A 144,179-nucleotide genomic window follows, 5' to 3' on the forward strand; every position below is an offset into this window, starting at 1 on the left:
TGTGTACATGTAGCCCATTCAAAGTAAAGTATTTCTGTTATAAAGGAGAATTAACCATGGGATGGATAGTCCTTGTCTTATCTGAGCTGCTCACTTTTGGTTCCAGAATCAAGGCAGCTATAGTAGTCAGGTGGAGTCCATCCAGCATATATTTCTCTCCTGTAATAATAGCTCAGATTTATCTAACTCCATATTTTGTGAACAAGGTAAAAAGATTAGTTTGAAGTGCATAGAGCCTTGACAGGGAATGAAAAGTGTGTATATATTTATCTGAAAGGCCATCTGTGCATTAAAACCAAAGATTTGGTGGAATTGACATTAACATTCAATTATAGTTTACCAACACTCATGGGAAGCATTTACTTTTCCTGTTTTGTTTGTCTGTTTTTTCCATTCAAATTTCTCATTTTGCTTTCTTTCAGTTTTGTTAATCTTGTGTTTCTATACAATGATATCTGAGATGTCCCTTTCCGATAGGAGTATTCTTATAATTTTTTATTAAAATTATAGGTTTCCACATCTACAATTTGTGAAAATTAGCTTTGAGTTTTCTATCCTCAAGAATCCATCTCTTAGGAGGATAAACTTCCCTCCAGTATGTGCTATAAATCTCTGCCTCTAGTTATGTATTAGTAGAAAAAGATTCTATCTTTACATAGTACCAAACTTCCTGTATATCTCTGAATTCTCTCTGCTGCTGGTTCCGTGTTCTACATGTGCTGGGAGTGGTCTTAAAAACTATTCTCCCCGGGGCGCCTTCAGCTCAGGTCATGATCTCACACTCTGTGATTTCAAGCCTGCGCCAATAGCTCAGAACCTGGAGCCTACTTCAGAGTCTGTCTGCCCCTCCCTCTCACTCCCTCTCTCTCTCTCTCTCAAAACTAAATAAACATTTAAAAAATTAAAAAAAAATAAAACTCTTCTCCCTTTGTAAAGAATAGTAACTGTGTTGAAAATGAATCCCACCCTTTTGCTGAAATATGTTCACACTGATCCTTCAGTAAGCTCTCGAACATATTGGCTGAATGCTGCAGCTTAAAATTAAACACTTATGTGTGTTATCAGGGCTGCTATGTACAGTAGTGCCAGATGTGCACTGTGTAACACCAGGGGAAGTTGTTCACATATAGACCTCACTGATTTGAATATTGAGATGATTTCTGTCAGAAGATAGGAAAGTATTTTGGTGCAGGAAAACTCCTACATTTTGACCATGTTCAGATTTATGGAAGGAGAGGCATATTTTTTAAATGTGGAGAAAGATCATATGAGCCAGCATTGACCTTCACTGTTGTAATAAGAAATCTGGAGATTGCATTCATTCAAATACCTTTAGGCAAACAACACAACAAAGTGTTTTCTGTGAAGTCAGGCAAACCTAGCTCAAAGACTTCTTCACCTACTAACTGTGTGACCTTGGGAGAAATATTTAACCTTTCAGGACTTTGGTTTCCTCATGTGAAATAATAGGAATGGGAAAATTTTCATAAGTTAAAATGTTAAATTTTGGTTGAAACAGGAGCATACATAGGCAAAAACAGATACCCCTGGGTCAGCAAACTAGGGGACTAAGGGACTGTTTTGAATTTTCATTATTCGTATTAATATCCTATGTAATTAATTTTAAAAGGATACCATAGGTAGACTACTTAGCAAAGTGGTTAGCAGGTGATATACATGTAATGGTAACTCAAAGTCCTAGAAATTTGAAACATTAGCCCAAATGACCAGAACTGTGGATGATCAGAGGGAAAAGAATTAATAATGGCAAGCATAGATAGGAGTCTTGGTATGCATCATATAGAATGAGCTGTTATGAATATGCATAGAGTCCTCTGCTTCCTTTGGGTCAAAAATGCAGATATTCAATTGGAGGTGAAACTAGATTTTCCCAGAGTAGTCCCTAGCAAGGAGTCCCTATGACATCCAGGTGAGAAGCACTCACTTAAGAAAAATCTAAGGAACTGCCATATGAGAAGAAATTTTGGTGACATAAAAAGTCCTTTGGGATTTGTTCTCCATCCAAGACGGAAAAAGAGTTATAAAATTCACCTCTGGTGAATTCGCCTAAAGTGAACCTTTTAACACTTCCTGAGCGTGAAAATAGGAGACTGTAGAAGAGGTGCCAGCAAGGAGTTCTGGAAAGGTACAGGGATTTGTTTCAGGTATCAAATAAGCAGTGATGTTCAGAGAGGAGCTCTGATCTTCGGGTGCCCAGAAGAAAACGTAGAAATCTATCTAGGAAACATTTTAATCCCAAAATACCCACCAAAGTTCTTGAGGCAGAATAGCTGATCGGGAGCAGATGTGGACATTTAGAAAGATAGACTGGATGAGGCATAACTTGAATATGACTGTTGTGTACAAAACCACAACTTTTTAGAAGTTTGCTTGTTTAATGTTTTAGTTTTGGGAATACTTTGCATTTATTTCCTCAAAACCATCTCTTTCATGGACTAGCAAAGAAGGGAGATAGAGACCAGGGAGAAATATTCAGTCACAGCCCAATGTGGGTCTAGGGAAACCCTTAGATGTACAGAAATATTTGTGTTATAGCTTGGATTTTCTACAGATGCTGAAACGGATAGGGAGTATAAAATATTTATTAAGGAATGGCACCTGTGAAGGAAAGGAGGCAGAAGCAGGATGAGCAAAAGAAGTCCAATGGTGTTATAACTGTGACAAAGTCTCAGTCAGCTGCTGGAGAGCCCTGCAACAAGTACTACCCAACAGAGTTGTCCCAGGTTGGCCTGAAATGGTTGGGCCGTTATACCGCACCTTGCTCGGTCAGCGATAAAGCTGTTTTCCTCTGCCATCGCCCCTGCTTTCCAGGGTGAGGCATTACTCTGCAGGCAGGCTAGACCTGAAGGAGCCTGTCTGTTGCCTGCCCTCTGACAGCCAGCCCCGCCCCGCTACAGCTAGCTCCGCCCTCCTACAGCCAGCCCTGCCCTCCTACAGCTCCCATCAAGCCTTCTCTTGATGGGTGGTCTGAGTGGCAAGTCTCCAGGTCCAGCACTTCTGTAGTGTAAGCATTCTAAAATGGCTTTGATAGACAAAAGCCCAGCCAAATTTTGTACTTCTACAAATTTGTATTCTTTATATTTTAATTCTCCACTTCCATGGAAACCTTATTTATTTCCTTTGTAAGCCCAACAAAGATAGTATAATATCCATCTGAACTATGCCGTCTTCTAAATATCTACTATATATATATATGTATATGTACATATATATATACATATATATGTACATATATATATGTATATATACATATATATATATCCGTGTTTTCCAGTATGTAGACAGATACTTGAATATTTTCCTTTATTTCTCTTAATATCATAGCATTGGTTTTAGTTTCTCATTTGTTTCCTTTTTTATAGAGATATACAAACGTTGAACTCCTGCTTTTCCAAATGAAACCAGCAAAGGTAATGCTCTTCATGGTGGTATTGTTTTCTCCAAATATATTTGAAAGAATAGCAGAAGTAACAATATAGAAAAAAATCAATAATTGTAGAATTATGATAGATAATCCTAGTCCAGAAATTTTTTTTAAATGTTCTAGATTTGAAATCTAAGCCTAAAGTCAACTAAAATGATTCTGTGTTGTTTCCTATTTTAAGAAGCTATTTCTTGAAATAATACATGAGAGCTTAGTACTCAAAATGAGAGCCTATCTTCCTCGGAAAAATAAGTTCTTTCTTTCATCTCTCAATAAACCGAAGTTTATACCTAATATCCCTAATTGAATATCCTTAATTTAGCATATATGGTTGATTTTTTAAAAAGAAAGAAAAATATCCTTGACTACTGTGACATTGACAGCTTTTTCCTTAGCTTTCTTGAAGCACAATTTTGACATTCCTTTGACCATTCCAAACCTAGATGAGACCCTTCAGTCAGGAGTTTTACAGGAGTAGGCAAGCATGAAATTAATTTTCCAAAGTGAAGTAGCTTACAGATGCCAGAAGCTCATAACTCGGTAATACTGGTAAGTCCCTAAAATAGTTCTTTAGCTTCTAGGTTGTTTCCCTGTTATTTCTCTTATGGTTTAACTGGGTGAATTCCTTCAGTTTTTGTTTTCTTACAGAGAAAGAGTGGATTACACATTTTCAGAACAAGGAAGCTATTTTCCATTATTTGTGTGTGTGTGTGTGTGTGTGTGTGTGTGTGTCAGTTTTTTGACTATAATCTTCCTCAGGAAGACCTGGTTATCCAGGCATGCACCAATTTTTTTAATGTTATTAGAAGAAATTTTCCTTTCATGTTGCATTTATAGTTGCTCCAGTCTTTCCATTCTGATTTGGTAAGAGACACTAGTACCTACAATTGATAGTCCATAGCTGTCACTTCTCCTCTAAGGAATATATATTCTGACCTCTGTGTAACATCATGGCTAACTTCCATGTGAGGGATTATAATGCTTTATATAACTTTCTCATTTACAGATGAACAAGTTGGGCTGACTATTGTTTAAAAATTTGTAGGGGTGCCTGGATGTCTCAGTCGGTTAAGTCTCCAACTCTTGATTTTGGCTCAGGTCATGGTCTCACAGTCAAGAAATAGAGCCCTGCCTGGAAGCCACTTAAGATTCTCTCTCCCTGTCCCTCTGCCCCTCCCCCCACTCACTCTCAAAAATAAATGTTTTTTAAAAATGGCTAATTTGGAGGTTATTAATCAAGCTTCTTCCTGTGAATGCCCTCTCTCATCTTGATTTACATTCCACCAGCTCTGAAAAGCTAACAGATATTTTCTGTAGTGGAGTATATGCTCATGGCCACAAATGAGACCCTTAAAGCAAGTTGAGAATATCAGAATCTCTGCATTAAGAATTTACAAGAAGGAGTGCCTGGGTGGCTCAGCTGGTTGAGCGTCAGACTTCAGATCAGGTCATGATCTCATGTTCTTGGGTTTGAGCCATGCATCGGGCTCTGTGCTGACAGCTCAGACCCTGGAGCCTGCTTCAGATTCTGTGTCTCCCTCTTCCTCTCTGCCCCTCCCCTGTTCACACACTCTCTCTCTCTCTCTCTCTCAAAAATAAATAAACACTGGGGCGCCTGGGTGGCTCAGTTGGTTGAGCGTCCGACTTTGGCTCAGGTCATGATCTCGCGGTCCGAGAGTTCGAGCCCCGCGTCAGGCTCTGTGCTGACAGCTCAGAGCCTGGAGCCTGTTTCAGATTCTGTGTCTCCTTCTCTCTCTGACCCTCCCCCATTCATGCTCTGTCTCTCTCTGTCCCAAAAATAAATAAACTTAAATAAATAAATAAACACTAAAAAAATTTAAAAATAATTTACAAGGAATTCCCCTTCCACTCTTCTTAAAGCACTATCAGTTCCCTTCATTACTATGGAGCCTAGTAGATAAATGGCAACCAGATCCAAGTCCATCTCTTAGAGACCAGGAGTTCGTCAATCCATCCTATGTTCATTTCTCTGTTACCTTACTATGTAATTGGGATGGACATACCTCAAGTTGCAAGAATTTTCACTTTTTCCAAGACCTGTGGACAAAGAACAAAATGGAAGAGCCAAATGGAAGCCCTAATACTACATCCCTCCACTGTGGTGGAGGTAAACAATGAGAAGCAATAATTCATCCAGGGAGGTGGCAGAGATTAGGGTCATTCTCATAGATTTATAAAACACATTATTAATGGTTTCTATCATATCCCATTTTCCAAGAAAAAGAGCAAATTATTGCACTTTGCATCTGCTTTAAAGAACAAGGCACAGTGCTTATGGACTTCTTTGTATTCTGAGGGCTGCACATACCACATTTGGGAAGATGGCTTCAAACTATTAGTAATAACTTGAAAAGTCTCTTCTGAGTGAGGTGCAGAGGAAGAGCAGGTTTAGAGCAGATTCAAGCTATGATGTTTATAGTTCTACCAATTAGACCATATGGCCCAGCAGATCTCAAGTTGCTAGAGGTGTCCATGATAGATAGTAATTAGTGGTGCTTTCTTATGTGTTTTGCAAGCCTAGACTACTCTAAAGAACTGAACTGTAGTTAGACTGGTCCGTACTTCTAAGTCTGTGCCATCCTCAGCAGAAAACTCTTCCCCATGTGAAAAGCAGAGCCTGCCCTGCCCTGCTAGTGGACCCTAATAGAGACTGAATGCATAAACATGGGACAATAAGCAACTCTGCAGCTGAACTCCCATCATGAGCTGGGTGTGGCAAACCTGTTAAATCACGATGCTTGGTTGTGAAAACATCAACTCACTATGCAAATGAGACAGTGTATACATACTTGGTCTTGAGAAGGTCCAGTGGACACAAGTTAGTTGAACAAAAAGGTGGGCTGTATATCCATGTCACTCATCTCTGTTGCACTCACCCTTTAGATCATACCATAGCCCTATAGTGTTTTATGTATACCAGATGATTGAAAAAGCAGGCAGAAAACCATAGTTTATGGATGGCTTTATTTAATCCTACCGTGCACTGATGCTCAAAGCATCACTTAGAGGTGGCCCTGCAAGACCATGTTGAGGAGAAAACTTCCCAGTAGACAGAGCTCTGAGCAGTACACCTGAACACCAACTTGGTATGGAGGGAGAGTAGCCTGAGAGAACTCCTAAGGTGTGATTATTGTGGCTCATTGTTCAGAAGCAGAGGCCAGGAAGACTATTGGAAGATTAGAGATTATATAGCCTGGCTAGGAAGCATGTGGATGGTCTTATGGGAGTGAGCATAGGGTTGTGTTATCTCCTATCCAGGAGGATATGCCACAGAAGAGATGCTAAAAACCATCCAAGAGAGCTCGGCCAGGCACTCATTCTCTTCACACGAGAACTTAACTCTAAATGTTTCCAATAATTTTCCTTTTATTCTGGTCTAAAGAGAATGTATTTGCTAACCTCTGCAGTAGAAAATGATAGTTCAGCAAGTATATTTCAAACTTAAGCCTTCTTAGCTTTAATCATGTAAAAAGACTAATTAAATTATTTAATTTCTCACTGTAGTTCTGCTATGGTTCCTTCATCTAACGAGGAAAACGAGAGGTAAACAGAGTAAAACACACATGCATACTCATACAGTAGTTTGTACTTACATGTGCAATTAAAGTCATCTTAGAAAGACAATAAAATACAATGGTCAAAATGGCATGTGGTATGAGTGAGAAATCATGAGAGACCTAATGTTAGATTACTTTTAGGTGAGCAAGGGTAGAGTGCTTTTAAATACTATAGAACAAAGAAAATGATTCAATAAACCTTTATCTGACATGAAGGGGATCTGTATCTATATGTGTGTGGTGGGGATGAATGTCATTGAACTACAGAGTGATGCATAAAAAACTTCCATGTAGTCATAGAAGTTTCATCAGATACTACTGGTTACCTGTGTTTCCAGATGACTTTATGCTAAAAGTTTTTTTTTAAACTGTACTTTAGGTATAATGACCTTTGGGAAAAAGTATCCTTAATAATTTATTTCCATTGCCTTTTCAAATGTTCCATCATTTCCTTCAGGATGTTTTACCTCTTAGTATTTCTACATATGAACATAGTATATCATTATATATTATATGTAATACATATAAATATTATATAATACATAAATATAAAATATAAATAGGTATCTATCACATATAACAAATATAAAGGTATATTTAACATGACTTATATACAACATTTAATCAGTATATTAATATTTTATAGACTCACAACTTAAGGGAGAACAAACTAAGTTAATTCTTTAAAATGTTTTTATATATTTTAGTTCTTTGAGAATTTTTGAGATTTATTTAAGAATATATTTTGTATATATAGAAATAAATGAATATATTTGTGTAATAGAAACCCCAGTTTCTATGGTATGGTATATTTCCCAATATAATTATTTAATAAAGGAGAACAGCAATTTCTTTGTTGCCTGTATTTTCTTTGAGCAACATCCCAATTGGCTTATCGCACATGACAGCTAATAAACCTTAGTTCTAACTAACTGCAGTCTAATCTTCAAATACACTAGTGTCTTCATTCCTGTCCAATCTCCTGAATTTATTGCAGTAGCTGCCCAAAAGGATAGGTTAATGATTGTTGCTGAAATAAATCAGATTCTGTCACCACTAGATGCTTCAGCTAGTTTAGGTGGAGAGGAATATAAGAGGTCACATTATGATGCAGGAGAAAAAGGTTGAGAACCTACTGTACTGCATAAATGTTACTTTCCAACATACATGAGAAGAAGACAGACACTAAAACAGACCAGGGATATCAAGAGTGATTTCTGTATAAATATGTGTCCAAGTTGTGAGTAGAAAATGTGTCAGTGCTTTATTTTAGACATTAATTTGGTAATATCAGTAGTTTAACCATAAAACAATTTTCCTACTAATGCTTTCTTCCATAATTCTAGATTCGAAAAGAATTTAGCAATTTTCTTGGTAAAGCAAAATATAATTTTTTAAAAAATGCCTATCTTTTTAAAAAGGTAATTGCTATGAAAAAGAAAGTAGGCAATGGGCAAAAGAAGTCTGCGTAATGTACAGTTATAAACTAATAAAAGTCATAAATGAAAATGCTCTAGACTCTTACAAGAAATATGTAAGAGAATATAGGAGATAATACTAGATAACATCTATTGAGAGCTTTTCATGTGCCAGGCCTCTTGCCCAGCACAATAATTAGGTAATTTGTAGTTTTCTTAAAAGTGAATAAGGGGTACCTGCCTGGCTAAGTTGGTGAAGCATGCAACTCTTGACCTCAGGGTCATGAATTTGAGCCCCACGTTGGATGCAGAGCTTACCCAACAACAATAAAACAGAGGAGTTTTTCTGTACAAAAGTTTTTCTGGTATTTCTAATCCAGAACGGGACTGTAAATCGTGGTTTATTATATCACTGAGAAGAGGTGCATGAAAACACAGATCCTCTTATGTGTTCTGCTTCTTTACGCAATGAAAAGTAGAATCTACCTCCATGTGATAGAACAAAATGTATAGTCGGTAGTCCTGTAGCTTCAGATACCACCAGGCTATAGATCCCTGCCAGAAGCCAGCCGTAATCCATTCACAGAGCTTGTCTGCCAGACTGTGCTTCTTGATACATTGGCAGATCAGTCTGAGCCCCAGAAAGATCTACTTTTCCTGGATGCAATCTTAAATTGAAGACAGAGTATTTGCTTGCTCCGCAGAGGGTGTGGAAAGCTCTGTAGTGACTCACTGTACAACCCGCCCACCCCCCATGAAGGTACCTCTCTTTAAAGCCCAGTGTTATTAAACTCAATGTGCAAACTTACAGTTAGGAAACAAGTAAGTCACAGGGATATGATATACAGCATAGGGAATATAGTCACTAATATTATAATAACTTTGTATAGTGATAGATGGTAACTAGACTGGTCACGGTGATCATTTTGTAAGGCATTTAAATGTCAGATCACCATGTTGTACACCTAAAACTAATATAATATTGTATGTCAATACTTTCATTTAAAAAAGTAAATTCAATGTGCATAATGTTCCTGAAGCTCTGAAGCTAATTAATATTGACTGATGTAGGCTGATGTAGGCTGCCCTAAGGAATTACCCTCCCTTTATACGATATAACAAATTTTGACCTTTTTTGATCATTCATTATTTAACAAATATGAATCAAAAGCTTCTACATATATCTTTTTAAGCATTGTTTCAGGAACTGGGGATGGAGCAATCAACAAAATACCCTCCTTTCCCTGAAGGGGTTTACATTTAAGAGGAAAACAAAGAAGACTGGTAGAGAATGAGACTGAGGAAGTAGCAAAGGACCATCCATGGTAAAATTTGGATTTCATTTGAACTGTGATGGAAAGCCGCTGAAAGTTTTCGGGCAAGAAGTTATGTGTCTTAAAGGGATGTTGCTGGCCATGTGAATACACACATGCCCCGGTTCATGTGGCAATTCTCTTGGCCCTAGATAAACAGCCCCTCGGTTGCTCCCAAGAACCCTTCTGTACTGCCATGGATTACTGCATGTTATGTGAACAAAATTTCAACATTACCCTTCCATTGCAGTCCTTAAGAACCCTGATCTACATCAGTGTTAAAGACCCTGACGTGTGGGGATTTTGCTTTCCAAAGACAGGTCTAGTTTAGTACAGAGCCTATTTGCAATTTTGACAAGACAGGTTATCTATTTTGTGATACTGTGGAAGATTTCAAGCAGAAATTTTGTAGAGTAGTGTCACTGAAGCAGGCATGATAAATCTGAACCCAATAATGAATTTGTTTTTAATTTTTTTGTGTGTGTGGCATAGCTTAAAGGACTTCTCTATTTCCTGTTTTATATGCCAACATGTTTTCTGTTCCTAGAACAATGACTGGTACACTGTAGATGTTCAATAAATATTTTAAGTTGATGATTTATCACTCCTCAATTTTATACTGAATTCTCTCAATATGTAAGGCAATATGCTAAGTTTTAAAAGTGATGTATATTGAGAGAAGTGTTCTGTCTTCAAAGAAGTTTCCAATCTAATTTAAGAGATTAAATACATGACTATAACATGACTTAATTAGGAATTGGCATTTACTGGATATCTGCTCTGTGCCAGCCACTGTGCTGTAAGTTGTTTATATGTTTTCTTCGTTAATCCTTTTTACAGGCACAAGAGGATAGAAATGTTATTATCTCCATTGTACAAAAAAAAAAAAGAAAAAGAAACCGAGTCTTAATTTATATAATGTGACTAAGATTTCAAGACTGAGAAATGAACTAAGACAGTCTGACTTGCCTTATTAATCATTAGGTAATAGTTGTCTCCCAGGAGTTAGTGGTGTCCAGTCCTGTGATTTGCCATTAGAAAAGGGAGAACTTTGGGGTGCCTGGGTGGCTCAGTCGGTTAAGCCTCCGAATTGCGCTCAAGTCATGACCTTGCCTTTCGAGTTTGAGTCCCATGGCCCTGTGCTGACAGCTCAGAGCCTGGAGCCTGCTTCAGATTCTGTGTCTCCCTCTCTCTCTGACCCTCCCCCACTCATACTCTGTCTCTGTCTCTCTCAAAAATAAATAAACTTTAAAATATTAAAAAAAAAAAAGTAGCGGGGGGCACCTGGGTGGCTCAGTCAGTTGAGCATCAGACTTCAGCTCAGGTCCTGATCTCACAGTTTGTGAGTTCAGGCCCCGCTTCGGGCTCTGTGTTCACAGCTCAGAGCCTGAAGCCTGCTTCAGATTCTGTGTCTCTCTCTCTGCCCTTCCCCCACTTGCACTCTGTCTCTCTCTCTCTCTCTCTCTCTCTCTCTCAAAAATAATAAATAAACATTAAAAAATTTTAATAAAGGGAGACCTTTTACTGTTGGGTTCTGGGGGAAGGGTTGGTTGGGAGAAGGGGAGGAGTCCCTGATGGAGGTGGGCTGATGAGGCAATATAGAAAAGAGTGAGAAAGCCATTCCAGAGGCACACTAGTAGTGCCAAAGTGGAACCAGTTAAAAAAGGTAAAGCACATGGAAGAGAATATAAAATGGCAACTTCAACTTTAAAATTCCAGTTTTTTGGTATATGTGATACATGTCTCTTTCATGTATATGTTTAGGCTTTCGTTCTTTAATTCTGACTTTTAACAATTTTGATTTAATCTCTACGTCTAAAATGGGGCTTGAACTTCCAACCCTGAGATCAAGAGTTTCCCGCCCTTCTAAGGCACCTGGGTGGCACAGTGAGCTGAGCATCTGACTTTGGCTCAGGTAATGATCACATGGTTCCTGAGTTCCAGTCCCACGTTGGGCTCTGTGCTGACAGCTCAGAGCCTGGAGCCTGCTTGGGATTCTGTGTCTCCCTCTCTCTGCCCCTCCCCTGCTCACGCTCTGTCTCTCCCTGTCTCTCAAAAATAAATAAACATTAAAAAAAAAAAGGAGCTTCCTGCCCTTCTGACTGAGGCACCCAGGTGCCCCTAACGTTGAGTTTTAAGATCAGGAGTAGTTTATCTGAGTTTTAAAATGTACCTGTATAAGTTGTTTTAGCTGATATAGTTTTATAGATTCATCTTTTTTTCAAGATTTCAACTTTTGCAAAAAGGACACTGGATACCAGGAAACAGAACTTTCAGATTGGTGCTAACCCTCCAGGAGGTGTGTGTATGTGGGGAGTGGGGAGGAGTCATGGCAGAAGGGGAGGAAGAAGAAAGGTGATGAAACAGCAGGAAATGGAGAATTAAATTCTCACATTTCAATGTTGTAAAACACCATTCTTAATGCAAAGGGTGAACATTAATTATGTGCTTAAAGTGAAGCTGTTTCTGTCTCTATTTTTATGTCATAGTATATTGGCACATATATTGACACATTTAAAAAATTATTTATATACATATATACATTTATTTCTATACCTGGGTCCCAAAACACCATGTATGCCATCAGAGAGGGTTAGTGCCCCACTACCTCTCTCTCCAGTCCCTTCACTGGCTTCCATCTCCTATAGAGCAAGAAGAATAAGCCCAATATATTGCAAGTTGTGAACATTTTAAATGACAAGATAAATGCCAAGGGAGTATACCAGTATCAGCAGGGTGTTCCCAAATCTTAGGGTTTAAATACTTTAACCTTTAGATGCAAGTGATTCCTTATCTCTGATTGACATGTGTTCTTTAGTCTTGTTGGTTTCTTACAGTTTTTTAGCAAGTAATTTATATTTATTCCTAAAAATATAAATGATATTATCTTAGGGCATGTAACCTTCTTTAAAGCAAATTCCTTTTTCAAGCTGGAGCTAGACCTACAGAGAGGAAAGCTCTGAGAAGAGAAGGCATATACTGATAACTATTCATAACTGAATTTGGTCCTTATGCCTTTGAGTTTTGCAATCTTTGTCTAATGACATTAACCTTAATTTGTTACTTCCAAAAAATTACTGTACCAGTTACATTTTACTATTATAATAGACACCACACTACAACGATGAAACACAACATGATTTATTCTTTCACATAAAAGAACCCCAAAGGTAAGCAGTTGACCGTTAGCCTAGTAGCTCTGTGCAATCAATGAAGACCGAAGCTGCTTCTGTCTTTCTGCTCTGTCATCCATAGTGAGTGATTTCCTGCAGGTTTACAAGATGGCTGTGCAGCTCCATCTCAAAGTAGTTTCCAGAAAGGAGAGGAGAGGAAGGAGAGAAAAGCAAAGAAAACCCATTACAGAATGCCTGTCCCACATTTGATTGAGGGACTTCAACAGAACCATTTAATGGTTTTACATCTATCTCAGTTGCCAGAATGAAATATGTACTCATACCAACCTATAAGAGAAACTTGAAAATGTAATTTTTTAATGGGTATATTGCCACCTGGAATAAAATTAGAAATCTTTCATTAAGAAGAAAAAGGAGTATGTAAATAGTGTTGGCAGCTGCTAGTCCCTGACATAATTATGTAATCTTTTATCTTTAATCTAGAGTCATGATTGCCTAAGCTGAAAATGACTTTAGAGAAAACTTGAACTAAAATAATGTTAGAAACGAGGCCATTTGCTTGTTAACTAAGATTTAAGTAGTGACTTATATGACAAGCAATGTGCTAAAAACTTTTTGTGTAATATCTTATTTCATGTCCTTACTATGTCTGTGAAGATGGCATAAATGCTTACTACCTGTGATCTTGGTTAAGACATTTAACATCAAGCCTCAATCTGCACACAGGATCCTGGGGATAGTAAATATGGGATAGTCATCAATCTCTATGTGAGTAAGGATTGTGTATTCCTAAAAAACTCCATGTTAAGGATGATGTTTGATGCATGGGAGGTACCCCCCACCTTTTTTTGGTGGGGGATTAATGAATCAAAAGTCACACTGCTCTCATGATTTGAAGCAGTTATATCTGACTTCAGAGGCTGGGCTTTGAATCATATTGCATTCCCTTATTTTTTCTTTTTGTCAAAATGTTTTGCTTTGCTTTTTATTCATTGTGTTGGGTTTTTCAATAGTGCTTCTCCCACCCAAGTCGTTTGTTTGAAAACTTCATAGAATTAGAATATTTTTCATTGCAAGCAACAGAAACCTAATTAAAATAAACTTAAAAGAGGAATTTCAGGGATATTGGGGTTTAGCAATCCAAGGATAGGAGCTCTGCTTCCAGGAAAAACTGGAAGCAGAGCCAGCACTTTCTGATCCATTCATCTCTACCTCTCTTTGCATTTCTATATTCTCTCTCTCTCTCGTCTGCATTTTGTCATTTTAAGCTTTGCTGTTCCCAAAGCAGTGTACATTTTCACCACCCAAACTCTGTATGTTGTAGCTTCAGCAATTATAAAGAAACGGCGTGTCGTGGTTACATTTCCAAGAAGAACTGAGTGGTTAGGTGAGGTGCCTACCTCTGGGAAATACATCAAGAGGAAGGGGACAGTGTCAACTTGGCTAGACTCTAATTCCCAGTTTTCAATCACACGTTAATTTAGCTGTTGCTATACGTTGTATGTGTGATTAAAGTTTGCAATTAGTTGACTTTAAGTAAGGGATATTATTGGGTGGACCTGAGGTAGTTCACTTGCAGGCCATCAATGATCTCCTCAAGATCTACTCCCATGACCACAATGTGCTTTTAGACCTAAAGCCAAACTCCATTTCCAGCAGACCCCAAATGATGCAGTATAAACTATAACCCATGAAACTCATTGTTATACAATAAATTTTCCAATTTATAGTGACAGAAATCTGGAAAATACATGGGTAAACAGATTCTAAGGATATGAGATCATGGTGGAGAGAGCAAACCGTTGGATGAGGTTGAATTTTTTGATATGGATTCACTGAGCAGAGATTCTGGATTCCATATTTTAGCTTGAGGAATTAGAAAATGGCTCCTGGTCCAAAGGACATACCTATCACTGAAACTGAGAAAAATACTTGTGAGTAGGGTCTTAAAATCCCTGAAAAGCCCTGTGGTTATTCTTGTCTATAAATCATAAATTACAGTGGGAACTGCTCCCATTTAACTGGGTTCCTAAAAACAATGAGATAACGTAATCTCAGAATTGTACAAGCCAGATGGTGACATTTAATCAAAAAAGATAAGGTGGATATGCTTAACTTAATAGACAGTGGAGTCAAAGCAGTGAGAATATCTGACTCATAGAGAGGTATTGCAGGGGTTAGTTGAATATGGTGACCTTAAAAGGAAATAAAAGGAAAGGCTGCCAAATGCTTACTTAAACTACATAAGCAGAAGAGTTTTAGATCAGGTGCGCAGAAGTCCATCTTGAATCAGTGAAACACTGAGTCATGGCACCTCAGTCAACTCCCAGACTTGAGCCAGTTTACAGACCTAAAACTCTACTTGAGGAAAGACCCTGCGATATTGCCAAAGCGTTTGTTGTTAATCTTTCTCCAAAAGGACTTACCAGAATGACAGTACTGGAGAAAGGGAAATGATGCTTTTGGCAATTGCTGGACACTGTCTTTGAACTAAAATTAATTCCTGGCAACACACACTGTGTCCATCATTCAGAATAGGGGCTTACGGAGGTCAGATGATCAATGGAATTTTTAGCTCAGATCCATCTTGGGGTCAGTCCAGTTGTCTACTAAACATATACTGTGGTTATTTCCTCAGTTCCAAACTGTATAATTGCAATAGACATACTCAGTAACTGGCAGAATTTCCATCTTGGTTTCCCAAACTATGGAGTGATATCTGTTATGGTGGGAAAGACCAAGTGGAAGCTACTAGAAATGCTTTACCTAGGGAAAAAAAGTAGAGCTCCATTCCATGGGATTGTGGGGACTGCCCTCATCAAGGAGTTGAAGGAAGTGATGTGGAAATTCCTACCATCCCCAATTTACTTATTTGACCAGTGCAGAAAACAGATCTTGGAGAGTGACAGTAGGTTATCATAGGCTTAACAAGGTCATAGACCCCAGCTGCAACTGCTGTTCCACATGTGGAAGATCAAGCATATCCCTGCAACTTGTATACAGCTATCAATCTAGCAAGTGCTATTTTCTGAATATCTATTAGTGAGGACCACCAAATGTACTGCTTTCAGCTGGTGTAGCAAGCAGTGCCATTACCTTCACTGTCCTTCACAGGTGTCTCAACTCTCCAGCCCTAAGTCATAATTTACCTCATGGGTTACCCTGATTGCCTTTCTCTTGCACGAGATATTATGCTGGCCCATTCTACTGATATTCTGCTGATTGGTTTATCTATTTTGAGAGACACAGTGCAAGTTGGGGGGAACAGAGAGAGAGGGAGAAAGAGTGGGAACCCCAAGCAGGCTCTGCACTGCCATCGCAGAGCCCAACGTGGGACTCCAACTCATGACACTGTGAGATCGTGACCGGAGCCGAAACCAAGAGTATAATACTTAAATGACGGAACCACCCAGGTGTCCCAGTTTATATTTACATATTAAATAATATATCAAGTATAGTGTGTGTCAGACAGTGAGAAATAAATCTAACAAAAATTCGGGGCCCTCTCATCTTAGGTATATTTTTAAGGGTCCATTGGTGTGGGAATATTGAAATATCCCCGCCAAGGTGAATAAGTAGCTGCTTCTGGCCTTTCCTACCACAAAAAAAAAAAAAAAAAAAAAAAAAAGTGCAAAACCTAACAGGCCTCCATGGAATATGGAAGCATATTCAGTGTTTTTGTTTCTTTTCTTTTCTCTTTTCTTTTCTTTTCTTTTCTTTTCTTTTCTTTTCTTTTTTAAGAGAGAGCCAGCAAGCAAGGAAGAGGCAGTGAGGGAGAGAGAGAGAATACCAAACAAGCTCCACACTGTCGGTGCAGAGCCCAATGTGAGGCTTGAACCCACAAACTGTGAGATCATGACCTGACCCGGAACCAAGAGTCAGATGCTTAACCAACTGAGCCACCCAGGTGCCCCTGGAAACATATTCTTAATTTGTCTTATGCTACTTTGAACCATTTACCAAGTGACCAAAACTGTTCAATATGAGTTAGGCCAAGAATAAGAGAAGGTTGTGCAACAGGTCTGGACTGCCATGCAAACTGCTCTAACACTTGGACCATATAATCCTGTAAATCCAATGATGCTGGAAGTTTAATGCCAGGCATCACTAGGTTAGTTGTAGCATCACCCTGAGATTTTTGGAACGAAGCCTAATAATCCCCTAGAGATAACTACTTTCAATTTGAGAAAGCCCTTTTTACTATGGGCCTTAGTAGAAAGTTCGATGTTTATCCATAATTCTCCAAGTTAGCAGGCAACCTGAGATGCCCCCCATGAAATGATGATTTCAGCAGATTTTCCTAATCAAATGTATGGGATTACTCCTTCCGAGATACCAGTCAGCCCTTTCCCATAGCTGCTCTTCTCAGTGCCCAATGAGCATATGAACAAAGTGATCATTGTGGCAGGTATGGAGATTTTGCATAGATGTTGAAACCATGAATCGGGTATTGTCTGAGCCTTCAAGCCATAAATTTGGGCATGCCAAGTAGTACTGCATCGTCCAATGGAAGCAGTATATACAAGATGAGGCTTCTCCAGGCCCCGAAAACATAAGTATGTTGTGTAAAGAAGTGGCTCAAATTCCCTTTGGTCTTCATTCATCTTCCATTACCTTCACTTTTGAAGTCTACACCAATATTTATTCTCATGGAAAGTTTCCCGTGAATAGGAGACTGAAGAAGAAAAATGGTTCTCTTATGGATGGTTCTGCATGACATCCAAGCATCACCTAACATGGATACTTGTAAGACTACATTCTAAACATCCCCAAAAGGACAATAGTGAAAGGAAATCCTTCATGATAGCAGAATTTCTAAGTAATACACCTGGTGGTTCGTTTTGCCTGTAAAGAGAAATGACCAGAGGCACAAGTCTATAGCAGCTCATTGGCTGTGGTTAATAATTTAGCTAAATCGTCAGGATTTAGAAGGAACATGACTGAGAAAACTGGTGACAAGGAGATTTGGGGAAGAGGCACATGCATAGATTATTATAAATGGTAAAAGGATGTAAAGATACTTGTCTCCTATATGACTGCTCCTGAAATGGTGGCCTCAGTAGATTTTTAAAATCAAGTAGGTGGGGTACCTGGGTGGCTCAGTCTGTTGAGCATCTGACTTTGGCTCAGGTCATGATCTCATGGTTCATGAGTTCGAGCCCTGTGTCAGGCTCTGTGCTGACAGCTTAGAGCCTGGACCCTGCCTCGAATTCTGTCTCCATCTCTCTCTGCCCCTCCCCACTTGCACTCTGTCTCTCTCTCTCTCTCTCCCTCTCTCAAAAATAAATAATAATAAAACATTTAAAAAATTAAAAAATAAATAAAATCAAGTGGATAAAAGTACCCATTCTTTGAATATAAGTCAACCTCTTTCCCTAGCCCCCTGTCATTGCCCACTGGGCTCATGAGCCGATTGACCATGGTGGCAGGGATGGAGGTTTCACATAGTCTTAATAAGAATTATTAACAGAATTATACTCAAGTCGGGTCTGACTACAACTACTGCTGATTGTCTACTATGCCAGAAGTAGAGAATAAAACTAGGCACTCTAGAATACATCTGGATCCCCAAGTTGATCAGCCAGCTACCTGATGGTAGACTGATTACTCTGGACAGCTTCCATCACAGAAATAGTACTTTATTCGTACTGGAATAGACAATTACCCTGGATATGATTTACCTGCCCTGAACTCAATACTTCTGTCAAAACTACCACCCATGGACTTTTACCATGCCTTATCCACCTCCGTGGTATTCCACACAGCATTGCTTCTATTCAAGAAATTCACTGACAGAAAATAAAGTGTGGCATGGGCCCATGCTCCTGAAAATCACTGGTCTTATCATGTTTGCATCATCCTGAAGTGAATGGTAAAATAGTCTTCTGAAGACTCTGTTATAGTGCCAGATAGGTGGCAATACCTTATAGGACCTATGCAGTGTCCTGCAGGAGTCTGTATATGATCTGAATTAGCATCTATTATATGTTGCAATTTCTTCCACAGCTAGCATTCATTGATGCAGGAATTGAAGAATGGAAATTGGAGTGATTCAATTCTGTATTACACAAACATTTGATGCCCTATTCCCATGACCTTAGGTTTTGTTGGTCTAGAGTCCTTAGTTCCAAAGGAAAAGAAAGAATGTATCCACAAGGAGATGAAACAATAATATCACTGAACTGGAAGATGAGGTTGCCTCCTGGCCACATTGGGCTCTGTGTGCCTCTGAATTAGCAGGATAAGGTGAGAATTACAATGTTACTGTCTGGGCTGACTGATCCAGATTATCAAGGGGGTAATTGGGTTGTTACTGAATAACAGAAGTGAGGAAGAGTATGTCTGATATACAGAACATTCCCTAGGGTATCTCCTAGTGCTGTCATGTCCTACGATTAAAATCAGGGTTAAAGCACAATTCAGATAGGACTGCTAATGGCCTAGACCCTTGAAGAATGCAACTGGAATTAGAGGAGAAAGTAGTTATAAATTCCTGCTACAACTATGTGATCAGTTGCAGAAATGAGGATTGTAATGGTTATGTGTATTTTTCTTAATATAAATATGTTTATATATATGCACATTTATATACATACACCTGCTAGATATATTTTCTTCTTCCTCTTATCCCCCTGTCATGTAAGAGGTATTTATAATAAACTTTATATCACAGTATATAATTTAAAGCATATCAAAGAAGAAAGTGAGCATTACATCAATACTTTGCATTCTCTCCTAGGGAAAGGATTGGCCTGTTTTCAGATTTATGCAAGATACCTGAATCATGTTTTGTAGAAGTATGACTTTGTTAATGTCTTATTTTGAGAGAGAGAGAGAGAGAGAGAGAGAGCATGTGTGCACAAGCAGAGAAGGGGCAGAGGGGGAATCTTCTCCAGAGAGAGAATCTTAAGCAGGCTCCACACTCAGTAAGGAGCCTGATGCAGGGCTCAATCCCATGACTCTGGGATCATGACCTGAGCTGAAATCAAGCATTGGACACTCAACTGATTGAGCCACCCAGGCACCCCATGTTGTCTCTATTTGAGGATTAAGTTTGGTTTCAGGTGTGTATGTGTGCTAAGTTTACAAGGCATGGACTGTGGCTGTCCATTTTAGGTTTTAACTTGCTAGGCTATTGCCTTCAGTTACTCATTCAAACATTAATCTAGGTGTTGTGATGGCATTTTGTAAGTATAATTAAATTCCATAGTCAGTTGACTTTAAGTAAGTGAGATTATTCTAATTCATCTGGTGAGCCTCGTTCAGTCTTGTTGAAAGACCTTAAGAGTAGAACTGAGGTTTTCTTGAAGAGAAATTCCATGGTGGACAGTAGGTTTAGCTTAAGCCTGAGAGTTCCATCGTGCCCTTTCCTATAGCCTGCCCTATGGATTTGGGAATTTGTGCCAGCCCTCACAAGCATACGTGTTACATTTTTGAGCATAATCTCTGAAATTGTATGTCCTACTAGTCTATTTCTCTGATCATACTCTGGCCAAAAGGAGACAAAGTTACATTTCATATAATAGATGCTGCAGTGGGAACCAAGACCTAGAAGGGATCAGGGAGCAATTTGAGAAGTTCTGTGAAGGGGGTTGGATGGGGGGTTAGAATGAAGGGGGGTTGAAAAGATGAACCTGGTGAATGGTCTGTATGTTTTTATGACCTTTGTGCTGAACCTGCAATCAACATTTATGATGCTTTATATTGTGTAGAAAATGTTACATAGAAGGCCTGAGTTTTTCACTATTTGTGTATATCTATCCGTTTTTTCCCCTACAAGATTCCCAAATAGTCCACATTATTATTTAATTTAGCAGAGTAAGGATACTAGTTGGAGCTTAAAAATCATCCTTTGATTTACCCTTTCACTCATTCTCATAATCACAGAATTTTTAGTTTTTCAACTGATCAGTTAAAATGCAATTGAAATCTCTGTAAATACCTAAGGACATACTCTAGAGAGTTATGTTATTTAAAGAAAAGATATTTAAGTTGTGCCTATATGTCCTTTTAAATCTATACCGCCATCTGTATTTTTTTACACTGGGCATTCCAATAGACAATGTAACCATTCATCCATTACTTTCTAAGGTTTTTATTCTTCATGTATGCCTTTTTTCTTTTTTCTTTACGCTTGCAGGAGTAAAATTGTTGCTGAATTATCCATTAATTTTTCTTAGCAATTGTACTTCCTTAAAAAACAACAACAACAATCCTTTGCTAGCTCAAGGCAAAACACAGAGATTGCCATTTTTTCAAAGCTCCATTACATAATGAATACAGAAAGAAAATTAGGCTTAAAGAAAATTAAAGCAGTATCAAAACAAAGTCTTTGGCAAAAATATTTCTGCAGAAAGTTAATGTGTTCTTCTGAAATGCAAAATGAGTTTGCTATAGTGATGAAGCTCTTCCTCTCAATTAAACATCAACAAAACAATTAGAATGCATTACTTGTGTTTTAAATATATATCTCTAGGAAGATGACTGGAAAAGACAATGAGGTAAGAAAGGAGGCTGACAGGAAGGGGTGAAATCGAAAAGAAAGAGGAAACCTTTAATTCCTTCCACTTTCTGGCTCCTATTTTATAAGGTATGGGAGGAAAAAAAGTTCTTGAAATAGTAATATTCAATCTGTGGCAACTCAATGCATAATTCAGTCCATCTCACAATAGACTATCTGATTCACAGGAATCATTTTGAATGTTATCTTCTCAAATAGCAATTTTGCCTTTTGGAAAGCTAATTTCACATAGACTAGGATGCTTTTGCAGGCTGTCAACAATCACAGCAGACAACAAAAGACAAAAAAGAGAGAGTGAGAGGTGGGGGAAGGGAGAGACAAGATAAGAAAGGAAGATAGTTAATTCACCGAGCAGAGGCATTTAGGCCAGTTACTCTGACTTTAATCCATATTTTTTCTCCTTACATACGTTCCATTAACTTGATATACAGTTATACCTCTCTCATTTGTGGCTTTTAAAAGATTCATGTAAAGCATTTTGAAGTTTATATTTAGATACATAGCAATATTCATACTTTCACATCAATATCTTTCTGGTAAGAGGAACCTAAAAAATATTAGACTTTGAAAAATAAATGACCATGAAACCAGCTATTACTATAGACTTATTTTTATAGAAAAAAAATAGTAGAAAAATGGTTAGAAATCAGGGAACAGTCAGTGAATTGTAGTAATTCAGTGGCATGGTATGCTCTTACTAAAGTGATTACTGTAAACACTGCAGGAAAATGTCCATGGTAAGGTGAGTGAATTAGTCAGTAGACAAAATAAACCTCCGCTGTAATTATTAAAAAAGTCATATGCAGGTGGGAATGACTCTAAGTAGCCATGAAGAACTTAAAACAACTCTTGTGTTTGAAAGTGGAATGGTGGGCGACATTTCAAAAAGTGTATTTTATTAACACATGGAAACAAAAAGGAAGTTTTAACCCATGTGGGTTTTTCAAATTTTTAATTTCTGAAAAGATAATTGGCACTGGCTTGGGATATTAAGTTTCCAGATCTCTCTCTTCTAGGCTGTACTTCTCTTTTACTTTATTCATATCCTTTCTTTTGGCTTACTTGTCTGTTGTTACTATTTTGATGTTTGATTATATTTATTCTCACACCCTGATCCATTACTTCTCCCAACTCTCATTTTAAAGCATATGTGTCTTTAGGGGTGCCCGGGTGGCTCAGTCAGTTGAGCATCTGACTTTTGATTTTGGCTCAGGTCATGACCCCAGTTAGGATTGAGCTCTGTGTCAGGCCCTGTGCTGAGCGTGGAGCCTGCTTAGGATTCTCTCTCTCTTTCCCTCTCTCTCTCTCTGTCTGTGCCCCCAACTCACACACACACTCTCTCTCTCTTTCTCAGAATAAAAATTAAAATAAAGAAAAATGTATGTCTTTAGATCCAGAAAACTGTCAGGGAGGGAAGAAAAAGGACTGAAAGAAGGCTGCTTTGTGCTCTTGAAAGCACAAAATTACATTGAGATGGACCCAGTCCCTTTCCAAAATAAGGTTTTGGTCAAGTAGGGTAAGATAGACCTAAATAACAATCATACACATACTTAGAGACGTACGAAGAAAAACTAGGATACAGGGAGTACATACTACATGCACACACACACACAGACACCAGAGGAACATAGTCTGAGTTTGGATTCAGAAGAATGCCTCCACAAATAGCTGATACTTAAGATTACTTATAAAAGATATATAGAAATCATCCCGGATAAAAACAAGGAAGTGACTGTTAAAGGCTAAAAGAAAGTTCTTTTGTGGCAGAGATATAAAAAGAGAAGAAATGAGGTCCCTAGTAGCTTGGAAAGTAGGAGAAACTCCAGTACTGTGATTGTGGTTCAGGACTTAGGAGTAAAGGAAAGTGTAGCATTCTTAGATGAGACGTTTAGGCATGATTTTATATACCATGGTAAGAATTTAGGAGATTTCATTTAAAAGCAAGGAAGGCCACTGAAATATTTTATGCAAGAAAACAAGAGATAAAACTTATATTTTGAAAGGATTGTCTGGATGCTTTGTGAAGAATCATCTGGAAGCAAGAAGCAAGAGTGAATGTTCATAACTAGAAAGCTATTGCAGGAAACAAAGCAAGAAATCTTAGTGGCTTAGACCAGCTGCTGCCATGAAGCTAGACAAGTTTTGTACTGAAGAAATATTTTTGAGATAGAATTCACTTGGGTTTGGTGACTGATAAGTTTGGGTCAAGACAGAAATTTGAACATTTAAAGTTTTGGTTAATACGAATCATGGGAGGAAACGGGAATAAGTGGCAGAAATCTAGAAATAATTTTCTTAAAGGCATTCATGAAGAAGGGGGTTATCATTGTGTGTATCCTAGGTACTTCTGCCTACTTCCTTCTGAAAAGATGTCCCCAAACTAACTTAAAGAGTACTATCAAGTGTGGTTTTACTTTCTGTCCTGCATTTGTAGAGACCAACTGTCCCAAAACAGTGGGTGTCTTCACTGCCTCCTCTTGCCATGGGGACGCCTCATAAAAGTCTCCTCATGGGGATGGATGGTCTTTATTTCTGTGGAGACAGAAAGGGAGTAGGGTGCATCAAGCCTCCATTCCCTCTGTTATTCTGTTCCAGTTAGACTTCGTGAGAATAGTATTCTAGAATGAAAAGTTCTGTTTGGAAGGCTCTGGGAAATCTCAAAATGGAGTTAAAACCAAGAAAGTACTAAGATTCAAGTTCCAGTTAACTTGGACTTTGACTTGCACAGCACAGGAGAAACCTCCCAAACTTCAGCTTTAGGATGGTATATGACACCAGGGAGGCTTTCTTCACAGAACAGACTCTCCTGGTTTCATATCCATTCTTACCTGCACTTTCTCCTCCTCATCTTCCAGTTCTGTGACCTCTGTCCCTCCCTCAATCATAGGACCTCTTTTGTGCTTCCATCTATCCCTTCCTTCAGGCTTCAGATTGGGCTCAGGTTTCAGTCCATGTTAAAATCCAGCAAAACTCCCTTTCTAGCTTTTCTCCTTACATGACAAGAAGTCATGACCTGTTATTTCTCTTACTACAACTCCTACTTGGAAGCATAACCTTAAAAATTAGCAATTCTCCTTAGAGAAAATGCATGCTACACCATTCTAAATAAAGAATTGTTTTCCCAATTAACATTACCTAGGCTTCTTCCTTTTAAAATTTATTTACTGTCATTTAGTGTTGAGGAGGATTGTGTTGTTTTCTGTCACTTTGGAGTATAAAGACACAAATAATTGAAAACATTTAATGACTGCTTTTTGTTCTTGGGGTCCCATCACTTTATGTGTTTATATTTATATTTTATTTAAAGATTTCCTTAGAAATAAAGAAGACTAGCAAATAGTTAATCCGCTGAGTTCTTGAAAGTCTTGGATACTATATCAAATATTGTGAATAATAAAATGTTTTCATTGAATGGAAAATCCTGCTAGACTGACCTGGAGTTATCTGGTGCTGTGGTGGGCTAGATGGCAGACTGGAGGGCACTGAGAGTTAATGAGAGATGAGGAGATGGAAACAGGAATCGTAGTCAGCACATATCATATGTGACTATGAAGAAGAGGAAAGAACAGTTATTGAATCATAAAATCTCAACTTTTAATTTTAAGATAGAAGTCACTAGATAATATAAGAAACATATGAATAAAATTCAAAGGGGTAAATAAGGACCCACAAACAGAAGATATAAGACCAGAAAAACTAGAAATAAAAGGGTTCAGAGAGAGGCTGACATTTATAGCAAAAATGAAGACTGCCTTTATTAGAGGAGGAACACAGTCTTGACCAAAGCATGTATGAAATTACAGATGGTAGGTCTGCAGAAGTAGGTTTGGATCATTGTGCCAGGAATTGGAATTTTTTTGTTTTATGAACTTTTTTAGTGAAATATGATACAATGTAAATGCTCAGAATGCATAAAATGTTACTTTATTAAATTTTTTTAATGTTTATTTATTTTTGAGGGGGGGGCAGAGAGAGAGAGAGATACAGAATCCAAAGCAGGCTTCAGGCTCTGAGTGTTAGCAGAGTCTGATGCAGGGCTCGAGCTCACCAGTAGCAAGATCATGACCTAAGCCAAAGTTGGACAATTAACCCAATGAGCCACCCAGATACCCCTAAAATTTTTAAATGTTGTTACAGATATGTTCAAGAAAACTGATTAGAAAATATATTAGAACATTACAATGAACTGAGTGTTTATGCCCATCACCCCAAATTCATAAATTGAAACTTGATGCCCAGTGTGGTGGGTTTAGGAGGTGGGGCTTATAGAAAGCAATTAGGTCATGAAAGCAAGGCCCTCATGAATGGAATTAGTGCCTTTCTAGAAGAGACTCTAGAAGACTTTTTTGCCCCTTCTGCCATGTGAGCTTATGGTGAAAATATAGCTATCTGTGAAGAAACTGGCTCTCAGCAGACATTGAACCTGCAGGTGCCATGATATTGGACTTCCCAGCCTCCAGAACTGTAAGAAATATACATTTGCTATTTATAAGCTATCTAGCTTATAACATTTTTTGTTATAGCAGACTAAACAGACTGATAGATACGAAGGGATTACGGAAAACCAAGTTGAAAGTGATGACCCCAAATTTTCAGGTTTATTAGGGCATCTGCCTATTTGTGTGAGAGTCTACAGCAGCCCACAACTACTAGAAGAGAGCAAAGTATATTAACTGTTAATGCTACCTCAGGAGTGAGTTTGAGTTGTGCCAACAACTAAAGACACATTTTTCTTTAATACATTTTCCCATATTCTAACACATTTATATTATACAATATACTAATATTACATATTATGACCTTATAAAACAAGGCAAAATCTGCTGGTCAAACATCTGAGACTTAACACTGATAGCATCCTTTTTGCAATCTTTTCATGACTAAGTGTCTACCTTTATGATTTCTCAGCATATGCTTTGTATACTTTTATTATAGGACTTACCATAACATTGTGATCTTTTTTTGTTTGCTTCACTTCCTATTAAACAGTACATTTCTTAATGTCAAGAACCTCTTCTTCCTAGCTCTTAATCTTAGTAAGTTTTCAAGAAATGCTTGGTCAACAGAAATGAATGAATCTGTGCTCTACAACTGAAATACCTAAATAAAAAATTCTTAAACGATGATATCCTTGTTTCTATATTTAAAACTTACTTATTGCCAAATTTTGACTAAAAATAGCTTAATGTAGTGTTTTTATTATGAAATCACAATGCAGATGGACATACATTAAGGCGATGAAAAATTTATTCTCTTCTATTTTTTTTATTCCTAAAATTAAGTATAAGCTATTATAAATAATGTAGCAGTTGCTACCATATGATCAGCATCATCTACAATGTAATACCATTATAATAAATATAAAGTAGTGTTTACACATATATATGAATTTACTTTAACCTGGTTATGAAAGTGCAAAATACTTTGTCCTAACTCTGACAAGAAGTATATATTTCTATTTTGGGTGTAAATTGTATTATTTCTAGCAAAGCTCTGTCTACTGACTATAACTATGTGTAAATAATGTTGACTGATTCACATGCTCTAAAGTTAGTATAGAAGCTCTCTGTATTTTTTCAGACATTAAGGTTCTTTCTGTTTTAAGCCTATGGATGGTACTGATGACTGGGGAATACTGATAAACAGATTCATTTGTTGGAAGGCAGAGGAGATAATGAAGTGAAACAGTCCTCACATTCAGGTGAATTTTAATACAATATGCATTTACCTCTGGCACTGAGCCCCAATGTGCTTTTACCCTTCCTGCTTCTGTTTTTAAAGCTTTCTATCCAAAAATATTCCTTTAAAGGCAGAGCATTTATTCTATATTTTGAGGAGAATAACCCTTCCTATATATTCTGCCTGTTTTAGGGGGTCTTCTAAAATAGAACAATTTTGCCTGCTAGTGATCTATAAGGATCATTTCTCAGAAAAATAATTTTAGGCAGTCAGAAAATGGAAGTTGTGCAATCCTTCCCTTAAGCAGACTTCAGAGCTTTACCATTAACAGAAGAAACGAAAATGCAGCTGCAACCCTCCAGCTAACTGTCACTGTGTTTTAATGTCATGATCTGGAAGTTCAGTAGGGTCATCTGAGAATGGTTCTTGGGCTAATCCTAAGAAATGGCTTAGGGGTGCTGCTGTGGCTGATAGGATATATTCTCTCTGCCAGAGGTTTTGGGGGCTGCTTAAAGATGTTAGATAAGAGTATTTTCAGAATGCTTATTACAAGTAATGTCAATAATTAGAGAATGGAGAGGTGTTTGTGGTAGTCTGTGGGATCTTTAATCATCTTCTCTGAGTATAAACACATGTATATCCAAAAAATAGGATTATACATTGAGGGATTTAAAAATATATATACATATATATAATGATCTGCAATATTTTCATTTCTTGCCCATTTTCCTAAAGAGATGCATCTTTTGCTTTATTTTTGTCCTCAATCCACACAACCTTACTATTACCTATAATATTACAAAATAAAGTGTGTGAGGAAAAATCTATTTCAACTTATTTTCAGCTAAGTCAAGCTTTGAAAATAAATTTCAGAATATCTGAGAGTATATCAAATTCTTGAGTATATTAATCAGTTGTCAGATTTAGCAAGCTTTATAAATTCACTTTTTTTTTTTTTTACTTGAAACTACAAAAGATGTTACAGGTGATTTTAGTTCTAAAATGGTAAAGTAAGGAGACCGGGCTGGGTTGCCACTGCCACTGCTGCTATGGTGCCAGTGCCTTGAGTCTCATCAAGTTCCATGACAGCCCAGTCAACTTGGGAGGGGACTGGATCCAGCTTCATTCAACATTACTACCAGTGATTTGGTAATGATAGAACACAACTAGGTGCGATTTATATTGACGCATCATGCCTTACACGGGAAGGACAGCAGTTCCGAGGGAAAGTTGCCCTTGTCGGAAAGGTGTTTAGCGTTCTGTCCCAGAAAATCCAGCACAGCATCACGGTGCAGGACCATCAGCCACACCAGATAGCTGCAGAATTAACTTGGCTGTGAGCCAGCTCAAGGCTGTTGAAGACCCCATCATGGGGTTCCACCAGACGTTTTTATTAAAGACCATCAAGAGTTCTTGGGTTTGCACCAATGACACGTTCAGGCTTGCCCTGCACAACTTGGGCTCACCCACTCCCAGCCAGGCACTCATGCTGTTTCCTCCTCCCTCCTCTTCCCAATGCTATTCACACTCCTCCAGATGCTCCAAATATCAGACACAAATGAGCAGGGCCGCCTTGGGAGCAGTGCAGTCCAAGGTATTGTGCATGATGTTTCAAGTTGTTGCATCTGTCAGAGATTTATATTGTACCAGCACATGCCTTGGAAAAATTTAAGTAATGCAAAAGGTTGTTTGTTTTGTTTTGTTTTGATCTATTTACAAGTTGCTTGGGCAACCCAAAGAAATGAAGGAGAAAACAGTTGCCTCAGGGCCCAGATATTGATTTACTCAGATGTGTCAATGCCTCATTATCCAATCAAACAACAAAATTTTCTTAACATTAAAAAAAAATAAAATGGTAAAGAATAGTGATCTGTAACAAAATTTTAAATATAAGATGATGTGTACATTTAGTCAAAAGACTTCCTACTACCTAATTGGTAATGGGGGATTAGCATATGAGTTTATTGTTACTGTTTTCTTTTGTGATTTTGCTCAGATTTTAACATACTTTACTAAAGAAAGAAAAAAACCCATAAATATTTTGTAAAAGATTTTTTCTCAGAGATTTAGATACTCGGGCCCCTGGGTGGCTCAGTCAGTTAAGCATGCGACTTCTGCTCAGGTCATGTGTTCTCATGGCTCCCGGGTTGGAGCTGGCATGGGGCTCTGTGTTGACAGTGTGGAGCCTTCTTGGGACTCTCTGCCCCTCCCTCGCACTTTCTCTCTCAAAATAAGTAAGTAAAAGCTATAATAATAATAATAATGATAATAAATAAATAAAGATTTAGATCCTAAAACATTTACCATGAACCATATTTGAACAAACCAAAATAATCTTATGAAAGAATGGAAGAATGTTTTTTCCAACATCTTTATTTGAAGCCAGGTGCTTGTTCAAATAGTAGCTGCTCCTACTGCAAATAGTTTATTATGAAACAAAAACATACTTTAAAATTATTATGAATGTAACTCTTCTAAAAGAAGAGCATCTAGGTCGCTCAATCGGTTAAGTGTCTGACTTCCGCTCAGGTCATGATCTCATGGTTTGTGAGTTCGAGCCCCTCATCGGGCTCTGTGCTGACAGCTCAGAGCCTGGAGCCTGCTTCAGATTCTGTGTGTCCCATTCTCTCTGCCCCTCCTCCGCTCATTCTCTCTCTCTCTCTCTCTCTCTCTCTCTCTCTCTCTCAAAAATAAACACTAAAAAAATTAAAAATAAAAGAATAAGAGTAAGGAAAATAAGTTATTTAAAAAACTCACAATATATTAGAACTCATGAATTTGACAAAAATTATATGTAATTCTTACAAGAATCCTTCAAATATTATATTTTTAGAAGATTAGGCAGAAAAAAATATAGTTAAATTATTTGCCCATTATCACACAGATGAAGGATGTGGAGGGCCTGAGATGTCAACCTCCAAATGTTGAAATTCTGAGTCAATTCCACCATAAACACATTTTTTCTTGGCCCAAATGGAAACTTTTCTGATTAATTCAGAAATAACACTTTCCAATCAATTAATTTGTGATATAATTTTGTAGAAAACATATAAAATTACAGTAGGATAATGTCCCCTGTAATCCTAAAACCGCTGTTCTAATGTATTTCCTTATAATCTGTATTCTATGTGGTGTGTTTTGTGTGCATGCGTGAATGTGTCTCCATACATATATGAATAGGTAACAACCTCTATATAGTTGAAAATGTATGTTCTTTTTGTGAAAATATATGTTCTTTTTTGTGATATCCTTGAATTATGTTCAAAGTTTAAAAGAAACTTTCAGTGATAGATAATCTGAATTCTCTATAAAGAAAGCTGTTCTTAAGCCTGAACTTTCGTCATTTGAGTTTGGTTGAAAGTGAAGGACAATAGTACATCTATCATCAAAGTAGGAAATCAATTCTCTACTTGCAATCATTTTCCTACTTGTTCTTCAGTAAACTGGTTATTATTTATTCCTTTATCCATTTCACCTATTATATAATCATCAGCTTTTTACAAAAAGAACATTTTCCAAACTTTACTAATAATTGCTTTTTAATAACTACACAGGCCCCTCTTCTGAGCACAGTTGGTCATTGGCTTTATCAGAATGATATCTTATATAATAGCTGGTGAACTTGTCTAAAATGAGTTAATATCTCATTTTCCTTCACATGACAAAACTAAGTATAGCTATATTGCAAAAAAACCTCTCTGCTCAGACAGAGTATTAATATGAAGAATCAGTATTCTGCATTAAGTACTTACGCTTCAAGGTAAAATTTGAACATTGCTTGCGAACTTTTCCTATGTGCTCTGTGCATTTAAAAGTTATTCTGCATGCAAATATCAAGCATAAATAGACAAGACCAAGTAAATTGTACATTACAACTAAATGCTCTGTAATCTCCATATAGTAAAACTGGAAAGGTCAGAATATCATTTAATGTTTTACAGTTTATATAAAAATAAACTGAATCTTAGCTTCCCACTTGGCCTTGTCAGGTAATATGGTGAAAATAAAAGCTTCCAGACTCCTTCTCTTTAAGTCACACTGTAATCTGACATCACCTTCAGTTTCTAATTTACCTTTCAGTTTGCTAACCACTTTCAGAACTACTGGTACATAAAGCTCTTAGTCATATTCTGCCTCTATTATTATCAAACCTGATCTGCATCTCTATTCACTCACCAAAGAAAATCTGTCTTACATATAATAGCAAGGCAGTTAATGAAATAATTGGTTTAAAATGTTGTACTCTAATAGTGTACATTGTAAAGATTTTTGCAGGCACGATAGCTTTTGGAATATCATTTTGGATGTCATTTTTGAAGTGCACTGTTATTTAGAATGAATTGCATGACAAATTTAATGCATTTGGTATTTTTCCATGACATTAGTACTATACATACCTTTTCCTCCCTATTTTTTGGTATAGAAAATTCTTCTTCCTCTCTTCTTAAGTAGAGCAGCAGTCTGACACTGTGAAAAGATTCTGAGTGTTGAATCAGGACAGAGCTGGCTGATGAGAGGCAGCCCATGTCTTACAGCCTCAGTCTCTCACTTCTGAGCAGTTTCTAACACCCATTAAAAGTGCTCACTAGAACATCAAATACATTTATGTAAACTTTTTCCATGCAGCATGTTTTGTTTAATTTAATCTTACTATATGTAGTATTCTATTTCTCTCCATATCCTATACCCGGGGGGCGGGGGGGGGTAGGTAATTTGCACTATACTTGTGTATCAAGTTGGCAGCTTGAGAGATTTTGCAATTAGGAAAACTTTGGCGTACAATTTTAAGAACTACAGTGGAGAAAGAAAGCACACTGGAGTCAAGTCTTAATGCTACCAGTTAGTGGTTGTATGTCCTCTGGTAGGTCACTTAACCTTCTAAATTTCAGTTTATTCAGTGTATAAAATAGACATTTTTATAATGCATAATTTATTTAGGTGGATTAAAGTTTGCATAGTTGAAGTGTGTAGTGTTTCTGGGGTGTTAACCAGGCACAGTACACATACAAAAATTATTACTTACCCTTCCTCTCAATTTTGAGGAAACCTAAAATAAGCCAATGTCACAATTGTCTGCTTAGTATATGCAGGTGTATGTGTCTTTATGCAGCTAAAGAGATGCTAGAAACATAGTGGATGCTTAAAAAATGTTACGCTTATTGGTTACACGACTGATAAGTAATTGGTACATACCTGGATAGTGACTAAATGTGGGAATTGACATAGTCCAGCAAGGAAGGAAGCAGTATTTTATGACATACATTGTTTAGAATTGTTGATATACGATGATGGTAAAACGTACACCCATTTTTATTCTATTTCATTACTGTTTCAAAATTTTCCATGGAGGATATAGCCCCCTCCCCTTATTGCATTCCCTTTTTGATACACTGTTGATGGAACTGGTTGGTTTTGGCTGTTTCTAACCAGTGTTGTTCACTTCCCAGGTCTCCCCAGTTAGTGCTTATTTCTGATGTTGATGTGAATGCTGCTCTGAGGTCAAATATTGTTAATATCATTTGTGGGTACTAAGAAACTACATATGAAAAGAATTGTAGGGACACTGAGAAATTCAGTTGATTCCCATTCATCCCAAAAAATCTTTTAAGATGCTATATTTCTGATGAGATTGAATGTAATTTTAACTGCATTTATAACTGTAAGTAAGAATCACAGGATTAAAAGAGTGTTATCAAAGCGGCCTTGATTTTTTTCAAACACAAAGAATAATCCTTACCATGTTTCAACTTTTACCAACATCCAGACTATTAAATGTACTTAAAGGAGAAGATAAAAATGACTTTGATATGCTAGCACAGACCTTTCTTTCTTTCAGTTACTTCAAAGTTGCTGTCTTCCATTTCTACTCCAGAATTCTCAAAGGAATAACCTTGACTCTCTTTGTCTACTTCTGCACCTCCCATTCACTATTCAACCCACTGCAGTCTGGCTTCTGTTCTCAGCACTTAGCTAAAACTGCTATTATTTGGAAGGTCACCAAGGAGTTCCTAATTCCCATACCTAATGAATGTTACTTCATTTGATATTATTGAAAGACTATTCCATTTATTTCTATGTTTCCTCTTTCTTATCTTTACTATCTTCTTAATGAGCATATTTATATCTTTTGTACATTCTATATATTGGTGTTTTACAGAGTTTCCTAGACCTGTTGCTCTTCTCACTTCACAAACTTTCTTATTATTTCCTTCCACCAACTTGCTTATTCTTGTGGCATCAATGACCTTGTATGTGTTGATTCCCAAACCTATTATTTTAATATCAGAACTTGAAGTTAAGATTTATGTATATAATCATGTTTGCTTTTCCTCACCTCTCCATCTAGAGATCGTACAGGTATGAACAAACTCCAAAATTGAATAAGTTCTGTCTATATGTAAATAATTCTGTATTTTCTAAGTTTGTACTATTATCCATCTATTTTCCAATCCTAAGAAACTATTGATATTTTTAATTATCTTTCACTTATATTTAATGAATAGTCTGTATTCCTAAGTTGCTTAATTTTCATTTCTATTTCAGCTTCTCAAGGTCAAGCCTTTTCTGTCTGTAATTAGGTATAATTATTATAGAAATAGCCTGCCCCACTATACCCATTCTCCAGAGAGTCAACACCAAGTACTATAATGCAAATATGATCATGTCACTTGATAGTAAGTGTCCAAGCATGTTTTTATAGGCTGTCTAAAAATATAAAGTCACAATATCACATTTCTATTTTCCCACTTTGCCTATTGTGGAAAATATTCTTTTCTTCTTGGTACAGTGTCCACTCCATTGACAAGTTAAAAAAATGAAAAAACAAAAACCTGGTACTTACTGAGTCCAAGGAGTCAGTGGCTTCATTTGGTCCAATGGGTAAAACTTGAAGGTACGATCTTCCAGCAATCAGAATCAATTCTCTGCTTCCATTGCTGCTTTTACTAGTATGCAATATTATTCCTGCAAACAGGCAATTTCTATATGGTGTTCTCCCTTATGTGTTCATGTAACAATGGACATTGCTGCTAGAGTTTCAATATTTGTTTCTTGGATGAAAAAAATGTCTCTCTCCAGGGTTATTTTAAACCATAATACATATACCATAATATACACCAACATAATTCTTGATTCCCAGTGAAATACCATTTGATCACACACATACACACACACCTCTCCCAAGTGCATGTCCACATTGTTAAGTTACCTTATTTGAGATTAATTCTGGCCCAAGACTTGATTTGGCAAAACCCAGGTATCTTCCATGGCAATCAAGGCCCAGGTACTAATGCATTCCGTGATGATGATCTCTTAACTCAAGAGAACCTTGTTATACTAACCTGCCAATGTCTTTTCTCTGAACTCAAATATCAATGTTAGATATTCCAACAACACTGATCTTCTCAAAGTAAGAATTAAGAAACTTGATTCTCTTTTTCCTCAGAAAGTAAGATCATTATTGCTCTTTGTTTCAAGTAATTTACTCTTCCTGTTTAATATTATGTATTTTCCACATTAATAGATACCAGGCAAAATCAAATATAATTCACAATAGTTGTGTATATTCCATATGTAACTATGCCATCCTTATTAACAAATTTCCTTATATAGGTTATTTACTGTGAAATGTTTTATTAATATTTTTGTAAACATATTTGTAAATCTTCATTTGTTCTGTGAATATTTCATTAGAATAAATTCCCTTTGCTGGAATTACTGAAAGAATATTTTTTGGGTTTTTATAAAAGTAGTCAATTATTTTATATAAGATAAATTTATATTCATTTCAACAGTGTGTTAGAATGTCCACGCTTCATATGTTTAACGAGATTGCTTTAGCATTTTTAATGGCAAAATAATCTCACATTTTAATTTCATAGATTACTTGTAATTAAGACCTTGTGCTCTTTTCCCACATATCTTTATGTGATATTTAGAAGGTCCCATTGGATATTGCAAATGAGCCAACATAGCAATTTAGCAAATTCCATGTTCCCTAATCTGGTCCCTATGGTAATTTATTATTGAGACTTCTGATGTCCAAATGACACCACTGCTTTTGTTATGTGGCCAAGGAGTGATTTCTCTAACTGCTCATCTTAAAGATGCTTGTGTATGCTAAGATTTTTATTTGTTTCCTGCCACATTTAAAGCTCCATGTTATGTTCTACACAAATGTGAGGAAATTGGTTCTACTTCCTTCTAAATGTAATTGTGCTGTATTATGTACTATTGTCATTCTGTCCACCTCTGAGATATTTTCCTCATAAAAGTCCCTTGCGTTCTGATTCCACTGTGTCTGGATGAGCACTTTATCTGTTCATTAACACAGTGACCCCCAGCAACTCTCTTTTGAGGCCACTCGGAAATGTCCAAACCATCCAAATTCTAGCCATATCAGCCTGTAAACACTCTCTATTATGCATGGGACTTCCCCTCCCCTCCCCCACCATGGGGCATTTGTGGCTCCTATAACATACCATGAGGCCAATTCCCTAAATATACCAGAAATCAGATACTTTGTGGAATCCTTCAACTAGAAACGGTAAAGCCATCAACTCTCTATATTCATGGTGAAATTTTGTGATTCAAGGGTTTATTCACATAGGTCCATTATGCTCATGGTCTGCCTGAATTTATATGGAACATTTTGTTTGAATTGCATCTTTTCCTGTAGCTTTTACAGAAGCTGTGAGAACTCTGTGACTCAGAATTATGTTTAATACTCAAGCTGCACAGAGGCAGGCTTTAGTAGGACTCCTACTTTTCTGCTTACAAGATGACAGAAGCCATGTGAGGAGAGAAATATTACCTATGCCTGGAGGCTTATAGCAAAATCTTAGCCTTGTTATTATTATTATTTTTTTAAGTCCTGGTTCTTGTATACAGTGATGAATTAAGATAAAATGACTTGTGTTTTTTCACTTAAAAAAATTGCTGAGGGCAAAGTCTTCTCTCTTTAATACTACTCAACAACTCTTAATTGAAAAGTTTTACCTCCTTTGAAAACAGTAGGGAAATAACTTTGATTGACCTTTCTGATGAGGACATTATTGAAAATTCCTATCATCTGATGTTCTTTTTTTCCCCACCTACTTCTCACTGACCTTTATTGAATAATTCTGAATTAGATTTAAATTTCCTTTGGTCTTTGTGATATTTACTATTGAAATACCATTTGCTTTGTGGATCATTTTTAAGAGGTTCCCTTATGCACATAGCATTACTATAAATGAAGCACACTTTATGAAGTCTTTCTTCTCTGCTCTTTTTATCCTCTCAGCCACCATTTCCTTTCCACATATACTCTAATTCTGAAACATACTGACTTGTATTATAAACAATGAATATCTTAATGTTTTAGTAAAAGTAATGATCTAATTATTTTAATAGAGGACTATAAGATGACCTAATGCTGATAAGGCCAATCTAATGAACAAAAGTTTACATGGATTTTTTTTCCTACAAATAAAATTAGTTTTTAGTGCAATGCAATGTAACAAAGACATTTTGAACACATAATGTCTGCAAGTCCTTGTGGTAGGTATAGGAGAAAGAAAAAAGTGTCTGTGATATTTCTACACTCAGAAAGTTAGAGATTAGTGCATTAGTATGTTAGGATATATAGTCTAGGTGGCTATAGAATCATATATGTTTTTCATAACAATGAGGTAGGTGGGTAGGCCAGTGTAGGCTGGCAGTTTTGAACCACTAGATCATCCAGGGTGTATGGCTCTTACCTCTGTGCCTCATCTCCCTCAACTAGTGCTATTATCTGCATCGTCAAACTTGGTTGACCAGTGCTAAGTCCAAGTCCTGTCTCATGGGAAGGAGAAACAATTTAAAGGAGAACCAAGCATAATTTTTTAAGTGAAAGACTTATCCTTAAAACAGTTGGCAAGGACGTTGTTACAAAACTACCTCTAGCTACAAAAGGGAAAGGAAGTGACTCTGTGCACCCATTTACTAAATTAAACTAAGAGACAATACTAGTAATGAAAAAAATAATATTAGAAACTGGAGAACTATTAGCAGTACAAATGTGCTTTTATAGAAATAAATAAAATATTAACATAACTGAAGTACTATAATAGAGAAGTGTGAATACAGGAGCATGAGCTACTACTTTTGGAGTTGGGTAGTTGGGAATATTTCATGCATCCTTTTTGAACTGGTTCTTAATATTTGACTTTACCTTCAATATATATAGATGGAGGGAAAGGACTTTCAAATAGCGGCATCAATATGGTCAAAAGTAGGGATGAGAATGTGTGGGAAATATTAGGGAAGAGAGTAACCTAGTTTGTTAAGAAAGAGAATGAAGTTTTGAGATTTGAAAAGAGAAACTGTATAGAATACAGGGATTTAGAGTTTATTCCTTAGAATGAAAAGGTAGGTTCTGTGCAAGAATATACTTATTTTAGAGGTGTATTTTTGGAGTAATAGGTCTAGAGAAGGAGGGTAAAAACAGAACCATTTAGAATGCCACAACAATATTCATGGTGACAGATAATCGAGACTTGAGTCTGTGATATTTGAAAGTAGGTGTAATGTTTTGATTTGTACTTTTATGTTTTACTCACTAATAGCAGGTTATTAAATATTTTAATGCTATTGTGGACATATCTACAATTACTAACACTTTAACTTGTTACCAGTATGATTCTCTCTTGATTGCTTTGTTCTAAACATCTACAAAATTGTTTTCAGATATACCAATAAGAAAGATAACCTACATTACCCTACAGTTAATTTTTTTAATGTTACTATAATTTGACTTAGTGATTCATATGCATGCTCAGTTTCCTGCCAATTCTTCCAATATTATTATTCATCATATTTCTGGCAGTCAGCAAATAAACAAAATAGATGCTAAATTTAGACACACAACAAAGATAAATGACTTGACTTTCAAATGCTATTCTTATTACATGGAAATTTACAATCAGGAAAAGAGAAGGCATATACTACTCATGAAACATTGACTCAGAATGCCTGCAATGATTCCACAATAGTGACTTTGAAAGTGTCTGTCAAATACCATTAGAAAAACAGTAGTTTAACCACTAGTTTTGGGTTTTCTCTGCATTCTTCAGAATAGGGTATATATTCTTTATTTTTCCAGTACTGTTATGGAGGAATGGGAAGGAAATAGAAGCATGAAGAACTTTCCATAAGGTGGGGTCCAGTCTTAATTTGTCTACACTCAAGCTGTGTCTCTGCATTCCAGTTATCTAAGGTACCATTACAAACCACCCAAAAATGTAATGGCTGAAAACCAAAACAATAATTTGCCTTGCTCACAAATCTGCAATTCAGGCTGGGCTTGGTGGGGGAAGCTCATCTCTGTTTTATATATTGTCACCTGGGATGGAATGACCACTGCTTAAGGATCCAGCTGAAGGTGGCTGACAAGCTAACGCTAGCCATCAACTGGGACCCTCAGTTTTTGTCTATGTGGGCCTGTTCACTGATTGCTTGGGCATTTTCCAAGAGCAAATATTCTAAGAGGCAGAAAGGGGAGGACAGTTTCTGAAGAATTAGGCCAGGAAACTGGTACAGATCATTTCTGCCAAAATCTATTGGTCGAAGTCATCTCAGAGCCAAAATTGATTCAGAGAGAGAGAACAGTCAGTGGTGTGCTAGTAAACTGTCTCTCAACAACAACAACAAAACCCAAAACAAAACAATTGTGTTTATAGTACTTACCAATTTCTCTGGTGTAATTAGAGTTATCAATATTATGTCACTAAACACAGAATTGGAAAGAAATGAGGAAAACCTATCCTTGTGAGCTGTTACAAGCTGGTTCCAGCCCACCACTTTATACATCCAACCTCTCAGTGACAGATAATGTGTGGCCACAGTTAACCAGCCACACTTTGGGAATAACAATGAAACTGTATGAATTACTTCGTAAGATAGGAATGGTGTCTGCATTGTCTCACAAATTTGTGTTCAGCACAATGATAGGTTGTAATTGAAAACACTTGGAAATTTAATGTGTAACAGCTTCATTATTAGAAGCTATCTTACAACTTCATCCTTAGTAATGGTGATGTTTCTCCAGTAGATAACATGATGTATTACTTCACCATCTGATTTTTCATACTAAAAATGTATAATGAACACTGGGAAACTGCTTTATATTGTTATAGCTTATATTCTGGTGAAAATAGTATATTTTATTTATAATATATTTAATATATTTAATATAATTAATATATTTAATATGTCATATTAAATATAATATAATAATTTAGTATATTTTATTTAGACAGTTCTAAAAACTGTGTGTGTTTCAAATATAGGAACACTATTTGTATATGAATAAATCTCCAGATTTTAGTCCTCTTTGAAATATTAGTTAGAGGAGGATCAGAATCCAGGTCTCCTAATTTGCACAGTACAGCTCCTTCCACTCAAATACACTGATAACACTGGCCTCTGATCACAAAGAACAACTAGGGGCAATGAGAAACATTTTATTTCAGTGTGGTATTAAAAAAAAAAAGAAAAGAAAAAAGGAAGACTTTTCTATAGATTGATGATTTTCCAAATCACATTTCTATGTTGGAAGGTCAAGTTGATAATTAATACTGACCTTGTTTCACAAATGGCATTTTGTTCTGAAGTATTTAAAAATCAGTTTATTTCAAAATATTTTATGTGTTCATTTTAAACCCACTATCCTAAGATATTACAAAAATATGTAATCTCGTATTTATTTCTGAGCTTTCAAGAAAAATCTCTCATGAGTTACATTTCATAAATATATTCCTAACATTAGAGACATTGATTTTAGTACGATCTTTGTCATTCATTTCAATTGAATTTCTTCATCTAAGAAAGTATTTTAGCAATTATTTCAAAACTAAAGATGAAGTTGAAATGCTGGACCTTGAAATTAGTCTTTCTTGCCTAGATTTTAAAGAATGAACTACTATTCTATGCTATTTTATCATTCATCTATCTATGCAGGAAGTGTTCTGCAATTTAATTGTTCTTTTTAAAGGTTAAGATTATCTATATTTATAAGATACAACAATATGACATTTGTACCCAAAAATTTCAATTTAACTTAGAAGTCTAAGAAGTTAAAAAATAAAACCATGACAGAAATGCTTAGTGATTGAGACAATATTTTCATATTGAATTGGTGTTTATATTAACTTTTTCACTGCTAGAAAATTTAACTGTACAGACTCTCTCTTCTACAAGTAAATATTTTGGAAAATTGTATATAAATGTTGACTAAAATACATGTTTCCTCTTAAAACTACTTCTAAATGATAAATATCATGAAACAATTAAAAACGAATGATGCTTATGTATATATATCACTATGGATTGATTTCAAAAACAATGTGAATGACAAAAAAATGCTTCACAATGATATACAGTATGATATATTTTCTGTACAAATTAACACAATGTTTACATATTATTATTGAATGTGTATTTATTCAATTCATCCCAAATTAGTTGTTTTGACACATTAGTGGGCCAAGGACTCTTCAAGGATCTGGAGATACAGAGAAACTTCCTGCCTTCAGGATGTTTACATTGTGATGGGGGGAGACAGTAAATAAGTGTTATCCATTAAACACATTGTACTTTAAGCTGATAAATGCAATGGAGAAAAGAAAGATGGGAAGATAGGATATATTGTGTACTGGAAGTGAGGACTCCCAAGTAAGGTATAATCTGAACAAGGACAAGTAAGGGGTGAAACACTGAGCTTTACAGGTACTTGGAGTAAGAGGACATTGAGAATAAATGCAAAGGACCTGAGAAGGGGACATGCCTGCTGTCATGGGGAAAAGTAAAAGGGGGAAGATACAAAGCTAGAGCTGAGTAAATAAGGGGTCCAGTAGTAGGAGATGTGGCCCAAAAGAAAACTGGAATAGAGACTTGTCTTGGGCTTTGGTCTCCAGAAGCAAACCCTGAGAGTATACATACATACAAACGATTTATTGTGGAAATGTTCTCCAGAAAGAACCTGATAAAAGAAGGGTGCAATAGAAAACGGAAGGTGAAGGAGCAAAGCAAGACTGTGATCTTGCAGGGGAATTCTGGAGTACAAATTAGCCCCCAGATCTGATCTCAGCTGCAATCAACATGGCTGGGGTTTCTCACACCAGCACAAGTTAGTCCTCAAGCCCAAGGCTGCTTGAAGGAATATAAATTCCATGGACGCTCAGCTCTGAGGGCACAATGACAGCAGTTGCTCAGGTCAGTCTTCGGAAAAAACTTGCAGTCTTGTACTGTTAGAAGAGGGAGTGACAAGGCACAGATGGGGTTCTAGTGTACCTGCACAAAACACACATAATGTACCTATGGAGCTAAAAATTACATAGCACTTCGTCAGTCTTGTAAAGGCTTTGAATTTACTATAAGCAAGATAAGAAGCCACCAAAGGATTTTGAGCTAAGGTAATGTGATCTGACCATTATTTTAAAGGGAATTGACCAGGGGCACCTGGGTGGCTTAGTCGGTTGAGCCTCTGACTCTTGATTTCAGCTCAGGTCATGATCTCACAAGATTGAGCCCCACACTAGGCTCCACTGCTTAAGATTCTCTCTCTTCCTCTCTTTCCGCCCCTCTCCCACTTACACTTTCATTCTCTGTCTCAAAAAAATGTACTTACTTTAATTAAAAACGAAGCAAAACTTGAAGGGAATGTACTATAATAAGAACAAAGGCAGGGGCAGAGAAAGTAGTGAGGAACTCCAAGCCTTCAACCTATTTTGGTGGCTTGGACCAAAATGTTAATAATATCAGAAGTATTAAGAAATGTTTGCATTCTGGTTAATTTTGAAGGTAAAGCAAAGAAGATTACTACATAGACTTGAATAATGTTGCGGTGGGGAGGCAGTTTAGGAGAACTCTAAGGGATTTGGTGTGAACAACTAGAAATAAGGAATTCGTGAAAACTAATATGACAGGGAAGAATTTGGGGGGGGGAGAGAGCATATTAAGGGCTCAATTTTTGGTATTTTACTGTTGAAATATCTATTAGACATTCAAGTGATGCTATCAATAGGCCTTTAAATAATTGAGTCAATTTTGGGAGAGAGATTCTGACTGAAGATACACATTTGTAATTCTTCAGAGTATGGAAATAGAGCACGAGATTTAATGAAATTTCTGAGTGAGTGCAGGTAAGCCAAAAATAAAATACATCAGGAATAGACACTTGGAGTACTCCAAGATATATATGCAGAGATGAGAAAGAAAGGAAATTCAGAAGCAGTGGTCAGGGAAGTAGGCTCCAAACCATGGAATATACTTGGAGGAAAAGGGAAGAAAGGGCTTCCCCAGAGAGAGTGAGTCAGCAATTATTTCACATGGTGCTGTGGCTCAGGAGGAGAATGAAGAAATGAAACTTATGTTTAGCAACTGAGAAATCACTTATGGTCTTGGCACCTTGGCTAAAGATATGATGTAATGATAGTGGCAAAAGCCTGGCAGGAGTTTGAGAAAGGGAAGAAGGGAAGTTAAGTCAGAGGGTGAATATATGAAGTGAAGAAGTTTTGCTGAAATGGAAGGGGGAGAAGTAGGGAAAAATTAATGAAGAAATGAAATTGAGGGAAATCCTATCTTTTGTTCAATATGAGGATAATAGGAACATGGTTTTATACTGTAACTATAGATTTAGTAGCAAGAGAAAAAATGCTTACAAGAGAGGAAGGGAGAAATAAGAAATACTGGAGCAATTGCTTGAAGCAGCACTGACGATATGGAATTGGATGTGTAAGTAAAAGTGTTAAATCTAGAAAGGAGTCTGGCAGTTCATTAATGGTAATTTGAGAGAACATAAGATACAACACATGGTCACAGTTAGGGGGTATATAATTACTAGAGCTTATGGATATTCTCTTCTGTATTCTTCAATTCTGTTGGGGAAATATAAAGCAGGAATACTAGTTGAGTGTACGTATAGGCAGGAAATGTTAAATACTTGAAGTCAGAAAAAATGCAAAATAGTCATCTTTCACTGCGAGAAGGGATGGATTGGAGAAATAAAGTGTGATGGTGGAGTAGCACTGAGTGTTCAACTGAAATCGTTGATCGTGGATTTACACGGGAAGATTCAGCAAGATCGGTTTTCTTTTAGACAAATTCAGCAAGTTGAGTGTTATAGTTCCAGGCCAGGGAAGCAGCTTTGGCAACGGAGAGTAAAAAAAATAAGAGCATTGAAAGGAATGAGGATGTCTGCAAGAGAATGATTACAAAGATTGATCATAGAATTGAATCAGGTTATGGGGAAAAAGAAGATATGAGTATTATGAGACGGTAAATAGATGGAAGTATTAATTGATTGTAGATTATGGTGGGCTAGAAGGATTGTTGTAATTGCAGTAGTACGGTTAGTGAGCTGGAAAACAGAAGGTGTTAATCAGATACTGACATTCTTGCAACTGAGATTAGTTTAAGGAGGAGATGGCTGTTACTGATCATGAAAAGATCTAGAGAATAAACCTGTAATTGAACGTCTGAAGAAGAGTGGAGTACAAGATCATTTGACATGTGAACATACCAAGGTGAGAGGCAACGTGTATATAATTGCCAACATGGCAAAAACTATGTTTTATATTTTGTTGGATTCCCAATGTCTAGACCATTGTCAGCCACATATTAGGCACCAGGGAAATATTTATTAAATAAATAGAATGAATGATTAAAAAAATGTTAATATGCCAACTTAAAGTATATTGAATGACTTCACATGTTTGATTCTACAAGTGGCATTTTAGTCTCTTCATGCTGCTGTAACAAAATAGCACAGACTACGTGGCTTATAAAAAACCAGATTGCTCACCATTCTGAGAGCTGGCAGTAGGAGTTCAGAGGGCCAGCATGTTCAGGTGAGGGCCCCCAGCAGGGTCCCAGACTTCTGTCCTCATTTGATAGAAGGGGCAAAGGAGCTCTCTAGGGCCTCTTTTAGTAAAGGCGTTAATGTCATTCATGAAGGCTCCACACTTATGACTTAATTACCTCCCAAAGGCCTCATCTCCTAATACCATTGCAAGGGGCATAGGATTTCAGTGTAAATTTGAGCTTGTACAACAATCCATAGCAGGTGTGAAGCAAGGGAATCAAACTGAAGTGTTAACTTTACAAGTGATATTTCCTTAACTCATAATTTATAAAAAGCACATATACTATTTTGTTGTTCTTGTTTGAGATACATGTGTGTTACACTATTCTCTGGACATTTTTATACATTTCGCATTCAAAAGACGAATCACATTTAAAGCAAGGAAAGAAATAGAATGCAACACGTATAAAACAGTGATAATTGAATTCTGTATATATAAGTGGTAGAGAACTATATTTCTACAAGAATAAATTTAGATTTTTATAAAATAAGGCACATATAATTAGATTCATGGTGAAATGTGGCAATGAAAATTTTGAACCTAAAAACTGGAAGAATTAGCATCCAAAAAGAGGACTTTTCCCAGCGTGACCGCAGAGTAATATCAAAATCTTAGAGAGCAGGCAGGTACTGTAAGGAGGACTGCATTGATTAGCCAGTAGCTTAATTATTTAAAGGAGAGTTTCATTATCAAACTGTAGCAGAAAATGTGAAAAGATTAAAAAAAAATTGAAAAGGAATTTCAAATTGCCAAAGTAGGTTAAAGGGAGGGGTTAATGAAAAACTTTTTAACTCATTCTATGATTATACGCTGACCAGGCAACTGTAACAAAAAGGAAAAAAAATTACTTTTATATATGAGGACATGTATTTTTATATCCCAGATTCAGTATCATTAAATAAAATCCTGCTTCCACCGGGAGACATTGCAATGATTTGAAATAATTAGACTTGAGTTTCTACCCTAAGACCTGTTGTTCTAGCTACTCAACACCAGTAAATACATAGACTAGGAAGAGGTTGCTATATGTCTGGAGTGATCTTTAGTATAAAAGAGAAATTGTGGGGGCACCTGGGTGGCTCAGTTGTTGACTCTTGATTTCAGCTCAGGTCATGATCCCAATGTAATGGGATAGAGCCCCGTGTCAAGCTCTGCACTGAGCATGGAGCTTGCTTAAGAGTCTCTCTCTGTCTCTGTCTCTCTCTGTCTCTCTCTCTCTCTCTCTCTCTCTCTCTCCCCCTCTGCCTCTCTCTAGCACTCATGCTCTCTCTCTCTCTTTCTAAAAATAAAAATTTTAAAAAGAGAAATTGTGATGCTATTAGAAAATATGGTATAAGGAGGAGAACACTTAGTTTTCTGGGGATCGTTGGGCACTCCAATGTCCTGTAGTTAGAGCCCATGGAAAATCCATCAACCCAGTAGAGTCAGAATGTGTAATGACCCAGCCACCTTAGGGATAAAGGTTTTGCTCATTCAACCAAGCAAGAATCTACAAGCATCTGAGGTGATTGCTGAAGGTAAAGGCAATACAGACTGGGAGTGGGAAGAGGTAGTGACAAACACCAATTATGAACTCATAACTAATCTGCTGAAATGAGGTCTTCAGTAGTTAAGGAATAGTTAACTTATTTCAGTAAGGGATATAGTGTAAACATTTTTCCACAAAATCAACAAGTGTTAGATATGTTAATAGTAGCTAACCTTCTATCTCAATATTTAGGTTATAGAACATCAAAGAGACAGTGTGATTCATCCTGAAAAGGACTGAGCATCATCAGCTAAAGACAAATACAAGGACTTTTTAAATTTGTTTAGGAAGATGGTTAGTGTGTGCATCATGTTAGGAAGAAGTAGGACTTTAGAACTTATCTGTGGTTAATGAAGATGCATGTAGATTCCGAGATAGCAAGAGAATCTTGATAGTTTTCTATTGTGTCAACTTAGCTGAGCTGAAACAAGATTTCCCAGAATTTCTTTCCCTCTATGTTCTTGGGCTAAGCTTGGCCATAAGGAAAACATGATGTGTAAGATTTAGAAGGTGGAAGTGAACAACAGCTAGATTGAAGCTCAGGGTGTCAGTGTAGGATCGGATACAATTATAGCTCATGCACAGTGTCTGAAACTTGCTGACTCACCTTGTTGGCTTGAAACAGTAACTGGGCTTCCACCTCCTCTGCCATCTGCTAGATCTCCTCCTCCAGATCCGCTGGCTCCTGAGCCAGATTTTTGTTTATGCCCTTGACAAATAGCACCAGCCTCTTCTGCAAATCATCTCTATCACTCAAGTTGGACAATTCAAGGTGTTGAGAAGCTATCTGGCTTCCAGTTCATCCTCCTGGGTTCTCCACTCATCTATACAAGTTCCAGTTTGCCTTTGCTCTCTCCAACACCTTATATTTCTGTCTATACTGCATGCCCTTGTTATTTCAGAGCCACCACCAGACACAAAGCAACAACTGTAGCTAAACGGTGTAACCCTTTCCCCAATTCCATAAACAAATCCCTGTCATAAATAATTTGGTGCATACCATTCTTAGAGGCCCATCTCTAGTTGATCTGACTCCTACAAATACCTACAAATTGAGCAGGGTTTCTTAATCTCCTTTCTAGGAATCCTCTTTTTTTTTTTTTTTTTTTTTAAGAATTTGTCTAGCCATTTCAGGATTTAGTCATTTTAACAAAGCGTTTTATTTTGGAGTAGAACACTTCCCCATTTAACAGATTTTATTAAATTTAGTTTATGTTAATTACAGAAGAAAAAACCCACAAACCAACAGATTAACAAAAATAGATTAATTTTTTTCATGATCAGTTGGCAGTTCTGTTTCATCATTTATTTGGTTCTAAATTATTACCTCTTGAAGGCTTCATTTGTATTACTTCACATCAAACTTTTATTTACTAACTTATCAGAATGGTATACATTTTTACAGCTCTTTATATTTTGCAGGGCATTGAATTTATTTCACTCCTGAACAGAAAATTGCTTTTTTCGCTTTTCTAAAAATTAGCAGACATCTGAAGTACTGTTTTTTTCAGGGTTTACCCAGGCCCCATTTACAACTTTGATGTACTCTATATTCACACTATATGCTGAGCTGGTAAAATATATTGTAAATTAAATATTAAATATCTTCTCTGCTTTTTCAAATGAAAGGTACAGAAATACATACAATAGTCTCATTGAGGACTATAAAATGAATTAATATGTGGTGATAATGCCTAAGCTTTTTGACTCTCAAAATTATAACTCCCCTTCACTTGTTAGCCATAAAGTGGCTTGTTTAAATAAATAAGACCTTGTTTCTTATTACATAGTTTTATATCAATCTCAGTATTTCTTTGTGCTATAGTCTTTAATAATGTTTGTGACTAAGGGTAAAGACAAATTAAAACTGAAATCCTTTCAAAATATTTATAAGTAAAATGGGACGGTATCTTAGGATTTGATTCAAAATAATGTGAGGAAAGAAGAAAGGAAAATAGATGAAACCATATTAGTCAAGGGCTGATAAATATTGAAACTTCTTCATGATGTTACTCATGGTCAGTCCTATTTAGCTTCAGAAAGGAGGCTGGTCACCAGGAAGAACAACCTCCCGATTACTGTGTTGGAACTTGGAGCTAGCCCAAATTCTAGGAAAGGGAGCATGGCTGGAGATTAAATCTGCCCATGTATTTGAATTCAATCATACCCAATTAATGAAATCTCAATTTATTCTCTGCACACCAAAACCCAGTGGAACTTCCTTGTTGGTGAACACATTGATGTGCCAGAAGGGTGACACTCCTTGATTCTGTGAGGAAAGGGCACAGAAGTTCTGCATTCTCTCCCAGGTTACACCCTGTATGTATCCTGTGTGAGAAAACTGTAATTATGATACAGTACTTTCCTGGGTTCTGTGAACCATTCTAGCAAATTATTAAACCTGATGGGATTGATCATGGAAACCCCTAAATTTGTAGCCAGTTGGCCAGAAGTGGGATGGCCCAATCATGCCTTCAAGACTTGCAGCTGGCATCTGAAGTGAGAGCAGTCGTGTAGAGGAATCTGCCCTTAATCTGTGAGTCTGTGCCAAGTCCCAGCGGTTAGGATCAGAATTGAACTGTAGTACATACAGTTGGTGTCAGACCAGTTGGAATAACATAACTGCCTTTTGAATAAAGTTTACATTTTTTTTAGGTATAGCCTCTTATTTCTCCAACATCTGTCCCTACTGTCTAATTCAAATTGATGTAGAAACACCAAAATGATTATATATTTCCCTAAACACAATGCTTATCTTCCTGCATATGCTCACTTATTTCACCCGTTTTGAGTAGATGTCCTTACAGACATAGATATCATCTAATATGGTTATTTTATACTCAACTTAGGAATCACTTCTCCAGGGTGCTTTCCCAATTGCCATCTACCAACTCCTTCCCATCCCAGTACCCACAACTAATGCCAAAATAGTTGGAGTAAGATACTTCTTAGCATTTTTATCAAACCTTATATATGTTTCCATTATGGTACTTGTACATATTTTTATAATGCTCATATAACTGTTTTCCATGGCATGCTGTTAGTTCATCAAAAATAATTTTATCTTTATTTATCCCCAGAACCTAGTTCCATGGTAACAACAATGTATGTGCATTTAATATTTCTTGTGGAAATTATTTGAGCAAAGTGCATGCATCTGTACATGGCTTTCATAATGTACTTTTTTCTCTATATCTGTATTTACTATATTATGTGTATTCTATGAAGTAAGTTATTTTCATGGTTAACCTTAAGTAAACAATTCTTTCTCAGATGAGAAACAATGCTTGTTTTTCTCTAAATTTCCTTCACGTTCAAAATAAATCTATTCTAATTGTTCTTTGCATGAATAAATGTGACAATCATGTGTTACCTTCTCTCAATTTGAAATGTCCTTATAGATGTTCACAGAAATATTTTGTAATTGGATTGCAACTTGGACAGCTGAGGTCAAAATAACAACTATATTAATCAATCTTGACAATATTTATTTGATATAAGGTTAGATCTTTTTGTAAAGGCTAGAACACTACAATTTTTTAAAGATTAAGCTTGGTGGTTATACAACAGTCATATTTATCACTCAAGATCATCAACTACTTGGTACTGAAATCTTTATTTAATCTATTAGAGTGCATCTTCATTACACTAATTTGATTACTTTTTTTCCTCTACAGTGTATATGGAGCAAACTAGTTTTGGTCCAATAAACAGTAAGACTGTGTCTTTATAATGTCACTTATTTAGATGATGAGTGAAAATTTCAATTACTCTAAATGCATGACCTATATGCAATTAGAAAACTGAAACTGGAAATTTGTTTTATTTTTTAATTATAGCTAAAATTACATAGGTCCCTGGACTCCAGCTGTAAGATAGTTAAGAGTAATAATCAGAATCTACTAGGAGAAAAATTTTCATGAGAACTAAATGTAAGTACTCTTGTCATTAAAAATATTTTAAATCTTACATACAGAGAATGAAAAATACTACACTTATATCTATATCTAGATATAGATATATATACTATTTTATTTTTCTCCTAAGCCATTTCTTTGAAATTATGTTGACATTGGTAGAATTCACTTTACACTTGAGATTCTCCCTTTAATCTAGGCTACTTTGTCCATTTGCAGACTCTATTATGGTTGGATAGCTAATATATAATTTCTATCTTAAAAGAGTTTTATATTACCATTAGAAAAGGAAGTAAAATCTTTCAGCAGCAGCAGAAAACATGCCCTGCTCAGGACCCTGCACAAATGCTATCAGTCAACAATATTTCTGAATGAATAAACATACGCATGAGATGAGAATCATTCAATATTACAGAACGGTTTCTGGAAATTAGCAACAGGTCTATTCCATTTTATCTATTTCCACATACATCATTCTACATGTAAATGTTTTTATATTTATAGGATTTTTGAAATATTCCTAGAAAATTCCATGTATTTTACTGATTTTAAGGACCATCCTTAAATATTGAGTTCAAGTCCCATCTCCTCATTGATCCCTCTGGCTGAAAATTAATTTTATTTAGTACTAGTGCACAACATATCATAATTTACTACTTTATTGACATCTAATTTTAACCTATGGAAATTGTGCCCATCAGTTACATAAAACGTTCTCTCAGATCACCAAAAACAATTTATTTTTCTGTTCGATTTTTCTATTTTAACAAACAATCCATCAAATACAGCACCAAACACAAAGTGGATATATTATATATACACGATTAATTGAGTAGAAAGTGTAAGCATTTTGTTAATGTGAACTTTTCTAAGAAACCATTCAAAGAAAGAAAAGATATCCTTGGGCTAATATATTTATGGGCTAATACATTTAAACAATCTGAATAATGACTCTCCTTTTGTAGATTTAGACTTATTCATTCACCTTAAAATGAAATTTGTAGATGTTGCTATATCAATTTAATATGGAGAAAGAAGAAAGGCAGTGACAGATAATATGAATATTGCCCCTATAAAGAGTATTAGCTCTGGGGCACCTGGGTGGCTCAGTCGGTTGAGCGGCCGACTTGGGCTCAGGTCAGGATCTCGTGGTTCGTGAGTTCGAGCCCCGCGTCAGGCCTTGTGCTGACAGCTTGGAGCCTGGAGCCTGTTTCAGATTCTGTGTCTCCCTCTCTCTGACCCTCCCCCGTTCATGCTCTGTCTCTCTCTGTCTCAAAAATAAATAAAACGTTAAAAAAAAATTAAAAAAAAAAAAGAGTATTAGCTCTAAACCAAAATGCTTAGATTTTTTCGGTCTATTTATTTTGAGAGACAGAGTGCACGCAAGCAGGGGAGGGGCAGAGAGTGGGGGCAGAGAGAGTCCCAAGCAGGCTCTGTCAGTGCAGACCCAGAGGTGGCTCCATCTCACCAACCGAACTGTGAGGTCATGAGCTGAGCCAAGATCAAGAGGCCGACACTTCACTGACTGAGCCACCTAGCTGACCCAAAATACCTGGACTCCTAATCTCACCTGTCATATATTAGCTCTTTTATCTTGGGCATATTATCTAACTTCTGTGACTTAAAATCTTTATCCATAAACCTTTGATAATTTGTAACCATTTATACACATTTTTGGTACAAAATAAATGGGGGATAAATGAAACAGCCAGAAATTAAATATTCAAATATTTACCAAATACTTGTGTGTATGTATACAATATATATATGCACTAGATATATAATATATATAGTACAGTATAGAGTTAGTTATGAGCTGTATATATGTATATAAATATACATGTATTCTATAGTTTACTCTATATTGTAATCACCATAATATCGTGCCATTCTTAGAAATTCTTTCAAGACTAGTTGAGAAGTTGTTTTGGGGCTCTAGTTAGAGAAGATATCAAGTCAGCCTCTGGGAAAGAATTCACTCTCATGGAAAGGTAGTTACAGTATTTAGTATAAGCCAGGAAAAATCCTCAGGGTCAGAAAGAATAGTTAAGTACTGAAGAGCATGAGTCATTTAGGTCACCTTCTGACTCAGCCTGAAGGGGCTGATGCTTGAACCCTAAGGGAAAAATGTCACTAAAATACGTCTGACCTTTAGAGGAAAAAAAGTGCCGTGGTTCTGTAGCCTACTTAACCAAGGATTATTGAGGATTAATTAGGATTATTGCTGGAAAATGATGACATAGACACAACCATGAGATATAATCCATAATGTAGAACACCAACAAGGCTTATTTGTTTTTGAGGCACTCGTTAAAGAGGCAGCTGTCACATACGCTTTGTAGCGGTTTAGAGCTGATGTTGGGTTCAGTGATTTCTTAGCATTCTACTTGCAGCTTCCCGATTCATACCAGGAAGCATATGAAGAGAAAAAAGTAGACACCACATGGCAATTCATTAAAACATTATATGATCTTCCTAGAAGTTTTAAATAGCAGGATAGAAATGAAACATAGGTTTCCCTTCTGATGCAGTGCTATTTGTACTATACTTGTCTACCATATTTACCTGGATTTTCGTATCTTGCTGATCATCAAAGTCATTTGGAAGATATTTTAAAAATCAATTATATTGAGTCATTGACATTTTAATCGGTAACAAGTCCAGGAAATCCTAGTTCTTCGAGTCTTTCTGAATATGAGACAGCTGCTCACTTAGACTATAAAGGATTCTTTAAGCTTCTGATACTCATCCAGCTTTGGAACCAGCCAGCCTAGGTAAGCATCCTAGTTCAGCCATGTAATTAACTGTCTGGTCTGGAACAACTTTTCAAAACCTCATAATAGTCTTCTTCGATTATACCTATTTAGCACAGTGTTGTTTAAAAAATTAGAGATAATTTGGCATGTCATAAATACCCTATAAATGACATCTTTTATAAGGCCATTAAAGTTGGTCTCATAAAAATTGTCCCAGCATATGAGGTAAATTTAAAAGCCTTTTAAAATCAATGAATATATTCATCATCATATATGGTACATTTAAAAATCACTTATTTCCTTATAACAGATTTTTATAATTAGGATAGGCTATATCATTGCAACCCACAACAAATTATAATTAATTCTAAAATATTAACATTGGGGTGCCTGGGTGGCTCAGTTGGTTAAGTGTCCAACTTCAGCTCAGGTCATGATCTCATGGTTCATGAGTTCCAGCCCTGCATTGGGCACTGTGTTGACAGCTCAGAACGTGGAGCCTGCTTGGGATTCTGTGTCTCCCTCTCTCACTGTTCCTCCCCCACTTGTGCCCTGTCTCTCTCTTGTCTCTCAAAAATAAATAAATGTTAAAAAAATTAAAAATTAACATTGAAATTAATGGAATTTTACAGAATTATAATTCTATGTGAGTTAAAAAATAAGATATTAAATAAAACACTTTCACAGGTAAACTACTTAGCTTATTGAATTACATACCGAGTATTACTATTTATTATTTTAATTCTATGAAAATTCTATCTAGTGATTTCTACAATTACATATTTTTATTGCTACTGAAAAATCAAGTCCAGATATCTTCAGGAATAGGTAAATTAAATCTTTTTTTTTTTAATTTTTTTTAATGTTTATTTATTTTTGAGACAGAGAGAGACAGAGCATGAACGGGGGAGGGTCAGAGAGAGAGGGAGACACAGAATCCCAAGCAGGCTCCAGGCTCTGAGCACAGGCTCTGGGCCTCAGCACAGAGCCCGACGCGGGGCTCGAACCCACAGACCGTGAGATCCTGACCTGAGCCGAAGTAGGACGCTCAACCGACTGAGCCACCCAGGTGCCCCGTAAATTAAATCTTTTAGTTGATTTTCCTAGTCTTTAGAATTTTGATGAATCATAAAATATAAGTGACTTGGATTCTCAGTTAGCAAACTACTATTTATTTATGTTTTATTTCTATTTTGTAAAAATTAGTCCAATATATTAAATTCACACATTATGTGAAAAATACTTAACCTAGTCCTGTATCTTCCTATAAACCAACATAAGGTTGAAAATGATAGAGACTTATAATATTGGATTTTTCTGTTCTTTTTGGAAGGGGTTTATAGAAACCGAAGCAATGCCTTAAATATGTTTACCATAAACACATGTGTGTGTGCATTTGAAAAAAACTTTCTTTATTGATGGCATAAATAAATTTGACTTCATTGCCATTTCAATCAATTTATACCATTCATAAAAAATATTATGAAGAGGCATTTTTATAAATATATAAGCATAAATATTTTAATATAGAAACAATGACATATACATTTAAATGTTGTTTGTGAAGATACATGTTTTTTCTTCCAAAACTTAGCTAAGAGCTTTAGGAAAAAATTAATAACTAAAGAGATTTTTTATTCTTTCAATTCTTCATCATCCTAATTTATAATGTTCTTGGCCAAGATTTAAAATGTAATCAGTATTAGTATTCAGTAGGATTCTGAGAATCAGCAGATATTGTCCTAATATTGCCTCAAACTTTGGCAATCCGTTTTATTACAAAGAATCCAAAATACAGTAAGTAATGTATTTGAAAGCTATAGTTAAATTTCTATTTTATCAAATAGCAAAACAACAACAACAACAAATAAATTGAATTACAACCAACAGACTGAATATGCCTGCCATTCAGATTATGTAAGGATAAAAATATGTTTCTGATCATGAATGGAAACAAACATAGAAGGATAAAGAAGACGAAGATACAGTTTTTGTATTTAAGGTGTCTTAAATAAAATATAGAAGCTAATACTTAATTTAATAGAAAGGAGGCTAAATTATCTTTATACTACAGATATAAATAATTCCAGTTGATTATAAAAGATAGAATTATTCATCTGGGTAAGGAACTAGAATCTCAGTAAAGAGATTTGGGTTCAACTTCATAAAATAACAGGTTTTGACTAGAGAGGAGGGAAAAGAAGGGATGAGTTTTAGATATTTGGAAGAAGGTAAACTAAGTAAGCAGCCTAATCCAGCCATATAATTAGCTGTCTGGTCTGGGACATCTTTTCGGACCCTCATAATACTCATCTTCAACTAGACTTATTTAGAGCAGTGCTGTTAAGATTACAGATAATTTGGCATGTCATAAATACTTAAAAAGACAGATTTGAGTATAACAATCAGAAGCATTGAAAGGTATAGCGACATAGTCCAGAAGGCCTTGTATATAAATTAAGGAGTTTGTTTTTTAATACTCACTAAACAGTTGTGAAAGGAATGGCTTAATCTAAACTGTGTATTAGGACAATAAACACCATATAAGGAAATATAAACAAACTAAGAGATTGGATTTTGAGTGAACAATTAGACCACTACTAGGTAAGGGATTATGAAATCTTAAATGAGCAATGGAGGTGGGTGGGAACAAGGAAGTACGATGAAACAATTTCGTGCATTCTTTTAAAAAATCATTATTTTTAATGTTTACTTATTTTTGAGACAGAGAGAGACAGAGTGTGAGCAGGGTAGGGGGCAGAGAGAGAGGGAGACACAGAATCAGAAACAGGCTGAAGGCTCTCAGCTGTCAGCACAGAGCCTGATGTGGGGCTCGAACCCATGAATGGCAAGATCATGACCTGAGATGAAGATGGACACTTAACCGACTGAGCCACCCAGGCACCCCAAATTTAGCGCATTCTTTAATGTGAGGGTTAAAAGGTGACTTTGAGATTTCTAGTGTCAGTGTTGGAAAGGATATGACAACTCTAAAGAACTAATTTACAAAAATCAAAATCAATCTAAGACTTCTACAAAAATGTAGTTTTCTAAAAATCTACCAACAAATGCTAAAGTATTTGGTTTTAGGAGTTTACTTTATAAAATCAAAACCTGAAAGAAAAAAAATCAAAACCTGTATAAATTTCAACATATTAGAGATCTAAGCACAATGTAATTTTAATTTTTTTTTATTTCAAGTTTTAAATTCTAGTTAACATATATGGCAAAGTTGGTTTCAGATGTAGAATTTAATGATTCATCACTTACATATAACACCCAGTACTCATCACAAGTGCCCATCAGAGGCAAGGGAAGCAAAAGCAAAAATGAACCATTGGGACTTCATCAAGATAAAAAGCTTCTGCACAGCAAAGGAAACAATCAACAAAACTAAAACACAACCTAGGGAATGGGAGAAGATATTTTCAAATGACATATCTGATAAAGGATTTGTATTCAAAATCTATAAAGCACTTATCAAACTCAACACCCCGAAACCAAATAATCCAGTGAAGAAATGGGCAGAAGATATGAACAGACATTTTTCCAAAGAAGACATTCAGATGACTAACAGACACATGGAAAGATGCCCAACATCACTCATGATCAAGGAAATACAAATCAAAACCACAATGAGATATCACATGACACCTGTCAGAATGGCTAAAATTAACAACACAGGAAACAAGTGTTGGTGAGTATGCAGAGAAAGGGGAATTATCTTGCGCTGTTGGTGGAAATGCAAACCGATGCAGACACTCTGGAAAACAGTAGGAGGTTTCTCAAAAATTAAAAATAGAATTACCCTATGACCCAGCAATTGCACTACTAGATACTTATGCAAAGTATACAAAAATACTCAATATTCATATGTATATTCATATATATCCATATGTATATTCATATATATTCACATGTATATTCATATGTATATTTATATATATTCATATATGAGTGACTTTAATTTAAAGAAAAGAGATTTAATTGTAGCCTTGCAGAAAATACCATCTTCACTGTTCAGTCTCAAATATGATTATGATATATCCCCATGTTAAAAGTTACTAATTCTTAGGAATATTAGGTGACATGATTCAGTTTAGTATGTTAAGAAACTTTCTCACCCTAGTGTTTATTCAGTGGTTAGTTTTTCAAGCCATTACTTCCTAACAGAAAGTATGAGGGTATGTATGACATTTGCTGTGGATGCCTGTAAATATCTCAAAATTAGGAAATTATTATCTATATATTAGATGCAAACGGGTCAAATGGTACGAGAATAAAAACAATTTAGAGAAAATTCCCAGCTTTAATTGTACTTAAACTCTTCAATCTCCCTATACTAAAAATGTAACGAAACAGCCTTTACTTAGCTTAAGTTTCTCTGCCTCAGTATGGTCTCCGACACAGATGCCAGGGAGATATCAAATGGCCAAAACTTTGCAAAATAAGAATTAAAGAAAATAAAATGAAAGGGCTGCTGAATTAAAACTAAATTACAAACTCATGGATGGTAAGTTTTATGGATTCATTGAACTATTTACCAATTCTTAACATAAGTCATTTTAGGAAATGAAATGCTTAAGACTATATTTTTATGGCTCTATTTATTCATTAATTTTATGACTTTGGAAAGGTTATTGATCTCTTTTTCTATGTGTCTTACAGGCTTTATGACATAAGGATACTGAACCTGAAAGCAATGAGTAAAATGTGAATTTCTTTGCTTATACTAACCTTGAAAATTATTAATGCTAATAATTGGAAGGGAGTCACAGAAAATGGTGAATCCAGATTCAAACCAGTATACTTTGTAAAGTCAACTTTGTTAGTCTACCTAAAAATTGATGTTATTCTTCAGTACCCTGAAAACCCTTGAAGATGTGAACTTTTGAAACATACCCTAAAGGTACTATTGATGGAATAAGAATCCAATGTGTTTGTGGTTCTCTGGTTTTACCTCATCTTTTTTCCACGTTACTAGGCTTAGCTACATCAGCTGGAATATGTAAGAAAGTAAAAATTGAATTAAACTAAGTAAATTTGATTAAAAATTCAGGTGGGAAAAATTAACATGAGGATCCAATTTGAAGAGAGAGTGAATAGAAGCCTTATTATAATGCCAAGAGTCTATGATGCACCCAGCAAAGTACCTGGCCCTTAAACCATCTTTCAGTTTTCACTATTTTCCAATAGATGCTGTTACTAACAATCTTTTTTTGAGGAGAAATGTGAGACCCTGCAAACATCATTAGTTAATTAAAAGTTACCCAGCTAGGACACAGAAGGCCCAGGGTTCTAATGTGGAAATGTCAGACAGCATAGAATATTTATATGAATTTAAGTCAGTTTTCACCTATAATTCCAAGATTTCTCTGACATGGGGGGGTTTCTGGTGACTATGCCCAGCTTTTCCTTCTATTTTTGAATCTCAGCTATTTATTCAGCAAATGTAATACCACTTTTATGTGACTAGGATTAAATTCAGAATCAGTGAGGGGCGCCTGGGTGGCTCAGTCGGTTAAGCGTCCGACTTTGGCTCAGGTCATGATCTCTCGGTCTGTGTGTTCCAGCCCCGCGTCGGGCTCTGTGCTGATAGCTCAGAGCCTGGAGCCTGTTTCAGATTCTGTGTCTCCCTCTCTCTGACCCTCCCCTGTTCATGCTCTGTCTCTCCCTGTCTCAAAAATAAATAAAACATTAAAAAAAAATGAAAATTCAGAATCAGTGCCCCCACATTCAAATTAATCAATTGTCAAAGTAAGATCTTTCTCTGTTGGCTTCCTATTTAATCCTAATAAAAAACTGAAGTGAACAGCACAATTCCTACACTATTAACTCTAAATTGAGACTTTGAGAATTTTTCATTTCAAGGTTTTCATAATTTTATCTTCTCAGCCACTGTATCCAATTAAAAAAAATTAATATGAACTAGGTTAGTAATACAACTGTACAATTATATTTCAGCATGTGTACTTTTCTGGATATCCATTCTTGTCTGTCATTAGTATTGGCTTGCATGATTTAGAACATTCAACATTAATCAGAGCCCTGAAAATTGGCTGTGCATGCTAAAATATGGCTACTCATAACTTCTCAGAGATTGTCAAGCACCTACTTTGCTCTTATCTGGCTCTTTGATTTATCTTTGATGCAGTCCACCATTTATATAAAATTTAGAGATTGATTTATCTATTAAATTTCTGAAGGAGGTAAAAGCAGTTCATCATTTTTCTTCTGCTTAAAAGTGTTAGATCTACATTAAGATCATTTTCCATTTCTCTTGGGCCTTTTAAAATTGTGTTCTAAGGTGAGAACAATGAATTAGCTGACAGAAAAAGGTTTTACCTGCACTGCCAACCTTACAGTACATGATAAAAGGATCTTATGTAGTTTTTATGCAGCCCATAATGGCTGCTGGCAGGCACCTGTGACAGACAAGGGCCAGATATCACCTTTATTTCACAGATCTCACAAAACAGCTAGCGAATTAAGGAAAGAGATAAAGTGAAGGATGAGAACTCCAACTCACTTCGTTTAGAAGGGACATGGCTTACATTTGTCTTTTCACCTTTGGAAAAAAATTGCAGAATTGCAATAAATCAAACTTTTCACAAGTTGAAATGGCTTGAATATTTCTTGAAACGGTAAGAAGTGTGTTGCAAAATTAAGACTCTTACTACATAAAATGAATTTAGGATGAGCCTTGGAAACATTGGGCTAAGTGAAGGAAGCCAGATAAAAGGCCATATATTATGATCCTATTTATATGTAATGCCCAGAATAGGCAAATCAATAAAGACAGAAAGTGGATTAGTGGTTGCCAGGAATTGGGGGAAAGACATTGAAGGGTAGGTGCCAATGAGAAGAGGTTTCATTTTAGGGTGATGAAAATTTTTTAGAATTAAATAGTGGTTGTGGTTGTACCACTTTAGTAAAACCACATGAATTGGACACTTTACAAGACTGAATATTATGGTATCTGAACTACTTTTTCTTCCAAAAATGGCCTTAGACACACTCTGAAGATGTTGGAAGCTAAAAATCTACATGAAAGAAATGTCAATTTGACCAAAAGCTAGGTAGTCTAAGTTTAATAAGAGTACATATTCTGAAGATAATTATTTTTAGACACTTTAAATACACTTAAAGTAAAATATTTCAGACAGTAGGCAAAGCATGAAGTCCTAGAGTTTTCACATATATTCCTTTTTTATTGTGAGTATGAGGTTGAAACCCAGTAGTCCCAAAACGCTTAGCCTAAAAGTACTGAAGAGTTTACTTTTACAAGACAAACACATAAAATAGCTAACAGATTAAAAACTAGAAAAGCAACAGGGACCAGAGTCAAACATTAGAATTTCTATTATTCTAATTTTATTTTCTAGTATGGAAATATACTTCAATGACTTAATATTATTAATTCTGAAGTAGATAATTCCATGACTGAAAGAATATAGCTTCTCTCTCTCTCTCTCTCTCTCTCTCTCTTTCGGAGATATCTAAAACGCTTTATTTTAATGAAATGGTACATTAAAACTGATTTTTACAAATAAAACCATTAAGTTTATATGCTAATATTATAGCAGCTTAATGTGATGTGGTTAAATATAATGTTTATTGAGAGACAATTGCGTGTATGGCTTCCTCAGAACTTAATCCACCACCCTCTATACACACACACACATTTCAAATGCCACTGAAAGCACAAGAAGACAGCAATGTAGAGACTCTGGCAAAAAAAAATGTATAGCACTCAAATAAATCCCCGTGTTCTGTGTTTCTCGGTAGAAAAATTCAAACAAAGCATCTTATTTTCTATACCTGCACTGTATACAAGTTTAATTGCACATGAAAATAAATGTTTTACATTTTGGTTTACAGTTATTTAATTTTATTTGCTAACCTATCTTTTTAACAACAAAGTAGAAATGTGATTCAGTATCCAGTATTTTATAAAATGAAGAGTGAAAGAATTAAAGGGAGAAACATCAAAGGAGAGTACCAGAAAGAATAAGACTATTTTTACCTTGACAATATGGAAATGGTTTTAGGTACCATTTAATAAGCATCTATTAGGAACCAAGTTTTGCTTATTTACAATGTCAAATAATCAATCCTTTTATCATACCTACAATTCATTATAAAAAATCCTATCATACCTACAATTTATTATAAAAAAAAGTCCAACCTGAGCTATAAAACAGTATTCCCAAAGTCACGTAAATTTATAAGTTAACATTTAATGTCAAGGGGTGGCAGGAAGTTAACATTTAATGAGATTAGAACATATGTCAGTTTGAAAAAACTCCACCATATTATACTACTGATTATGACACACACATGTGTGCACATGTGTGGAAAAATAAAAATTACTAAAAGTCCTCCCCTCCCTCTAAATGGGGCAAATATAGGGGTGCCTGGGTGGCTCAGTCAATTAAGCATCTGGCTTCAGCTCAGGTCATGATCTCAAAGTCTGTGAGTTCGAGTCCTGTCTTGGGCTTTGTGCTGACTGCTCAGAGACTGGAGCCCGTTTTGGATTCTGTGTCTCGCTCTCTCTCTGCCCCTCCCCTCTCATGCTCTGTCTCTCTCTCCTTCAAAAATAAAAATAAAAACATTAAATAAATAAATAGGGCAAATATTTATAAAACATATTCTATAAAATTTGGTATTTAAATGATGATTTACAGAGCTATTTTATAATCACTCAGTTGACCATATTTAAATTAAAGGCAAATAATATATTTAAGCCATCTATTACCTACAAAGTTGGACTGCACAACAAGTTCCTCTAGCATAGTGGTACACAGCAGCATGAAACACCATGGGTGGAGCATATTTAAACAGCAGGGTAACATTAAAAGCCATTTATTTCAGTTCAGGTAGTGTTGTAGGTCATGTAGTTACCATAATTTCTGGTGAAAGACAATATTGTATAATAAATCATTAATGAGAATGATAGTAGTGTTATGTAGAATGCATTTATCAAATTTGAAGGGAAAATGGCATCTTTCTCAAAAGGAATTACACCTTAATAATGTATATATTAATTGATGTATATTAAATTACAAATATACTCCTGTTGGAAGCACAGAGTGGTTACATACACATATTCTAGGTATCTCAGTATATCCTGTCTTAATATTTGAATATGGTAAAATACAGTGCTCAGTGTTTTTAGAATTTAAAAACATCGCAATACATCTTCCTCATAATCTGCATGAAGTATTTATAGTTATCAACATCAAGTTTTATGTCTGTATTTTAACAATTTACCTATCCATTATTGTTCTTAGGACATTAATGATATGTTCTACCATGGTATCTTTAAATATCCATTAAAATACATTCTTTACATACCAAGAAAATTTTTCTGTGTACACTACCATTAGAAAAACTACAGTATTACTTTAATGTGTTTTATGAAAAAGCCATTCCAGATTAAAGAACACTAATGGGGGCATCTGGGTGGCTCAGTCGGTTAAGCTTCTGACTTCAGGTCAGGTTCTGATCTCGTGGTCTGTGAATTTGAATCCCACATCGGGCTCTGTGCTGACAGCTCAGAGCCTGGAGTCTGCTTCAGATTTTGTGTTTCCTTCTCTCTCTCTGCCTCTCTCCCACTCTCTCTCTCTAAAAAAAAAAAAAGAAGAAGAAGAAAGAAAGAAAGAACAAAAAAATAATGCTAATGGGATTCTGGGGTGTCTGGGTGGCTCAGCTGGTGAAGCACCTGACTCTTGATTTCAGTTCAGGTCATGATCTCACAGTTCCATTAGTGAGATTGAGCTCGGCATCCAGCTCTACACTGACAACACAGAGCCTGCTTAGGATTCTCTCTCTCTCTCTCTCTCTCTCTCTTTCTCAAAAATAAATAAATAAACATGAAAAACAATTTTTTTTAAAGAATGCTAATGGGATTTTGATACCGTGATAAAGGTTGGTGTTGTAAAAAACTGATACAATAACAGACGTTTTTGGCTAGAATTTAAACAAAGCAAAACTAAGACTAAGTCTCATAAATATTTAAGAAAATTAAGTCTTGGGGTGCTTGGGTGGCTCAGCTGGTTAGACGTCTAACTGATATCCATTTGTTTTCTGCTCAGGTCATGATTTCAGTTTGTGGGATGGAGCCCCATGTCAGGCTCCACTGTGAGTGTAGAGCCTGCTTGGGATTCTCTCTCTCCCTCTCTATTTGCCCCTCTGCTACTTGCATGCACATTCTTGCTCTCAAAATAGATAAATAAATAAAATTAGGCCTTTAAATTGCACATACAAAAAATCATTGAACAGGCATTTCTGGAAATGAAATGATAAATCATTTTTTTCAGAGTTATGTTATTGCTATGATTTGATGTAATAATGGAGACATTGATTTACTCTAGGGTTATATTTTTATGTATACAATGGAGAATATAGCATTTATTTATTGCTCTATTTATGTCCACATATACTCAGTTTATGTCCACATTGGTTGACTCTGTTTTAGTCAAATGAATCAGTCACTATCATGAGATATAGAGGTACAAAGAGTGAGAGAAGAAAGGGAGAGAGGGAGAAAAAATTAGAATTGACATTTTAATAAACTCCACTGAACCAGGCTAAACCTAGAGAGCATATTATTATAGACCATATTTCTCTCCCAATGTAACTCAGAGACACTAGTCAAGATTTGCTTCTTTGTGAAAGGAAAGGTTGAAATTGAGAATAGCAATGTTCATCATGTATAGCAAGGGTAAACAATAAGCCCTCCTAATATAAATCAATTAGTCAAGGAACACAAATTTTGTTCTTTAATTATTTTTGTCTCGAGTGGCTGAATTCTTTAAGCCTAGAGTTACAAGGCATAAACTTTGTCCAAAGAAAGCAACTGAAATATGAAGTGAAAGAGCATTTCCTAATTTGTCTGTCTTTTCTAATTCCAACTAGGATACACTTGTTCCTTATTTTTTGTCATAATCATGGTAGGAAGCGAATATATGTGAAAAAGTTGAAAATGATGATGAAGAAGTCATTCACAGTGAGATGGGTCAAGACCTCCTTGCATCTAACAATGGGCCTCACTGGGTACTTCTTCAATTAATGTGAAATAAGTCCTGGGGCTCCTTATAAAATTTTGGTACACTATTGTCAAATGACGTTTGTATAATTCTCTCAGTTGCTCACTGAAACACAATTTTGTAAAAACACAACATATATATACAGGCATAAATTTTAACTGCCTGGGAACTTTCAAATTCACATATATATATATATATATGTCTATATTTCTGTTAGATAATATTCATATATAACTTTTAAGTTCCCAATTTGGAGCCAGACTGACCTTTTAAATATACTAGGTATAAATATAATTTTATAATTTTAATTAAAATATTATTTTTGGTTTTGCACCTATTTAGTTGAAAAGAATTATCTATTGTAAAAGTGTATCTAAAATGATGCTGGTGCTATTTCTATTTCTATTTCTATTTCTATTTCTATTATTTCTATTTCTATTTCTTTTCCAGCTTGCTTTATCTTAGAAATTCTCATTTAATACATGGTGAACTGGATCTCCAACACTGAACATGATGCTCCTGACCTTCTCACACTCTTTGTAGGCTGACCTCAAGAAAATTCTACACCATTTAGAACCAGTTCAGTTGTTAACAGCATCTCAGAGAATGATATGAATTCTCTAGATAACATGATTAGAAGGTACTGATTTTATCCAAGAATACTTATTGAAATTTTACACATTCTATAATGAATACAATGTTGTTCATTATAATATTTGAGTTTTCATGCTTCCCTTGAGATGCATGCATGTATGATCAGAGGTTTGCTTCACAAGAGAAAGAAGGGGTAGAATGGAAGCTGGCTAGACAAACATTATTATAGGAACCTTCATAACCACAGCTACCAAGCATGCAGCTATTGATTGATCTGTCTGTATTTGCATAACTGTCATTTAATTTTGGATTTATTATATTTAAAGCAAATAAAATAATTTGATACTTTATAAATTATTAATAACTTGCCTATTAACTCTGTTAATCATCAGCTACCTATTTGGTTAACTTTGTAAATTCCTATTTCATTACATTTAGAATCCTTAACTATTTAAGACAATTCTTAACAATAAATGACTTTTTTTTCCCTAACTAGATATATAAATACCCAAATATTAAAGAGATCATTGAACAACCATTTCTCACCATTGCTATTGAGGTTTGAAAGCTCAGGGGTGGTCATGACATTAAAGGAAACACTGGTATTTGTTTCCATTTATACTTTTAGAGTATTGTATATTAACAAAATTATATTAATAATATAATTTTTAGGTTTTTAGGTGCTTTATTTGAGAGTTTTTAATAGTTTATGGAGACTACATGAGCATAACGAATACTTAATAACATAGTTTATCATTCACTGTCCATTTTGGTTACTTAAAACTTCATTCAGTTTCTAGTTGACAATTTAGTCACATATTATACAGGTACTTATTATGCCATTGGTTATTGGCAGGAAAGAGTCAAAAGTGTTGGTATAGATATTCATATGTGTAGCAAATAGCAATGGAGATGAACCAAGCACTGCTTTATGTAGAAAGAGGTACAAACCTCACACAAAGATATCTGGAGCTAGATATGCTATACACAAAAGATAACATGTTATATGATTCCATTGAGATAAAGCTGAAAAGTGAAAGTAATCTATGGCATTGGAGGTTATGCTAATGCCTGGAACTTGATGTAAAGGTGTATCTATGGAGTTAGCAATGTTCTATTTCTTGATGAGCATGTAGTTATACAGATGTGAAAATCACCAATTACAAAATACGTATATTTGTGTATTAAATTTAGTTTAAAATATATAATAAAAGTATTAGAAGCAGAATGCTCTAACTTCGTAAAAAATCTTTCAAAAATCAGGTACAGTGGCTTTTTGAACTTCATTGTAAAAGATACAAAAGAATTGACTCGTGTTGTGAAAACAAAGTTAAAAATATGGATTTTACCACATGGAATATTAAACATAATAAACACATCTTCTAATTACTGTTAAAATGATATTTATGAAGATTTGTAAGAATTTTTATGTTAAACTTTTATTTACTTATTTTAATTTTTTAAAGTTTATTTTGAGAGAGAGAGAGAGCAGGAGAGGGGCAGAGAGAGAGGGGGACAGAATCCTAAGCAGGCTCCGCACCATCAGCATAAAGCCTGATGCGGGGCTCAAACCCACAAACGATGAGATCACGACTGGAGCTGAAATCAAGAGTCAGGCGTTTAACTGACTGAGCCACACAGGCACCCCAGTATGTTAAACTTTTAAAGTGAAATAAAGGGGCACTAAATATTTAGTAACATAAAATAAAATTTAAAAAATGAATACAATAGTCATCTTTATATTATATTAACATGCCTTCTTTTACTTTTTCTACTGTATGCTTTTTTGTATCTTTAAATTTTCTCAAATTAACAGATTTGAGAAATTTACAACCTAAAACCATGTCATAAAAGTGCTCATTTCCATTTATCTAATGAATTGAAGACAGGATTTTATTATGTGTAAAATATCTCCTATACTGGAAATTTATGTAATTTCTTACCATATATTATTTATAATAGAGGAATTTGATGAATGATTAAGGAATACATGATATTCATCTCAAGAATAGCAATACAGTTATTATTAAATTTTACAAAGGGCTTATAAGAGGGTTAAAATTAGCTTAAAAAGTATAATTTTTCTTTCACCATAATTTTCACTGTTGTTATGCACCCTGAAATTATGTTATTTAAAAAACATTTTAGGGGCGCCTGGGTGGTGCAGTCGGTTGGGCGTCCGACTTCAGCCAGGTCACGATCTCGCACTCCGTGAGTTCGAGCCCCGCGTCAGGCTCTGGGCTGATGGCTCAGAGCCTGGAGCCTGTTTCGATTCTGTGTCTCCCTCTCTCTCTGCCCCTCCCCCGTTCATGCTCTGTCTCTCTCTGTCCCAAAAATAAATAAATGTTGAAAAAAAAAAATTAAAAAAAAAAAAAAAACATTTTAGGGGCGCCTGGGTGGCTTGATCGGTTAAGCGTCCGACTTCGGCTCAGGTCATGATCTCATGGTCCGTGAGTTCAAACCCCGTGTCGGGCTTTGTGCTGACAGCTCAGAGCCTGGAGCCTGTTTCAGATTCTGTGTCTCCCTCTCTTTCTGCCCTCCCCTGTTCATGCTCTGTCTCTCTCTGTCTCAAAAATAAATAAACATTAAAAAAAATTTTTTAAACATTTTAAATACATAATATACACTTTTTTAAATGTTCCTTTTTTTTTTTTTTTTTTGAGAGAGAGAGCAGTCTGGGGAGGGGCAGAGGGGGACAGAGGATCCTAAGCAGGCTCTGCACTGACAGCAGCAAGACTGATGTGGGGCTTGAACTCACAAACCATGAGATCACAACCTGAGCCAATGTCGGACACTCAACCAACTGAGCCACTCAGATGCCCCCATAATATGTAATTTGTCATTGAGAACCATTTATGAAATATCAACTAACTCATATGCTAATGGTCTGTTAAAGTCCATGTCACAATAATTATTGTTCCCTAATGAAGGCACATAATCAAAGCTTTATTATGAGGGTAAGCATGTATAAGAAAGGTATAGACATTCCAAAATCTCAAACTGGAAAAAAGTGAGTATTAAGGGTTCTTTTGCCCCAAAACCCTTGTAATCACCTTTTTTGGATGGTAACAAATTCTTGAGTTTTACTTCTATCATAAAGAAATGGAAGCTGGGGAAGTTATTTCTTGTGCTTGATTGGTCAACAGTGCTACAGTCTTGGTGCACTAGCTACTGTATCTGCATCAGAACACTCCCAATAGGTGAATTTTTCATGAATCTCATGCTTGAATTAAGGGCGGGAAGGAGGGCAACCTCCACCTCTGATCACTGTACCGCAATCCATAGACATCTGTTTGTAACAGCTCATTGCTAGGTTGGGATGACCCAGAAAACAGTGTTTATTAGTTATTCAAATAGATTTTTCTAATTGAATGATAACATTGTGTTGAATATTTGTTTAGACGACAAAACAAATATGCAATCCCAGGCTTCCTGCCTTTCAATTCAGATTTAATCGAGTATGGTCTTGGCAAGGGGATTGAGAAACGCTCCTTCTAAAGCAGTTAATCTCAATCCTGTTTCTTTTTTAAGAATAACAGTGTAGAGGAATACCTCAGGGCAATGAAATAACTGTTTGAGGGAATAAAGCCAGGCAGTTGCTAAGAATGTTAAAATCTGAAAACATGGTTTTCAACATGCTACCACTGGAGTAGCTGAATAGATGTCACCTAGGAACTTGCATGAAAAAAAAAAAAATCAACTTCATTAGAAATTCTGGAGGTGGGACCCAGTAGTGTTAGCAAGCTCTGAAGGTGAGTTGCTCCATGGTATAGTTTGAGAGCTATAGGTGTAGATTGGTACGTAAAAGAGTGATTCTGTATTTTGTGTGGATATTGGATTTAAACTTACAACAGTAAATTAAAATGAGTCCTTGAGTAGAGAATTAAATTCACTGTAAAAATTCTGTCTAGAAAAATGATGTCTATATGTAAATAACTAGGCACAGGTCCTTACAGAATCTCTTATTTATAAAGGTCTACAACACTGTTGTTAGTAGGCTAGTGTAGAAAAAAGAGACGACTAAGTTAAATTATTGTTTTAAATTTATATGACACTATTCATATTATTCAAGCTTTTTGACAGTCACTTGTTTAACTTTATCCTCAAATTCACCAAGAAAGTGATCTGGAAATATCACATATGCTTTTTATGGACTGGAAAGGAGACCAAAGTTTTTGATGAAATTACTTAAAATTTCATGGTTAAGAACAAGCAGGGCCAGAATTTCTGATTTTGAATCTGATATTCTGATGGATGTATTTTAAGAAAAAATGGAAGGGAAGATCAATTTTTGCTTGACAGGCATAACCACTCATGAAATTTATCATGTGTATGTGTGTGTGTGCTATTAGATTCCCTACCATTACAGAAAAGGAAACTGAGCTTTTATGTGAAGCTCAGAGCTATAATTAAAACAATCAAATTCAGGATCTCTAAAAAGATTCTGAATAGATTGCAGATTGCTTAAAAGCAGAATATAATCAAGCAAATTCAGAGAGGATTTAATAAAAACTTCTCCTGTCTTAATTATATGTACCAGTTCAATGGAGAGCCTTTAATAAAGAGGGATCATCTTGTTTTGCTTTTAGCAGAGACTCATTATCTTGCCATTTGTCATAACAAATATTTATCTTAAAATTTGTATGTGACCGACCTTATAACTTTTCTCTCTGTGCAAACTATCTGCATCTCAATTTCCCTTCAACAACAAAAAAAGATAATTCAAAGCTTACTGGGTTTCACATTTTGGGGTCTGTACGCAAAAGTAAGTGAGAGACTGTACCCTTAATTACCACCACTTGACTTCTATCAAAATATAATTTGTTTCAACTATGTAGAAATAGAAATAAGTGAACCAGGTTATAAACTAAATTGACAGCATGGACCATATATTATTCTTTCTGTTCACATATTACATTGAATATGTTACATTGTTTAAAACTTAACTTTAGTACCCGCATCAATGTATGTAGAATTTTCATGACAGAAAAATTAAATTAAATTGAACTGGATATCTATTCTATGCCAGGCATTATGCTAGATCCTAGGAACTCCCTGGTGAATAAAAAAGAGATTGCCCTTCATGGCAAAGACTGATAATGAACAAATAATTTAGGTGTCATAGATGTTATAAATGTGGAAATACACAAGGACTATGGATCCAACCTAGATAAAACAGATAAGTTCTTCCAGAGTGAATTGCATAAGACCTGAGACCTAAAAGTGAGTTGTTAGATATCTAAATGAGGTAGGTATGGAAGAGAGATTTTATTCACTGAGAAGAGCATGTTCAAAAGCATGGAGAATGTGGCTTATTCTGAGAACACATGGGTAAAAAGCAGGGTGGAAGTGTAGGGTAAGTACTGTCAAAAGTGTACTGAAGAAAAAAGAAGAGGCCATTTACAAGGCCTTGAAGGCCAGATATAGGCCTTTACCCAAAGGTGGAAAAAAAGAAGAAATAGAATATACTTTTATTTTTAAAAAAATATTGAACAGGGATAAGAGAATAGAAATAAATTGAGAGGTTTTGTGGGATAAGATGAAAACCAGAGCTTGAAGAGGAAGATTAATTAGCCCTGGGGAAAGAAGAAAATATGGAGATTAATATGGGAGAATTATCGCTAACGAATTTGAAGGCTGTGACAATAATGTGATGCTTGTAACTTAATATCTAATATGTAAGGGAGAGCTGTGAATGTGTCTCCTTTCTTACATATGAAATAAGTTTGCAACTTCAAACTTTATACCTGATCTAGGTGGAGCACCTTAATTTTTTTTTCCTCTTCTATACTTTTCTCACCTCTCAGCCCACATACAATATGCTGTCTTTCTACTCTTTGTGAAACTAAGACTAATCTTGATTTATGGCTATCTTCAATTTGCAATTTTTTTTTCTATTTGTGAAAATAGTCCATGAATCATACTTTGGATAGAATTGAAAATGCTTTTCATGACATAGTTAATAACCATACATTTTGGAATTTTTTCCCACTGTATTTAGAAATCTCTTATGATCAGAATCACAAGAACAAGATGGTAAAGGGATCTGTGGGGCATTCTAGTTCATGATCCTCCCCCTGCACAACTACAGAAATTCTGTGTTGCATGGTAGATGGAAGTTAGACGCAAAAAACCTGAGCCTAAATTCCAGGCTTTATAAACTTGGGCAAGCTGTTTAAGCTTCTTAAGCCTCAGTGACTATCTGAAAAATATTGAAAACAATATCTGCTTTTAACATAACATATATAAAGTATATATTACCAACAGTGAACAATAAATGCTAATTTTTTTCTATAAAATATTTGGACTAGGTTTTTGTTGTCAGTTGTTCATTACTATTTGTTAAGAAGTATTACCGTTAGAACACATCACTACAACATTAATGTTAGTAAGTGTTATTATAAACAAGGATCACTGGGGGCGCCTGGGTGGCTCAGTCGGTTAAGCGTCCGACTTCCACTCAGGTCACAATCTCACGGTCCGTGAGTTCGAGCCCCGCGTTGGGCTCTGGGCTGATGGCTCAGAGCCTGGAGCCTGCTTCCGATTCTGTGTCTCCCTCTCTCTCTGCCCCTACCCTGTTCATGCTCTGTCTCTCTCTGTCTCAAAAATAAATAAACGTTAAAAAAATTAAAAAAAAAAAAAAACAAGGATCACTGGTTTTAAGGGCAGACTGGGAAACATAATTTTGCAGACATAATTGTTTATAATTTAATGGCTTGCAATATATTTTATTTTAAAAATGGAAGTCTTACTAAGAGTCTTATCAAAGAGTGTCATGATATTCCTACAGTATCTGATATGTGCACTGTGCTTGATGTGCAATTTATACTCCTTATCTAAATTTGAAAACAACTGTTATTGCAAACCACAAAGTAACTGAAACCTTTAGGGTTTGAATAACTCTTTCAAGTTCACTCACCTAATGCTTACTGGAAATGAGCTTTTGAACAAGGCCTATTTGGTGCCACAGACCACCCTCTCTACATTTCATAACATCATAAATCAAGAAAAGAAATTCCACAAAATCTTTTAATTTAAGATGAGATCGAACAAGAACTTCCAACCAGGAACTTGAGAGATACACTTCCAGGAACAATAGCACTCTAAGTTGCTTTGCTACAGGCAAGTAATGAAGTCTTTGTTGTCCAAATCATCAAAGTCCTTGTGATTGACTTTTATCGCACTATAAAAATGAATTTATTTACATGCCTTAAGTCCAAAGTCTCTTTTCCTTAGGGATTATAAATATGAGAAGCTATGTGTTGTGGAGATTATTTTCCCCACTGTCTTCTGTGGGAATTGGACACAGAGGTCTAGGCTGTGGGGTGCATATTCCATAGACTACTCAAGAATGTAAAAAAAATAATAATTTACCATCCACCAAATTAATGTTCTGCAGTAGTAGGGAAAATAAACCTATGACACATTTGATTCTGCTGGCTCTGACTTAATTACCTCAAGACTCAAGACCCAGTATTGAAGATGTTATAAGTTCTAGATGGTCCTCCACTATCACTACCAAGTTACAAAATCCCTTTATATATTAAGCCAACACAAAATATTCCTGACATGCTACACATTGGTGAAAGTAGCTTCCATTTCACTGCTATCTCTCTGGATACTGTCAAAATAATAAAACTTAACTGCCATCTAAATTACTCTGTGACCTATTTGCTTTAGGCAATAAAAAAATATAAAAATGATTACATGTATTTTATAGTCTCTCTAATTTTTAGACACAGTAGCAACACTCCAAAATAGCAGGATGAAGTAGATTGGAGAAGAATCCTTTACACAGCCCCTCTCATTTGGGACTGTGTTTACATTATGCATGATAGAAGCAGGTGTTTGCAAGATACAAGTTCACACACGCACACAAATTTACATAGGTGCTAAATAATTAAATAGTTACATTTGGTATGCTGTACATAGAGCAGTAGCACAGATGAGTTTGCAACATTAAAGGCTTTTGGATTGTGGAGTTATAGTCTGGTATTCAGATTGTTGATGGATTTTTAGTGTGGGAACAGGGAAGAGCTAACTGTACTGATGATTTTCAGATTGCACACCCCCGCTATTTCTCATCTGCTGAAGTGAAAATCATAATATTGCACTGAAGCTGAGCATTAAATTCTTCAGTTCATTTGCATTCACCTCTCCCCTGAGTCCTATTGTCCTCTCTCTTTTTATGTTATAGCACATGATTAATTTATTCACTCACAATTACACTCGAAACAAAGCTTAAATTTAAGAGGTAACTTGTTTTAAAGAGGAGAGGTGAAGACACTGCCTTTAGATGATGAGTTCAGCCTGAAATTTAGTTAATAATAAGAACTTTATGGTATGAGAGTTTTGAGCATGGAGTAAAGGAAATCTCATTTAAAATGGAGTGGCGATGGGGCACCTGGGTGGCTCAGTCGGTTAAGCCTCCGACTTCAACTCAGGTCACGATCTCGCGGTCAGTGAGTTCGAGCCCCGTGTGGGGCTCTGGGCTGATGGCCTGGAACTTGTTTCGGATTCTGTGTCTCCCTCTCTCTCTGCCCCTCCCCCGTTCATGCTCTGTCTCTGTCTCAAAAATAAACGTTAAAAAAAAAAAATTAAAAAATAAAATGGAGTGGCGAGCGTGCCCGGGTGGCTCAGTCGGTTGAGCGTCCGACTGCGGCTCAGGTCACGATCTCGTGGTCCGTGAGTTCGAGCCCCGCGTCAGACTCTGTGCGGCTAGCTCAGGGCCTGGAGCTTGCTTCGGATTCTGTGTCTCCCTCTCTCTCTGCTCCTTCCCTGCTCACACTTTGTCTCTCTCTCAAAAATAAATAAAGATTACAAATAAATAAATAAATAAATAAATAAAATGAAGTGGGGGAATTCCTGAAGGGGGCGCTCTCACATGTACCAGTACTTGCAGTCTGCCTAATCAGCGGGAAGAATATAATTTTTACACTGAAGAGTTTCACATAGGAATTTTATTTCCCGCCTTTGAAAAAAGTAAGGCAGATCTCTACGTGCCCCAGCAACAACACACTATCTACCACTTGTAGCCAATGAGAAACCGCCACAACTTCATTATTGCTGTTCTCCAGTGAACTTCTGTTAAAAATAACCCTTCCCAATTTCCTCCTAAAAGCTACTAAAGCTGACCTTCTCTTGGCCTCTTCGAACTTGACTGTTTGCCATAGTTTGCTTGTCTCAAATAAACTCATTTTGCTAGCAAAACAACTGGCCATTTTAGTTTTAGGGTTGACAGTCTTACATATTGTAAAGTATCTATGTATTAGACCATTTGGTGATATTTGTGTATATGTTATTACAAAGACATAGGGCAGTCATATTTGTAATTTTATGGCAAATAAAATATATATTTGCATAGAGATAACTTGACTTACCTAAAGCTTTAGCATTTTAGCCATATTTTTTTGTTAAGTATTTGCTATTAATTTGAAGATTCTGGCTCCTATTATTATTATTATCATTATAAATCTCTCTCAAGAAATGTGATTTTCAAGTGAAAATCACATAGCATATAAAAGTTCAATAATTTAATCATCATATCATTTTTAGGAAAATAAATCTGGAAAATAAATCTGAAATCCAGGAATTTTTACTATAGCAAAATAATTTTTAAAAAATATTTAAATTTGATGAATGATGAAATTATCACAATATTAGTGTCTTTATATAGTTCTGCTTTTATGAAGTTTATCTGGGACTCAAAATTAACAGATTGTTATTAATGATGTTGATCATTCTTCATTCTTTATGTATATGTATATATACATATTGATATATATTTATAGACACGATTTTTAAAAATATGTACATTTACATATATATGCATTTCTTGATGCCTCTCACAGAATGCCTAATCCTACAGCAATCACACAGAAAACACAACTACTTGAAATAAAAAATATTATCTCCTTTATCACTTTTTATACAGACTTATCGATGTATTTTCTATTAGCTATTTGGTAGTATAGATCCTGGGAATATTAAGTGATACAGAAAGGTATTTCTTAATAGAGTTTTATGTTCTACTGACATTCATCTCTAATACTACTATTTTTTTTTTTTGGTAATTTCCTTATATTTATTTATTTTCAAAGCCATAGTAACTCATCATTCCTCTACGGTTTCAAATAGTATCCAAAGTAACCAGACCTATTGGCATTTTTCTGTTAATGTCATCTATATTATAAGTTCCATGGTTTTAACGGCAAATACTGAGATAGTAATGTAGGGTTGTATCATGTAGTGAAGCATTTTGATTTCCCTTATAACCCAGCACTTTCTTCTGTACCACTACTTACTACTATTCATCTCTGTTTACAGTTATTATGTATAAGTATGGAGATTAAGTGTATCTGTGCTGAAAAACTGCCACACTCCTCAAATACATTTGTAAAAAAGCAGTTTCTAAATAACACATATGTCAGTAGTGTGAATGGAGACAACATCTTATGCATGCCTTTAAATGTCAGTGAAAACATGTGCGGGTGTTTGGGTGACGCGGGGCAACAGGGAAAGCTCCTTTAAATCAGGCTCATTAGTCCCTTTGCCCTTCTTTTTGTATTCACTTACTTTTTAATTGTTTCCATAAATGTGTAGATATTTGTTTTTCCACTACAGTCCTACAGAATTAAAGGGTATTCTTAGGATTAAGAATTACAAAACAAAAATAAATAAATATATTTTTTAGAGAATTTCTGAAATCCTAGAAAAATCTTTTAAGGTAGTAAATTTCCTCCCAATGGGACTTTTTTCCCTTTTCCTTTCCCAGTTCGAGCAACACTAAACTGTGCTATAATTTCCCAGATTTCCTACAATACTGTTTTTTGTTTTGGTTGATCTTCACTGTTGTGAGCACAGTGCTGTTTGTTTGACATATGCAAGAACTGTATCTGATTATTCATAGAACACAAAACAGCTTCATGGAAAAGTCTGAAATTTCTAAGCAATAAAGTATTGTGGTGTACTGATACTATAGGTAAGGGAATTTTCCTTATTGGGATTGTCTGTCTATTGATAGATATTTTAGCACAGAAGGCACATACCTCCTTACCTATTCATTTATATACAAATACAAACTAATTATAGAATATAAAGTCAATGCATTTATAAAAACACAAACTTTCTTAGTGGGAACAAACTTTCTTAGTGGGAAAAAGAAATAATTCATTTCTCTGCACGAGAAGCAAAAGTACCTATGTTTCTTTTCCTTTGCATGTACCACCAAGTACAGTCTTAGGGTTAAGTAGGACTTAGATCAAATCAATCTCACGAACCTGTTTGATGTTTGTCTCCTGACACCCTTCTTTGGAAAAGACAAGGTCTTGTGACATTTTATCCATTCATTTAATCAATGCATGTATTGAGCATCTATTTTATTCTGGGCACAGTGCTAGCTACTGGTGACCCTGACATGGACAAACCAGATATGCTCCTCTCCTCATGGATTTGGTGCATGTTCCCTGTGGAATTCAGATGGTATTCTCTGACAGGACACTGAAGTCCTCATGATTTTAGCAGTATTTTCTTTACCCCCTTTTTCAAACCTCTTGTATTTTAAGAGGTACATTTTATTATAACATTTTTAATAATAACTAGGAATAATTTTAAATAGGAAATATGTGATTGAAAAATATGCCTTATCTGTCCTTATCATATTATAATTTAACCAATAAAATTGAAAAGAGTGACATCCATATATCAAAGTAAGGGAAATGTACAATTCACCTGGTAACCACTGATAAACACTTATACAATTTGCCCAGATTGGTTTATCACATAACAATAAACTGTAAAGAAAACTTTTCTAGGTATTTTTAAGTCTCAATTTTTCTTTTGACAGCAAATGCTAATGGCATTTGCAATTTAGCATAGCTATTAACTGATATCAGTCCAAAGAGAAGTCTTATTCCAATTCCCACTGAAATCCATGCACTTCCTAATACTGAAATTATTCCACCTTTATTTAAAAATCTTAAATTGCACCATTTTCATCAGCGGCACATTGCTTGGAAGCAGTTTTCCCAGCAGTCCTTTTTACCACACATCAATCAACATGATTAGTCCTGCCAAATACTCAAAAGAAAGAAATAAAAAGGTGAAAATAAGACCAACTTGCCAGGTATAACTTTGTAGTTCAAATGATTTGAAATCTCTGTACTAGTGATCATTGTAGCCCTGGGAATATTTAGAGGAAAGTAGTCTTGAAGTGAAATTTATTTAAAAAAAAATCTTTAAAGAAAAATCTATTTTCACTTTCTTGAATACTCCTTTCTACAAAAATGTTAAATGGATGGTGATGAGCTCCTAAATTTCAATTCCTAATAATTTAGACAATGCATCAATGATTACTTGTAAAACAAACCTAAGGAAAAATATATAAGCAAACTGCCCAAATATATTTTTCTATATTCACTGCCATTAAACATAACTCCTCTGTAATTGCATAACAAAATGAGATCATTTTCTAACTTGCAAAGGTAAAAATTTACACAGATAATATAATGTTCTTTTAGCTAAGTATTTTAGACAATTTTTTTAAAATTTTTTGTTTTCCTTATTAGTACTGTGGTATCAATAATAATGCTAAAGTAATTCAGTAGTATAATACTTTGCTGTTTTTACCTAGACTTTCTTTTAGTTTATTGGCAGATGACAGTTTTTAGTATAACTTAAAATTTAAGGCTAAAAATTTAATATAAAACTGTAATATGCATCAGTCTCAGGTGAAGTCATGGGAAACAGTACACATGAGGACTCTACAACCAGCTCAAAGAGTTCTTACTTTTTTTTTTCCAATATGATGTGCTATGTGAACAAATGAAAAGTTGATGGTCTTTTCTATTCAAAGTTTTACAAATGAGATTCTTCACTCTAGTATTTTTCAATTTTTTCCCTATATTTATATACACACATTGGGGATGGATATGCTATATGTACATACCTGGTCATGAAGAAAGATATCTGTATCTGATGAAGAGGGATGTATAGTACATTGAGATCCTAGACAGGAAATTCAGTTGAAAGTATAGATGAAAAGGAAATATCGGTGTCAGGTGGCAAAAGTGCTAGACAATAGAAGATATTGTCATTGAATTCCAGAGACTATCATTCCTTTCCCAACTATCCACCTATACCACCCCCACCCCCCACTTTAATATATGTGTTGGATGGGTTACCAATAATCTAAGACTCTAATAAGTATCTCATCCTCTTGCCATTATTGCACCAGAAACCCCAGCCTAGATCAATCAACATACAGTATTCTCACGGTGAAAGGAATGAATACAATAGAAGCCAACAAGAGTTTACCACTGACTTCCCAGAAAAGTTTTCCACTTATAAAATCTCGGCAACATCCATCCCTTTGCTGCTGAATAAAATTGCTATTGCTTCCAGCAATCATTCTAAATCTACCATGACTGTCAAAGAATGACTGAGTGGGACCATGGAAAGGGTATGCATAAATTGTGTTACTATATGCCATTAAATCATCAGACCCTGAATCCTATGCTCACTGTAGGATTTCTCTGATGTGATTAAATATATATTAATATTGTTAGAAGCAATTTGAATTGGACTTTCTGCACCTTGAAGCTAAAATCATTTTAAATAAAAGATTGCCTCTAAGTTTGATTGAATGTTAGCTTGATCTTGATTCAGTAATTGATTCACCCTTTGGACATTTATTAAAGATCTACTAGCTCAGTAAAGACTACATTTGGCTGCCAATAAGTGCCTTATATGTTTATTTCTATCTTGTATAAACACACTCTAGATGTAAGTGGTCCCAAACCAGTTATTGTGCTTAGTCTATGAACTTCCCAAGGAACCAAGGACTATCCTGTTCAGAACTTTGTCATGTTCTGAATGGGTTTGCCACCCCCCACCCAATCTCATGTTCCAAAACAGAATGTATGCATCCCAAGAACTGACAGGAGGGAGGAGATGAAAAGGTCAAAATGTATCTGACAGCTCTCTTAAGGAAAATTTCTGGAAGCTTCCAGGTTACATTTCTATCCATATTCCATCTGATCTGAACTTATCCACACAGTCACACTGGAGTCCTTGGGGGGTGGGGGAGAGGAAAAGAAAAAAAATCATGTGTATTCTGAATTGGAATGTGTAATTTTGGAAAAATGGGAGTATGGATATTCAGGACAACCAAGAATCTTCGCTACTACCACTGTGTCAGAAATTCTGTTAGCTTTGGATATTAACCAAATACATAATTTACAATAATGACAAGTATATTCCCAGTAGAAAGGATAACCATGCCTTATTGCACAAACCACAATAATTATAAGTGTAAAAGAAGGCACCATTAAAAATTATGCTGGGTAGATCAACATAAATTGAAACTTCTCATGAACTTTATGCATATAAGGAATTTCTTATTTAGGTATCAAAGCCCTTTGCACTTGTCTTACCTAATTAAAACATGTTATATTTGTTGTGTAATTTTACTTACTCAGTTGTATGCTCCTGGTATTTTAAAATTTAAAAGCTAAAATAACTTATTAATGGCTAAATATCATAGGAAAATTTATTATTTTAGACATTTGGGGACATTTTGAAAACTGTAAATGAATGTGTCCATACATTTTATTCTGTATGATAACATTTGAACAGTTTCTATGTTTTATTTTTTGAGTATTTCTTTTCCTCTATGGTTAAGCTGTCAGGTATTAATCTTGGTTTTGATCACTATGCTTTTAGGAGTCATTCTAACACCCCCATATAAAATTGTTGTTCTAAAGTAGTTTTCTCTGGGCTGAACAAAAAAAAATGAAAGAGCTTATTAGAATAGTGTGTAAAAAAAATGCCAAGATATATCCAACAGAGTAAAGTACATGAATTTCAGGGCATAAAACTTTAGACAACCGTTTCAATCTTCATGCCTGTGATTGCTGACTTTAATTTTCAATGATTGCTCAAGAGACTTCAGATTATTAAAGGAATCTGCATATAAAATATAAAAATATGTCCATTTTCTATACATTATATCACATTCATTCATTAGTTTTATGCAAATTGCTAATTCACTCATCATTGCCTTCCTGTAATACATCAAGTATATTGTCACTATGAACTCAGGGAAACAGAAATTAATCCATGTTGTTCAAAGTGGCTAAATGGTTATACAGGTGGTGGAGGACTGAATGATCAAAAGAAAGATGACAGGGGCGCCTGGATGGCTCAGTCAGTTAAGCGTCCGACTTCAGCTCAGGTCACTATCTCACAGTCTGTGAGTTCGAGCCCCACGTCGGGCTCTGTGCTGATAGCTCAGAGCCTGGAGCCTGCTTTGGATTCTGTGTCTCCCTCTCTCTCTCTGCCCCTTCCCCACTCATGCTCTGTCTCTCTCTGTCTCAAAAAATAAATAAAAAACATTAAAAAAAAGAAATTATTTAAAAAAAAAAGAAAGATGACAGGGGCTGAAGGAATAAATTGGAAGAGATAATACTAAGAAATAGAAGTTGTTAGTAATGTCTCTCAACTGGAGGGCACCAGCCTACATCAGCTACTGCACACTAGAAGAGGCTATCGTAGTAGTTCTGGACACACTAATAAGATGAGTGGCATTGACACAATCAAAATGTGTTCAAGTACAATATCTCACTGCTACCACTGCTCTAAGTAATGCTAGCAAATGCCAATACAGTAGTCACCCCCACCTTATCCATGAAGGATACATCCCAAGAACCTTCAGTGGATACCTGAAACCATGGACAGTACCAAACCCTATATGTACTATGTTTTTTCCTATACATACATACCTATGATAAAGTTTAATCTATGAATTAAGCATAGGAAGAGATTAACAACAATAATAAAAATAGAACAATTATAACAGTATACCGTAATAAAAGTTATATACATGTGATCTCTTTATCTCTTAAAATATCTTATTGTCCTGTACTCACCCTTCTTGTTATGATGATGTGAAATGATTAAATGCCTTGTGATAAGATGAAGTGAGATAGGTGATGTAGGCATTGTGACATAGCATTAGGCTACTGCTGACCTCCTGAGGGTACATCAGAAGGAGGATCATCTGCTTCCAGATCCCAGCTGACCACAGGTAACAGAAACCATGGGAAGTGAAAACAGGGGACCACTGTAACTGCTGTACTAGAATCAGGAAGCTCCTCTTTCTCTCCTCCCTTCTGATCTATCAGCAATGAATCCTGTTGGCAGAACCTGTTAGAAAACCAGCCAGTGAGACATGAGACAAATGCAGTTTGTGAATTCTCAGTGTTCTAAAGGACAATGGAGAACAGAAAATAACAAAAATAGAGAAAAAAATTAAATAAGCAAAGACACAAATGAAGACCAAAATTTGAACTTGAGAAGATTAACCATAAAAATAGAAAGTGAGGATTGATCTTATTGGCTCTTGGATAGATCTATGATGTTTGCTTCTTACTCTCATGATTTCTCTGTAGGCTCTTCTGCCTGGAAATTTTAGAGTAACTCAGAGACAGTCACATTACTCATTTCAATTTGGATTTTACTTTAGTTAATTAAGAGAATACTCAGTACATGGGTCACACAGACATATGAAGCACATGTACACAATTAGACTGAGATCTCCCATAATTCTCTGGAATGTTGACATGACCCAATAAATTCACTTGTTTTCTACAATGAAATTATTTTTCTGCCTTTATGACTGTTCTCATTGTAGTAAACACACATTTCTTCATTTTCCTTTACCATTCATCTAAAATACATATATACAGTATATCGATGCACATACTTGTATTAATTAGGACAACTTAGGTTTTATTGAGCTAACAAGCAACACCAAATTCTGTACACACAAAGGTTTATTTCTTGCTGCCCTCCATCTGCTTGTAGGCTCAGATATCTGTTTAGATGACACTGTTTCTGGCCATCCACGTGGCTAATCAGTCATCTAGGCTGCTCAGATCTTATCATTCCTCCTCCACCTCTGAATAAGGTCTTCTTGCATTTCCCAGTGGGATATGGTATAAGTGGAAGGTCTCACATGGGCTTTCCTAAGACTATGCATGGAAGTGATTTGTTACTTCTAGTCACAAATCACAAAGTCAACTGAAATGTAACGGAGCTAGAAAAATAGGAGATTCTATGTCTTTTACACTTACTATTTGCCACTAAAGGTCTCAGGGGCTAGGAATACAAAGAAGGAAATAAACACATCATCTGACAAAATGTTCTTGGGGAAGAGACTACTTAAAGTAGCATAGTCTGGAAAAACATCCCTGAAGATGTGACATTTGAGTTCAGATCCCTATGGGATGTGCTTTGTTTGAGATCTATTTACTACTGATTCTGACCCAGACTCTATAGTTACATGCTAAACTGTGGATTTTTTATTTAGTTGAGATGCAAATAACTTCTGACCAGAATAACTCAAAGTCATGGTTATATTTCCTTCTAGAACATAAATATTGTAAACATAAAATTCTGAACATAAGTTTGTATATAAGCTGGTGATTTTTACTATTTATTTCTTAATTCTTATAATCAATTCTTAAAATGTTCCCATCTCTGCAACAAGTATAGCTGTGACTGTACTTTGACAAGAGAGCAACACAATTCAATGGCAAAAGGATCGGGCATCTTTTCAATAAATGGTGCTGGAACAACTAGACACCCACATGCCTAAAAAGATGAGTCTAGAATAGACCTTATACTTTTCATGAAAATCAACTCAAAACATATCACAGACATAAACTTAAAACACTATTATAAAACTCCTATAATATATCATAGGAGAAAATCAAGGTGACCTTGGGTTTGTCAATGACTTTGTGAATATAATACCAAAAGCACAATCCATGAAAGAAAAAAGAATGATAAATTGGAACTTCATTAAAATTAAAAACTTCTAATCTGTAAAATATCCCATTAAGATAATGAAAGGGCAACCACATACTAGGAGAAAATATTTGCAAAACACCTATTGGATAAAAGACTGGTTTCCAGAAATATAAAGAAACCTTAAAAGTAAATAAGAAAATATGGGGCACCTGGGTGACTCAGTCAGTTAAGCGTCTGACTTCGGCTCAGGTCATGATCTCACAGTTTATGAGTTCTAGCCCCGCATCAGGCTCTGTGCTGACAGCTCAGAGTCTGGAGCTGGCTTCAGATTCTGTGTCTGCCTCTCTCTCTGCCCTTCCCCTGCTCACACTCTGTCTCTCTCTCAAAAATAAGAAACACTAAAAAAATTTTTTTTAAAAAGTAAATAAGAAAATAAGTGATCCAATAAAAACTGGGAAAAAATATCTGAACAGACTACTCCTCAAGGAAAATATATAGATGGCAAATAAGCACATGAAAAGATACTAAATATCATATATCCCTAGGGAATAGCATATTAAGACAACAATGAGATATCACCACGTACCTACTAGAGAGGCTAAAATTCAAAACAAGAATAATACCAAATGCTGGCAATGATAGGAGGTGACAGGAATGCTCATTCATTTCTGGTGAGCGTAAAATGGTACAACTATTAGAAAACAATTTTGGCAGATTTTTACAGATCTAAATATACTCTTATTATGTAATATGACAATTGTACCCTTTAGTATTTACCCAAATGAGGTGAAATATTATGTCCACATAAAACCTGCCCATGGTGGTTTTATTCATCATTGCCAAAACTTGGAAGCAACTAAGATATTTTTCATTAGGTGACTAGATAAGTAAACTGTGGTACATCTATACAATGGAGTATGACTCAGCACTAGAAACACAAATTGCTATCAAGCCACAAAAAGACATGAGGGATCTTAAATGCATATCGCTAAGGGAAAGATGCCAAATATGAAATATCTACATACTGTAGGATTCTAACTACATGACATTCTGGAAAAGACAAAACTATGGACACAGTAAAAAAAAAAAAATCAGCATTTGCCAAAGGTTGGAGGGAAAGGCAGGGATGAATAGGTGGAGCACAGTAGTGTTTGGAACAGTGAAACTATTCTGTATAACGTTTTAATGGTGAATAAATGTCCTGATACACTTGTCAAAACCAACAGAATGTTCAGCACAGAATAAACCCTAATGGTAAATAGGGATTTGAGTTAATAATGGATCAATATTGGCTCATCAATCTTCAAATGTACCTCAGTAATGTATGATGTTAATAACAGTGGAAACTAGAGGAAAGGTGGGTGGTATATATGGTCAATCTCCACTTTCTGCTCAATTTTTCTGTAAATGTTAAACTACTCAAAAAATAAAGTCTTTTGAAAAATATTCTTTGTATCGATTTTACCACACTGCTTGTGCTTTCATAAATGAATTTCTTAGATTCCAGACACATTTGTACTTGGATAAAATCAAGATTTTCTGAATTCTGAAAATTATTTTTTTACATGTTAGTCATAAAAAGTATACAGAATCAAGTATATAAAAGTTGAAGATAATTTTAATGTGTATACTTATATAACTACAGCAGTAATTATATTAGGACTAAAGACCCTTAAAGTAAATCTGGAATATTAGAAGAAAATTTCCCAGACTGAAGAAATACATAAGTCTGTATATGTATAAGGCCTGTCAAGTCCTAAGTAGTAAGAATGAAAAATGACCCACAAGATACATATCACGGCAAAAATTTTGAACTATAAGGAAAAATAGAGACTACGGAAAACTTTTAGAAGTAAGACAAATTGCCTACAAAGGAATGAGAATATAAGTAATGCTGACTTTCTCATTACCAAAACTGGATTACATAGAAAATGTTTTAAGAAAATTTGAAAAATAATCTTAATTCATAAGAGCCTATTTTATCAGACACTTGGTATTAAACATAGCCATAGTAATTCAAACAATATAACACTGATGGAAGAGAAACTGATTTGGAATTTAGGATTCTGCATCCAAACCAAATGAACTTTAAAAATGAGAAAACAAAATAAACTTTGTGAAAATACGAGGACTCAGAAGGTTAAGCCCCCATGCATGCTCTCTAGAATAATACTACTCATATCAAAAATCTAAAAACTGTCAGATTCATCAACAGAGTAATATTAGAATAGGTATTGATATTAATGAAATTAAACTTTGTACTATGAAATATGTAAGTAGATATTTTCCATATAATTTATAAGTATTACACCAATATCTAATAATAATAGTTAATCGTAATTGAAGGCTTACTGTATCATGTATTATGCCTTTGAACATATTCTGTTATCCAGCTGTCATAATTCTCTGACATAGGTCATATTTTATTTTATATCTATCTTATAGATGAATAAACAGAGGTTTGTTGTGGTTAACTTGGAGAACTAGAATTCAACCACAAGCAGTCTGATGCCACTGTCTTCTTAATCAATATATTATAACAAGACTGTTTAAAAAAAGTGGGAAAGTATTGAACAATTATACTACCCTATAATATGGATAACATCTTATCAATAACAATCATAGGGATGATGAAATTAGAGGATGTTTGAAGAAATTCTAGAAATTACATTAGGAATGGCTCTAGATTTTTAAAAATAATTGTTAATTTACATAATTTATATTAAATATTTGTATTAATTTGTGTCTAAAAAAGCAAGATACTAAAACAATACATTATTCAAAAATTTATGAGGATGCAAAATTCTGTATATTAATTCATAATATATTTAATAAATAGATACCGATAGGCAAGAGATTAAAATCTAAAAGACTGAATATTTATGTGAAAATAATTGAGTTCCATAAGGAAACTAAAATATATATTTGAAATAGATAACATTTTTTTGATTGCTTAATGTGTCCCAAATGCTTCTATTTTTCTGAGAAAGGAAAAGTAACACTTTATTGCACATCTGAAAATAAGTTTGAGAACTCAGCTCAGACATCCTGCCAAATGCCTGTAATTTTTTTATCCTTTAATTTCTGGTGTAGTTCTCATACCTCTTATCCCATTCTACCTCTTCCTGCTACCTCATCATTGTACCATCACCTCTGTCCCCTTCCTCCAGGGGACAATCCAGCAATTAGGTTAGAATTTGAAACAGAAGTCAGAAGAATGTTCTCTGAGTAATCGCTAACTTCATCTAAGAATAGTCTTGTCATTTTTAAGATGAAAAAGATAGAAATATTAACAAAAGATGGAGGAAGAAAAAAGTACATCTAAAGACAGGATTAACAGATAATCGTATCTCATCAACAGCTTCATCTGTCTGATGAGTTTTGGTTTTGTCCTCTTCTCCAGAACCTGCTTCTCCACAAATTCTCTGAACTCCAATAGTTCTTTGATCTTCTTATATGCATCAGTGAGAAATGCTCGAACTTGAGGGTACTTTAAAATCATGAAATATGTCCATCAAAAAAATTGCAATTTTCTAGGTCCTTCTGCAGAATCTGATTCAGAAGATCTAGCTTAAGTATCTGCATGTTTAACAATCTCTCTGAGGGCTCTTGGGTGGATGGTCTTCTGGCTGTATTTTGCTCCAGAGTTTCACTAGAAATTTCTAGCTATCCTTTATTCAAATTATATTTTTGATCCAAGGCTTTTAATGATGTCTTATTCTTTTAACAGTTAAAATATTAAATGCCTTAGCTTGGTATTTAGTGGCATTTGTACTCAGTACCTCAAAATTAATCATTCAATCATTCATGCAGCCATTAATCAATCCTTTCATTCATTAAACAAACAAGCATCCAGATCTTATTATGTTCTAGGCACTATTGTTGGTTCTGGAAATACAGCCATAAGAAAGGTTCTTTCTTGACCATAAAGAACTCTGTAGTAGATTGTACTATTTTTTACCAATATCTACAGGGTCCATCTATAAGGTTTCATCGATCCCTTCCGTGTTCTCCCTGTTAGATGAATATACCCACTTCTCCCTTTTGTATCAGAGCTAATGGGCCATACGGTTATCTCTGGCCAACAAAATGTAGGAAGAAATGACATATCATATTCAACCAGAAGTTTTAAGAGCCACAAAACCAGTATACCCTAAGCAACCCCCTGTTCCTTTAGCCTGAGTTTTGGAATAATAAGAAACAGAATAGAACCTATAGTAGAGGACACAAAACAGTAGTGAGAAATAAACCTCTGTTATATGAAGCCAGTAGGATTGTTAGTGATACAAATTTTAAACACTTTTTTATTGGCTTACAGGCAACAGATTTATTCCTCATAGTTCTGGAGGCCTAAAGTCCAAGATCAGGGCACCAACATGGTTGCATTATTTGGTGAGGGCCCTTTTTCTGGTTTATAGCTGATGCCTTCTCCTTGTGACTTCACATGGTGGAGGGCAATATAACTATTTGGAAAATATGTCCGAGGAATGTTGCATAACAGATTGTTTTCAAACTGAAGATAAGAGGTATTGGGAGCTGTCTTCAGTGGTATTTTACAAAGTCCTATCATCAGCCCTTTTCTGCTCAGCATTGTTATTAATGTCTTTGATAAAGTCATTTTGGTTGTTGATGACACAGATTAGCCAGAGCAAAAAGAAATAATCAACACCTGACAAGTGTTGCTTTTCAGATAAGCAGAATAAGGAGAAAAGGAATATCTACCTACCCAAACAAAATAAAAGACAAGTATGCAATTATACATGTTTATACACACACAGATAAACACTCTACACAGACTGCATCCCCAATTTGGTTATCCAAGGATATAAAATCATAATGAAAATAAATTTTCCACTATGCCAAAACAGATGTAGCCAGAGTCTGTGGTAGGGCAGGTAGGGTCTTACCAGTTTCCAAAAAGTCAATTTATTTCATGATTCTGACCTTTTACATGTGGAACTTCAGCTGACATTTGGAAACTCTTAAATTGTTAATCAATGTGCTGCTTTTAAGGAAACATATGGAGGTCTTGAACCAAACAAACTCTGTATCAGCAAGGCCATACCATTCCAGAAGGAGAACTCATCGTTACTGCCCAAATGCCTCTGAAAAACATCTCTGCCTCCAGCTTTCTCAAGAAATCCTTTTTCCGTTAGATTACAACAACTGGACTTTAAAAATATCTGATGGGAATTATGAAATAAAACAAACTAAAATTAAGCCATGATAAAAGTAACATCTGTATAAAACCCTACAACAAAAATACAGGCTAGAAAGGGAAGCAGGGGTAACTTTGGTTTACCAAGAAAAAATGTTCGTCTCAAAAATATATGATTTTATTTTAACGTTTGCTAGTTCACTATGCATCTACAGTATTAAATATTTGCACAGTACTACACTTTAAATAGAATTGTTACAGAGTAATACAAAAGCCAGGTAACATATCATAAGAGAAGTATAAAAGTATAGTTTGGAAAAATAAATATAATAACCATCTTCAAACACTCAATGGACTTACAGATGGAAAACAAACATGTTTATTTCATGTGCAAAGGTCCAGGGAAAATTACAGGGAACCTGATTTTTAATCAATCCAAATGAGGAATGTTAAACAGAAAACAACAGCCAAAAATGGCACCACTTATGCTGAGTCCCCAGACTGAGGTTTAATATACAATCCATCTGAAGTTTCAACCTCCCCCAGAAATGTAGTTATAACTGGTCAGTCAGGAATTGTCTCAATTGATGCCAGTGGAGTAGTCTGCCATGTGGGCCCTCTCCATCCCCCAAAGGAAGATGAGGTCATCTGCTGGGTAAGAGCCCATTTTCCCCCTTAACGAAAAGCAACCTTGCCAGGAATCATCCTTTTCTTCTACTAACAAAGGATGCCCCACCTTCCTTCCTATAAAAACCTTCCATTTGTACCACTCTGAGCTTCCCTCTACTTGCCAGATGGGATGGTGCACACTTCATGAATCCTTTAATAAAGCCAATTAGATATTCAAATTTACTTGCCTGAATTTTGTTTTTTAACAGGAAATTGAATTAGAACAATCTATTAATAGGTATAGACTGTGTCAAGGGAAAAACACAAAGTGATTTGTTCAAAAGAAGTCTAACAAAGCATCTCCAAAAGATTTTGTAGAAGGGATTAAAATGACACCATCAAGGGGTGCCTGGGTGGCTCAGTCAGTTAAGTGTCCAACTTCAGCTCAGGTCATGATCTTGCAGTTCATGAGTTCAAGTCCCACCTTGGGCTCTGCGCTGACAGCTGAGAGCCTGGAGCCTGCTTCAGATTCTGTGTCTCCCTCTCTCTCTCTGCTCCTCCCCTGCTTGTACTCCTTTTCTCTCTCTCTCTTTCTCAGAAATAAGTAATACTTAAAAATAAATAAAATGACACAATCAAATCATAAAACCATGCTAAATCCAATCATAAGATATAAGTTATAAATCATAGGTCTGGACTCCATGAAAAATCTCTCACATTATTGTGCAGTGGAAAAGTGCTCAGGAAGTAAATCCATATAAGCCACATTATAGGCTAACATCAACAACACCTGATGTTCATTGATGCGTTGGCCTAATTAAGTACATGTGATATGAAACCTTATAGGTAGATACAAAGTCATCTATGCTTGTGGTTCTCAACCATGGCTACCCATCAGAATATCACCTGGGAGATATTAATAGTTCTTAATGCCAAGTCCCCTCTACCTTCAGATATTTTAATATAATTCGGAGCAAGTTCTCCCAACATGATTTCTTTCAATACTTCCAAGTTATTATACATTCATCTAAGGCTGAGTGCCATTAAAGTAGTCTAAATTCACTATAGTGGGATTGAATGGCCGTTCCCACTGGGTGGATTACACATAGTTTTCAGTATTTCTCAAGAAAATGTTCTCATTTGTCTACTTATTAAATAAACACTGAGTCTTTAGCTAGGACTAAGAATATAAGAAAAACTAAAGTAGCTATAAAATAGTGTGAATATAGGGGCGCCTGAGTGGCTCAGTTGGTTGAGCGTCCGACATCAGCTCAGGTCATGATCTCGCGGTCTGTGAGTTTGAGCCCTGCGTCAGGCTCTGTGCTGACAGCTCAGAGCCTGGAGTCTGCTTTGGATTCTGTGTCTCCCTATCTCTGCTCCTGCCCTGCTTGTGCTCTGTCTCTCTCTCTGTCTCAAAAATAAACATTAAAATTTTCTTTTAATTAAAAAAAGATAGTGTGAATATAAATAGAGAGATATGAAATAGAAAAAAGTAAAGGTGCAAAATGCAAATTCCAATCTGAAAGGACATACATCTTGATGTGAGGTGATTTGGATTGGAAAAATCATTAAAACACTAGGATAAAGGGGCAAACTGTGATCAGCTTAGAAAGAACCTCATACCCTAAAGCATTTGAGACTTACTTATCCTGGAACAAAATGTGGTGATATTGAAGACAAGGAGAGGAGCTCACTCCTCCTGCTTTTTCCCACTCACATTTTTTCCCTAACACATAGACATATAGAAATGGTTTTTAATTATTTTTTGGCATGAAGTAGGTATTCTTTAAACACTAGAACACCCAATTTGAAATTCTCTTTAGTCCATGTCTCGAGAGAGAATACAATCCTTGTGTCTGTTTTCTCACAGGGCCTGGAACTGATGACTGATGTTATAGGAAGATATCAATGGGTATCTAGAAACAGGAAATATGGAACTTTGGACAATCGTGACCTCGGAACAAATTGCTGCACTGCTACTTTTCACAAAGGAAAAAAAATCTAATAAACAACTTATTAACAGAATTTAGTTATTTTAAGAACCTAAGACATTAAGGGCCTTGTCTAAGAATCTATTTATACATGTTTTAGTAATAGTTAATGCTATTAAATATTAAATAACTATTATATTATAGCTAATGCTTATTTGGTGCTTCCGGAATGCCATTCACTATCATGTTGTTTTATATTATTAACTGATAAACAAAGAAAATTGTACATAGTAAATGAAATTAAAAAACTAAATTATTATTAAATTATTTCAATCATGCTTGACTATCAGGATACATTAAAATTATAGTAGGTAGTACAGGGAGTATTAAGTAAAATACACATACATACTCCTGTTAATGGTGACTTAAAATAACCCTAGAAATAGGCCACATGCTGCGTTCAAATGAGGTCATGGTCTCAATTCAAGCTTCTGTAAAATACATATATTTTTAATTTTTGGCATCCCTTGTTTGTATGTGTGTGAGAGTGTGCACGTGAATAGCAGTGATTTGATAAGATTATGCAGACATATGGCAAGGAGCTGGGCTTCTTGGCATGTTTTGGCAGAATGACTAGAGATTTTTGAGTTATAAGTGAGCAAAAAAAAGAATACTTTTTAACTTTGTAAAACATTTGGATTTTCATAACTCTATATAATCCAAAATAACAGCAGTTATAAACTTTATACTTGGCAACCTTAACATTCTTATTTCAAACCAAAAGAAGCTTATGTTTTGAAGTCTATGGAAATGTAATCATCTGTAGTCTATTTTCAACACAGGCAGAAGAGGAGTTTAGTTTAAGACCACATCTAACAAAATAATTAAAATTGTTGCAGATACTCTGATTTGTTTAGTATACAACTAAAATGAGATATGAGCTAATGATTTCTAAATTAATATACTCATTAATTTACTCTTCTGCTAGCTTAATGCTATCATTTCTGAAAAAAATTACTTGAATGATGTTCCATAAGGTTTTACAATTTTTAATTCAGTTTTTCATAGCCATAATAAGAAAATTTTAATGATATGCTTCTTATTATTCTGGTTTGAAAAAAGACATGGTATATATATATATATATTTTTTTTTTTTTTTTTAAGTTTAATATAAAGACCACAGTAGATAATCTTTTTAAGAAGCCACATTCACATTGTTGGGGCACCTGATGGCTCAGTCTGTTGAGCATCTGACTCTTGGTTTCAGCTCAGGACATGATCTCACAGTTTGTGGGTTCCAGGCCTACACTGGGTCCACGTTGACAGCATGGGGCTTGGGATCCTGTCTCTTTCCCTCTCTCTCTGTCTCTCCTCCCCTGTTCATGCTCTCTCTCTCTCAAAATAAATAAATAAACTGAAAAAAAAAGTTGGATCCTCTTATTTAAATAAATAAATAAAGCCACATTGTTAATGGTTTCTGAAAAATAAAAAGAAAAACAAGACAAAATGTGAAGTTTTTTTTTTTTTACTTTAAAAATTCATTCTAAATGCATTGAGTTAATGTATTTAATTTGTAGTTCCTAGGTAGTATACAAGGCTTTTACACTGTTGGTGGGAATGTAAATTGGTGCAACCACTATGGAAAGCAAACAGTATGGAGGTTCCTCAAAAAATTAAAAATAGAACTCCCATATGGTCCAGCAATCCCACATCTGGGCATTCATTTGAAGAAAATGGCAACACTAACTCAAACATGGATATATGTATCCCCATGATCACTGCAGCATTTTGGCTAAGATAAAGTGTAAACTTCCAGTTATAAAAGAAATAAGTCATGGAAATGTAATGCACAGCATGGTGACTATAGTTATAACTACTCTATTATATATTTGAAAGTTGTTAAGGGAGTAGGCTTTAAAAATTCACATCACAGGGGCGCCTGGGTGGCTCAGTCGGTTACGCGTCTGACTTCGGCTCAGGTCATGATCTCACGGTCCGTGAGTTCGAGCCCCGCGTCAGGCTCTGTGCTGTCAGCACAGAGTCGTCTTCGGGCCCTCTGTCTCCCTCTCTCTCTCTGCCCCTCCCCTGCTCGTGCTCTCTCTCTGTCTCTCTCAAAAATAAATAAACATTTAAAAAAAATTCACATCACAAGGAAAAAATTGTAACTATGTGTGGTGATGGAAGTTAACTAGACTTACTGCGGTGATCATTTTGGAATATATACAAATATTAAAAAGGCATGACGGGCCAAACCTTATCACAAGTATAAAATAACTCCTCAAAAACTAATGTTAACATTGGTTTTCAATTATAAATGTGCTTTGAAAGTTGTACTACACAGAAGTGTTGACCTCGTTGTAACACAGTCTAACTCACATATAGGTGGTAATACTTATTTACAATTCCTGAAAAAGGGAAACTGGAGAGATTTCTCAGTCATAATTATTACATGATTACAAATGAAGAATTTTAAACAATTTCAGAAAATATATGAATGTTTTGTCTTCTCTTCCCTTGACGAATTTCTACAAATTTTTGCATGTATCTATTCTTTCAAGATGAGAGATGGATTCAACTTCCATGATAGATATTTTAGTTTATTTTTTTATTGATAAAAATACAGAAAGTAGTATTTTTCAAATTTTCATTTGTAATTTATAAAAAAAGAAAAATTTGTGTGTGTGTCTATACATGTCTGTATAAGTATGTACAAATATATACACATAGGTATTATATATACATATATAACGTTCTACCATTACTTCAAAATTATTTCAATCATATCTTTTTAAAGAATCATCAATATTGAGTATTTAAATAAAAAATTTCACATCCTTATCCTGTTGAAATGTACATGGTCATTCACTCTTATGCTCAAGATATTATTTATTGGAACTTTATGAGTTTCTAAGAACTATGGCAGGTCTAAACCCAGTGATATTTGCTCAAAGCACAACCACCTTTGGGATCAGATACTAGCAATAAAGGCTCTGAGTTTCATTCCCACAACTAATACTCTAACCATGTCTTACTACATAATATCTTTCAATGAATTACTTCATTTAATTTATAACAGAATTTGAAGTCTAAATAGCAGTCAGATCAATTTATAATATTTTTCAATGAATGGCTTCAGTTCACTTAGAATTTAAAGTCTCAGACTTGAAGCTGGAACAGTTTTTAAAATATTACTTGACATTTTAGTATAAGAGTTAAAACTTTTGTAAATAGGTAGCTATTTAGGGCAGTTTGTGCAAGGGGGAAAAATCCCATCTCTGACTAAATTGACAGGTTTGAAGTTGAGGTGTTTGTGAGAGAGAATTGCTCTTTATGGCAACTCTGTGTTTAAAGGATTGGTGGTACACTAATTAGCCTCCTGTCCTGGCTATTGATGCAAAGAATACAAAATACGTGCTAGTATTCATGATGGTGCGATTTGAAGCTGATGAAGTCAATGCAAATGTCATGTATGGGATTTTTCAGGGAGACCGGAGGGGCTGGAATAGTGACAGAGTGTTCCTCTATGAAAGAAGTGTTTGTGCACACTGCTAAAATGAACTACTTGTTGCTGTGCTCAGCTGGCCCAAATCCACAAATTTTAGACCTCACATGTTCTTAGCTTCCCTTTGTTTGGCATACTATACTGTATTTTTAGCATTTACAGAGATTCCTGACATCCTTCAAACATCCAAAACACAGTGATATTGTTATTTTTGTTATTGATCCATTCTAGCAAAGTTAAGTCAAACTCTATTACATTAAGGGCATGTAGATATATTATGGATACTAACATGAAATCAAAATATTTCTTTTGCACTGATCACCTATTTTTTTATAGAAATGCATTTTTGTGTTAATATGCACATTCGTGTTAGTCTCTTTTCTCTATCTTTTGAAAATATAATGTGGCAATGCTTTACATTTCACAACACAGTAGTTTGAGAAGTTTTTTATTAGAATTTTAAAAGTTTGTTTTACCCAGAAACAGTTACCAAGCAAATCTTTATGCACCGTTACTTTAGCTCCAAAGTAGAATAGAATCAAACCATGGTTTAAATAGATGTGTGTGTGTGTGTGTGTGTGTGTGTGTATCTGTATTTTTATAAAAAATATGATGGCTATAGAAAACAACCTCTTCTTTATTCTACTATTAGGTAAGTATATGATTATTAAAGGCAATAGGACTTTACCAGTTTTTAACTTAAAATGGTGATATTCCTAGATAGTAAAACAGACAAAGAATGTAAAAACAAAACAAAACAAAACGCAATCAAGGCTAGAAATGCATTTTAGATATTAAACCAGACATAAAACGTATTTGAGAAGCTAATTTTAAGCTGGCTATGATGAAATTTCAAAAGCAAAGGAAATCTTTTATTAGCTAAATATGGGTCAATTATAAACTGTTAAGGATTACTGAGCCAGATATAAATTTTGAGAATGTATTAACTTTAACTTTGTCATTCTGAATTAAGCATATTACTAAAATTACAGAAATGCTTACATTTTTTAAAGGCCAGGGATAATATTCTAAGGAAATTTTAAGAGAATAGCTCCTCAGTAGGATAGCTCATTAAGAGTTTATATTAAATAATCACTAGCTAATAACAAATATAAATTTATGAAATGGGACATTTTCATTTGGAAAAATATATACAAATTATAAACTTATTTATAATTATAAAATTATTAAATAAGATTGTACCATAATAAACATTGATATAATATTGTAATAAAAGGTCCAAAATATTTTAAGTTAAACCAAATATTAGAAAAATTAAGTGATGAATATACAAAGCTGCAAAATTGTCACCAAAATATCAATTAAAGTTAAATCTGTGTAACTCTTTCCCTCAAGACATGCAAAATAGAAAACAAAATACCCAGTGATTCTTAAACTTCAGTTTGTACTAAAATCATCTGGAAGGCTTGTTAAAAGACACATCACCCGGCCCCACCTCCAAGTTATTGATTCAGTAGGTCTGGGTTAGGGCCTGAGAAGTTACATTTCTAACAAGCTTCTAAGTGATGCCAGTGCAGCTGACATGAACACCACACTTTGAGAATTCCCAGATTAATAAAAAGATAAGGAGTTACTGGCACACAATAATGGCAAAAAATGCAAACTCAAATTAAATTTTCTCTATTCTCAAGAATATGATTGTATTTTAGTTTTCACTAATTTGTTAAACAGTGTGAACCAAGTAAGACACAAACATTCTGTGACTTTGTCCCTTCCTCCAGTCATGGGCAGATTCTATAACGTTATGGTTCTTGTCAGGTTTGAAAATACCAAATTTAATCAAGTGTAAAAGTCGAATCTCTTATCTCATTCAATGCTTTCTACATTTCTCTGCCTAAGTCAGGCTCAACTCTGGCCCTAGTAACCCACATGGGGTAGGGGATACGTTCTGCTTTCTCACTGCTTTCTTTCTCTCTCTTCAGTTCCATTCTCCTTCACTAGGTCGGGATTGGAAAAAGAGGAGTAGAAAGGAACAAGTGTCTCTCTAGGCTGCAAATTTTTTTCTCACTCATCTAGGTGATCACTGACGTTCTGTGTAACAACGGTGTGAAGGCTGGCTATCTCACTGTATGCATGGGTAAACTTACAGACAGGAGTTATGCAAAGATGGTGATTCCTTTGGCTTGCCTTCCTCCAACCCTTCAGCTACCATCCTACAGTCTTTTGTTCGCTTGGCAGCCAGCAGACTTGGCAGGCTTCCTGATTGAGATAACAGCAACATGCCTCAAATTTTATTTTCATGCACTATAAATACTAGAGAAAGCTTACGCATCCTGGCCACGTCAAGTGATGGTTATGCCTGCTGCTCCATTTTGTGTCTTCTTCCTGCCGAAGATTTTCACTTCAATTCCCTCCCTAGCTCCTGCTTAAATAAGCATATGTAGCTGATAGTTTAAGGAATAGACCTTCAAATGGAGAATGAAGGCAACCCTAAAACTCTGTGACTAATTTTGCTGGAAACACTCTTACTTGGCTTGAAATGGAGGGTTCAGAAGCTGGATTAGAATCAGGGGAGCAGAGCCAAATTAGCCTCCCTTATTAAGTGCTGAAGTGGACGTCTGGCCTCCAATTCCTTGCTGCTTGATGCTTCTCAGCCTCCAATTTTGGATTCCATCATCAATTTTGGGCAGTAATAGAGGTGCAACTGAGCATTCTGTTGTATTATTAAAATGATATGATAAAAATTTCATCTCAGAACCAAATCATGAAAATCTAATTCAATGTCTCAAAAAGTTTTGGTAGGGAAGATGGAAAATTTTACAATTTAAAATTAGTGATTTGATGGGAACATGTTAAAATTCAGGTAGAATCAAAAAGAAAATTCAATGGTGGGAATAGTCTGTTTACATAATGGCTACACTGAGTACATTTTTTTCAGCAAAGGTGTCATGAGATAGAAAGAAGCAAATGATTTCAGATAGATATTACGGAGACAGCCTGGTAGTGACTGGTGTAATAAAATCTTTAGACAGAAATACCTAGCTCTAGGTAGAATTAATATCTAGTTTTTCGGGTTACTGGCCTCTTTCTGGTATTCTCAAATCAAAGTTCTTCCAGTTACAAACTGGCAGTGAAGCATCAAGCTATTTAACTATTCATCTCATTTTCTAATATGTGAAATGGGAATATACCATTCCATAGGACCGGTGTGATAGTTAGGAGAGATAACTTACAGGAAGTGCTTGCCCAATGTCAATGTGAGTACTATTGGCATAGTCCAGCAGGGTCTACTAGAAGTCAAGTAAGAACACAAACTATTAGGCCTGAATTTTAAAATAATGAGAAAGTTTCACAGAGACTTAAATCCCAGGAAACTAGGACTCAAAATCAGTGTGCATAAGAATCACCTGGAAGGGTAAAGTGCAGATCTCTTTATGGCTAGGATGAAGCCAAAATAGAGTAAATCAAAAGCTATTCTGTTCATTGTTTTTCCAACGACACTTTGAAAATGGGGGAGAGGCGTTGATGTTGGTTAGTGAAATACCCTGAGAGAAGGGAATAAAAGCATGGGACAGGACTGGAGATGAGTGGTACCAAAAACTTTAGGATCAACCATATGTTAAAATTCAAATTTGAATTACACCATCTGATGCACTTGTTATCCTATACATATGTTTAGAGATATCTGGACCCACGCACTTTTCTTCAACTTCCCAGTCTATAGTGTGCAATAGTTAGGGCAGGTATTGTAAGTATTGGTATTACATAGGGTTAATCTGCTATCTGCCACATAGGGTTACACTGCATCTGGTTTTTGTCATAGATTCTATGGAGCACATGCTTTCAAGACAGGGAACTTAAACATGTTCTAGTAATGGGGGAAAAATTAAAGGCAAAATATTTCCTATGTCCCAATCCCTTTCTTTTAAAACAAAACAGACTCATTAATTGGAGCTAAGCTACAGGGTTCTGTTAAATAAATGTAACAAAAGTCATTTCTACCAATTGTGTAAAGGATGATTATGATTTTTGGTTATTTTGCAGTCATCCACTTTATTACAGCTTGGTAAAAATATTCTATTAAGACAATCAAGACATTTCTAAAGTACTCTAAGAAATATTTTAATTATTAAATAATTCAAGAAATTTCATTTGTTTCTCACTTATTTCAAGCAGAGTATTTGTTCCTAATTTATTTCTGCCTCAAATCATAAATGGAACAAGTGATTTCAGTACAGTTTTAATTCCTACATATGGTAAATATATAGGAATTAAATTAAATTAAAGTAGAGGGATAGACTGTCTCTAATCTCCAATTCCACCTGCTCTTCAAACATGCCTTTTGCTAAGAAGTCGAGAGACCACACAGAAACCCAAGGAATCCATGGAGAACTGTATCTTCAGAGCGTGCAGCATAATTTTAACACGTTTTAATTTTAACTATTCTGATGCTCACTTCCCCCCATTTTATAGGTAAAGAAAACAAGAAGAAATACAATTTAAGTAGTTGTCACAAGATCATGGATTAGAACAGCCCTCACCTCAGCTTTGTTCTCCATGTCCTTTCAGCAGCTTCGGCATCTGTTATGGTCTGAATTTGTCCCCTCAAAATTCATATGTTCAGGTCTCAAGCCTCTCTGAGGTAAGGTGTTTAAAGAGGGGATTAAAGTAAAGTGAGACATTTGGGGTTGGCCCTAATTCAATCTCCTTGGTGTCCATATAAAATGAGGAGATTAAGACACACAGAGAGACACCAGGGATGAGACCATGTGAGGACACATCAAGAAGGTGACCTTCTGCAAGTCAAGGAGAGAGGCCTTTGGAGAAGCCAACCCTGCCGATACCTTGATTTTGGACTTCCAGCCTTCAGAACTGTGAGAAAATACATTTCTATTGTCTAAGCTACTCAGTCTGTGGTATTTCATTATGGCATGCCTAGAAAAAATAATATATCATTCTGGCCTCAGACAGCTTGTTCTTCAACAACAAATACTTGTAGAAATTCAGCAATGAAAGTGCTGGCCATGTCATATAAGAAAAAGTGGTTACATTGTAAAGTACTTCAGCAGGTAAATTCAAGAAGGTCACTATATTCAAGAATAGGCTCTCTGTTTTGATGTTCTGAAACATTAATATTATCATAGCCTGGGGTGTTTTAGTCTCGGGACCATGATTATTCATAAAGAATACAATGATTAATCATTTGCTAGCAATAGGAAGTAGAGAGATAAAGACTATCAAAGGAAGTAGAGAAATGAGACTTTTTTAACCACCAGTGCCTTAGACACAGTGACTACAGGCTAGGCACTTTTCAATTACCTGAGATTTTCCTTAGGTCATCCAGTGCCTCTCTGATAGTATGTGCAGTAAATCCCTAAAACCAAATGAATCTTTTGCTAACCCCTCCCAGAAAAGCTCAAGCAAGCTGTGCTACATTATAGAATTAAACAATGTTCATAACCCAAGACAATTAAATCATGATTTCTAGGTGGACCATGAACACTGCTCTATTCTAACTCTTCCCTGGCTGATTAAAATGTGAAGCAAGCATTGAGACCACTAGGCTAGAATCTTGCTTGGCACATATCTCCCTCATAAGTTAAGTGTTTCTCAAATATCAGAGGCTGTCACTTTTCCAGTATGTGGTGATATTCACATTGCCAGGTTGTGCCTCTGGTCAAGGACTCACCTTGAAATATGATCAATCAAGTCCTGGATGTCTTTTATTCATCAGGGACTGTAAGGGATTTATTCTAGTTTGAGAAGGCTGTTGTAAATGTGGCAGGAAGATACACACTAGCTGAGGTATGTGTCTCCCTTGTATCTTATGATCCTCTCAAATTAGGCCTTGAGACAGAAGAATGGCATTGCCTTGAGAAAAGATTATAAACAGAAGAACTGGTAAATACTGAGCTTTTAAGTTGAAAAAAAAAAAAAAACCTTCTGTATTATTGTAAAGCAGAAAGATATAGGAAATTGAATCTTTGCTCCCGACCATATAATCCTCTGAACTGTGAAGAGAGAGGGCTGGATGGTATGTGAGGATATGGAGTCAGAACAAGGTAGATGTAATACTTAGATTATAATTTCTACCTGCATTTTTTATTTTTGTTTGTTTGTTTTCAAGGTCTAGTCTTTTGGAGTGGGGAGTTGTGGATGGTACAACTCTATGTTTGGAGAAATGATTTCAAAGAAGACAGTGCTGCAAATTCTAGTTAAAGCCTTCTTTCAGTTATCATAGTGGCACTGTGTGTCCAAACCTGAGAGCAGAGAATTCCTCAGATTCCTGCACTTCTTCAGTAGTGTAGGATTAGAATGGACACCTATGGTCCCACTTGCCACTCCCAAAGGAGGCACAGAAACTAACCGGAGAGAGAACACACAAACAGAAAATTTTACAGGGCCTCTCACTGTCAGTTAGAGGAGACATAGCAACAGAAGTTGTGGAGAAAACATCCAAACGAGTCAGATGTGGGCAGTGATAGCAGTTCACTGAATATTTTGCTAGAGGATCCTAAAAACTCCACAAAGGGAGGAGTGGGCAGGATGGGAGACAATGACTCTTTAAGCAAGAAATATCTGAGAAAAGTTACAAAAGTGACTTATTTGAAAGAGTTTAAGCTAAGGTTTTTGTTTTGTTTCATTTTACCATATCAAAAAGAATAGGGAGAACTTCTGGTTATAGAGGTGCAAAGAGCTCAGAAAATGGTCTCCCCCAAGCAAATTGGGATCTGAACAAAGTTGTTACAAATATCTATTTCAAGATTCTGGGAGTTGGTCAAAGGCCAAACAACAAACACAAACAGAAGCAGTTTCTTATGCTGTACCATTGAATTTGGGGTAACAACAGTGAGAGTCTGTGTCATTATTGCTGGGGGTGCTCCTGTCCCCACCATCTCAGTCAGCATATAGCTCTACCAGAGCAGTGCCAACTGTGAAAACCAGAAGTTTCACTGGAGGAGGAAGTAGGCTTAATTTGTTTCACAGAATGGAAAGTCCAATCCTAACAATATTCCTAATAAAAGTAGCAAACTCACTTGGAAACAAATACAGAAAGCCTGTAGCTCTTTAGCTTAAGGTTAAAACCATCATGCCTGGAATGCATGGAAGTCCCCCAGCCAATCAAAACTCTTAGCAGAGTGATCCTAGAAATTAAGAGCAAAAGTAGAGTTAGGCAAGCTTTTCCCTAGTCCTGGCTTGATGGGTAGCTATATGTCCATAAGGAGGAGATTCAGATGGGCCCAAGATCTCCAGGAAATGACAGTGGAATAGGAGACTTCGCATATGCACATGGGAGATGGGAGAGGCCTGAGTGGAAAGACTTGAAAACTGCCTGATGTTGGAAATACTTTCCAATCAGAGCTACTGTAAGAGAGAGGAAATCTTACTGGCTTTAGGCTTGAGCAGACTGTTTCATCAATGATTGGTTGCCTACAAGCAAACATAGGTACAACCATTAGGAATTGAGGCTAAAAATATAAGAATAAAAACAACTGAGCAGAAGCATCAGTGACCACACACTGCAGAGGAGAGAGTCCATATTTAAGTCCAGGAAAGTTACAGCATAAAGGAAAGCAAAGCACAATAACAAAAATTAGCAATGGCTATAACTCTTCTCTGTTAAAAAAAAAAATCAGAATCCATAAATGCTACAATATGCTGAGTAAAAGGTAAAGTTTCCAACAGAGAAGTAAGAGACATGTAAAGAGGGGCACCTCAGTCGGTTGAGCCTCAGACTTTGACTCAGGTCATGATCTTGTGGTCTGTGAGTTTGAGCCCAGGGTCGGGCTCTGTGTTAACAGCTCAGAGCCTGGAGCCTGCTTCAGATTCTGTGTGTGTGTGTGTGTGTGTGTGTGTGTGTGTGTGTGTCTCTCTCTCTCTCTCTCTCTCAAATAATTAAGCATTTAAAAAAATTAAAAATGAGACATGCAAATAAATAAAAGAGTGTAAACCTTATATATTCAAAGAATCAAAGGAAATGATCCTTAAAGAATTATAAACAATGTGAAAATGTTTTAGCAAAAAGTTAATATCAATAAACAATAAAAATTCTATAAATATACAAATAAAAATCTAGTGTGAAAAGTAAAAAAAAAATTTAATTTAGGTATGCTTAATAGCAGGTATTAGATGGCAGAATAATAAATCAATGAACATGAATATGGATCAATAGAATGTGCATAATCTGAAGAACAGAAAGAAACAAAGATGAAAGAAAAATAAACAGAAGCTCAGAGACCCAGAAGACAGTATCAGGCATACCAACATAGATACATTTGGAGAGAGAGACAGGGGGCAGGATTAAAAATTAAGGATGATGACACTCAATTGGCCAAATTTGATTGATAAAATGATGCCACAGAAGTTTAAAGCCAAAGAGATCCACACCCAGATACAGAATAGACAAGCTGTCAATAGCCAAAAACAAAGGAAAAAGACTTGAAAGAACAAATAGAAAAACAATTCGCCACGCAGAAGGCAACACCAATAAGATTAATTTCTGAGTTCTCATCGAAACAACTAGAGGTAAAAGCTAGATAATAGCATGTTCAGAAAATACACACCCACACCTACACCCTGCCACCCATCCACACACACACTTTAACCTTCAAAATAAGTGAAATAAAGGTATTCCTGGATAAACAAAAGCTGTGATAAATTGTTGCTAGTATACCTGTCATTCCAGGTATAGTAAAGGAGACTGTCAGGCTGAAAGGAAATTACACCAGATGTTGACACAAATACATAGGAAGAAATCAAGGGTACTGGAAATGATAAATATCTGGGTAAATATAAATTATTTTATAAATATATCCCTCTTTTATTCTTTTAATTTCCTTAAAAGACACATGGTTCTGTAAGGCAATAATTATAATGCTGTATTTTTCAGATCAAACATATAGATGCAAGATATATAAAAATTATAGCACAAAAGGAGGTGGGATAGAGTTCTATTAGTGTGAAATTATTGTATTTAACCAGAATTAAGCCAGTATTAATTGTTGGGAGGCAATTCCCCACGGATCCCTCACATTCCCATCTATCTTGTCAGCAGAGACATTTCTGCATTTAATTTGGACTACCCCTTCAAGGACATTTGTATAAGGAACAGCCTTGGAAGTAAGAGATGGCATCTTCCCACTGGAACAAAACAGAGGGGAACTTCGTTGCTGTATATAAGATCTGAGTAAGCTAACCTCACGGTTTCCTTCCTGTAACGAAACTCACTGTGTTTGCAAGTGCCGCTTGACCTTTTTCGGTTTGCCCTGTGGGAAACAGTCCTCAAAGAACCAGGCATGGGAATGCTGATCCTTCGGTTTCCACTATTGCTTTGAGTAAGAAAGTCCTTTGCTTCTTTCTCGTGAGTCACATGTTCCCTGTTAATACCCATGATACTGTTGCACACTATTTGTTATTGAAAGTAAAGCAAAATCTCAAAACATCGACAGTTCTTAAGATTAACTTGAAGCAGAATGCAATATATTAAAATACATTAAAAAAACTAAAAATATACTAGTAAAAAATCACCAGGGAAATGAAAATGGGCACTAAAAAGTAGTTAACACAAGATGCAAGAGTAAGAAGGAACAGAGGAAGAAAAAGATATGAGAACTATAAAAAAATTAACAAAATTACAGACAGAAATTCAAACATACTGATAATTATATTAAATGAGTTTTGGCAAGTTATGCAATTGAAGTGCAAGATGAAAAAGCAAGATTTAGTGAATGCTGTCCACAAGAAATACATTGAGACCAAAAACACCAATAGGTGTAAAGTAAAAGGGTAGATAAAGATACAAATGCCAAATAGTGATCACAAATGTATGAGAATAGCTATACTGATATCAAATACAATATAAGATAAAAATATTACTAGAAACAGAAATATTTAATAATTATAAAATGTCCATAAGATAACAATTATAAACGTGTGTATCTTAGCATAGGGATATGTTAATACATTAAGCAAAAACTGATGGCACCGAAAGGGTATATAGACAATTCATAATTATGGTTAGATATTGCAATGCCACATTCTCAATAATTACTAAAGCAACTATATACAACATCAGCATAGATATAGAATTCTTGAGCAATATTATTAAGCAGCTTGACCTGCCATTTACAGAACACAGCACACAAAACAAGGATAATACAGATTCTTCTCAAGTGTAGGTGAAATATTCTCCAGGATATGATGTATGCTATATTATAAAACAAGACTCAAACTCAAAAGGGTTAAAATAATTGAAGCTATATTCTCTAAACATAATAGGATAAAATTGGACATAAAATAAACAGCTGGGGAATCTTCAAATATTTGGAATTAATCAGGACAATTTTAAAGAAGTCTACAGTTGAAAAAAGAAATAGTCAAGGAAATTAGAAAATATTTTAATTGAATCAAAACAAAAACAAAATATCAAAATTTATCAGATCCTGATAAATAGTTTGTAGATATCTAGGACTTTAAATGTCTCTATTTAAAAAGAGAGATATTTATTTAATATAAACAGCAGCAATAGAGAAAATGGTCAAAGAAGGAGAAATTGAATTCAAGCATAAGAAATGAAATAATAGATATCCGAGAACTCAGAAAATCAATAAATGAAAAAACAAAATCTGATTTAAAAAAAAACACAAAAATTGACAAACTATTCTTTAAGGAAGATAAAAAGGACAAAACAAAAAAATATAAAAATCAGGTATTTAAAAAGCCATTACTTATGGCCCTGGAGAAATTCAAAGTCTTCTAAGGGCATGTCATGAACAATTTTTATGCCAGTAAATCAGACAATTTAAATGAAATTAGCAAATTAATACAAAGACAACAGTTAACAAAACTGACTCAACAACAACAAAAAAAGAGATAATCTGGATATACCTATTACAGATAAAGAAATTAAGTTAATGATAATAATTTTAAAAATCTCTCATGAAGACAGTTCCAGGCTCTATGAAATTCACTGGTAAGTTTTATCAAGTATTTAAAGAAGACATATTGCCAATCTTAACCTCTTAGAAATAGAGGAAACACTTTCCAGTTCTTTCTACAAAGATTATGTATCCTAGATATCAAAACAAGACACAAGGAAACTATAGAAACTCCATGAACATAAATGCAGAAATTACTGACAAAACATCAGCAAGCTAAATCCCACAACACATAAAAAGTGTTATATATCAGGACAGATTGGAATTTTTCCAGGAATGCAAGGTTTGTTCAATATCTGAGTATTAGTTAAGTAATACACTGATTAATATAACAAAGGACAAAAACAAAAGCATTTAGCAAGATCCAACACCTATGAATGATAAAAACTCATGACAAACCACAAGGGCAATATACCCATCTAATGAAAGCATTTATAAGAAACTATAGTATTGTATTTAATTACAAAAGACCAAATATTTTCACCCTAAGGTTCAGAACAAGGCAAGAATTTTGCTCTTACTATTCAAATATTGTATTGGAGAGACTAGCCAAATAAATAAAACAACAAAAACAAATAAAAGACATCCAGACTGGGAAGAAAAAAAAAAGTAAAACTGCCTTTATTTGCAGACAACATAACGTTGTATGTAGAAAATTCTAAAGAGCCTATGAAAAGACTACTAGAATTAAGAACCATATTCAACAAAGTAGCAGGATACCACTACAACTACTACTACTACAAAAAGAAAACAAAAACAAAAAAAGGATAAGCTATGGATTGGGAGAAAATATTTGTAAATCCTATATCTAAAATAATTTTATTCAGAATATGTAAAGAATACTTACAACTCAATACTAAGAAGATAAACCAGCTTAAGAAAAAAAAAAAAGATTTGAATAGACATTTCACCAAAGTAGAGGCTAATAAGCATATCTTTAAGGAAATGCAAATTAAAATAATAGTGAAATACCACTATATACCACTAGAATGGTGATTATCAGTAAGAGTGAGGATATCAAGTATTTGCACAAATGTGGGGAAACTGGGACCCTCACTCATTTTTGGTGGAAATATAAAGTGGTGCACGTAAAGTAGCACATAAAAAACAATATTAGGTGTAGTTAAAAGGCCAGACACAAAAGAGATCAGAATCCATTTATAAGGAAATTCCAGAAAAGGCAAACCTATAAACACAGAAAGTTAATCAGTGGCTGTCCCATGCTAGGTGTAAGAACATTGATTGACTGCAAATATTCACAAGGAAAGTTTTTGGGTGATGAAAACTATCTAAAACTGGACTGTGGTGATGGTTGTACCACTCTGTATATTTGCTAACTATAGGACACTTATATTTGGTGAATTTTATGGCATTTAGATTATACCTCAATAAAGTGGTTTTGAAAGAAAAGTCTAGACATGCTACATCTAAGTTTAGTTACAAGAAAAACTGTTAACATTATATTTCAAATTCATGTGACTAAAAATGTTATCAGTGATGCTACTAAAACTACCATATCATGGCTAATAGCCTTTGGGACTTCCCATGATGCAAATCCCTTTGTTTCGTGTCATCTCATGCTCATGTCTATTCGTACTTCTCATTAATTCCACTTCATTAACACAAATTTCAATGTCCCACTCTTACCCAAATCTTTTCATGATTCTCTAAGAAGGCACCATTCTGTACATAGAACTTATGTCCAAAAACTCTTCACTAAGGGATCTTGAATCTCATCTTCAAAATAGATTTTCCCCTGAGCGTCCTGTCTCCTTCCTGTGTAACCCTGTGAAGTAAACGAGCCTGTTACTCCTACATCCTAGGTATTGCTGGCTTCCTGCCACTTCCACACTCTTACTTTCATGTTTTTTTTTTAATGCAAACCTCAGTTCTCTGAGGCTCATTTATATTGTCATAATTCACCCTTTTTTTATTGAAAAAAAAAAGATCCTTGCAACTTCCTACTTTTCTTGTTAATCATACTGACTACATCTACTTAGAGCTCCACTTCCGTAATTATTGGGACTCAGCAGAACTCTAGTCTTTTGATCTTTATTTTTTCCCTGTCATAAGCTCCCTTCTGCCATATTCAGTTTAGGTCCCATTTCCATTATTTCAACCACTGACTTGTCAGCATGTATAGTCCCTCTGTGTACTGTCCTTCAACAATACCACCCTCTCCACTCCCTGAACTTGAATTACAACAAATGGTTGGCTTCACATTTATTGCCAAAGAAAAATAGCTCAACTTTAAGATCTGTGCCAATACATATCCTTGTTTTTTAACATCATCTAGGCTCTACAATGTCGAACAATCATTCCAAGTTATTGCTATTCCCATTCTCCAGAGAAATTATTTCAAACATTATCTTCCATTGTCCTCATTCTCAACAGAAAAATTTTCCCTCAAATTCACAAGCAGAAATACTCAACATTCTCCCACCATTATTCAAAAAGAGTTATCTTTTTATAGCAATAATAATCTTAACCTTTTTTCCCCTTCCTTCTTCAGCTATATTTATCTCTTAACTAATCTTTTTTTGTTTGGTCTTTAGCCAACACTTTTTCTTGGATCCTTTCATTGACTACTTGAACATACTTGATTTTTCCCTCTCATTAACGTACCATCCCTTGATCTCATATCCTCCTTGCAACCATATAACCCCATCTATTTTCTTTCCTGCACAAACTCCTTGAATTTAACTGAATTGATTGCCACTATGTCCAATTTTTTAAACCTTGCTTTTCTGTAAAATTTGTCTAATTGCTCTGAAATTACAGTTATTTTTGCTAAAACTAATATTAAATATTCCTGTATAAATCACTGAAAGACATATAATCCTACTCATCATTTATCTTCATGAAAACTCTATTCCCTTGATTCCTTTAAATTTCTCTGGCCACTATTTGTGTTTCTTTATCTCTCCAATATCCTTATTCTTTAAGATTATGTTCTGTGTCCTCTTTCCTTCCCTCTCTCTGCTCTCTTATTTAGTATACTAACATTACCATTCTAATTAAGCCAATTTACCCACTTCTAATTCCCTTCCCACGAAGCCAAAGACCCCATTTCTGATTTATAAAGAAATTTTTATAAGTAAATTTATAAGAAAAAATAAACTAGGATTTATTTTAGCATCTTATTCTTTAACATATTATATATACACACACATTATCACTTCTCACATCTTTAATGCTGCAGGAAAAATGTATCACTCCAATCCAAAGCTAATTCTCTCTCACTCATTCACTTGCTCTCTCTCTCTGCTCTGAGTAACACCTGCGCCTATTTTCCAGAAATTCTAACTGATCAGTTATATCCACTTTCCCTTTTATCCTACAATTATATTCCTTCACTGAGATTATCACCTTAGGTTATATTCTTCTCATCTCATTTTCAGAAGACCTCCTTGTACCTTGAACTTCCCTTTATCAAACACCTAAAATGTCTCCTTTACAGACATGTTTTATAAGACATATTCAACTTGCTGTGCCTACTCTTCAGCTTTTGTTTACACTTTAGAATCATGGAAATCTGTTTTCATTCCCACCTCTTTACTAATCCTGCATCCATGACAACTGATTTCGCTTGAGAGCTCAGCAGCATCTGAAAGGCTAGGTCTTAAATGTTTCTCTCTCCCTTATATTTTTGGTAAATCACACTTTCCATGTTCTCCCTTTGTTTGGAAGTCTCTTGAAGCCTCTTCTACATCTTCTCTTCTTTTAATGACTCTTCAAATATTAGTGATCTCAAGATTATGTTTTGATACTTTTCTTGCCTTCTTATCCAGACTCTACACTATATATCACCCATGTTGATGGCTTTCAATGCATCATTTATTCCAGATTCTTGACAAACTCATGATGTTTTGATATTTGTGCAACATTTGTGACTCATAATTTTCAATTGATATAGTTACTGAATATTATTAGCAATGTTATTAGCTTTTTAATATATATAATATAGAAAGTATATATATGCATATATAGATATATTTCATAATATAAAATCATTATACATTATACATAATATATGCATATACACAGAGTGGCTCTACTTTATTATCTATGTAGTTTGTAACAGTCTATATCATTTTAATGCTTATATTCTTTTCTCTTTGACACTCTGCCTCCCCATGTTATTGCAAAGCTTTGAGAAATGGTAATATATCTATCTTGTAACGGAAAGTTCTAATTTTAGGATATGATGTATAATCAGTAAATTTCCATAGGACAACTTTGTTTTAATCGGATTGAGACCATTTCTTTTTGGGCTAGAAATAATACAATAAATGATAGCGTAAAATATTCATTTCACTATCACCTAGTTTCAAAACTCATTGCAACCAATGGCTTTGGGAGAACTAGACAGCAAAATGCAAAAGAAAGAAACTGGACCAATTTATTGCAACATACACAAAAATAAATTCAAAATGGATTAAAGACCTAAATGTGAGACCTGAAATCATAAAAATCCTAGAAAAGAACATTAGGCAGTAACCTCTTTGACATCAACTATAGCAACTTTTTTCTAGGTATGTCTCCTGAGGCAAGGGAAACAAAAGCAAAAATAAATTATTAGATTGCATCAAAATGAAAAGCTTCTGCACAGTAAAGGAAACAATCAACAAAACTAAAAGGCAACCTATAGAATAGAAGAAGATTATTTGCAAAGGATATCTCTGGTAAAGAGTTAGCATCTAAAATATATAAAGAAGTTATAAAACTCAACAACCAAAAGCCAAATAACCCAAATAAAAATTGGGCAGAAGACATGAAGAGACATTTCTCCAAATAAGACATACAGGTGGCCAACAAACGCATTAAAATACATTCATTATTGCTTATCATCAGGGAAATGCAAATCAAAACTGCAGTGAGATAGCACCTCACACCTGTCAGAAAGGCTAAAATCAGTAACAGAAGAAACAACTGGTGTTGGTGAGGATGTGGAGAAAGAGGAACTCTCTTACACTGTTGGTGGGAATGCAAACTGGTGCAGCCATCGTGGAAAACAGTATGGAGGTTCCTCAAAAGTTAAAAATAGAACTACACTATGATCCCGCATCACACTATTGGGTATTTACCCAAAGAATATAAAACCCTAACTCAAAGGGATACACGCACCCCGATGTTTATAGCAGCATTATTTACAATACCCAAGATATGGAAGCAGCCCATGTCCATCAATTGATGAATATATAAAGAAGACTGATTTTATACATATATGCACATATATACATATACACACACAATGGAATATTATTAAGCCATAAAAAATAATGAAATCTTGCCATTTGCAAAGACATAGATGGAGCTATAGAGTATAATGCTAATTGCAATAAGTCAGTCAGAGAAAGACAAACATCATGATTTCACACATTTGTGGAATTTAAGAAACAATGAGCAAATACTGAGTAAAGAGAAAACAGAGAGAGACAGAGAGAGAGAGAGAGAAAGAGAGAGACAGAGAGAGACAAGCCAAGAAGCAGACTCTTAATTATAGAGAACAACCTGATGGTTACCAGAGGGGAGGTGGGTGGAAGGATGGGTTAAATAGGAGATGGGGTTAAGGTGCACTTGTCACGATCAGCACTGGATGATGTATGGATTCTTGAATCACTATATTGTACCCCTGAAACTAATATAACACTGTATGTTAACCAACTGGAATTTAAAAAACTCAAAAAGATAAATAAATAATACTCAATTCATTTTATTAAAATTTAGGTAGTAAGGACATCATATATATGACATGGAGGAGTTGTAGCTCATCTAAGATTTTGATGTAGGAAAGAAGGCTTTTTATTATTATGTTTATTGAGAGCTCAATGGCTATGCCTCACAAGAAATTAATTTAATTGCAGACTATTTCAAGGTATCCAGTGTTAAAGTGTTTTGTGACTATAATAATAATGAGACAATTAGTAGATAATAGAAATCTCCTGTGGCTGAAATACATTCCTACTAGTTTTGTGAAGTAGAGGGAAGAACTGAGACTTCTCACTTTATTTTCTATCTATAGTCTATAATAAAATATACAATCTAAAATCTATTCTCTAAGGCTGCTATGACTGCAGATATATATATATATATATATACATATATATATATATATGTATATATATATATATATATATAAAACAATAATGTTCTTCAAATCAGTGGGGTTGCAACTTGGGCTTTAACTGTATGTTCATTTAAAATTCCATTCATACAGTATCATTGTTGAATCATGCCTTCTATACATGCTAGAAATCAAAGGCTCTCACTTTAGGCTCTTAAGCATTGCATTACAAATGGGTCACAAAAATGCCATTTAGCTGTATCTGTCTTCTTTATGCTAACAACTGACAGCAGCTTTGCAGAATTTAGTATGGTACTCAGTTTTCTATTGCAAACAAAGAACTATATTATGTGGTGCTAGAAAGATCCTCCAATTAGGCTACCTGTAATGCTTAATCTGAAGTTAATACCCAGAGTTAGAAAACTCATCAGGAATATATGCATATAATCATCTGTGCAAATAAGGAACTAAGAATTTTCCCAGCTCCCTAAAACTTGACATTCTTCTGGTGGTATTTAAACCTACTTCTCACTTTAAAAAGCAAAAATGACTAACATGTCTGCCACTATGGAATATTTTAAACTCAATTATGTCCTATGCCCACATGACATTTACATACTACCCACCAAACCCTATATCCATCACCCCCACCCCGCACACACTCTACACCCCCAAGATCTTTCCTCTTTCCAGCTTAGCTTTAATTGTGCAAAATAGCTCAAAGGAAAAGAAAAACAAAAATATTCAAAGTATCCTAAATAAATGTTAGCTAAATCAAAGTACACAATAAGTGAAATGCATCCTTAAATTTCAAATGTGGTAATAATGTATTAATTAAATTATTTTAGGAGTGTTGATATACTTATTGTGGATTATTAAATTATTTAAACCACCTTAATCCATGCAAGATTAATATGAGAGAACATGTTTATGGTTTAAAGTAGAATATAAATGTCCCACTTCCACAAAGCATACATTTGATAAAATTAAAGACTTAAGTAATTATCTTTATAGGGAAACTATAACTTATTGGGTTAATTTATTAATGAGTTAAGTGTACTGATTTGAAAAACAAAACCTTAATCCATTAGTTACTGCTGTCCTCCTTTAAGGTATAATGTATTACCATTCCTTGAATAGACCAACTTCAAAAGCACTTTTCATATTCAAATCACTGGTTTGTATGCTGTTACACCTCCAACTCTCCAAGATTTCCCTTTCCTTCCTATATTATCTTTTCTCCTTGCTTTGAGCAATAATCAAGTGCTCATTATGCTTTACCAGGACCTGAAGATCAGGTGAGGTAGTTCTTCAAAACTTCCTCTTTCCTTACCCTTGTAAGGAATACTCAATACTTCATTTCTTTCAGCTTTCAAGCTCAGTTATTTCTACCTCAAAAATTATTGCTTCTGCACACATTCTTTTAAACCCTCCCTTAAACTCTTGTCCAACTCTTGAAATTTTTTTCCAAGCAACGTATACTGACTGGATCCACTAAAAACAAATGGGCACTTCAATTAACTTCTTCTTTGATCTATGCTTTGTCTCTATCCAGGCAACTAATGTGGTCCAGACGTGCAGAACAAATTAGCAATATTTTAAAATCACCTGGAGTTTTATCAGATTTTGAAAGAAGTCTAGTAATGCCAAAGTAAAGTAACAATTTCTTATTTCAGCTTCATTCCATGGTAAACATGAACAGGGCATAAAACAGAATTGAAATGAAGTGAGACAGACTTGGAGACATCCTTTTCAATAAATATCAAATGTAGTTAATCCAAGTATCATTTGGTCATTGACCTCAGATAAAAAGGTTCAGTGATTTACAATAGAAGAAAAGTTAAGCAAATTTTTTCTTATGTTTTGATGGGGTTGATTTGGCTGAATGCTACACAAATACTTTACACATGGATAGATTTTCATACAAAGTACATAAAGCAATTGATGAGAATAATTTGCAAATGTATTGACTATACATGCTTATAAGCCTTTGATTCACTATTAAGTTTGACATAATATATACTGTAATTAATATTTATAAATAATTATGCATGTATGTTAATCTATTTCAGTATCATGTGTCATTCATTAAATATCAGGAATTCAGTCCATGACAAAATTGACCTGTTTGTAACTATGATTAAAGGTAATGTAGTAAAGATGTTTTTGTACGATTTGAACAAAAATCCTTCTTTATGAATGAGTGAATTATCATTCCACAGTGTAACTTTTAACTATAACATTATCTGATGATGCTGATATTCACGTATCAGTTGATATTGGTTGATAAAGGTAACCAAATGTATAGTTCTTTGAATTTTCATTATGTTGGTCTAAATCATCTCTGTCACAAAACTATTGAATGAAGTTTGTTGTTGTTTAATTTTATAACCATTTTGATCACTTATCTGCTCTAAACTAAATCATGTTACATATCTGAAAAGAGTGGCTACGCTCATGCAATACTGGGTGCTCTGCAGACAGCTCACACTTGACTGACCAGAATCCTCAGGTCTTATGAATTATTTATAATTACCAGTAGTAAACATTTTTAAGTCATCTTTCTCCTCCAACAGATTATTCACTGCTTCGAGACAGAAGTCTATTGATCATAATTCCACCATTGGTACCTGACGCACTTATTGAACTGAAGTTATTTAAATGTTAATACATGGGAAAACAGAGCCTTAAACAATTGTTTTAAATACACTAAAACAGATTCCCCATGAGGTGATCTTTGAAAAATACAAAACTGTCCTCATGTTCTTCCTGTGTTTGTTTACTGGGTATTGCAAATTATAAAATCAGCCATATGAAAAAATACTTATAAGTTATCCTCTCGGTTAATCATTTTCATAACTTAGTAATTCTCAAGATTCCAAGGTAGAGAAAATCTGCATTATTCATGGTAGTAAAGGGTTTTTTCCTTTCCTTTAGTTGTTATTTATCTTATTAATATTCTAAGTGGTCATTTTTATATGGAATTTAAAAGATGTGTACGTTAGTTCACAGTTAGTCATCCAGTTGTACATTAGTTGTACAGTTCTATAAAGACAAAGTATTGTCTTACTGAAGAATAGTATCCATTTAATCTGCTTTTTCCTCCTCCTTTCAATGAAAACAAACAAACAAAATCAAATAAGGAATTTGTAATTAAACAAGGAAACCATTAGATTGAGGTGACTTTAATGACTTGCTAGCCTAGTAAGCAAACTAAAACCTAAGCCAGAGTCAATGGACTCAAATCTGAGAAAACAGAACTTAAAAACAACCAATCACAACAGTCAATTAGGCTTTCTTAAATAAGGTAACTGCTTAAGCTCTAGCCAATAAATGAATTCCCTTGCTCTGTTTCTGCATCTTCTTCATAAAAACCTCCCCCTAGCTTTTATCATTGTAGTACTCCTAATCACCCTGGGCTTGGTGCTGCCCATTTCTAATCTCAAATAACTTGAAAAAATTTAATGTATCTCAGTTTACCTTTTAACATACCTATGACTTCTGATCACCAGGCTATTTTTTCAGTATTCTTCCATTTTCAAAGTCTCTCCGTAATTATAATCTAATAATTATGTCATCTTTAAGTTTGAGACGTTCTACCTTAACAGCATTATAAACACATAAATTCAAAATCCATACGATTTTATCCCTGAGCTTTATACAAATTTAATCTCTCAATTCTAAAGACATGAGTCAGGGTGATTCATATTATCTACTAAGGCCTAGTCATTATTATTTAAGGTATAGCACCAAAATAGGCCTCTAAAAATGTTTGATTAGACTATTTTATAATTATTTTAGTTTACAAAAAAAAGTTAAGTTTCTTCACCTCGTAAGTTCTCAATATCCCCAAACAGCCTTAGGACGTGCTTCATGTTTGACAAAACAGTCTTACTTTGGCAGAATAGAGACATGTAATATCAGTTTTGAAGCTTGAACAGTTTCACACAGTATGATTAAAACATTAATGGAAGGAACATAGGAAATAAATAAATAAAGCAAGTTGTATTGAGTCTTCATCCATACTAATGAGGTCAGAAAGAATATTTTGACGTTGGAAATATCTTTTAGCACAGGTGACTTTTTTTTTTAACGCTGGTTACTTTTGTAAACATTATGCTGTTATTTTAGTTAATTCCTTTACTTAGTGAATTATTTTACTTAAATATGTCACACACACACACACACACACACACACACACACACCTCACTTAACACTTAAAGAATATTTGCTATATGCCAGGTCTTATGCTAACTTTTGGAGATACAAGTGGAAGCAAACAGGCATAATCTCTACTTTAATTCTGCCTAAAATCCAGCAGGAAAGATTGACCTTCAGTTCTAGTCCAGTAATCTCTTATGTGTGTTTTAATACCATCATGAGAGTAAACAGATATAAAACCAAGGTTTGCAAGTTTCATTTTACTCTCCCAGCCCTTCAAACACAGATTTGGAAACAAATATGCAAAATTGATAAGAAAAACTGCTTATTTCAAACACTGATTAGGATGGTTTGTTCTGAATAAGAAGAAAAGTAAAGAATTAACAAATTCACCACATTGTTTGGTTAAACTAAAACTAATCTTAAAGTTTTATTTGGATTGCTTGAATAATTCATTTGTAACCATTTGGTATTTTAAATTTCCCAAATGCCTTATATTTATGGGTATATGGATGAATATGAACATGTGGTTCACATATAAAGGATCTGGCGTGGCAATAAACTTTTAAGTAAAATTGAAGAGTAGAAATCAGTGTCTTCAAAATTCTGATGGGAATATATTTCTAACCTAGACTTTAATGAACTGCAAAGATAAAATCTTCTTCAAAACATGCTGGTTCTCAAAAAAATACCCCCATGGATTATTTTCGGGAACTACTGCTGAATGTGAGCAGACAAAACTAGGGAGGAAAACAAGCAAGAAGATAAAAATCAGAACTGAGGAAAACCATCAGCCAAAAAAATGTAAAGGAGATTTTCAAGATGATGAAAAAAGAAAGGCCTAAGGATGAGAACAAGACTAGAATGAATTCAGAAAAAAAAAAACAAAAGGAAGGGCTTTGGGAGAAATACCTCTACCTCTAGGACTGAAGTGAACCTGAAATTATGTGTTTCCATTCTCTAAACTGAGATATTATTTTTAATTCTTTTGTGCTTTTATGAATGAATTCCAACACAGAAAGGGAATCCAAAAACTTACAAAGTCCCAGTGGAATGTTATAAGAGAGGAAATACAATGATATCACACTAATGAAACTTACATGGATATAAAGATTAAAATTTGAATATTTACCCCCAAAAGTTATATAATGTACAGAGAGAATGGGACAAGAAATGTGTCAGGGGGGTTGAGGGCAGGTAGAGGGAGTTTATGTATTAGGCTGACTAAATACTAATTTTCCATAGTTAGAATAAATTGTGTCTAAAATTGAGGAAAGAGGAAACAGCAGTATGTTTTTTTGGTGACGAAAAATGAAAATGAATAAAACAAATAATAGAGTTGCAGTGGTTGACTCTAGCATGGAAAGAAAGGGGTAGGCAAATGACTGCAATTTTGTTATAATAACATTCTGTGTTTTTAATAATATATTTTCATTGATAGAAATAAACTAAATAAACTAAAAATAAAGCAAATGACTTCATATTTTTAAACGTTTTTGGTTTTTTGTTTTGTTTTGTTTTGTTTTGTTTTGTTTTGTTTTTTAGAAAATGATGTTAGTTGGGGCACTTGGGTGGCTCAGTAGGTTAAGTGGGCAATGCTTGATTTTGGCTCAGGTCATAATCTCATGGTTTGTGGTTTTGAGCCCTGCCTCAGGCTCTGCGCTGACAGCATGGAACCTGCTTATGATTCTCTTTCTCTGCCCCTCCCTTGCTCTCTCTCTCTCTCTCTCTCTCTCTCTCAAGAAACAAAGAAAGAAAGAAAAAAACAAAAAAAGAAACAAAGAAAGAAAATGATATTAGCACATTCTTACCAGGAAGGGCTCCCTGATATCCTGAAAAAACAAAAAGGAAATACTTCATTTTTCATAGATATTTTTCTTACAATTTATGTTATAGGCTACATCATCAGAAATAGAATGCAGTGGTCTGAGTTTCCAGGCTATGATAAAGCAGTACTCAACTCTTTTAAGAACATAATAATGAGCCTCCTAATTGATCAGAGAGGCCATTTTTGCATTGCAGGTAGGGCAGAGGGACAGCTGACTGTATGTTGGCCCAAGTTTTTGCCACACTGCATCTCACATACTCTTTGTATTTGGGCAAAACTCTCAGTAAACCTGCCAAGTTGTGCCCTTTGTAGGACTGGCAGGTAGGGGGTAGAGGGTGGGGATAAAAAGGGAATGGGAAGAGAATTCTTCAACTGACAACTACTCAGATCCAGGAGTGGAAAAATCCATGTGGCTTATTTTATCTTTAGAAACTTAAGCCAGAGTGGATAGGGGAGTGACGATGGAATAACATTTTTCTTATTTTCCAATCAAAATTTACAAAGATAGGTAAAATACTTTAAATAATTTTACAAGAATGTGCTGGGTTTTAAGATGCTAATTTCTTTCATATTATTTTCATATCATACAAACAGCAATATATTCCCCAGAGTCTAATTCACTACCTGATAAATTACTAAAACATAAAATATTACGTTACGTTTTTCAGCTTTTATAACACATTGATTAAAAGTAACAGATTCAAGTGCCCGTTACTTTGCCTCTTAGGTAGGTCTTGGGTGGGCGGGCGGGGGGACCTCATTAGAAAGCTCACTGGAAATAAACTGTTGAAATCTGTTCCTGACTTCTTCCACACATGCAGTAGCTTCTACTGCAGAGCAATGAAAACAAATGAGAGAATAAAATATAAATTCTGACAGTCTTGTAGGAAACTGGGAGCTGTGGTGTGGCATACGTATGTCATAATAACTTTTCACAATTACATAATAAGAGCTCACAATGTAGTCTCCCCATTTATTTCCCATATTTCAAATCATAAATCTAAAGCATTATTTTCCGAAAGGTAGTATTTTCACACTTTTTGAAATGAGAATGAGGCTCCTTTAAGTTAACTAATCTTCTCAAGATTGCAGACATTTATGATGTCAAATATCATGTCAAGCTAGTGGTCGAACAAGTAATTACCCAAAGCATGCATTTTAGCAGATGCAATGTTTCTGGCAAAACAACTGCATATTCTGGCCTATTAAACCATATCTAAAATGCTGGTTTAAGAGAACTGGGGAAATATTTCCCTTGGAAATAAAAATCACTGCTTAATTTTTGTATTTATGTATTTTCACATGTAAAATTTGCTAAATAAAATGTTATTACTAGGGGGTGCCTGGGTGGCTCAATCTGTTAAACATCTGAGTCTTGACTTCGTCTCAGGTCACCGTCTCACAGTTCTTAAGTTTGAGCCTCGAATCGGGCTCTGTGCTGATGGTGTGGAGCCTGCTTTGGATTCTGTCTCTCTCCCTCCCTCGGCTCCTCTCATGTGCCTTTTCTCTCTCTCTCAAAATAAACAAAAGAACCTTAAAAAAGTGTTATTACTACTTCACTGTGTCAGGTGATTGTTTCACCCACTTTTGCAGTAGCTGAATCAGTGTGACATCTAATCTGCTCATGAGGATCAGGAAGAGAAGACATATGGTTCCTGAAAATGGGTGTGCTACATTTGCCACATGATTTGGTTTTAAGGATATATGTAGACAATACATAAACAAAGAGACTATAAAGCAGTCACTGTAGTCATACTGGAGTGGCAATATCTTACATAAATAGAAAAAAACACAGGTCAAGCCAAAATTTCACATTCTGTGATGTAGCTTCAAGTTACAGGGGTGAGGAGTGTTTTTGTTTAATTCTAAAAAAAGCAAATGGAGAAGGGTGTGGTAGTCCACAAAAGGCTCAACATTTTGAGTTGGATCACCAAGAAATGCATTTAAGTAATATTGCTTTTAGGGTTGGTAGAAACCCTAAAATGTAGGAATAATAAATGTGAAATTTTAGAAAATAAAATATTTAAAATGTAAAAAAAAGGGGGGGGACATATCCTGTCTGAAAATCAAATAATCCATGAAGAATTAGAATTATTAATATAAACAATTATAATAATTAAAGCAAGGTTGTATTAGTGCAAGCACAGCCAAATATTTCAATGTACTGGGATAGAGCCCAGAGAGGCCCATATATACTATGTTCCTATACTTATACGGGAAGATGATGAAATATGACTATTATAAAACAAAATTCCTTTTTATCTGAAAATCTACTCCCAATATTAAAAAATAATATAAACTAGGGGTGCCTGGGTGGCTCAGTCAGTAAAGCGTCCAACTCTTGATTTCATTCAGCTCAGGTCATGATCTCGTGGTTCTTGAGATCAAGCCCTGTCAGGCTCTGTGCCAACAGTGTGGAGCCTACTTGGGATTCTCTCCCCTTCTCTCTCCACCCTTCCTTGGCTTGCACATATCCACAAACTCTCTCTCAAAATAAATAAAATAAACTTTAAAAAAATAACAGTATAAACTATATTTAATTTTAAAAGTCTTTGAGAAATTTGGAAATTTTGAGATTTTAAACGTGGAACCGATTTTGTCCCTTTGTACCTTAGAAATGCCTCAATTTTACAATGTTGGAATGAACACAGAAGAATAGCATTGACGAGGGGTGCCTGCGTGGCTCAGGTGGTTAAGCATCCTACTCTTGATTTCAGCTCAGGTCGTGATCTCACAGTTGGTGAGACTGGGCCCTACTTTGGGCTCTGTGCTGGGTGTGGAGTCTGCTTAAGATATTCTCTCTCTCTCTCTCTCTCTCTCTCCCCACCCCCGTCCCTTCCCTACTCACTAGTTCCTTCTCTCTTTCTCTCTCAAAAAAAGAAAAAAGAATAACATTGACTAAATAGAATTATTTTGAGAATATAAAAAAACATGGGGATTGGAATTTTATATAAATTAGTAAAATGCTTTCATGCTTGTTAAGACAAAAATCCCACCAAGGTACAAAAAATATATGACTGTTTTATAACAAATATGGGGGGAGTGAAACACAATCATGATGAAGAGCAAAATCGATGCACCCTTAACAATGTGAAATCCAACTGCAAAGGTCCAGCAGAAGTTTTTGTGGAAAAGAAGAAATTCTGGGTTCTCATCTGGTTTTAGAAGTCTCTATGGAGATCAGCCTCAGATGGATTAAATTTCAGGAAGCCCCGTATTTTTGTGAATGCCATGAAACCAAATCCTCCCTGTTCCCTTAGATGTAACTTTTGCTTGATCATTTGTCTGTGGTACAAGAGCTAACGACAATTGGCTGGATTGACAATCCTTCTGGATTTCCTAAGGGAAGGCTCAAAATGTTGACTAGCTTGCTTCTGATGCACAAATTCTGATGAATTGGTAGTGATTGATTGAGAGAGCACATCAAGAATTCTTCAGTTGATTCTCTACGTAGTTAGAAAAATGCACTTATCAATTAGGCAGCATTCATGATGTTTACTTGTCAGTTTTGAGCTATATTATTCTGAAACCTAGAATTCTTTACAGGCCTTAATAGTTAACGGTATCAGAAAAGCATAGGCACATACAATATAATATTAGGGAAACCAATATAGTCTTCATCTCTGAATTTCAATCATACAACAGTACCACTGTTTACAGGTTCATGAAAGTAAGAATACAAGGCTCTACTATTATGAAAATACCATTTGGAATGGTTAACATAGAGGAGGGCACTGCAGTTCCCTTTATACCAGAACTGCTTTGCATACGGTTAGACAACCTCTTATCAGAATCCCCCAATAATAGGACTAGGAATAGCTTTGTTCCAAATGCTCTTCTATTAAGATTGGTGTAAGGTAGTACAGATGAGGATTGGGGAGCACTGTGAGAAGGAGCAAATGGAACAAAAGAGCAAGTGAAAGTAATCTGCAGGCATAAGCCAAAAGTAAAATTTCCCTCTGGTTGATCTCAAATACTTGGGCTGACATCAATGGAACTCAACATTCCCTGGAAGTCTTTTATCTGTGAAATAATCAGTTGGGGTTTTTGTACTATTTGATCACACTCTTCCAATATTTTGATTCTATTTACCTCTAGCATATCTGTTCTTCTTTCTCATTTTGATTTTGTTTTGATCCCTCTTCTATCTCATTTTCTGTTTTCCCCTTTTGCTCTCCCTTCCTTTTCTATGTGGATTGTCACTTAAATCACTGTCACCAATTTTCTTAACTACCTTAGCCATTTGCTCTTCATGCCACTGTAAGATTGATACAATTGTAGTTGATTCCAGTGCAGACTGGAGCAAGGGAGGCTCACCAGCAATCCTGACTGGCAAGTTAATGTCTCTAATCACATTCAGGATGCCAGCCCTGCCCTGCAATAACTCCTCCAGTCTCTTCACCTTTAATTGGGGCATCTCTTTCCCTCAATCTTTGCCACTTCTATCTGAATGGAAGAATAAAAAGGCCATTCGATAAGAATTTACTCAACTTTCCACTGTCAAAACCACAAATGTACTCTTCTCTAGGAAACTGAGCAGGGTTTTTGGTGGACCCACATGCTGCCTAGTGAGGAGACATCATGTACAGAGGGTCGCCTTACGTCTTCTGACATAACCCATCTTTGTCAACCATATTGCCACCATCATGGCTGTATCCCACTCAGGGGGTTGATTCTGGGAGCATTTTATCTTTGCTTATAAACCGCTTCAGATTCAAAACCATCCTGACAACCTCAACATTCTCACCTCTGCATTGTGAGTACAGGGGAAAGGGAGGGCTTAGTCACTGGCCTGGGACAAAACCCAACCAGTGTCTTCTCTTATCTGTGGAAAAGACTCTGTTACCTCTTATGCCCCAATACCCACAGTAACTGAATCAGTGCCGGCGGTATATTAAACAGTTACTGTTTGAATTGAACAAAAATTGAAAACAAATTAATTAATCTGACCACAATCTAATGGTAATCATAATTACAGGTCTTATCTAAATATCTCAGGCACTAATACAAATGAAAAATAAGTGCATGTAACATTTAACAGTTCTGAAATTAGAAATACACAATTGGGGCATCTGCGTGGCTCAGTCATTTGAGTGTCTGACTCTTTTTTTTTTTTTTTTAAGTTTATTTATTCATTTTTGAGAGCGAGAGAGAGGGAGAAAGAGAGAAGAGAGAGATTCTCAAGCAGGCTGTGCTATCAGCACAGAACCCCATGTGGGGCTCAAACTCACCAACCGTGATCTGAGGCAAAAATTAAGAGTCTGACACTTAACCAACCGAGACACCAAGGTGCCTCCAGTGTCCGACTCTTGATTTCGGTTCAGGTCATGATCACACGGTTGGTGAGTTTGAGCCCCGTGCTGGGATTCTCTCTCTCTCCCTCTTTCTCCTCCTCTTTCTCTGCCCCTCTCCTCTTATGGTGTATGCTTTCTCTCTCAAAATAATAAATTTAAAAAAAGAAAGAAATTCTTTAAATCACAATTCTGAACATTTTCTCTTAAATAAATTGTGCATGAAACATTTAGTTTTGCCATAAATGCTAAATCTAAGCATTTCCAGCAGAACCTAAACTCCTAGTTATAAAATGTATATTTTATATAGAGTCCATTTTATTGTATATTCCAGAAGCAGATGCTTTCATAAAGGAAGATGGGTTGTACTTCTACTTTCATCAAAGTTATTAATATAAATTATTTTTAAAACTCTTAAGTACATGTATTTGGCTGGCAGATAATAAAGTAAAATCACACAAAAATTGCTTTTAAAAATAAAGTTTCCACTTTTTGCTATAGTGCTTGGTCACTTAATATTTATTGTTTTCTCTATCATTGCTATATGTATATTAAAATAATAATGAGTAAGTACATATTATTATTCATCTTAAGGGATAATATACCATGATAATTCATTTTTTAAAGGGTTTATCAGAAAAAAGTTAGTCTTTATTCTTTTAAACTTTCTAAACCATATTGATTTCTTATTGCACTTAAATAACATGATTTAACTTATATTTGCTATTATAAGTTACTTAGCAGAGTCATTTCTTATTATGGAGAACAATAGATGAATGTATACAAAAGGGTAAAAATATATAGGTTTTATCTGTAACTTTTACTTCTAGAAAGGAAAAAAAACTTAACTGATAGATTAATTAATTATGCATTAATTATTTAGATATACTGCTGCATTCACATTTTGGCAACCCTTATTTCTAAAATCTATTAGATATTTAATACCAAAATTTATATCAACTAGTGACCAGATTATTTTATGGCCTCATGCCTGACATAGTGGCTGCTCATTTGGATTTTTTTTAATGTTTTTTTTATTTTTGAGAAAGAGAGAGAGACAGAGTGCAAGCAGGGGAGGGGCTAAGAGAGGGAGACACAGAATCCGAAGCAGTCTCCAGGCTCTGAGTTGATAGCAGAGAGCCCAACGTGGGGCTCAAACTCAGGAATCCAGAGATCATGACCTGAGCTAAGGTTGGATGCTTAACTGACTGAGCCACACAGGCGCCCCTGCTCACTTGGATTTCTAAGCCAACTAAATTATCCTTTGTGAAATTAACTCCTGGAGCTTAATTCTATAATGTGACTCAAAAATAAGTTTATGTATTTATAGAAAGGAAGAATGTATATTGCATTAATTTTAATGCTATTTTGTATGTGCCACACATCCTTTGACCTAATTCCTTCCTCCCCCCCTCCCCCCCAACCAAAACATCTATGAAACTCTGGGATATTCTTGAAACTGACTATCTTAACTTAGCTACTATTTTTGTGGGTTCCTAATTATGTGGCAATTATAGACTCACATGAATCACAAAGCATCAAAAGGAATGTTTTATTAGGACAACTGCATGTATCCACTGACTTAATTCTTTGCTGTTAACTATTTATTTCAAATCTCTGACAATAGCACAAACATCTCATCTTCTATTGTTACCTGAATGTAGACGAGGATAGACGGATGGAAGAAAGAAAGAGAATTTGGCCGTTTAAAAGTATAGCATTGAGGGGCACCTGGCTGGATCAGTGGGTTAAGCATCTGACTTCAGCTCAGGTTATGATCTCACAGTTTGTTGTTTTGAGCCCTGCATTAGGCTCTGTGCTGACAGCTCAGAGCCTGGAACCTGCTTCAGATTCTGTGTCTCCCTCTCTCTCTACCCCTCTCCTGCTTGCACTCTGTATCTCTGTGTGTGTGTCAAAAATAAACATTAAAAAAAATTAAAATCAAAGTACAGCATAAAAAGAGTAAAAATCATCCTTGTATTTCATTGTTTCAAATAATCATAAAGTGACAATAATCATTAGGTATTACATATGATGGATTTCTTTTTCCATTAGTTCTTTTTTTCTATTAGTTTTCTATTACTACTGCTTATATTGAAAAAAAAAATAACCACAGAATAAATACAGGTTTAGATGCTTTTGTAAGGGAAATATCAATCACAAGTAAGGATCCACTTAGCAATGCAGAAAACACACAATTTCACAGACAAAAATAGTCAGACAAGCTAAAGGAAATGTGGGTACTAGACAGAAAAGGATTTTAAAACTTTAGCTCTGCTTTTCCTTCTCATGGAAATTGGTGCTCAAGAAAAAGCCTTCAGTTAGAATGTGATGTGTTAAAATAGAATAAATGTAGAAACGTGAACTTAGGAAGCATTTTTGTAAGTTATTTTTTTATTTTTGAGAGAGAGGGAGAAGGAGAGAGAGAGAGACAGAGTGTGAGTGGGGGAGGGGCAGAGAGAGACAGAGACAATGAATCTGAAGCAGGCTCCAGGCTCTGAGCTGTCAGCCCAGAACCTGACATGGGCTTGAGCTCATGAACCCCGAGATCATGACCTGAGCTGAAGTCAGATGCTTAACCCACTGACCCACCCAGGCACCACTCATTTTTGAAAATCTATTTCTATGTGTCAAACAACTATTGCAGTAATCATTGAATACCTCTGATACTTATATTTTATGTGCGAAGCTGTATCAATAGGGTTTCTCTAGAGAAACAGAACCAATAGAATCTATCTACCTACCTGCCCCTATTTAAAGAAATTTATTTTAATGAACTGGCTGACATGATCCCAGGACAAATGTGAAATTTGCTGGGCAGGCCACCAGACCAGGAAGACTTGCTTCTGAGTCTTGAGACATAATGACAACTTTTTGTCACAGACTCTTCAGGTTATGCTACTAAGGGCTTTCAAATGACTGAATGAGGCCCACCGATATTATTGAGAGTAATCCCCTGTTCTTAATGTTAACTGATCATATAGCTGCTAAACACATCTACCTGCACAGTAGCACCTACACTGGTGTTTGATGAAATAACTGGGCACTATGGCCTACACACCTTCAGAGATAAAACTCACCCTAACAGAGGTTATGCTGAGCCATCACAGTGTATCATAGTAATAGACAAATTTTCTATATTCTATTGCTTTAGACTTTACATCTAAACAATTTTAAAGGTATTTAGATTTTTTTCCATGACAGCACTACCGCATTGGCAGAATCTTAGATATCCGTTATATCATACCTATCATATATATGGACAGAGCTTAAGCATACCGTTGAAATTTAATGTTTTTAAACATAAGGTGAACATTCTCATTACCAATGTATTTGAATTAAATTTTATCAGAGTATCTATTTCTTTGTCTTATTAACTACTCTATTTAAAATGCAATGATTTTGATAAATGCAAAGTATACAATCACTAATTTTTAAATAAATATCTAGCAATTGACTTATTTCCTACAAATAGTTCCAAATTAGTTTTTTCATCATATGTTATATTTAATAGATTTTTTTATATTGGTGATTGAGAATCCTACCATCTTTAGATAACTACCTATTATATTACTTGCAAATATCCCAAATTCATCTTTTAACAATTAAATCATATCACACTGACACATGTTGATTTTCCTGATCTGTTTTTACCTTTACAATACCTCTGACATGCTATTTGTTCTTTTTGGAACTACAACCAAAATCTCTATTTTGATTATCTCTTTCTCTTTTGTTTTCTAAAAATGATCTTATGTTAGATAAAATGTTGTTATTACTATTACTGCCATTTCAATTTAAATATCCAATGAGCAAGAGTCTACTCAAGACCAAAGTATAATTTTGTATGATAAAAGAAGAGATTCATTAACTTTTTTTCAGGTTATGAGCATACTATAGCCATAATGCATGGAACGGTTAATATAGCTACAACATTACAATCATTTAGAGAATTTAGCATTCTCTAAAATTTGAAATCTTATTTCATTATTTCATTTAATAAGGACTACCTGTTACTCAATATTTTTAAAATATATTTTACCTTCTAAATATTTTATTATTTTGTTTTGTCATCTATGCCTTCATCTCCCAGTGTTTTCAGGTCAAGATGCCTTCAGATTTTAAATTGCCAGTTCAAAATATTATGTAGGTTATTTGCTGGTATTGTTACAGAATTTAAATTCTTTTTTTTTTCATTTTACCTTTTTATCAGTTCCTACAGGGAGAACTAAGAGATGACCTTGGAATCTAGGCAACTAGATAGGGAACATGAAAAAGAAAATCAGTCTGAAATTGCAATGGCAAGGTTATATGCTCTTAGCAATATTCTGAAACACAGAAAAGCAAGACAGTTGTTGACAAGCAGTGAGGCAGATGCAGAAAGGTTTCTGCTATTGTATGCCCAGAAATGGTAAGAGTTTACTGATTCCTACTTGGACATTTAAATGGGTAAAGGGAACTTTGAAACAATATTTTTCCTCTCTGAAAAATGCTTTAACACATTAAAATAAACTCAAGTGTAATCCAGCAAAGGAGTATTTCTTTTAAGTCTTACATACGGAGAGCAGGGTACTATACATTATGTTCTACTGTATTTAAGCACTCTATAAAGATTTATCTAATAGTTGATTGACAATTTGGATGATTGATGATTGCTAGAAAAGTCTCCATTCTTGCCCATGATATTAAATAGAATGAATCCTAAATCGAAATATTTACTCTGGTAATTTGCCCTTGATATTTGGTCACCTTCCAATTTTCCAATTTTAACCTGCAAATCATATCTTATACAATTATATTATCAAAATCTGTCAACAGTATCTATTACATTTCTACCAACACACTCAGAATTTATATGGAAATGCTATCAGAGTTTTAAAAATAGCACTTATTAAGCATTGGGGCAGGGAAAAACTATCTCCGTACACAGAACCAATGAGAGGTGAATGGCCAGGTGATTTACATGAAATACAATCAGCAATGTTAATAATTATTTGTATTTTTTGTTGTCACTCAAACCCTAAATGGGTTTGAGCCATCCCAACTAAAAATGTTCACCTGAGGATAGTTTTTTTTTTCTTTTTTATCATAGTTGGTATCAAACAAGCATTGCATACCCCCCCCCCCCCGCCCCCCGCCACCACCACCACCTGTAAGGCTTTTTGTTGTTGTTGTTGTTCTTATGACTGCTAACATCTCCAGCTGTAATGAGGCAAGGAATACAATTTGTACAAAAGTCAGGTCAATTGAGCAGCTTCACTACTAACAGCACCAACTGAGAATACGTTTAGATATGAGTTTGTCTTGGAGTAGAGGTCTTCTGCAAATATCTGACTCTGCCTACCAAGTTTTCTATATCAGACTCTGAATAGGCTATCACAACAAATGAGGTACTAGGCACCTTACCGTTTTCTGCTCACATGTAATTTTGATTATAGTTTTCCCTAATTTCACATTTGGAAGGATATTGAAACACACTGTATTCATGCTTGCATTAAAAATTATTTTAATAATATATGTGCATGAATATTATCTTCTTCCATTCTTCTTATTTATATTAGAATTAAGACACAATCTTAATAACGGCCTTGAGTACATTTCAAACTTTTAACCATTTAACATTGTTTAAGTGGAAACAATTCTCTGATAGAGATATCTATACTGCTGTATGACTTTCTATTGTTGCTTTACAAAATCACCATGATTTATCTGCTTAAAGCAATGCACATTTATTAACTAACCTCAGTAAGTTGGTCCTGATGGGCTCGGTTGGCTTTCTACGTAGGGTCTCAGAGGCCAAAGTTGGTGTAACCCAAAGTCTTTGCCTTTTAGGAGGCTCTGGGAATGAAACAGCTTCCAAACTTATTCTGGTTGTGGAGGGCATTTGGGTCCTGGGACTGAGGTCTGCACCACCTTTGCTGGTTGTCAAGAGGTTGTCTGTATTTATTCTGATGCTTTCCAGCTGGCTCCCACACTTCTGTGTCACCTAACCTCCATGCTAGGCAGTAGATTCCCTCACAGACTTCAAATGTCTCCAACTTCCCTTCTGCTGTATCTCTCTGCTTTCCTCTTCTTCAAGCTGGAGATATTTCTCTGCTTCTAACAACAATGTGATTAGATGGGGACCACCTGGCTAATTCAGACTACTCTCACTGTCTTATGGTCCATGCCCTTGCATCAACACAGATCGTTTTATTTAGTCTCTTCTGTTTGTTTTGTATTATGTTGCACATCACCAATAAAGATCATTTTGCCATGTAAGGTAATATTCACAGGTTTTGGGGATGAGATCATTGCCCATTTGGTGGAGGGCATTATTCTGCCACAGCTGCAGATCAGCAGGGATTGGTTTACATTCTCATTTATCTTAGCATTTGTTTGTTTGTCACCTTTTCCAAAATATGAATACATAGTTTACCATTATCTAATATAAAATTATATTAGATGAAGTTTGATGTTTTTATCTTCACTATAGACTTGGTAACATGATCAATGTTTTAACTGTAAAAAAGAAAAAAATGGAATCAGATAAAAGAAATAAGTACCCAAAGTCTCACAAAACAGTAACATTTTCAATGTTGAGTTAAGAAAATCAATACACTGGGCACCTGGGTGGCTTAGTCAATTGAGCATCCTACTTTGGCTCAGGTCATGATCTGGCAGTCCATGAATTTGAGCCCCACGTCAGGCTCTATGTTGACCGCTTAGAGCCTGGAGCCTGCTTCGGATTCTGTCTCCCTTTCTCTGCCCCTCCCTTGTTCACGCTCTCGCTCTCTCAAAAATATATAAACATTAAAAAATCAATGAACCGAATATTAATATATGAAACATATTTCCCTTCCAATTTTCCTTTTCTATTTCCAAAGAAAAAATTACAGAATCTTAAATTTCCTGATGTCTTGTCCTTTCTAGTCCCTCAAAAATAAGACCTTGCATCACTCATTGAAATCAACGAGTGTGTGATGGAATATTCTTTCCATACTTAATATTCTGAACAGGCACTGCATTTAAATAGTTTCTTTTTCCCATTTGTTCCCTCATGGAACTTAACATTCCTAGGCCAGAAGAAGACACTGTAATTTGTACCTTTTAACATGTTCTTTTCTCTCTGCAACTTTAACATTATTCATCATGTAGTCCTATGTTACACACTATAAGTACTGCAATTAAAATTTTTGACCATCAACCCAAGCATGTTCTTTATGTGTATTCTTTAAGAATAATGTATTTATCAGTCCTGAAAGTAAACAACTCTCATGTTTATTTTATTAAAGTTATTATTTTCTAAAATGTATGACATAAAAAATGAAAATACTTTTTTCATGTTTCAAATTTTTTTCTATTATTTTACTCACTTATCCCATTTTCAATCTCTATAAATGATGTAAACATATGTAAGCTCTCCATAGTTTTTAAAGCATGAAATTTTTCATAATCTATCTTGATTACTGAGTTCATCAGTGAGGTAGAGACTCAACTGATATAACAATATCTTGTATCTGATATTAACAGTAAGAAACTGTATGGCTCTATTTTAGGATTTAATTTCTTTGCAGTCTGTCCCTTCAGTATCCAGGACATTTCTGGAATGATGGATATTCTGTGAGGAAGGCAATGTCAAGCCTGCAGACATGCCTGAACACACTGTGGTAATTTATGGCCTGCTTTCTCGGTGCTAATGTAATGAGCTACATCATATTTGAGGTTCAAGAAGATAAAGATGCTGTCATTTCAGCATTTTGACATGTATTGCTATTGGAAAAATAAGCCATTTTCAAAAAGATAAAAGCCATGCACAAACTTTTCTATGTTATTATATATAAATACAAGTAGAATCAGATTAATCATGTATATTTTCTGGCACATTATTGTTTAAAACTGGTAATAAAATATTTAGGAAAATCAAGAGCTAATGAACATTGATATTTTACTTCTTTCTTATAAATGATATATAGAATATATTTAAAAGCACCGATATACATTAAGGTATTAATAATATGAAAAAGTCATATATATACATACATATCTGATGGCATTATATATATATATATATTCCTTTGTAAATCTGTTGAATATTATATCTTTATAATGATTTCTACAATGAAACATGTGGTAATAAATAAATATATTATTTTATCTTCCCAAATATAAAACTTTTATGTATGCTTCAAGTTAATTGTCATTTTTCCCTTGCCCAGTTAAAATTTTAATTACCAGTAAAAAAACATGGGCACAAAATATTTATTTTCTTATTTGAATATTTAGATACTTCTCATTCTTTTCTGTTTAGCTTAAATAATCTCAATTGACAAATAACTGCCTTAAGTTATTAGTATGATGTGGGTTTCTGTTAAAACAACTCTAGTTATATCACCCAAAATTTTTGAGATAAGCAGAAATCTTAGTTTATTAATTTTTCAAAAGGTTACAACCATAATTCAAATATAATTGGTGTCTAAAAGTCTACTCATTACTTGGGTGCCTGGGTGGCTCAGTAGGATAAGCGTCCAACTTCAGCTCAGGTCATAACCTTGTGATTTGTGGGTTTGAGCCCCACATGGGGCTCTGTGGTGACCGCTCAGAGCCTGTGGAGCCTGCTTCAGATTCTGTGTCTCCCTCTCTCTCTGCCCCTCTCCTGCTCACAGTCTGTTTCTCTCTCTCAAAAATAAATAAACATTAAAAAAAATTAAAAATCTACTCATTTCAGAGTCCAGGAGGCCACAAGAACAGAAAACAGCAGATATGTGCTTAATGTACAGTGAAGACTTGTTATATAGTGTACATTTTGTATAGTCGGCCATGTGAAAAGATGAATGGAAAAAAATCACATTAATATTAGATTTTGACTTCAATTACTAATGCATTTCTTCTCACAGCTTTTGATATGTAAAAGTATTCCATCACTTTTCCACCTTTCTAGAAGCCTGTGAGTTACTTGTGGGCCATTTCAACTAAAATCTAATCTAGTCACTTACCCCTCACAACAACCACCTAAAACTATAAATGCTAAGTTTCCTATACTACTAAGGTAAATCACTATATGGATGAATACAATTACATTCACCCATCATTCTGAGCTTGTAATACATCTAATCTCCTCAGAACCTCAGGTTTTAAAAAAAATTATAAACAATTCCAATGATAGATTTGAACAATTACTTTGCAGATGAACTAAGTCTTGTTTAAATCTTATTGACTGCATTCTCTCCCTGGTGCTATTGCTATTATTTTGGCTATTTATCCCTTTCCCTCACTGCTTCCCAAGCCAAAAAGAAGAAAATTCTTTTAGATTACATCACAGAGTTAACACTCCTCTGGTAAAAGAATATCCACATATCGGGGGGAAAAAAAAGAAAAATGGGATTGAAGAGAAAATATTACAAAGATGTTGGCTGTTCATCACTCTAATTGAAAATAGTCCTTTCCTGGGGCGCCTGGGTGGCGCAGTCGGTTAAGCGTCCGTCTTCAGCCAGGTCACGATCTCGCGGTCCGTGAGTTCGAGCCCCGCGTCAGGCTCTGGGCTGATGGCTCAGAGCCTGGAGCCTGTTTCCGATTCTGTGTCTCCCTCTCTCTCTGACCCTCCCCCGTTCATGCTCTGTCTCTCTCTGTCCCAAAAATAAAAAAAAATAAAAAAAAAAAAATAAAAAAAAAATAGTCCTTTCCAATAAGGAATTCTAAACTCCATTTCTCAACAAATTATTTTCAAAAAAGGTACTGGTGCCTAGACCATTAACTTTCTACTGACCTTATCAAAATATTATACAATAAACCTCTCTACACGCAACATATATATGCATATGTATAATCTGTCTAGACTAATTTATGAAGCTGTCTGAAGTCATTCAGTATTAGTGTCCCAGGTTCCTTTTTTTCTAAATTCAGATTTACCAGATCTTTTCTGAACCTCTCCTATTCTGCTGGCATTGTTTTAGGCATTTTTAGGGTGTCACTTCTTTGATGTTTACGAAAATTCTAGCATGTCCATTGTGTTACTAAAGTACTGATAGGGAAGTTATTAACCCCTCCAACAGTCTTAGGGGTTATTCTTCCCTGTCTATGACCCACAGATAACAACAGACATATCTAATAACCAAATCTTCTGAAACCAAATCAAACCCCAGCTTTTGTCTGCACAAGTTATCTTTCTAAAATGTTAAATATGCAATATTATCAAGTCATCTAATCTTTAGAGACATGCACAGTCTCTAGATGCAAAATACTTAGTGTATGCCCTGGTCATTTGAGCCAATGACTTGATATTGATTGGTCCTAATGCATTCTGTCAAGAGCTCTGCCTTAGAAAAGTTTCTAGAATAGGTCACTCAGTCATATTTAACTATTATTATTTGTTAAAATTTCAGCACCTTTCTTGAAGCGAGGTGTTGGTTCTTTTGACTACTTTAAAAAATTCCATTCATAAAACTAAAGTAGGAGAAATCATTTTAGCAGTATTTAATACAGTATGCTTTGCCTCACTTGGCTTTTCATTTGAAAATACAAAGCCTTATGTGTATCATACAAAATGACAAGAGGACCTATGCCAATTATGCACTGGCTTGATTGATTCAATTTTATTTAAGCACCTCCAGATTTGTTTTAATATTTTCTATTTTATTTTAGATTCTTTACAATGAGAAATATGCTTAATGTAAATAAGTAAATTGACTTTCTTTGGGGACTTTTAATTAGCAAGTTAGTAAAAACTAATTATCCCTAATTACACTTTTACCAGGTAATAAAAGATCATTTGCTGCAAAATTAGGTTTTCTCAAATAATAAACCTCAAAATGCTATAAAAATATATGAACACATATGCATATGTTTATCATATATGCACATTATTTGTATATAGTATTTTAAAGCACATTTGATTTACATTAAAACCTATTTTGTACTGAATTACTATAGGTTATGGGAAATCTTGTAGATATATTGTCCAAGGACATTACTTAAAATAAAATATAATAAACATTCTATTACAACATGTCCTCTTAAGTTTAGAGCATTATATTACAAATAGAAAGTCTTACTTAAGTCTAGCTTAATATTAAGTAAAGAAATAATATACTTAATAAAATTTATCAAGAAATTAGTCTTCTAATGGATATTGAAGAATATTATCAGAATAGGTTAAGTCATAAATTCCATTTTACCCAAAATATAGATATAATAAAGACATTAGAGGAAATTGACATGCTGATATCAACCTAGTATGATTTGCTTGAATTTATTCAAGCGAAACATTCACATTTTAGTATAAAATATTTGGGTTATTATCGTTTTTAATTGAACAATGCTCAACTGTCACGAACATCAAGGACTTACTTTAGTATGCCACTAAAATTAGAAGTAATCACAGTAAAATACCTTGATTCCACACATAAATTCTCCCCACATTTGACAGGACCTTTAAAACTAACATAAATAGAAAGGACATGAGTGGGGAAAGTGTTTCAAATCTCCCAGTAATAAAAGATATTTCAGAAAACTAGTCCATGAAAATTTGCTTGATGTGACACCCTCCCTTTGTCCGTTTATGCAGACTCTGAAGCTGGACTGTTTGGATTCGAGCCCCAGCTCCAACACATGCTTCTGCAGAACCTTGGAGCAGTAGCTTAACCTTTCTGTGCCTCTGGGTTCTGATCAGTGAAACACTGCTGAGAATATTAGTACCTACCCCATTTGGCACTTGGGGATTAAATGACTCAACAATGCCAGTGTCTAGCAGGTGGGAAAGATTCTGTAAGTGTTATCTGCTAAGTCTTACCATCCATTTTCTTTTTCCTAGACATGGATAAAACCACGTTTATGTACATTTCCTTTTACTTTCAGCAAACAGGTCTAATAATATAATATCCAATTATCTTCACTGAAATTTCATAATGGCTCTGACCTTTATTTCCAAACATCTTGCTAAGAACCATGAGATTCTTACCTAAACTGAGGAGCTAGAACAGCACAAGAGACAGGAATATGCTATTACATATACTTAGGATCCTTTATGCAATCAAAATTATCTTAATAAGAATGTCATTAACTATACAAAATGAAGATAGTTTTTGAAACTTGCACATCATACTATAGCTAATGATAAGAATGATTAAATGTTTAAGTATATTACACTGAAGAATATGATTTTAAAGAGGACTATTCGACATACACATTTAGACCTGTTTAACTTATTTTTGTATTTTGTATTTTTTATTCTGTCACTTTGGAACCTGAATTAAAGGCCTAAATTAAAGTCTGTATCTTAATAATATCAAAGCAAGTTAAATCAACTAAAAATTAATGCTCTATCAAAATGGATATTACTGATACATTTCCTAAATTGAAATACCTGTGTAATCATAACATTTTGCAATTCCATTATCTTTTTATTGTCTCAGATGTTTCACAAATTTCTCACAAATGTCCACACAAGGGTGTTATTATCTCTCATTGCACTGAAACTTTCCTTTAGGTTAAACAGTATTTCTGCAATAGAACACTGACTTCATATACATTTAAATATCCCAAATTGAAATGATCTCTTTTTTTTCTTTTGAAAATACCTGAGAAACTTAAATCCATAGGATACATCTATGAAAGTGACAGAAGACAAGAGACCAGAGTTCATACTCAAGCTTCCAAACCCAATCAGAAAAAAACAGAAACAGATAAATATGTAACTTGATGTATTACCAAGATTTATACGATCTCAAAGGTTGCCTAGTTTAAGGAGTTGATAAAGTAAGGGGCAATTCTTTTCAAAATCCGTTAAGTGAGACCATCAACCATTGTTAATTTGTTGTTCCCAATCGCAATCTATTTAGGTTGGAGGAGGGTGCCAGCTCTGACAATTTTGTGAATTTTCCAGACACTGCAGTGATTTGAGTTCACCACTGCTTCTCTTTTCTTCTTAGCGTGTGCTGTCAAGAGCCACTGTCAGATTACGCTGGTGGCTGTAATTAAGTTGTCAATGAATGTCTGTGCATCTGGCATTCCGCTAACCTCTCAATACATATGTGATGTCACAATCAGCTTTCAAACACATTGTTTTTTATGAAATGAGGAGCGTACCGCTATGTCTCCTGAAGTTGAATCATTTTCTCCATATTTATGTCAGTTTGTGATAATAACAACCCTAGGGCATCTATCATGTTTCTGGCATGATACTAGTGTCAGCACTAATAGGATGCACACTGACTGCCTTCAAGTAGTTTACCTTTTCCAGGGGAAAACAAAACAAAACCAAACAAAACCTTTCCGCTTACATTTCTAGCATTGTCAGTAACTAGTTCTACTCATATGACAATTTTCTTTTAATGTACTTGGTGTTATTATTATTATTATTATTATAGCTTCTGAACAAGAAATGGTTAAACCAGCACTTTCATATACTGCTGGTGGAGTATGAATATAACACGTATTCTTTGAACAGCTTTTGGAAATCTGTATTAAAATGATAAATGCCATTCTGTTGAACCCAGCCATCCTATTTAAAGAGTCTATGTATACTATATATGCTGCCTCATGTGAGAGATAGATCACATCATTTTCTTATAACAGAAAATGTGGAAATACTATGAGCTTCCCTAAATGACACATTAAATAAATTATAGTGTATGTGTCTGTGTCTATATTTGTGTATACCACACCCTACAAAGTATAATATGATCTCATGCAAAGCATGAGGATCATTTTTTCCTATATTATTGGAGGAAAATCTCCATAATATATTAAGTGAAAAAGCAAGAATGTAGAATGATGCATGTAGTATGTGGCCAACTGTATTTTAAAAAGGGTCAAGTGGACCATATATATATATATATATATATATATATATAATACATAACTGCTTAAATACTTATAAATGCACAAAGAATATCCAAGAACTTGTTACATTTTTGCCTCCTGGGAGATGAATTGGGTATTTAATAGACACGAAGAGGGAAAGTATTTCTTAATTTATATTTCTAAGCCTTTAGAAAGGTGAGTTACAAGAATGTTTTACCTTAATAACAATCAAAAACTAAAAAAAGAGTAACTTAAAAAAGGTTTACCTAACTTCTTTCTGTCTGAGTCTCTCCAAAGTTTCTCATTTGATTAATACCTGTTTACCCCCAAAAGATTCTGGGGCCTACAGAATGCTAATTTCATGAGTTCAAAGTATAGCATCACATCTTCATTATTTAAGGTTCAACATATTTAAAACTGAAGACATTTATTATACTTCAGTGTAGCTCTTCTTCAGGACTTTTACATCTTTACCACCATTTGGAAATTAAAAACGATAAATTTTGAAAATTAAATAAAATTTAAATAACACGTGGTCATGAAAACATTAAAGAAATTTAACGACAGTTTTCTTTTCTTGGACCCACTACAAAGAATAATTAAAATAAAAGGCTGGGCATATTTTAGATATGGGTGAGACACTGCTTTAGAGTTAGTTTCTCTAAGTAATTATTTTAAGAAAAATTTTTGGATATTTTAATTATAGGTCTGGCTAAAAGCACTATGAATCGCTTTTAGAAGCAGCTGGAAACTTGATGTTTTATGGATAGGAATTAAACTTACAGAAATAAAATAATCCTACAATTGGAAAATTTTTAAAAGCTTAAACTAGGTAGGTATATAAATTATTATGGAGTATATGTAAAATTTAGGTTATTATCTATTAGCAGTAAAAATAATTGCAGAAAGCATAATAGTAGTTTTTTTCCCCTGAATATTAAGAACATGTTGTATCTTATGATCTTTAACAAGTGTGTGGATGTACGTTTTGATAGTTAGATGAACCTCCTGATCCATCTCCTGCTATCTTAATTTTCCACATATGCCAATGAACTTTTAGGTTATAAAAATTTCACCCTCCATTGTTTTGGTTACTATATCTTAATGATTTAGTACTTTTTTCTGTCTCCATTTTATGCCACAGGTCATTCACTTCATAAAATGACTAACACAGTCCATCTGTAGCCATAAAAAATATGGCCCTAACTATCTCAATTTAAAGTACAACCTGAAAAATGAATTTACTAAAATTTCAACTGAAACAACTGGCCAATTTGTTTATTTTTTTTCTAATGTTTATTTATTTTGAGAGCAAGTGAGCACACACAAGTCGGGGGCAGGGCAGAGAGAAAGGGAGAGAGAGGATCCCAAGTAGGGCTTGGGTCTGCTGTCAGTGCAAAGCCCCATGTGGGACTTGATTCCACCAACCGTGAGATCGGGACCTGATCTGCAATCAAGAGTCAGTCGCTTAATTGACTGAGCCACCCAGAAGCCCCTGGCCAATTTGTTTAAATATGAATACTTAAGTACAGTTTACCTTCTTAAGTAAGCAAGAAATATAGATGATAGAGGTGGAGGTGGGGAGAATGGCAGGATATCATGGACATATGCGGAAGAGGAATATTATAGTTAAATTTAAATTATGGGTAATTTTGTGGTATAATCTGGCTACCGGTAGAAACAGATTTAAAAAAAATATATATCCCCCTATAAAATTTTCTATGGACCTTGTCTTAGAAAAAACATCAATGATAAATGGAAAAAGTAACTATTTTGTTACTTGTTATATGTACTATATGACAGACACTGACTCTGAAACTTTGCATTGTCATATATTCTATTACTTAATCCTAAGGACTGAAGTAGCTTGCTCATTCATTCATTCATTCATTCAACAAATATTAGTGACCACCTACTCCTATGTATCAGAGATCTAGAAAGAAACAAACAAATCCATCTTTATACAGCTTACAATATGGTGGTAACATGATGGCACTAAATTATCATCAATAAATCAATGAATGATGCATACAGTATTTTAGAAGGTGACTACGCTATGGAAAATATAACTGGTAAGGAGGCTGGTAAAACCTCACCCAGGTGTCAGTTTTTAATAAGATGGTTAGAGTTGACTTCACTGGAAGACACATTGTAAGCAGTAAGGGAAATGGCCTTGCAGTTATTTAGGGGAAGAGTGTCCCATGCAGAGGAAAAAGCTAACACAAAAGTCATGAGTTGTGGCCTCATGGAGCACCTGTTTGAGGAAGAGCAATAAAGGCAATATAGCTATAATGAAGTGTGTAAGAAAGACTACTTGGAAATGAGATCAGAACAGTGCATGGATGGAAGTGATGAGTTAAGCAAGGGGAAAAGTTGTAGAGCTGTGCAGTCCCTTTTAAGGACATTTCAGCTTTTACTTTGAAATAAAATGGGGAAATAGTGTAGGGCTCTGAGGAATTATAGCACCTAATGTACATATTAAAACACCCTCTAGGCTAATTTTCAGACTGTTGTGGGACAAACTGCATGTCAACTTCCCAGGAAATAGCCCCTGAGATAGAAATCTCAGGCATGATGTCTATTTAGGAACAGTGACAAGAACACCTGTGAGAAGTGAGGAACGCGGGATCGGGCAGAGAAGGAATTTCAAATGCCATAAGACCTCAGCAAAGATCTCAGCTGATCCCAAGATATTGTAGACCTGAGATGTCTCTGCTGAATTGGTTCAAATTGGTGACACAAGTTACCCTCATTGAGGAGGTGTATGCTTAAAAAAGGCAGCTACCTATGACTAAGAAAAAATCCAAGGGAGGGATTCACTTGTGACCTGTCAACAAGCAACATTTCCAGCAGATATTGGAGATGAATGTATCATTCCAAAGGAGAAACCTAGGCAGGCACAACAGCACCCACTGTAATGCACAGGAAGGAAGCATAGGGAGAATGTCTAGGCTACTGCAGTGGTCCAAGAAAGATATCATAATAGCTTGGACCAATATGGTGCCCTTGGTGGGAGAGAACACTAATTCAATTCTAGACATATTTTGAAAGCAGAGTCACCAACATTGCCTGAGAGATTAAATGAGGAGTGTGAGAAAAAGAGTACAATTAGGAATAACTCTGAGGTTCTTAAGCTGTGCAAAAGTAGACAAAACAACCATTAACTGATATGAGAAACTTGAAAGTAGAATAGGTAAGAGGAAGAAACTTAAGAGCTCATTTTTAGGGGCGCCTGGGTGGCTGAGTCGGTTAAGTGTACATCTCTTGATTTCCACTGAGATCATGATCTCACAGTTCATGAGATCAAGCCCCATGTTGGGCTCCACATTGGGCATGGAGCCTGATGAAGATTCTCACTCCTTCTTCCTTTGTCCCTCCCCTGCTTGCAATTTCTCTCTCTCTGTCTCTCTCAAAACAAAACAAAACAAAACAAAAATTTAAAAAAGTTTCTTCTCTCTCTCAAAAAGAAAGAACTCAATTTTATGCATGATTTGTGGATATCTGTAAAATAATTACATGGAAACCTGTTGGAAGTTGGTCAGTGATTCCCTGCAGAAGTCTATATTAGATACATAATTTGGGAATCATTAATATGCATAATATGCATTTGGTTTTTAACATCACAGGACCAGATGAGATAAACAGTGAAGGGACTATGAATAAAGGAGAGCGCTAGCTTACATCCCAAGAAATCCAAAGTTAAAAGGTCAGGACAAAGATGAACAAAGGGGAAAAAGAAAATTAAGAAACAATGAGGTGGGGAGAAACCAGATTAAAATTTTTTTCCAAGAAGCTGATTGAAGAAAACGGTTCCAAAAGGAGGCATTATTAACAGGTGCAAATGCTTGTGGAATGCTAAGTAAGAAGCAGACTGAGAATTGACTGTAGCACTTCGCAGTGTAGATGTCATGCATGACCTTGACAGGAACAGTTTCATTAATAAAAATGGAGGTAAAAATCTGATTGGAGTGGATTGAAGCGAGATGGAAAATAAATGAAGGGATGGATAATGGGAAATTCTTTCAAGAAGCAGCTCCACCAGGGAAGGAAGGATCCAATACAGTAGCTAGTGAGATAAGTGGACACATAAGGTTTTTGTTTAAGACAAAAGGAATTACAGCATAACTTTATGCTAATGAATGATCTGAAGAAAAAATTGATGATGCAATATAGCAATAATTATTGCTGTAGATCTGTCCTTGAGTAGGCTAGTGGTACCGGGATTTAATGTAGAATCACATGTATGTATGTGTTTGCACAAGGTAAAGCTAATAGCCTTAGTAATGAAGAGAAAGCGAAGTGTATATAGTTAAAGATATTGGTACAATGGTTGAATGGGGGCTATACTGACATCCTCAGTGAAATACTTAAGCTCATCCACTGAGATTGAGAATGACAGAAAAGGTCATCATGAATGGTGTGGGACAGTGACAGAGTACATGAAATAGAGAAATAGTGGACTAATCACGGTCTGATTTTTTTTTCCTTTTTCTCCTGCCAGTTAGCAGGTGCAGCCTGCGTGGAGAACTGGGTTGAGTAGGAGTCTTGGCTATGCCAAACAAACAAGTTAGAGAGCATAGAGACAGTAAAAAAAAAAGGATCTATGAATACTGACAAGGAATTTAACCATAATAAGAAAGGAAAAGGTATGTAAGTGGGGATGAGGGATCATAAAATAGTTATAGAATCAGTGGGGTTTCATTCTCATTAGGTCAAAGCTTGTTGGAATATTTAAATACTAAAAGATTTTCTCTCCCAATGTAGCAAAGATTAAGGAGAGCCTGATTCAATGAAATGCAGATTGGAATAAATACAAGTCTCATTTACAGCAACTATCTTGAGTTTTCCAATCTTAATTCACCAAGTGACAATCACTTATACTAAGAAATCTATCTCTGACATTTCACTAGTATTTTATCACTTCCTTAGACATTAGTCAAATCTCACATTTTCCTCTTCCTTGACATAAGCACATAAAATATTTGCAAATTGTATCTTCAAGAAAACCATTTCCTTGGGGTGCCTAGGTGGCTCAGTCAGTTAAGTGTCTGACTTGATTTTGGCTCAGGTCATGATCTCAGGGTTGTGAGATCAAGTCCTGCCTCAGGCTCCAGGTTGCGTGTGGAACCTGCTTAAGATTCTCGATTCTCTCTTTCTCTTTCTCTCTTCCTCTCTCTCTTTCCACCCCGCTCACACTCTGTCTCTATAAAATTAAAAAAAAATCATTTTCTTGCTCATATTCTTCCTGTTGTTTCCGTTTTAAAAGAAGAGGAAGTTCAGTGGTTCCAGCTCCTCTACTTCAGCCCTACAGTTTTATTTCAAAAGTGCCAATAAAGATCAATGTTAAAAGATGTCGAGGGACTTTCTCCTTACTCCCAAAAGAATAGGAACATCACCATGGATTTCTCCAGTTAAAAATAATAAAGCCTGTTATTATTTTAACAGTTCAGTTGAGTATTCTCATAAGATCAACATGGAATATTTATGCATGTATAAGGTGATGTCCCAAAAAGTTATTAGACAAGTAAATGGCTGATTTGGGATTGAAAACCAGGACAGCAAGGTGTTCCCTTTTGTTTGTTAAAAAAATATTGACTTTAAATTGTTTTCAGCTGTGGTCTAAAATTAAAATGGGCAAATTGTGAACTATTCTTACCTATTCTTACCTTTGAGATATATATTTTTATTTTTGTTTTAATTTCGATAAGCTTTGAATTCTTTCCTTGAATTTTCAAAATGAACTGATGACCTGACAATGGTTCATCATACAATTGGAAAATTCTGGTTACCAGCCAGCCACCTCACCCTGTCAACTCAATATGTGAGTAAGACCTGGAAAAAAAGTAGGCCAGTTTTTCTTTTTCTCTGTGACTCAGCCTTTCTCCATTTTTTGTTTTGTTTTGTTTTGTTTCTTTCTGTGTGTGTTTGTGTTCATGAGTGTGTATGTATGCTCACACATTCATGTGTGTTTCTATGAGGGCTTAAAAAGGAAAAGGAAAAATGAGGGCAAATGTTTGAAACATATCAAGTGCATGTAGGCCAAGCAGAATGGAGACAACGTGTAAAAAGAATGTCAGTTGTACCCACATTTCAGAGATAGCAATGTCCTTTCCAGCTTTCAAGATTAATTTTATTCTCTTTTCATACCTACCACTTTAGAGAAGCAAAATGTAATTTTCCTTTGAGAAGAAAAGGTAATCCAAGATACATTGTTTACTAATGACTTAAATCATAAATTTAATATTTTGCAAAGCATTATAATAATTGCCTTTGAAAAATTTTGAAGACACATGCAATTAAAAGGAAATATATCAGGTGTATTAAAACAGCTGCTTGTGATGGAAGAGGTAAATGGGAGTAAGGAACGGGATATTATGAAATGATTATATCTCTCTATCTACGCATTTATATACATATAATGAAGGTGGAGATAATGGCTTGGATAGGACCAAGGATAATAGTGGACCCTGAAAAAAGGTATACAATTAAATCAGCCCCCTGTACTTAACAAAAAAAAAAGAAAATTTATGAAACAATTTATGAAAAAATTTATGAAACAACTATTTGTGATATGATAGTAATAATAAGTCAAAATATATATAATCTCTGTATTCATAGATAAGATAGTCCGATACTGGCAATTCCATGTTATTTAAACTTACCTAAAAATAACAATTCATATTTACTTGGGATATCATACTCAGAACATTTTATGCCATCCTTACAAACACGCCATGCTCTAATTGGGAATTACCAATGTTAGAGATGGTTATATTGATGCTCAGAGAAGTTAAGTTGCTCAAAGTTAGAGAGTTATTAAACATCAACCTAGATTTTTTGAATCCTATAAACCTTATGAAAGTGGTCATGTGCAAGTGTTCTAGCCCTTGTTCCACCAGGGATTGTGAGAAGTCTTAGATTTTAATATCTTTAATCTATTTAATGAAAAGATTAGATTACATGACCTGACTCATAACTCAAAATCTATCAAAGATCTTTAATTCTATTTATCCTCTTAATAAAGTTATCGTTATTATTATTTTTGCATTTACTCTGGGAGTATAATTATTCTTCCTTATTCATTACCTTGCTAATTAGCTGAATGGGCTATGGAGATTGGCTAAAGGAAACACACTGTTTCGTCTAACTAGTCCTGCAAAGATCCGTTTAGGTTGGAGGCACCTGGGCGGCTTAGTTAAGGGTTCAACTTCAGCTCAGGTCGTGATCTCATGGTTTGTGGGTTCAAGCCCCACATTGGGCTCTGTGCTGACAGCTCAGAGCCTGAAGCCTGCTGTGGACTCTGTGTGCTCTCTCTCTCTCTCTCTGCCCCTCCTCTGCTTGCACTCTCACTCTCTCTCAAAAGTACATAAAAACATTAAAAAAAAATTAAAGATCTGCTTAGGCTGAAAAGTAAGAGGGTCACCTGTGAAGTCTGTCATTGCTATCCTTTTCTTTATTAAATGATCTTGTTCAGTTTCCTACAGCAGTGGCATTCACATATGTTTTTGTGGTTAAGTCTTTGATTTTTCAAATGCAACTTTACAGAGAAACGGTTATAAAACAGACCTGAATAGTGTGCTCTTGTTGAAGTAGCAGAGAATGGACCTGAGCTGTTGCCTCTGTTTGACTATGTTTAAATGTCCCCCAAATCCTGAAGCTCCAGGAAATCCAATTTGACAACTGTCCAATATTTGTACATTTTGTTGCTTTGTATGTATAAGAACACTAAAGAAACTAAATCTTTCATTGTATTTCCTCAAAGTTTCAGTATTCAACATATCATTTTCAAAATGGTCTGTGTTTCATCATCTATAAATAATGGTTAAAAAAACATAAAATCCTGGGGCACCTGGGTGGCTCAGTCGTTAAGCATCCAACTCTTGGTTTCTACTCAGTTCATGATCTTGCGGTTCATGAGTTCGAGTCCTGCATGGGGTTCTGAGCTGACAGGATGGAGGCCTCTTGGAGTTCTCTCTCTCTTCCTCTCTCTATGCTCCTCCCCTGCTCTCTCTCTTTCTCTCTCTCTCTCAAAAAATGAATAAACTAATAAAAAATTAAAAAAATAAGATCTTTCGCCTGAATATCCTATGATTTTATGAAGTGAGTACGATTAGCAAATGCCAAACAAAGATTAAGTGCAAGTGACAGTCAGTTACTATATTTGATTTTTGAAAAATACATTGTAAAAAAATCTGCTTGAGACAAAATATCTGTTGATTATCACTGATCTTTCATTTATAGATGGCAACAAGCTTGATGTTCCTCTATGATATTTATTATGGTCCCACATATGGCGGGCCCTTCTCACAGTGAATGGTGATGCCAGAAAGGAATCATAAGGAAGAAACCCTGCACTTCCTATCCGTTATTACAGCAGTACCCTGATGGATGCAAAGAAAAACTTTCAGCACTGAATAAAAATAAAAGAATGTTTTCACAAGGCACAAACTGTTTTCCATATACTCAAAAATATAGACATTCAAGGTTAATTATGTTTTCGATAAATTGCTTTATTTTGTTAGGAAATGTTCCTTCTTATTCTGAGGGTGTTTTCCCTAGCATCTTTCAACATGTTGGATCATGTAAGTCGTTCTAACTTTTCTGTATCATCTACAGAAATAATTCAGCAATGATATTAAATTATAAAGATGAAACTACAAAAAGAAGCATTTTTAAATACATTTTTCATGTAATGGAAAATACTCTGGTCCTCCTAGAGACCAGCCTCTCCCTCTTATTTTGAAACTTTTACTTTTCTAGTAGCTTAACAATCATGTGTACGTGTGTATGTGGTACTATCCTGGTACATCCAATTTCTCACAAATGTTGTGTTCTTTCATAGCAACCTAGTCTTGGGTGGTCATTTAGAGTGGTCGACTTTTTCTGTAAATGGCCAAATAGTATATATGTTAAGCTTTGTGTGCCTTCCAGTGTCTGCGGCCACTACTCAACTTGGTCCCTGTAGGCACGCCAAAGTGGCCAAGATAAGATGCAAACAGAAGTACATGGCTGTGTTCCAATAAAACTTTACTAAAAAGATAAACAGCAGGTCAGATTGTGTCCACCAAACAGTCTACTGACTGCTACCTAAAGAGTATTTTAAAATCTATTTCGTATAATTCTTTTACTAATTTATCTGTTCATTCAGAGGTGCAGAAGGGGGAAAACGAAGCATGATAAGGGAAGAGTAATGTATGGTCTAAATAAATGCCGCTGTCTACAATGTGTAGTTTACTAAGTAAGTAACAGTTCATCAGGGATTTGTGATCTGTAAGAGACTGAAAGGAATAAATTTGTAGAAATGAAAAGTTACCTATTTCAAT

The 144,179-nt window shown here is 35.1% G+C and overlaps 2 long non-coding RNA genes across 3 annotated transcripts; one reads left to right on the plus strand and one right to left on the minus strand.

Annotated features, from left to right (window-relative positions):
- Positions 1 to 12,923: 12,923 nt before the first annotated feature.
- Positions 12,924 to 76,885, minus strand: LOC122231040. 2 transcript variants are annotated; one of them, XR_006208152.1, is made up of 5 exons: positions 76,767 to 76,885; positions 31,486 to 31,555; positions 24,844 to 24,955; positions 23,824 to 23,941; positions 12,924 to 13,053 (listed from the first exon to the last, which is right to left on the minus strand). It is a non-coding gene; the product is annotated as an uncharacterized LOC122231040 (long non-coding RNA). The 2 variants fall into 2 exon arrangements; XR_006208155.1 differs by lacking the exon at positions 76,767 to 76,885 and adding an exon at positions 33,930 to 34,048.
- A 2,883-nt stretch (positions 76,886 to 79,768) lies between these two features.
- Positions 79,769 to 89,423, plus strand: LOC122231045. The gene is made up of 2 exons (XR_006208156.1): positions 79,769 to 79,904; positions 89,269 to 89,423. It is a non-coding gene; the product is annotated as an uncharacterized LOC122231045 (long non-coding RNA).
- The last annotated feature ends 54,756 nt before the right edge of the window (positions 89,424 to 144,179 follow it).

Source organism: Panthera tigris, chromosome A1 (assembly GCF_018350195.1).
Source record: "Panthera tigris isolate Pti1 chromosome A1, P.tigris_Pti1_mat1.1, whole genome shotgun sequence".
Classification (NCBI taxonomy): domain Eukaryota; kingdom Metazoa; phylum Chordata; class Mammalia; order Carnivora; family Felidae; genus Panthera; species Panthera tigris.